At 40.1% G+C, this 144,179-nt stretch overlaps 2 protein-coding genes and 1 long non-coding RNA gene across 5 annotated transcripts; 1 reads left to right on the top strand and 2 right to left on the bottom strand.

Moving 5' to 3' along the window:
• Positions 1-23,496: 23,496 nt before the first annotated feature.
• Positions 23,497-31,331, bottom strand: LOC308348207. 2 transcript variants are annotated; one of them, XR_013967319.1, is made up of 4 exons: positions 29,894-31,005; positions 27,603-27,680; positions 26,992-27,152; positions 23,497-23,684 (listed from the first exon to the last, which is right to left on the bottom strand). It is a non-coding gene; the product is annotated as an uncharacterized lncRNA (long non-coding RNA). The 2 variants fall into 2 exon arrangements; XR_013967318.1 differs by lacking the exon at positions 27,603-27,680 and having other exon boundaries at positions 29,894-31,331.
• Positions 31,332-33,410: 2,079 nt separating this feature from the next.
• RIMKLB (ribosomal modification protein rimK like family member B) lies at positions 33,411-92,161 on the bottom strand. The gene is made up of 7 exons (XM_080812180.1): positions 92,025-92,161; positions 91,698-91,779; positions 78,556-78,787; positions 48,135-48,365; positions 44,733-44,819; positions 42,722-42,925; positions 33,411-34,508 (listed from the first exon to the last, which is right to left on the bottom strand). Exons 3-7 carry the CDS (start codon positions 78,728-78,730, stop codon positions 34,045-34,047), a joined length of 1,161 nt encoding a protein of 386 aa, XP_080668306.1. The 5' UTR covers positions 78,731-78,787; positions 91,698-91,779; positions 92,025-92,161; the 3' UTR covers positions 33,411-34,044.
• Positions 92,162-122,274: 30,113 nt separating this feature from the next.
• On the top strand, positions 122,275-136,665 carry MFAP5 (microfibril associated protein 5). 2 transcript variants are annotated; one of them, XM_080811875.1, is made up of 10 exons: positions 122,275-122,338; positions 122,885-122,944; positions 123,910-123,945; positions 128,696-128,740; positions 129,249-129,281; positions 129,879-129,914; positions 131,829-131,858; positions 132,570-132,657; positions 133,237-133,310; positions 134,735-136,665. In XM_080811875.1, exons 2-10 carry the CDS (start codon positions 122,887-122,889, stop codon positions 134,845-134,847), a joined length of 513 nt encoding a protein of 170 aa, XP_080668001.1. In that variant the 5' UTR covers positions 122,275-122,338; positions 122,885-122,886; the 3' UTR covers positions 134,848-136,665. The 2 variants fall into 2 exon arrangements, with proteins under 2 accessions (XP_080668001.1, XP_080668002.1); XM_080811876.1 differs by lacking the exon at positions 129,879-129,914.
• Positions 136,666-144,179: the final 7,514 nt, after the last annotated feature.

Raw genomic sequence — 144,179 nt, 5'->3', positions numbered from 1 at the left:
CATGATCTTGTGGTCATGGGATTGAGGCCCGAATCAGGCTCTCTGCTCAGTGGCGAGTCTCCTTCTCCCTCTGTTATCTCTCCTGCTGTCTTCAAAAAAATGAATAAAATCTTAAAAAATATGTGTGTGTGTGTGTGTGTGTGTGTGTGTGTGTATAAAATATCTATCTATCTTATATTTTGTCCGTACTATTCTACTCCCTGGTGTTATTTTTTCAAGTCCAGATTATTTCTACTTTTTCACAAATAATCTTTGGTCTTTCACCTGCTAACATTCTCTTTGAATACTTTGGTCTCCAAAAAGCTACTGGCACACCTTATTCAGTAATCTCTTACAGGATAACCTTGACTACTGTCCTACAGGGTATGGTATTCTCAGCAAACCGGCTTTCTGTTCTCATTCCAGGAGAGGCCAGAAGACAGGGGCCTGTTCAAGACTGCTGACTTGAGACTCCACTGCTGGAGAGTCAGGAGCTAAGCAGATCAAGTTATAATTTGGGGAAAAGGAAGGGATGATCCAGTTGAAGTTAGGGCCACTCTTTGCTTGCCTCTGTGTCCTCCCCACCCTTCTCTACTAATTATAGGTTTCACTATTTCTTCTTCAAATCCATTTGAGTAAACTATACGGCATATCAAAGTTCAAATATGAATGCATCAGGGCAAAAGAAGTTGCCACCCAACCACACCCAAACTCAGACAGCAACTGAACCATGATGCTATGGCCTCAGTCCACTTACAACAGTGTCTCTCTGTGGCAGGCATTTAATAAATATGAATGAACTCTTATTTTAAAAATTATTAACTCATCTTTTAGAGAGGGGGAGGGGCAAGGGGAGAGGGAAAGAGAGAATCTTAAGCAGGCTCCATGCTGGGCTTGGATCTCATGACCCTGAGATCATGACCTGAGCCGCAATCAAGAGTCAAATGCTTAGCCAACTGAACCACTCAGGTCCCCCTGAATTAATTTTTTAAATGAGAGCAAAAAGGTCTAATTGGGGTGATTTCAGCAAAACTCATGCAATAAGGATTTCTAAAAGCAACAACAACAAAAAATCATAGCAAAATTGTCGGGATCAATTTTAGGACCCTGAAAATCAACCAAAGGTTTGCAGCAGTCCAGAGAACATTTATTTAAGAAAAACAGCTGAATCTTGGTAAGAGCAGTGAGCTTTATGGCATCTCCTTTCCTTAGTCCCACCCCCCACTTTCCAGTTCCATAGTAACCTTGAAAAATAACAGCCTCAGGGTGCCTGGGTGGCTCACTGGGTTAAGCCTCTGCCTTTGGCTCAGGTCATGGTCTCAGGGTCCTGGGATTGAGCCCTGCATCAGGCTCTCTGCTCAGTGGGGAGCCTGCTTCCACCTCTCTCTCTCTCTCTCTCTCTGCCTGTCTCTCTCTGCCTCCTTGTGATCTCCTGCCCTTCTAATAATGGGGGAGGGTGATGTGGAAAGAATCTCATTCCCCAAAAAATGTCATTATTTGACCTGTCTGCCAATGGGTCCCTGGAAGACTACTGGAAAGTCCTTTCTTTATCCAATCTCACACAAACTTGCCCACTGCTAAATACCTCAGGGAAATAGAGGAGAGCTTTTGTTGAATGTTTTAAAATTATAGCTGCCTAAGATGATGGTATAAATAATAGACTAACAAAAATGCTTAAAAAGAAATGATGAGGAATGAGATATTCATAGTGATGTTGAAAATTTTATGGAATTAGTTCAGAAGTCACTGAACAAACAAGAAACAACTATAAAAAAGGAGTAACAATAATAAATCCAGAGGAGGCAGAAAAATCTGATTTCTAGAGATGCCACATTTTATTATTTGAAATGTTGTTGTCCTTTTTTTTTTTAAAGATTTTATTTATTTATTTGACAGAGAGAGAGATTGCAAATAGGCAGAGAGGCAGGCAGAGAGAGAGGGAGAAGCAGGCTCCCCGCTGAGCAGAGAGCTCCATGCAAGGCTCCATCTCAGGACCCTGAGATCATGACCTGAGCCGAAGGCAGAGGCTTAACCCACTGAGCCACCCAGGTGCCCTTGAAATGTTCAGTTTTCAACAAAAAATTATTAGAAGCAAAAAAGTTTGACCTATACACCGGGAAAAAAAAAAACAATCTCAGCAGAAATAATCCCCAAAGTCCCCGAACTTACTAGACAAAGACTTTAAATTAGTTTTTTTTTTAAAAGATTTTATTTATTTATTTCACAGACAGAGATCACGAGTAGGCAGAGAGGCAGGCAGAGAGAGAGGGAGAAGCAGGCTCCCTGCCGAGCAGAGAGCCCAATGCGGGGCTCGATCCCAGGACCCTGGGATCATGACCTGAGCCGAAAGCAGAGGCTTTAACCCACTGAGCCACCCAGGCGCCCCTAAATTAGTTATTTTAATTAGGTTTAAATAACTAAAGAAAACAATGTCTAAAGAAGTAAAAAAAGTATGAGAACAATGCTTTACTAAATAGAGACTATTAATAAAGAGATAGCAATTTTATTTTATTATTTATTTATTTTAAAGGATTTATTTATTTATCTATTTACATGAGAGAGAGCACAAGCAGGGGGCAGAGGCAGAGGGAGATGCAGATTCCCTGCTGAGCAAGGAGCCTCATACAGGACTCCATCTCAGGACTCCAGGACCAGAACTTGAGCTGAAGGTAGACACTTAACCAACTGAGCCAGAAAGGCACCCCAAGAAATAGCTATTTTAAATGGAACCAAATAGAGGGGCACCTGGGTGCCTCAGTCAGTTAAGTGTCTGCCTTCAGCTCAGGTCATGATCTTGGGCTCCTGAAATCGAGCCCCACATCAGGCTCCTAGCTCAGCGGGGGGTCTGCTTCTCCCTCTCCCTCTGCCACCCTCCCACTTCTGTTCTCTCTCTCTCTCATACCTGCAAATAAATAAATAACACCTTTATAAAAATAAAATGGAACCAAATAGGAATTCTGGGGTTGAAAGATAAAATAACTGAAATGAAAAATTCACTAGAGGGGCTCAACATCAAATTTGAGCAGGCAGTGGAAAAAAAAAAAATCAGTGAATTTAAAAATATGTCAATTGAGATTATCCAGCATCAGGAACAGAAAAAGAATGAAGGAAAATAAACAGAGCCTTAGAGACTTGGAGACCATCAAACATGCCAATATACTCGTAACTGAAGTGGTGAGAGGGAAAGGAGCAGAAAATAGTATTTGAAGAAATAATTGCCAAAAATTCCCCAAATTTGATTAAAAAAACATTAATCTACACAACTAAGTGCAATGAACTCCAAGTTAATAAACTGAAAGAGATCCACACCCAGATACATTACAAACTATGAAAAGAGAAGGAGAGAGCCTTGAAAGTAGTAAGAGAGAACAACTCATCATGAATAAGAAATCTCCCATAAGATTAATAGCTGATTGCTCAGAAAACACAGAGATCAGAAGTGCCTGGCAGACTCAGTCCCTAGAGTGAGCAATTCTTGATCTCAGGGTTGTAGGTTTGAGCCCCCCGTTGAGTATAAAGATACTTAAAAAAATCTTTAAAAACAAAAAAGAAATCATGAAGATCAAAAGGGATAATACATTTAAATTACTGAAAGGAAAAAAAAACTGTCATTCAAGAATTCTAGATCCAGCAAAAATATCTTCCAAAATGGAGAAATTAAGTCATTTTTGGATAAACAAAAACTTCAAGGTTTCCTTAGTAACAGAAATGCCTTACAAGAAATCCTATAGGGAATCATTTAGGCAGAAATAAAAGGACTTTAGACAGTAACTTGAATCCTCATTTTTTTTTTAAATTTATTTGTCAGAGAGAGACAGAGAAGGAGCAAGCAAAGCAGGGAGAAGGAGCAGGCAGAGGGAGAAGCAGGAGCTGAGCAAGCAGCCTGATGTGGGACTGGATCCCAAGACTCTGGGATCATAAGCTGAGCAGGCTCTTAGTCCTCCCTTGTGTTTTTTGGTTGTTGTTTTTTTTTAAAGATTTTATTTATTTATTTGACAGACAGAGATCACAAGTAGGCAGAGAGGCAGACAGAGAGAAAGGGAAGCAGGCTCCCCACTGAGCAGAGAGCAGGATGCGGGGTTCCATCCCAGGACCCGCCAATCACGACCCAAGCCAAAGGCAGAGGCTTTAACCAACTGAGCCACCCAGGCGCCGCCTGGTGTTTGTTTTTTAAACAAGCTCTACACCCAACATGGGGCTTGAACTCACAATCCCAAAATCAAGAGTCACATGCTCTACCAACTAACCCAGTCAGGCATCCCTTAATGCCTCATGAATAAAATGAAGAGCACCAGTAAAGGAAACTATGTAGATAAATGTAAAAAAAGAGTATAAATGTACTACTTGTTTGTAATGCTTTCCTTCCCTGTCTAATTTAAAAGACAATTGCAGAATACAATAATTACAAATACAAGTTTTGGGTATATATGTTTAAAGATACGATTTCTAAGAATAACAGCATGGTAGGGGGCAGGCTACATTAAAAACAGAATTTTATATACTCTCAAAATTAAATTGGCATTAATCTAAATTAGATTGTTATAACTAAGATATTAATGGTAATCCTTAGGGCAACCACTAAGAAAAAAAGTTCTAATTATAAATTTAGCATTGACCTATTGTCAAATATCAATTAGACGTTTGCATGGAACTTATCTTGAATTTATTCTACTTCTCCAATAAATGAAAAGTTAATAGTAGAGACTTATCTTCAGAAACTTGTCTAACAAATAGGCATAGTAGGATTCTATAAAAATTCCAAGAGCATCCTTCTAAAAATGCCTTCTATACTCTCTGGCTTTGTAAAGGTCTTTGGGGCAGATTTGGCAAGAATTTGAAGGTATAAGATTAAAGATTAAGATTAAGATGTTTAGGGACGCCTGGGTGGCTCAGTTGGTTAAGCAGCTGCCTTCGGCTCAGGTCATGATCCCATCATCCTGGGATCGAGTCCCGCATCGGGCTCCTTGCTTGGCAGGGAGCCTGCTTCTCCCTCTGCCTATGCTCGCTCACTCTCTCTCCCTCTCTCTCTCTCTCTGACAAATAAATAAATAAAAAATCTTTAAAAAAAAAAAAAAAAAAAAAAAAAAAAAGATTAAGATGTTTAAAATCCAAAGAATGTCACCAAGTTCCTAAAAGAGATGCCTATTTCCATTAATGACAAATTCTATATTCACATAAGTAAAAGGAAATGGATTGTTGGTGAAATCCATTGTTATTTCAAGCTCCAACCAGTAGGTGGAATCAGAGTACAAGGGACCCATCCAAGGGAAAAAGGGTATTGGAATAGGACAAAGCAATTATTTTAAAAGGCATGAGCAGAAATTGACAGTCACATGAGCACAGACATCGGGAAGCATCCTTTCAGGGAGATTGTTATCTTTGGGCTAGAAGGCTAAAGGGAGGTAACAGAATCTTTGTGAAAGAAGTTTTAAGAAACTACGCTGAAGGGAGGCCTGGGTGGCTCAGTGGGTTGGGGCCTCTGCCTTCAGCTCCGGTGGTGGTCTCGGGGTCCTCGGATGGAGCCCCGCATGGAGCTCTCTCAGCGAGGAGCCTGCTTCCTCCTCTCTCTGCCTGCTTGTGATCTCTGTCTGTCAAATAAATAAAAATCTCAAAAAAAAAAAAAAAAGGAAAGAAAGAAAAGAAACTACGCTAAAATCTCTGTCAAATAAATAAATAAAATCTATAAATAAATAAATAAATGTCATTTGCTCAGGTTGTTCAAACATGAACTTAACTCACGACAGAAGGATGACCTAAGTGACTTATTCAGATTCTATTCATTTCACTGAATTTTTTTTTTTTAAAGTAATCTCTACACTCAATATGGGGCTTGAATTCACAGTCCTGAGATAAAGTGTCACATGCTCCATGGACAGAGGCAGCCAGGTGTCCCTCATTTCATAACTTTCATTCAATCTTTTTATATATCTCCTACATCTCTTATATCCCCAATGATTGGCCAGTCTTTCAAATGCACCCATTCTCCTAAGAAGTAACTGAAGGACAATTTAAGAATTTTAAACTGCCTTCAGAGAAAACCTTTTTTGTTTTGTTTTGGTTTTTTTAGAAGAAATGGTCACTTTTTTTTTTTTTTCAGATTTTATTTATTTATTTGACAGACAGAGATCACAAGTAGGCAGAGAGACAGGAAGAGAGAGGAGGAAGCAGGCTTCCGGCTGTGCAGAGAGCCCGATGCGGGGCTCGATCCCAGGACCTGGGATCATGACGTGAGCTGAAGGCAGAGGCTTTAACCCACTGAGCCACCCAGGCGTCCCTGGTCACTTTTTTTTTAATGATTTTTTTTTTTTTTTTTACATTTATTTGACAGAGAGAGAGATCACAATTAGGCCGAGAGGCAGGTGGGGGGGGGGCAGGGTGTGGTGGGGGGAAGCAGCCTCCCCGCTGAGCAGAAAGCCCCATGCAGTCCTTGATCCCAGGACCCTGAGATCATGACCCCGAGATCATGACCCCAGCCGAAGGCAGAGGCCTAACCCACTGAGCCACTCAGGAGCCCCAGAAAATTTTCTAAGTAGAGATTTTGATTAAGTATGTTTGCTTCCCTGCCAGTTGGAGAGCTTTAAGATTGGGCCAAGTTAACTAATGAGGCAACTACAAAATACTACAAACATTCTAGTGACATCAAAAAGACAATGAGGACGGTGCCTGGGTGGTTCAGTGCGTTAAGCATCTGTCTGCCTTCAGCTCAGGTCATGATCCCAGAGTCCTAGGATCAGGTCCCATATTGGACTCCCTGCTCAGCCCGGAATCTGCTTCCCCTCTGACCCTCCCTCCTCTCATGCTCTCTCTCACTCTCTCTCAAATAAATAAATAAACTCTTTTAAAAAAAGATAGAGGAAATATTATAAATGATGTTACTACAACACATCTGACAACTTAGCTAAATAAAGAAATTTTTTGAAGATACAAACTACAAAGCTCTTTCAAGAAAAAATAGATAATGTAACCAGTCCAATATACATTAAAGAAATCAAGTTTGTATTTAAAAACCCTCCCACAAAGAAAAATCTAGGCTCATGTGGATTCCCTAGTGAATTCTACAAATATTTAGAGAAGGATGATAGCAATTCTACACCAGCTTTTCCAGAAAATAGAAGAGGGAATACTTGACAGTATACATGAAGTCTGCTCAGCAATAAAAATAAATGAACTATTGTTACATGCAAGGTAAGAGAGTATATACTTGCCCTGTTCCTGGTGTAGGAGGAAAACATATAATGTCTTACTGTTAAGTGTGATGTTAGCTGTTGAGCTTTTTGTGTAGATGTTCTTTGTCAAGTTGAGAAACTTTGAAACTCTCTTTCTAGTTTGTTTAGAGGGTTCCTGTTTTTATTTTATTTTTTTGCTTTAAAAAAATTTTTTTTAAAGATTTCGACACGAGTAGGTAGAGAGGCAGGCAGAGAGAGAGGAGGAAGCAGGCTTCCGGCTGAGCAGAGAGCCCATTGATGCGATGATATGGGGCTCAATCCCAGGACCCTGGGATCGTGACCTGAGCCAAAGGCAGAGGCTTTAACCCGCTGAGCCACCCAGGTGCCCCATGCTTTTAAAAATTTTAATCAAGGGGCGCCTGGGTGGCTCAGCGGGTTAAAGCCTCTGCCTTCGGCTCCGGTCATGATCCTGGGGTTCTGGAATCGAGTCCCGCATCGGGCTCTCTGCTCAGCAGGGAGCCTGCTTCCTCCTCTCTCTCTCTGCCTGCCTCTCTGCCTACTTGTGATCTCTGTCAAATAAATAAATAAAATCTTTTTAAAAAATAATAAAAATTTTAATCAAGAATGGGGTTGGATTTTGCCAAATGCCATTTCTGCACCTAATGATATTATATTTTGATATAATGGATGTGATGGATTATACTAACTGATTTTTTAATTGACTCAACCTTGCCAGATGTCCTTTATCCAGTCAAAGGAGTTTCCTTCTAATCCTAATTTATTTATCATGTGAGGTACTGGATTTTGTCAAATACTTTTTCTGCAACTCATGTTGAGATATTCACATGGTTTTAACTTTATTCTATTGATATGATATATTCTTAAATTGATTTCTGGATGGTAAATTAACTTTGCATTTCTAAAATAAATCTCACTTGGCCATGGCGTATAATCCTTTTTATATAAAGCTGCATTCATTTTGCTAGTATTTGGTGAGGATTTTTTCATCTATATTCATAAGAGATATTGATCTGTAGTTTTCTTCGTGATGTTTTGGTCAAGTTTTGGTATCATGGTAATACTGACTTCACATACTCAGCTGAGTAATATTCCTTACTCTTTTATTTTTTGGAAGAGTCCATGAAGAATTGGTGTTAACTCCTTAAACATTTGGTAGGATTTTTCAGTAAGTTCCCTTGCCAAGGTTTTTCTTTGTTAAGAAATTTTTATTACTAGGGCCCCCTGGGTGGCTCAGTCAGTTAAGCATCTGCCTTCAGCTCAGGTCATGATCTTGGGGTCCTGGGATGAAGCCCCGAGTAGGACTCCCTGCTTGGCAGGAAATCTGCTAGAGCAGGGAGCCCACTTCTCCCTTTCCCCCTGCCCCTCCTCCCTGCTCATGGTCTAGCTCTCTCCTTCTCTCTCAAATGAATAAATAATCTTTAAAAAAATTTTTTATTGGGGTGCCTGGGTGGCTCAGTGGGCTAAAGCTTCTGCCTTCGGCTCAGGTCGTGATCCCAGGGTCCTGGGATCGAGCCCCGCATCGGGCTCTCTGCTCAGCGGGGAGCCTGCTTCCCCCTCTCTCTCTGCCTGCCTCTCTGCCTACTTGTGATCTCTATCTGTCAAATAAATAAATAAATAAATCTTTAAAAAAATTTTTTTTTATTACTTAGTCTTTATTTTTATATATCTATTTCAGATTTTCTGTATTACCTTGGGTCAGTTTTGATAGTTTTTATTTTTCTAGAAATTTGTCTTTTTTTTCCAGGTTATCTAATTTGTTGACATACAGTTGTTCATAGTATTCTCTAATAATCTTTTTTATCTCAATAAAGTCAAAAGTAATGTTCCCTATTTCATTCATAATTTTAATAATGAGTATTCTCTCCACTACTCCCACCCCCACCTTGGTCAGTTTGGCTAATGGTCTGTCAATTTTGTTGTTTATTTTAAAGAACCAACATTGTTCTGTCTTGTTTTAATTTTCTTGATTGTTTTAGTATTCCTATTTCATTAATTTCTATTCTAGTATTTATTATTTCCTTCCTTTCACTTGTTGGGGATTTACTTTGTTCTTCTCTTCTTAGTTCCCCAGGTGGAAGTTCAGGTAAATGATTTGCATTTTTTCTTCATTTTTTATGTAGGTATTTACAGTAAACATTTGCTTCTAACCATTGCTTTCATTGTATTCCATAAGTTTCTGTATATTGTCTTTATTTTTATTCACCCCAAATTATCTTCCAATTTTCTTGTGATTTCTTCTTTGGCCCATTGATTACTTAGATGTTGTTTAATTTCCACATAGCTGTGAATTCCCCTAATTTCTTTCTTTTATTGGTTTGTAATTTCTTCCATTGTGGTTAGAGAATATAACTTGTATAAACTCAATCCTTTTAAATTTATTGAGGCTTTTTTATGGCATAGCATATGTTCTAACCTGCAAAACGTTTTGATTGTGTTAGAGAAAAGTATGTCTTTTGTTGTTATTGGGTATTGAAGTATTCCACAGATGTCTATCAGGTGTAACTGGTTTATACTGCTGTTCAAGTCTTCTATTTACTTTTTTGCTCTTCTGCCTCGTTCTATCCATTATCAAAGGTGGGTACTTTTTCTGTCTTCAATTTTGTCCATTTTTTTGTTCCATGCTTTTTGGATTTCTGTTATTAAGTGCACATATAATTGTTATTTCTTCTTGGTAGAATAACCTTTGTCATTATGTCCTTTTTTCCCCTCGTAACAATTTTTGTCTTAAAATCCATATTATCTGATATTAGTACAGTACTCTAGTTCTCTTTTGGTTACTCTTTCATGGCATATCTTTTACCATCCTTTTTCCATGAACTTACTTTTTCTTTGAATCTAAAATGACAACAAAATTGGATCACATTTCTTTTTTCTTTTTATATAGCCATATGCCAATTTCTGGTGTTTGAGAATTTAATCTGCTTACATTTAATGTAATAAAGGATAAAGGAGGATATATGTCTCCCATTTTGCCACTTGTATTTTTTTTTGTTCCTCAGTTCTTCTATTACTGAATTCTTTTCCATTAAATGGGTGTTTCTATGGTATCATCTTAATTTCCTTACTGTTTTCTTATTTATTTTCTTAGTGGTTGCTCTGTGGATTAGCATTTTAACTGACAGCACTCTAACTCAGATTAATAAATTTAATTTCAATAGTTTGCAAAAACTGTGTGTGTGTATATATGTACATATATACATATATACACACATCACACCCATTTTATGTTGTATAATCTTAACTGTCTATCCTCAAGTTTGTTGATTCTTTATTATTCCTCCTCAAAGTTCCTTTAGTGCTTATTTTGTTTCAGATATATTATATTTCAACTCCAGAAGTTTTATCTGGATCTTTTGAATACTTTTTATCTTTTGGGGCACCTGCATCTCAGGCGGTTAAACATCTTCCTTTGGCTCATGTTGTGATATCAGTGTTGTGGGATGGAGCCCCACGTGGGGCTCCCTGCTCCGTGAGGAGTTTGCTTCTCCCTGTCCCTCTGCCCCTCCCCCAAGCTCATGCTCTAGCATGCACGTTCTCTCTTTCTCTCAAATAAATAAAATCTTTTTTTTTTAATGTGCTTTTTCTTTTTTCAAGATTTTATTTATTTATTTGACAGAGAGATCACGAGTAGGCTGAGAGGCAGGCAGTGGTTGGGGGGGGGTGTGGGGAATCAGGCCCCCTGCCAAGCAGAGAGCCCAATGTGGGGCTCTATCCCAGGACCCTGAGATAATGACCTGAGCCGTAGGCAGAGGCTTAACCCACTGAGCCACCTAGGCGCCCCTAAAATCTTTTTAAAAATACTTTTTTATTGGTATTCTCAATTTGATGAGACATTGTTCTCAAACATTATTTTAGTTCTTTCTAGTTTTCTCTTAATTCTTTGTACATATTTTAAATAGGTAGTTTAAAGTCTTGGTCTAGTAAATCATTTGTTCTTCCTCAGGTAGAGTTTCTATTGAATGTTTTCTTTCCTTCTATGTATGGACCATACTTTCTTGTTTCTTTGCATATGTCCTTATTTTTGGTTGAAAATAGGGCATTTCCAGGACAACTGGGTGGCTCAGTCTCTTACATGCCAGTCTTCAGCTCAGGTCATGATCCCAAGGTCCTGGGATGGACCTTGGGTTCCTTGCTCAGCAGGGAGACTGCTTCTCCTTCTACCTGCCACCTTCCCTGACTGTGCACTCACACACTCTCTCTCACAAATAAATAATCTTAAAAAAAAAAATAAGAGAGAAAAAGAAAAAGAAAATGAGATATTTCAAGCAATATAATTAAGCAACTCTGGAAATCAGATTCTTTCACCTTCCGAGGGTTTGTTGTTGTTGGTACTTGTTGTAGTTACTGTTTGTTCAGTAACTCTTTCTGGACTGGTTCTGTTCAGTCTGTATATGTATATGTGTGTGTGTGTGTGTGTGTGCGCGCGTGCGCACATGCGCGCACGCACGTGCATGTGTGTAGAGCCACTGACACCCCTCCTCAGCTCAATGGTCACCTAATAATTGGAGAGAAATTTCCTTACATGCTTAAAAAGAGTAAATCTCTGTCTCTGCTGAAGGGTCTTTATGCATGTTGAAGCACATCTTCTACATTTACCCATGCAGTTTACAACTTTATCTTAGCCTTTATTTCCTGCTTGTGTGTACTCATTAGGTCAGTCAGAAGTGAGAGCTTAGGATCTGAGGTCCTTCCTGAGCATGTGCACAGTCCCATGTAGGCTCTTAGATCCCAGGAATATGTTGGAGTTTTCAAACCCATCTGGTCATCTCATTCTTCACCTTTTCCCTTTAATGACTTTTGGCTAATCTATTGCTTGCCCCAACTGTGATTGAGGCTTTCTTTTAAGTTTGTTAGGTGTGATGGAGCAGCCTTTACTCTAGAGCAATTTTTTCCCACTCCTGAAGCAATACCCTTCTGAGTTCTCTACTTTTTCTCCCATAATCTACTTAGTTTTTCCACTCTGGCTGGTGGGAATACTAATTATTCTAAACCTCTCGTGAGCCCCAGGAACTGTTGTCACTAGTGATTCCAGCTGGTTCTTTTCCTGTCCTTGGGTAGTTTCTTCATACACATGTGCAGAACAGTACTCATCCAAAAACTCAGGGAGATCCTCTGCAACCTCTTGTACTCTGCTCTGGGAATTCTAGGTGTGCTGGCTCTCTAATTCTCAGCTCCATTCCTTCAACTCAGTAAGACCACTAGGCCCCAGTTAGATTGTCTTCTCCTGCACTGTGATGAAGAAACTCCCCATGTAGTATGCTGGCAATCATGGGGCTCATCTTGGTTCTTTTCCCTAAGAATTCATCTTCTACTGATGTTCAATAGTTATATATATATATATATTTATATACATATTTATATATCATGTCCTGTTTTCTAATTGTTTCGGATGACAGGGTAAATTTAGTCTCTGTTACCCCCATCTTAGCAAGAATTAGAAGTCCTCTTGCCTATCTGTTTCTACCTATGACTGTCCAGAGTCTATTATCAACAATGTAGCTAAAGTAGGTCTTTTTTTAGTCTTTAAAAATATAAATTAGATCATATTACTTTTCTGTTAAAAAGTGTGCAGTGCATACTGGGTATTTACCCCAAAGATACAAATGTGGTGATCCAAAGGGGCACATGCATCCCAATGTTTATAGCAACAATGTCCACAATAGCCAAACTATGGAAAAAGCCTGGATGTCCATCAACAGGTGAATGGATAAAGAAGATGTGAGATACACACGCATACACACACACGCGCACACACACACACTGGAATATTATGCAGCCATCAAAAAATGAAATTTTGCCATTTGTAATGATGTGGATGGAACTGGAGGGTATAACGCTAAGCAAAGTAAGTAAATCAGAGAAAGATAATTATCATATGATCTCACTGTTATGTGGAATCTGAGAAACAAGGCAGAGGATCATGGGGGAAGAAAGGAAAAAAGGAAACAAGAGGAAACCAGAGAGGGAGACAAACCATAAGAGACTCTTAATCTCAGGAAACAAACTGAGGGTTGCTGAAGCGGAGGCGGGTAGAAGGGATGGGGTGGCTGGATGATGGACACTGGGGAGAGTATGTGCTATGGTGAGCCTGTGAATTGTGTAAGACCGATGGATGATTCACAGACCCATACCTCTGAAATAAGTAATACACTATATGTTTAAAAAAAAAAAAAGTGTGCAGTACAGGAGCACCTGGGTGGCTCAGGTGCATAAGTGTCTGCCTTTGGCTCAGGTCATGATCCTGGAGTCCCAGGATGAAGCCCCGCATTGGGCTCCCTGCTCAGCAGGGAGTCTGTTTCTCCCTCTGACCCTCCCCCATCTCATGCTCTCTTCTCTCTCAAATAAGTGAATAAAGTCTTTTTAAAAAAATCTAGGGACGCCTGGGTGGCTCAGTTGGTTAAGCGGCTGCCTTCGGCTCAGGTCATGATCTCAGCGTCCTGGGATCGAGTCCCACATCGGGCTCCTTGCTCGGCGGGGAGCCTGCTTCTCCCTCTGCCTCTGCCTGCCACTCTGTCTGTCTGTGCTCCCTCGCGCTCTCTCTCTAACAAATAAATAAATTTAAAAAAAAAAAAAAAAAAAAAAAAATCTAAAAATATGAGGGGTGCCTGGGCGGCTCAGTGGGTTAAAGCCTCTGCCTTCAGCTCAGGTCATGATCTCAGGGTCCTGGGATCGAGCCCCGCATCAGGCTCTCTGCTCCGCAGGGAGCCTGCTTCCTCCTCTCTCTCGGCCTGCCTCTCTGCCTACTTGTGATTTCTCTCTGTCAAATAAATAAAATAAAATTAAAAAATCTAAAAAAATGAAAGTGTGCAATACCTTTCAATTTCCCTCAAATTTAAACAATACCTCTCAGTTATCCTAATCCCAGTTTAACTGGGTCCTTCATTACCTGCTCTCTCTGTCCATCCATACTGCTGTTCCTCAAACATTCCAGGAACACTTTCAGCTTAATCACATTTATGACTTACTGTTTCCCCTGCTGTACTAAAAAGTAAATAAAGGCAAGACTTTGTTTTTTCCTATTTTAACCTAAGCATTTTCCTATTTTAACCTAACCTAAGCAGCTAAGCTACTATGTACTGTTGTGCACAGTAATAGACACTTAGACTATTTGTTGAATGAAAGAGCATTTAGGATATTAGGAAAGTTACAAAAATAGGCAGTCAGCCATAGGAACAAAACAAATACAATTACCAAAAATGTAATAGAGTATCAGAATGAGTCTTTTTAATAACAAAGGTTATTTGATGCCAAGTGTTATTCCTGAACAAGAGATATTTAATGTGTTTTACCAAAGACCAGAATTTAATCTAGATATTGGGCTGAGATGGGAATAAAGTGACTCAAACTGTGGAAAGAGAATCATTAAGTTCAGCTTGAAATGCATCAAAAACATAATTTCAAAGGGCAAAAATATCTAATATTCCTATTAGAATTACACTGAAGACTATATAATATCACCATCCTTTTTAAAAAACATCGTCAGGATTTTTAATGTTGATAGAGATGTGGTAAAATGAGCATCTTATAAACTAATGACAGAATTGTCTTCCAAAGATTTAGTTTTAAAAATTATGGCAAAATATACATAAAATTTACCCTTTTAACTATTTTTAAGTGTACAGTTCAGTGGCTTTAAGTACATTCACATTGTTGTACAACTATCATCACCAGCAAGTCTAATTTCTTCCTTTTCCAGATGAGGGAACTGAAACCCCCCTCCCCAAATTAAGTGATTTATGTAGGGCTACTCAGTGACTGCCAGAACAAAATATTATTTCCTGTCTCTCAATTCAATATTCTTTCCATTACATAATGCTATTGCCCTAGATCATTCAATATACTAGACTTCTATGCCTGTGAACCTATAAGACAGACAAGGCAGCATGAATCTGCCAGAGTCTATATACTATATTTTATAGTATAAAGTGTATTTATATAATATATAATACACATATTAAAATGTTTAATATACTTATTAATTATTTTATATAAATATTTTTACTATAAAGATACTTGTGTTAGGTTTCCCTTGCTGTATAACAAACTATGATAAATTTTTATGGTTTGAAACAGCACATATTTATTATCTTAGTTTTCATGGGTCAGGAATCTGGACACAAGTCTACTCAGATCTTACCTAAGCTGCCATCTCATCTGAGGCTCAGGTTCCTTTTCCAAGTTTACTGGTTGTTGGTGTTTAGGCTTGACTCTCAGGGGTCACTCACTGCTCCTTGCCATCTGGACCTTTCCATATGGCAGTTTGTCTCTTCAAGGCCAACAAGAGTCTCCACTGCTCCAAATCTGACTTCTCCTGTCCCTGTATTCCAGATCTCTTTTTAATCAGCTCACCTGATTAGGTAGGGCCCACTAAGGATCATCATTTTGATTAATAATTTTAAAGTCAATTGATTAGAGGCCTAAATTATAACAGCAAAATATAGCCTAATTACAGGAATAATATCCCAACATATTCAAAGATTCCATTCAAGGAGAGGGAAATATATAGGGCATGTACACTGAGAGACTGGAATCTTGGAGGCTGTTTTAGAATTCTGACTACTGCAATACTTAGTGGAAGATATTTCATCCTTCTTTCTTCCTGAGTCTCCAGAGCTATTGCTACTAATTTCCCTCTACCAGATCATCATAAAATAGACCAAAAATGCCTGAAATCTCTACTCTGACAGCAGTGACTAGAAGTTAACAAAAGGCTAGTGTTTTTTGTAACTTGGGTTACTATGTGATCATTAGGTTACTCAATTTCTCCAAATCTATACCTTAACCTTTCAAATATTGTCTCCATTAAGACAATGTTGTCTTTTTTTTTTTTTTTTTAAGATTTATTTATTTAGAGAGAGTGCCTGGGGAGAGGCAGCAGGGGCAGAGGGAGAGAATCTTAAGCGGACTCCACTGAGTGTGGAGCCCCATGTGGAGCTCAATGTCACAACCCTGAGATTATGACCTGAGCTGAAATCAGAGGTCAGATGCTCAATCGACTGAGCTACCCAGGAGTCTTTACATTAATATTCCTCACTCATTTTCATTTCCTTCATCTCTTCTGTGTCTTCTGGGAAAGAAAACTGCCCCTTCCCTTTTATTGTTGTGGGAAACTGTGAGGGGCTGACCTATCTTGCCAACACTTGTTATTAGTTATCCTAGTAAGTTGGTAACACATTGTGCTTTGATTTGGACTTTGTTGATCAGGGACGTTGAGCATCTTTTTCATGTGCTTATTGGCCATTTGGAGGAAAGTCTATTCAAATCCTTTGTCCATTTTTAAATTTGGTTTTCTCTATTGTTGATTTTTAGGAGTTCTCTATATATTCTGGTTATTATTCTATCAGATATGTGATTTGCAAACATTCTTACATTTTGTGGGTTGCTTTTTCACTATTGATATTATGCAAATGTTTTCAATTGTTCATAAGTACTCTTTTCTTTTCTCCATACCCCAGCAGAATTTTGGCTAGTGGAAGACAGATTATCCCATATTTGTTATGATTATTCAGTGCAAAGGGGAGGAATTCTAGGAGAGCCATTTAATAGCAATTATGTACCAAATGCTACTAGGATTACTCCCAAATAAAGAAAAAACTTACCACTGATCTTTTGCAGATTCAAAAAAAATTGGTGTAGAGAGTTTAAACTTACCCACAATCTTAGATCTAGTAAGTGGAGCAGCAGAGATTTAGAGTCTGTTTTAACTTATTTGCTCACTATGTACGGTGATATTTGTCAAATGATTAGGCTAGGGTTATTAGACACTATTGGGCAAATAGACTTGATCTATCATTTCTTAATTGCAAACTCCATGAACTGGGGGCACCTGGGTGCTCCGCCTTTGGCTTGGGTCATGATCCCAGAGTCCTGGGATTGAGCCCCACATCAGGCTCCCTGCTCAGTCAAGAGTCTGCTTCTCCTTCTGCCCTTCACCCTGCTTGAGCTCTCTCTAGCTCTCTTATAAAATATTTTTTTAAAAAACCCCATGTACTAGAAAAGCCATATACCCTTAGAGATAATGTATTTATGTAATCAAAAGTCAGGTCTGTTCAACTCAGACTAGGCCCACTATGTAATACTTCAGGCTCTTTGGCACAGATGCCTTACATTAAAGTGGTCTGGAACTATACTAATTCCTCTGCTTATAAGATGAATTTATAAAATGTTTATGACTTGCACTAAGAAATATATATTAAATGTGTCTAATGGCATGTTTTTGCTCAAATGGACTTTCCTGTAGATTTAGAGATGGGAGTGTATACAGAAATAAAATTGAGGACTATAAAAAGTGTTTTGGAAACATTGAATTGGTTGGCAGCCTTTTTCTTTTTGCATTCATTATGATCTCCTACCTTAATTAGGCCAAATATGGATTTTGAATATATTCCCTGTGTGTGTTTAAATACTCAAATTGACTTTATTGAACTGGTAGAAATGACTTTACTATTCCTGCTGGCACTGTATAGTCCCTAAATGTTAATTAGACTTGGCAATTCTTTAATTCTACCATATCCCTATTGTAGTCCAGCTATCCTCCATTAGACCTAGTGCCACTCAGGTCATTATAAGCCTTCTGGATTATGGAAGTAAGCCGGTTTTTGTTTTGACCTCTCCAGCTCAATCGGTTATCCTAAGAACATTTGTCGAAGTTTATTTTATTTTTCTCATTCTCTTTTCTTGTATCAGAATTCTTTGGTAGCATATAATAGAAAAAATTTTTTGAGAGGGAAACTTCATTTAAAGAATACTGGAGTATTTCATGTAACTAAGCCAAAGAAATAAATTATGACAAAAGCAAAAAGAATTTTATGTAGCTGTTTAAAAAACTGAGGTAGCAGTGTACATATTTGTATGGCAAGATATTCAAAGAAATGTTGTGAAGTTATGGGACACTGTATCATGAACCCACTGGGTTTAAGAAAAAAAAGACATACTTTTAATGATTTAGAAATTTTGGAAGGATATGCAAGAAAGTATTAAAACAGTGATTCCCTCTGGGAGTAAGGTCAGGAGGTGGGGGGAAGTATACTAGTGGATCTTTCTGGTTTATTTTCTTCTTGAGACCTATTTGTTTAGGTCTGTGACAGCCACTGATACTGAGGTTTGCCAGTCAGACATCTCCTAAAACTTGCTGTGAAAAATGTAATTGGCTGGCCAGTTTCCAGCTGCTCCTCTTTTGGATCCACCTAAGCATTTAAGGTCACTGTCTTCCTGGCTTACTTCTTGCCAATGACTACACGCAGCAGGGATATTAGATCTCGGGTACCTAATATATAGCCATTGATCCGGTGAATAAAATAATTTTTTTATCTTGAGCAGAAGAGGACCAGAAATAGTTGCATTTACATGGAATGGAAAATATTCACTTAGTTTTGCTCCAGAGATATGTTAACCATTGCATCTTTGATGATATAATTTAAATTATATGTCATATGGACATTCCACAGAACATCACATCAATAACATCATGCTGATTGGACAAGATAAGCAAAAGTTAGCTTGCCACACTGAACACCTGGTGGAGATACATGTTTCAGAGGGTAGAAGATAAACTCTATAATAAAGATTTGAGGGTCTGCCATTCTTAGGAAGTTTTTAGTAAAGGGCATGCTGGAACATTCCCTACAAAGTAAAAGCTTGCTACATTTGCATCACCTGCTACAAGGAAGCAAGCGCAATAGCTGATGGCTCTCTCTGGATTCTGGAGATAAGACATTGTACCTAGAAACAGTATTCCAACCCACCTATTGGATGATATAAAAGACATAAGTGTGAGTAGGGCCTGGATCAGGAAAGGGATCTGTAGAAGATTCAGGATGTGATCCAAGTACCCCTGTGAAGTGGGCCACATGATCTGCCAGATCTATGGTACCGTATGTTGTCAGTGGTGGGAAAAGATACAATATAGCTTTCAGGTAAGAGACTCGTGGAACTGTAAAGGAGCTGTTCCATCAAAAGTATGTGGAGGCGATCTGTGCAGCATAAGGGGTGGAATGTGGTTGCCACAGAGGTGTCCACTCAGATCTCTTCAAGAAAACCTGATGCAAAGAATAAACCTAGAGACATCATACTTCCTGACTTCAAACTGCATTATAAGGCTATAGTAATCAAAATTATGACATCAGCATAAAAACAGACAAATAAGTCAATGGAAAATACAGAGCCTAGGGGCGCCTGGGTGGCTCAGTGTCAAGCATCTGCCTTCGGCTCAGGTCATGATCCCAGGCTCCTGGGATAGAGCCCCGCAAGGCTCTCTACTCGGTGGAAAGCCTACTTCTCCCTCTCCCACTCCCTCTGCTTGTGTTCCCTCTCGCTGTGTCTCTTGTCTAATAAATAAACAAAATCTTAAAAAAAAAAATAGAGCATAGAAATAAACCCAAACATATATGTTCAATTAATTTAAAATGCAGCTAACAATATACAATTGGGAAAGCATACTATAATAAATGGTGTAGGACAGCCACACGCAAAAAGAATGAAACTGAACCTTTACTGTTAAGTCCATACAAGAATTAACTAAAAAAAAAGAAAAAAAAGAAAGAAAGAAAAAAACACAAGAGTTGAAACCATGAAGCCCCTAGAAGAAAACAGAGGGTAAGCTCCTTGACAGTGCTCTTGGCAATAATTTATTTTGGATTTGACACCAAAAGCAAAGGCAAAAACCAAAGGGACTACATCAAACTAAAAAGCTTCTACAGACTGAAGGAAACCACAGAGACAACCTATGGAATGGCAGAAAATATGTACAAATTATGTATCTGAAAAGTGGTTAATAAAAATGGAGAGGACCCAAACAGAAATTTTTCCAAACACAAGCTACAAGAGGCCAAAAGGCACATGAGAAATTGCAACATTGCTAATCATCAGCAAAATGCAAATCAAAACCACAATGAGCTATCACTTCACACCTAGTAAAATAGCTATTATCAAAAAGATGAGAGGGCGCCTGGATGGCTCAGTGGGTTAAGCCTCTGCCTTCGGCTCAGGTCATGATCTCACGGTCCCGGGATCGAGTCCCTCATCGGGCTCTCTGCTTGGCAGGGAGCCTGCTTCCTCCTCTCTCTCTCTGCCTGCCCCTCTGCCTACTTGTGATCTCACTCTGTCAAATAAATAAAATCTTTAAAAAAAAAAAAGAGAAATACGCCAAGGATGTGGAGAAAAGGAAAAGCTCATACACTGTGGATGGGAATGCAAATTGGTACAGCCACCATGAAAAACATTATGGAGGCCCCTCTGAAAAGTAAAAATAGTACTATATGATCCTGTATCTGCAACTACATGTTCACTATAGCTTTGTAACAGCTATGGGAACAACTTAAAAGTGTCCATCAATGAATGAATGGATAAAAATAAATGTGGTATCTCGGGGCACCTGGGTGGTTCAGTGGGTTGAGCCTCTGCCTTTGGCTCGGGTCATCTCAGAGTCCTGGGATCGAGCCCCACATCGCGCTCTCTGCTTGGCAGGGAGCCTACTTCCCCCCACGCCCACCCCGCCTGCCTCTCTGCCTACTTGTGAGCTCTCTCTGTCAAATAAATAAATAAAAATTTTTAAAAAATTTTAAAAATGTGGTATCTCAATGCAACTAGATGCAATGGGATATTATTCAGCTATAGAAAAGGAAATCTTGCCATCTGTGACAACGGATGGAATTTGGGGCATTATGGTAAGTGAAATAAAAATCTGACAAAGATAAATACTCTAATCATCTATGTGGAATTAAAAAACAAAAACTCATAGGAAAAAAAAAAAACAGACTTGTGGTTGGTTAGGTGGATTTGCAGAGGGGAGAGGGAGGATATGTGACGGTGGCCAAAAGGTACAAACCTCCAGTGGTAAGATAAATGAGTTCTGGGGATGTCATGTACATTATGCTGGCTACCATTAATAATGCTGTATTGTATATTTTAAAGTTTCTGAGAAAGATCTTTAAAAATCTCGTAAGAGAAAATATTTTTAACTGTGGTGATGGATGTTAACTAAACTTATCATTGTAATAACTCTGTAATACATACACATAGCAAATCATTGTTAAATACCTTAAATTGATACTATGTTATACTTCAATTATATCTCAATAAAGCTGGAGGGGGGGGGATGTGACTTGATGCAAGCAGCCTCCAGTTTCAACTCCTGATGTGTCACAGCATTTGTATGGAGGCTGATTTCTCCTCAGGCTGCTCCTAGCATACTAGCCAGGCCATTTCTGCCCAATGCTGAACTGCCATAATGGGTAATCTGCTCTAACATTCCTCTATCAGGCTGGCAGAGACTTTCTCAGAACAGTTTAGGTCTGATGCTCTTTCCATTCAATTTTCTTGTCATAGGTGTCAAATGCTTTTTCCTGGCTACTGTTCCTTCTCCCTTATACCCTTCACTGCCATCTTCTTCAGAACACCTCTAGCACATTTGGAGGATCCAAAGTGACACTAGCATGGATGCTTTAAACAATAAACTTTTATTTTTTAAAGACTGTATTTATTTGGGATGCTTGCATTGCTCAGTTGATTAAGTGTCTGCCTTCGGCTCAGATTATGATCCAAGGTCCTGATCCAAGCCACCCAGGTGCCCCGAGAAAATTTAAATTTTATGATTGAATCAGCTTAGACCATCAAGAGGATTTCTTACTGTGCTGGCTTTAATGGATTGCATTTTAGTGTCATAGTACTGATCTACATTGTGGGATATCTCAAAATCAGAACATACTGCCTCAGTCACCTAGGTGGCTCAGTGGGTTAAAGCCTCTGTCTTCGGCTCAGGTCATGGTCTCAGGGTCCTGGGATCGAGCCCCACATCCAGCTCTCTGCTCAGCAGGGAGCCTGCTTCCCCCTCTCTCTGCCTGCTGCTCTGCCTACTTGTAATCTCTCTGTCAAGTAAGAAAGTAAAATCTTAAAAAAAAAAAAAGAAGAACATACTGCTTCTCTTGTGCAATTAAGATTTATTGTGAGCACAAGAGAGAGCGAGCATGCAAGCAGGGCTCAATCTCACGATCCCGCGAGCACAACCTGAGCCAAAAATTAAGAGTTGGCTGTCCAACCAAGTCATACGGGTGTCCCTGTAATTTTCTTATTTCACTCTTTGCCAATTTTGTTACAACTCTAAGCAAATGTATAAGACCTGATACTATGTATGATTCTAACCCTTCTTTTACCGTTTTGCCCTTTATTACAGCTTCTCCACCATTTGTTTAGTACAACTCTGGTAAGTCACATTAAATCATTTTTAGGGAAACAAGTCACACTATCCTAAATTATTCCTTATGGTGCGTGGTATGCATATTCCTCACTTGTTTAATTCTCCTGATTAAGAAAAAGTTATTGTTATGAGCTGACAGGGAATAACTGGAGAAAATATGAAATAAAAGTTTTCTTATATAAAATTCCTTAGTCAGTCAATGAAGTGTAGAGATAAGGAATTATCAGTCTAGGAGAAATGTCACAAATGTGTACACGCACATACATGCGTACACACAGTGTTCCAACCACAAAATCTTATAAAAGGAGCTTAAGTAGGAAAACCAAGAAGTAATCAAGAAAGAAAATTTTATGGACTTTAATTCTGAGATGAAAAGATTCAGCAGCTCTTGAATAAGATATCAATAATCAAAATTTACAGAATTAAAGATCAGTATTTATTATTCAACTATGTGCTAAGCACTATACATGTATTATAGCAAAGCTATACTTACACTTTAATCTAGTAAAGTGGGCACAATTATTCCAATTTTTATAAATACTGCCTTACAGCTTGAAGAGGGTGATTTGTCCAAAGTCCATGTAACCAGTAAACAATGGAATTAGAATTTGTATCAATATCTGACTACAAAGAATATCAGTATTTTTTGTCTTAAGTACTAGGGCTGCCTCTGTATACACACATATGTATCAGATCTTCTATAGTCTCTAGTTAAAGAAGATTAAAACATAGTGAGTAATACTGTGATGAGTGTATGTCACAGAGTTGTCAGAGTGAAAAAGAAAAAAGTTGCACTTCTTCAGAAATTAAAAAAAACACAGAAACAATTATTTAGCATGGACAGATAAAGTGGGAATGGAAAGGGGTAGGAGTAAATCCATGCAACACACATGTATATGTAAAATGATATATATTTTAGTGCCTATGTACTAAAAGGAGAAAGTAATCATTTCCAAATATATTACAGAAAAATCAGTATATCAAGAACCAAAGGAGTTTGCAAAGTGAAGAAAACGAAAGGATAAAGAGAATGACACATGTGGAGCTAGATTTCAAGTCTAGCCATATGGACTGAAGTGAATTCATAGAAGATGGAGTGGGCAGGAATAACTGCCAAAAGAACAAATCACACTCCATACTATTTCATTCCCAGTTCTGGTGTTTTTATTTTAGAAAACACATCAAATCAAACAGGTTAGAGCTACTGCTTCCTTGTTCTGGGTATTTCTATACTCCATTTCAAAAAACATACAGTCAAATCTATCTTCGTCCATTCTGTGAATGAAGTAATAAGCAAAAAGGATCACTGGTTACTTCAAAAGAACCTAGAGGGGAAAAACACACACAGCTCACTTAAATCAGATTTAAACAGTCTTTATAATTAAGATGAGAAAAAAGAAAAAAAATATTGAAAATTAACTAATGTGACAATAAAATATTACAAACCGTCTAGACTACCAAAAAAATTTACAACTGTTTTTTTTCACATTTGCCTTTGTGATCTCATCTGAAAAAGGTATACTAAGTATACTTAGGTATGGTCTGTTATTCTGACATATAAAGATGTATTAGCAATATTATCCCTTAACAATCCTATTAATATAGACAACTGTGATTTTAGTCAGAAAAACTGTACCAAGAGGAAAACCTTGAGGCAAAAATAATTCTTGCAAAACTTCACACAAAATAAAACACAAAATTGTAGCAAAACACCTCAACAAACAAAATTAAATTTAAATGTTATGCTCTTACCCTATTATCCTAGGTTACTTTTTTTTTTTTTAGATTTTTATTTTAAGTAGGCTCCATGCCCAATGTGCAGCTTGAACTCACAACTCTGAGATCAAGATTCACATGCTCTATGGACTGAGCCAGTTAGGCCTCCCTACGTTACATTTTCAGTAAGTTATACAATAAACAGTAAATTTTGGTTCAGATTAAAATACAAGCTGGTTATCTTCTTTCAGTTCTAAAGCACTGCCATCTCTATATGTACCATCTCTATATGAACTATATATGAAAATTTGTAATAAAAAGAAAACTGTCCAAAAAGATTTAGAAATTCCAACCATATTAACTTAGGGTGCATAGTTTTGTGTTCTATAAATATTTCTTAATAGAAGATAAGTTCCTTTTATACTTTTTTTTTTTAAAGGAAAGAATACTACATATTTAGACAATGGTACCAGTTATTCTAGCTTCACATTACTATTCATCCATGGTATAGTGATCTAAGGAATCCATTCCTCTTCTCCTTAACCTGAAACTGCAAAGAGCCTGAAGGCTTCTTTGTGTCTTACCTTAACAAGGGATGCCTTTTCATTACCAAACCTTACAAATGATGTGCTCATTAATTTTACATATAAGCCACCTAAAATAGTCACCCACAGCTTGCCTTAATAACCTTTATTTGAATAGATTCCCCACCACAGGAGATAACCATAAGCACAGTGATAACTTTTTATTGGTATATCACAGCTCTCATCACAGAGCATTTCATTTCTTCTAATACTACAACAGATTTAGAAAGATGCATGCTATATAATGCAATGAGCACTTTATTAGCAGGTAGGAGACTTGGGCCCTTGTTGTGGTTCTGTAATCTTGGGAAAGTTACTAACTTCTGTGAACCTTAGTTTCCTTACCAGCATATTCAAGATTGTAATATCTAGCCTATAAGCTTTCCAGCTTAAAAACTCTAAACTTCAATCACAGGCACTTGTATGCGGTAGTTCAATCTGCTATTACATATGTTAATAGGAAACAGGACTCCTTTTCTTTAAATAATAATTTCTCTTTTGGATATCCTGTTTTCACCATCTATAAAACTTGAAAACAATTATTTATGCGCTACTTTAATGAAGCTAATTATCACTTCTAAATGTCTACATATATCCTAGAAAAAAAAAGACTCATTGTTTCAATTACTTTTAACTTTTATCTGAAAGACTAAATGTTTATTTTCTCTCCAGTTATAAAATACCTAAGTCATAATGCCATACTGCATATTTCAAAGTTGCTGAGAGTAGATTTTTAAAGTCCTCATCACAAGAAAAAAAGAATTCTGTAATTATGTATAGTGATGCATGTTACCAAGACTTACTATGGTGATCATTTCCCAATGTATATAAATATTAAACCATTGTGTTGTACATCTAAAACTTACATGTCAATTATATCTCAGTAAAAAGATTTATTCTCTAGTAAACATCTATAAATTAGTAACTGCTTTCCTGATTTCATTAGAAACTTGAAAAAAATCAGAATCAATTTGAACTTAAGTCTAGATGAAATTAAGAACCACAGGACTTTTCTTTCTGTCCAATTGATCTTAAAACAGCTTGTTTCCAGCAACAATAGATACTATAGTTAAAATAAACTTGCAGCTGAATGAGTAAATGGATCTGCATCTTACTATAAATTTCAATTCCGAAATTTAATCTTTCCAGGGACCTTAAAAATCCACATTTCTTCTATGTAGCCTCTCCAAATTCTAAAATAGGTAATTACAATGTTGATACTCTGATTAAAGTGTCTTAAGGTAGTTACTGATGCAAAGAAAAATAAAGCTGTTTACCCTGAAAGATACAAACACGGACAATGCAAATGAGAAGGGGAGGACATACACATACAGAAAAAAAGGGAGGCAGAGATGAAAAATGGCAACACTGGGAAAGTAAACTTCTGAGGAAATGAATGAGAGAAGCATACAGGGAGACCAAGAGGAGGAAGAGATACACAGATAGGGAAGAAAATACACAACTGAAGAAAATGGAAGAGGGGCGCCTGGGTGGCTCAGTGGGTTAAGCCTCTGCCTTAGGCTCAGGTCATGATCTCAGGGTCCTGGGATCGAGCCCCCCATCGGGCTCTCTGCTCAGTGGGGAGCCTGCTTCCCCCACTCTCTCTGCCTGCCTCTCTGCCTACTTGTGATCTGTCAAATAAATCACTAAAATCTTAAAAAAAAAAAAAAGAAAATGGAAGAAAGTAAGCACAGAGACAGAAAAACAATGAAGAAAGGTGAACAGAGTAGAATGGATGAGCAGACACAATGACAAGGAAATGGGACTAGATAAATAAGACATAACAGTTAAAGAAAAAATTATTTTTACCCCATAAGTTTTCCAAATTACCTACTTTTGTTGCTATCCTCCCAGTGTTGCTACTAAAAAGGAGACACTTTATTTTCTACAAAATGGTTAAACAATATACATGTCATTTATTTGGTAGATTTTTAAAAACCTGACTTACTGTGAGAGGCATAATTTTTGCCATCATTGAGATTCACATATTAGATGTGAAAGAATAACTTGATAGGGGGGGATACTCTTACAATGTATACATCTATCAAGTCATTATGTTGTACACTTTAAATATCTTAACACTTGTCAATTATACCTCAATAAAGCTGGAAAAGGTTCATATATATCAATATACTGGGGAATCCCTAATTTTACACAATGCTAGTTTTTTGTTTTGTTTTTTCTCCCCCCCCAAAATAAATAAAATGATAGTACCTTCGTTAGGCCAAATTCATCCTAAGGCAAGGACCTAAAAAGCCATTTATGATTTCATACCACAATGCCATATATACCAGTAGACTGATTAACACATTCTTAGTAGAAAATAACTTACCATTTAGAGTCAAAATCCAAACATTTTAGTCCTGTTTCCATTTTTTGCCCCCTTTCCTTCACTTGGTATGTTATGCTCTATCTCTTCTATGTAGATTCTTTCAGTAGCCGTCAATCTGAAGAATTCCTTCTTCTGCTGCCACCTACCAGTTTATCTCTCTGCTGCAGCAGAAGGGTATATAGAAAAAGTTCTTGCTTACTATTCAGATTAAATGGAAAAATTCCTTTAACATTTCATATTTTCACAGGTGTATGAGCTTCCTCACTGATTCCCCAAGACCTCCCCACCCAAGTCAAAACAACAAAAATCCCAATCACAAAAAATTAAACAATGTATATGATCAATATTCATGCTAAGCTGGGAATTTTTTAAGAGGAAAGATGTAGACACTCAGCAGTTGCCATCTCAAGGAACCATTTATTTTGTTATACTTTCCTTTTTCACCTATCCCTACAATCTTATGAATAAGTGAGCAACTTAAAATTTTAATGAGTGAGTCCACAACTCCTGCAAATTTTAAGTTCAGAGACTATTAAAAGAATTGTGGAAGATGCAGCAATAAAGGAGTTTTTAATAGTAATTCTAGAAACTAAAGGCATTAGGTGCTTTACCTGCATGAGTTTTCAATGTTCTGGACTGCTTATTGCTCAATGGCTCTGAATACATTAAAACACGAACACATACGCCACCTATATTTAAAATAGGGTAGCATTTGTATGCCCATATAAGCACTGGGTATATCTTTTGCAAGATTAAGTCACTGAGTCCTTTTAAAAGGACTGATCACAAATGCACATTTCCTCAAACTGTATACATACACACACAAAAAAAAATCAGGGCGAAAAAGGGAGACAGAGGGACAAATGTAATAGCAGTTGTAGAACTGGAAATTAACACAACATAAATGTTTTCTGTTTGTTAAAGTCCTGAGATTAATTTCTATTCCCATTCCCTTTGTTACTGAAGGTTTAGGTTTCAAGTTTATTCTGTATTAGCTATTAAAGAACAGTATCCACTAATGAATAATAATAATGGCTTGTTTTTGTTCCACCCCCCTACTACCTTTACCCCAAAACAGTTTTGCCAACATAAAAAAAAAAAACAAACACTGACATAAGCACCAAAGGCTAGTCAACAGTGGCACTGCAGTTACATTGTTTCTACTTTCTCATTCCTTCCCCCGATCTCAAACCCCACCCTTTGACCTCTGTATATGGGATGAGCCTGAGCAGGAGAGTTGGTGATGTCAGGACTGCGCCGTTCCCACGGATGCTCCTAGAGGCCTGCTGTGCTTCTGGGAACTGGGGCACAGTGATGTCTGTCTGACTGAAACCTAAAACAACAACAATTCACCCCACCCCTCATGTTCCCAAACCCCACAGTAGCAGCCAGGTATATATGCTATATAAGGCCCAGCTAATAAGTTTGAATATGATGAAATCTGAAAGCAAGACTGTTCTTAACAAGTCCGTGACCTTCATGGGGAAGCTGAATGGAGACTGTTAAATTCTCCAAGTCCCACACAATCACATAGTCCACACATTCTAATGCTCGCCATTCTTAGCAAGAGAACAAGGTTCTCTGGTACAAGCCCTTTTTAGTATATATCATAAATTTCTTCAGGAGGCAGTTGGGATTCCTCTGTTAGTAAATTTTACTTCAACACATAACATATTTTTGTCTTAGGATGTTTAGGGGAGATATGGCCCTATCTTATATGAGTGAATTGAAGCACAAAACAGGTTAATGATTCATTTTATGCCTTCAGCTGTAGAATGCATAACAAGCCATGATATCCTATTAGCTAACGAGTGAACTTAAAACCTCTTCAGATAGGACATCTAAAGTCACAGAATAAAATTGTGCAGAAGTCTATCCTGAAAAGGTCCTGACCACTGTCACTAAAGTTCTACCTAACAGAAGAAAAAACAAACAAAAAAAAAGGATTATCTTCCCAATGATAACAACTCATATTAGAACTAAAACTTTGGGAACGACAGAAGGAGAAAAGAGGAAAGGGCAAGGGACTGGTGTAGACAGAGAAAGGTATACTACATTAAGTAACAGAAAGGCTATATTAAAATGGACAAGTTGTATTGCTATTCCTGCCACTAACTTTGTTTTAGATTTTATAACTTTGGTTAATGGGCTTAATGATTTGTGCTTCAGAAATGCCCTCCAATCTGATCGAACCTGTAATTTTTAAAAATTTGAACCACTATGATAACCTTAAACTGTTCATATCTACCTCTTTGTTAGAACTAGTGTCTTAGAAATGCTAAAATGATTAGTTCCTGAGATCACACTGTTCCTAAAATTAACTGAAATGCTTTCTATTATCTTTGTCTCATCATTCCTTTTCACTTTCATAATGATGTCACAGAAAGAGAAGCACTAAGATCAACTCAACACTATGGTGAGTTTTTACCATATATATATATAACCTAGAACCTAATTTTACCTTTTCAAAACTCTAGTTTTCCATACCTGTCAACTCCTAATTGATGTCTTTATACTGTGAGCTCACTGTGTATTCCGAACACCAACCCCTGAAAAAGCTTAAGCCAGAGTAGCACAATGGAAGAAACAAACAAACCCAAAACAAAAACAAAGCCAAAAGTCACACTCTGAAATACTTAATTATAGACATATAAGCAAGGAATGGAGTTATCTAAATGGCTAAAGTAAATCCCCAAAGTCCTGAGTTCATCCCAACCAATTCAAACTTTACCCCCAAAAGTTCTTCTTTAATCAAATTATTTGTTAGATATACTTATGCATTATTTTCTATACAAGAGTTTTTACAAATCCATGGTTGCCTTTAAAGTACAGAAAGAAAGAAAAAACTTTAAAAAGAAAGTAAAGTTAGCCTTGCGATGGAAAGAAAGGAGAATCAAATTACCTGCAAGCAGGCTGGGGCTGTGCCTGAATCCAAACCGCTGCATTTACCATTCATTATACAGCTGCATTATTGGGGGAAGGGGAGTTTAGAAGGGCACTGACCCCGAAAGTTCTCAATACTTCTCACTCATCATCAGGAAGGGGGAAGAAGGAAAGTTTTTTCTCTGGGTATTTTTTTGTTTGTTTGTTTTTGTTTTTTTGGCTCCTGAAAAGGCTGGCAAAGAACAGTAACAGTGCAAGCAGTTAGAATATTTCTTTAAAAATAATTTTAAAAAATGCAAAACATTAAGGAATTTAAAACACCAAACTTCCGTTAATATAGAAAGAATTTTCACTAGAGTTAGGCAGCCACCCCAAAACAGCATGGCAAAAGGGCACTGATATAAAGGAAATAAAATACCACACAAAAATCCAAAACAAAACTAAAAACATTTCAAATTAAACCTGGAAGACTAGAAGATTCCAACAGCAGATTTCTGGCCACTACTGAAACATTCCAAAATCCAAGCTTCAAAGGCGCCTAAATGTATCTTAAATGAAACTTTGGTTGTTGTTGTTTTTTTTTTTTTTTTCAAAGGGAAAAAAAAAAAAAAAGAAAGAAAGCAGTGAACCTGGTTATAAATCCTGCAATATATTACATTTAAAAATATCCTAGTACAACAAAAACAAATTTTAAATGAAATTAAACAAACAAACAAACAAATAAAAACAGTAGCAGCAGAGGTTACCTGTCTGAGCACCTACATTTTCTTAGGAGGGGATCGTGTCTCACCAGCCATATAGCCCATAAACCTTCTCAAAAAGAGTGAGCCAGGAGAAAAATGTAACACAAGATTTGATTTCACAATGTCTCTACGCTCCCCAGACCCCAAACTGGGGATTCACTGAATGAAGAGAATTTGTTTTTCCACTGTTTTCTTCTTGAGAAAAAGAAGAGATGATTTTGAAAAGTCAATTCTTTCAATGCCTTCGATACCTTCTTAAAAGTCTGATAAAGTGCTTGATGAAAACAAGTCTCTTGGTGATTTTTTTCTAACGTTCCAGCATATTTTCTTATTGATAGCATATACAGAAAGATTTCAAAGTTCAGTGCAGCAAAAGCCAGCAGAAATGACCAATCAATTATTAGGCACCAAAAAAAAGAAAAAAACTATTAAAAATTTTAAATGAATAGGTCGTGTGTGTGTGTGTGTGTGTGTGTGTATGTGCGCGCGTGTATGTAGTCCAGTTTTCATCATAGGTAACATAAAAACAGTATCAGAATTACTTTTAAAATACAATTAAGAATTACAATTTTAACAATACACAATTTTACAATAATTCAGATCTGGGCATAAGAATTACACATAATTGATAAATACATTTTTACCTCTCATAATAGCAATGAAGATTATACAAGTATTAAACAATATGAAAATATATTTAACTTTCACTTAAATATCTGGGGTGTTTCATCTGGGTTCTTCCAGAATGATTTGTTCATATTCTTTACCTTAATTTGAGGGAGTTCAAGAAGATATTCACGTTTTTAAACTCTAAGATGATCATTCCTAACCTCTTTTTTCTAACGTGTGTGTACAAATCCAGAAATATGTTGGTAAAGCTATGTTTTAATATAGTGTGAATGCACAAAACATTGATCAGTAGTGAATAAAACTAAAGGTGAAATAATATGATAATTATCATATATGGTTAGTTTGGTAAAATAGTTTTAAAGGCTATCTACATTTTTCCTGATACCTTATCCCACCCAACACAAACCCCTGAGCTTTTCATCAAGTAGAGAGGGTGTTCTATTAATGTTTTAAAAATTTGCAAATCTATATAATGTGATATGTAAGTATTTAATGTATTATAATTTATGTGACAACCAGACACTCTCTACACAATCATATGAATGACTTAATTAAGCACTTCTTTCTCCCTCATTTATTTCTCTATCCCAAATATGCATCCTCCTATGGTCATTCAGTGAAAGAAGTACCAAGTATTTCTTTCTGTTAATGAGTCAGAGGTACTTATAAACATACGTAAGGCCCCAAATAACCCTATGCAAGTCAAACTCTTTTATATGAGATTAGAATATCCTAAAATAAATTAGAAAATCTTCTTCTTATCATCTTTTTGAGGTGAAATGAGACACTGCACAGATTAGAGGTACTATTCTATTTGCCAACAATCAACCTTTCACTCAACTTTAATATTATTTAATTCTATGGAAAAAAAAAACAAATTTTATTACATTCCTTTTTAAAATGGGGGAAAAACTGTACAAGCATGATCAAACCTCTGTTAGAGCTGGTTAATACTGATCTTTTATTATTGCCTCGAAGTCTCTCTAGTAGTGTCCGAGAAATTATGTTTAAGGTCCATCTGAAGGAAAAAAGCACTGGAGAGGCAAGAAAGGACTCAGGTAAAAGCTTCAGAGGATTGCAGTAAGATGGAACTTGCTGTTTAAAAAAAATTACGTTGAGCTCTGGAGCATCTCCATTTCTTAACACAGCTTCCAAACCCATTATTCAAATAGATTTACCCATGTTTTAAAGGCTCGTGTTATATGCCATTTTGGGGCTTTTATAAATTCAGAAATTAAAGAAATATAAAGAGTGAACAGTACTGAAGGCTTCAGAGTTGGGCTGTAAGAGACTTAATACTGCAAAATAAGTCCCCAAACAAAAACGTCCAATCCACCCCACCCTAAAACCTATGTATAACAGGAGAAAATGCACAGCCAGAAGCATAGAAAAGCATGTAGCCTTAAATAAATCATACACTGAACAGTCTAGAACCAAAGAAAAAACCAAACAACATACATATACATAAAAAGGCCTAAGAAGCATCTAGTCTCTTTATGTCTTTAGTGAGTACCTCTAACCCAGTGTAGCTATTAAAACAAGTTATCTGATATTTAAAGTAAAAACTGTGTTTCCCCATCATGCTCCATTTTCTAGAATCTATCCTTTTTTGACTGGTTGGTGTAAACAAAAAGCAAAACACATACACATGCATGCGTGCACACACACACACATATATATATACTCCCTCCTAAAATGTGAAAAATGCAAATATATAATGCTGGTATTATAAAATCACTTCAGCTTTATACTTAAGAACTTATAGGCCCTTAATCTGCCCCCCAAAAATATTTTTCCTTGTCCTTATACTTTAAATGCCCAACCACCAAAAGAAAAAAAGGAAAAAGGAAAAGGCTTTAAATGCACATGTTTCAAGTCAGTGTCTTGTTAACAAAAAAGGTAGCACTTTCTTCACTTTGGCCATTGTTAAAGATGCAGGCATAGATCAGGGAATGTTAGACTAGCATGTATTAAAAAAAAATTGCAACATTAACAGAGCATATATCTTTCAAAAAAGGTTAAAACACTAACAAATACAAGTCAACGCACATATTTTAAACTAGTGTAATTTTATCTACATTGGAATAAATGTCATTTTGTGTACCACACATTGCAATACTGTTCATTTCCCTTTCATCATACGAAAATGCCAATTCTGTCATTAAGAAACCTTTATTGGATTGTATCAATGTTGCCCTCCCACCCAAATTAAAGGAAAACCAAAAAACAGAAATAATAAAATTCCAGTAAAAGAGCGCCTCAAGACTTCATAAACTATGAACATAAACTTCCTAGTTAATACGGTAGAGGCAGAATTTTCAGATTTGTAAAAATTTCTATAATTTAGGTAGATCTCTTCCTCTCTCATTACAAATCTTTGCAACGTAATGTGAAGTTACGCTATGCCAAAATTTGTAGCAATTGTACAAAAGCAAAAGCAAGGGGCCGTGAAAAAAACTGTGTTCTTCATGGCCTGAGAGCATACACATTGAGTAATTTAAAGGGTAATTTAAAAGGTAATTTAAAAGCCTGACACTTCTCTGTGTCTCACCTCTTCTGCCATTCTATCTGTGGTATCTGTAAATGAAAGTCAGTAACATCTTAATAGCAGAGGTCTAATCTAGCTCCCCTTGCTTCTCTCCTGACTAACTCTACTCAATTTTCTCTCATCTTCCTGAGTACCTTCCATGAACAGCATTGCAAGTTGGTTTAAAAAAAAAAGAAAGAAAGAAAGAAAAAAGAAGAAAAAGAAAGTGAGTTTTACAAGGGAGTTGTTGGTAATTATTTACCGGTGGAGTCACTCCACCAGGAGTTTGATCTCATTGGCTATCAGCTGGTTCATGTTGAACAGGCCCCCTGGGAGCTTGGTGAGCAGCTCTCGCTCCGTGCTTTCAGGGTCGCTGTCAACAGAGCTGGAACTTGCGCTCATGTTGTCGACAGCAGTGCTGGCTGGGGGACCCAGCTCCGGCTCACTAGTCTCACTGGCCGTGGACACCACGGAGAGCAGGGACATACGCCGGGTGAGCCGGCCAGAGGGCAGGAGGGAGGCGGCATAGTCCGCTATGATACCAGCTACATCTAGATTACAAGCCTTATCAAAGGCGATGAAACCTACATTTGCATTGGCCTCGCAGACACAGAAGGAGCCGTCATCTTTCATCAATAGGTCAATGCCACACACATCCATCCCCAGGATATTAGACACCTGGATAGCTAGCTGCTTCCCCTGTTCACTCAAGGAGCACATCATCCCCACACCACCTGGCAAAAAAGAAACAAGGTAAGTTACCAAAATGATAAATTTCTGGAGTAAAACTAAAGCTAGCCTCTAATGTTAATTGTCTTTTAAATCAGTAGTGATAACAAATGTGACATTCTACTGTACCACTGTGACTTCCTAAGTCTAAGTTTCCTTCATTAGAGAATCCCTGTCCAATTCAGTCAAAGAAATAACTTAGTACTTTTTCAATATGCTATTCTGAAGATGGCATTAAACTTTCACAGAAACCTATTTTACTTGCAACAATACAGATTGAGGCGAAGGTATTCTAAAGACTTCATATTTTTATGAAGACAGAGGAGAGTAGAAAACGGAGAGTATCAGGGAAAAACTGTTACCTTCTCAAATAATAGGAGGAAATACGGGTCTGATTTAATAAGCATAGGGAAAGAGAAGTTAACCATTAATGGAATGTAAAACCATAGATGAGCATCCAGATTGACCAAGTTTGGGATCAGGGGTGGAAATGGAATTAATGGTAGGTTACAAACCAGAGAACATAAAATAAAACTGAAGGAATAAAATGAATTATATTGGCAATTACACTAAAAACAAACTGAAATTTCCCACAGTATAAAAGACAAAGTTTATCAGGGCGCCTGGGTGGCTCAGTGGGTTAACGCCTCTGCCTTCGGCTCAGGTCATGGTCTCAGGGTCCTGGGATTGAGCCCTACATGGGGCTCTCTGCCTGCTTCCTCCTCTCTGCCTGCCTCTCTGACTACTTGTGATCTCTGTCTATCAAATAAATAAATAAAATCTTAAAAAAAAAAAAAAAAGACAAAAGTTTATCTATATCCTGTACCAAATGAAAAAATTTTTGAAAACTAAAGGGATGGGGAAAGAGATAACGGACAAAGGCAAAAACAAACTTCACTTAAGAGCCTTATAGTATATATCCATATACCACCCATTTTTCCTTTATCAAATATTGACAACAAACAATCATGGTTTTTGTCCAAAACAAACAAAACCTTAACTCTCTTTTTTTAAGAAAAAGAGAGAGCTTGTGAGTGGGGGGTTGGGACAAATGGAAAGGGAGAGAAAGAATCCTGAGGAGGCCCCATGCTCAGCTCGGCGAGGGATCTCACAACCCTGAGATTAGGACCCGAGCATAATCAAGAATCTGATGCTCAGCCGACGGAGCTGAGGTGCCCCAACACATTATAAAACACTTTTTACAGGCAACATTCTCTGACAATAATGCAAGATTAGAAATTAGAAATTAATGACTTAAGTAACCAAAAGGTTAAGGACTTAGAATTTGGAACACTGATCCCCTAAATTAAAGGAAAATAAATACCATCTGTAAAAGCACTTCATACCAAAATTTTTATTTTGAAATTAGAAAGAAGAAATTAAGTACTCTTAGAAAAAGAAACTAAAAAGAGAGTTTTAATAAAAGGTTGAATGACTAGAATAGAAAAAATAGAAAGGAGAAAAAAAATCCAAATGCTACTTTGACAAAATTATGAATGATATCAAAGACAGAATTGCAGACAAAAGCGAGATTCAAGTAAACATAAGCAATCATCTCATGAAACTGAGACTGAAACCTAAAACAAATGGCTGATTTGAAATCACCAATACTGATCCAAGAAGAAGCAAACTTTATTAAACAGGCCAACTAATATTACAGAAGAGACCAGAAAGGTGATAGAAGAGCTATTTCTACAAAAAGAATCAGGACCTGATGGGTTCAAAGTGGAGTTGTCTTTAGCTATCCTTTATTCCGATGTTAACTTTACCTGTAGAATGCCCTAGGAAAAGACTGAAAATTCCCCTAATACACTGACTAAAACCAATGTTATATAACTTTGATAACAAAAGTGATCAGGACATTTTATTTATTTATTTTTTTTTGATCAGGACATTTTAAAAAGTAACATTACAGACCAATCTTCAATTATTAAAATAGATGTAAATATTTTACATAAAATACTAAAGGAATCCCAATTTTAAAATATGCTAATACCTATTTAAAGGTTTATTCTAGAAATGCAAGAATAGGGACGCCTGGGCGGCTCAGTTGGTTAAGCGGCTGCCTTCGGCCTGGGTCATGATCCTGGGGTCCTCGGATCGAGTCCCGCATCGGGCTCCTTGCTCAGCGGGGAGCCTGCTTCTGCCTCTGCCTGCCTGTGCTCGCTCTCTCGCTCCCTCTCTCTCTGACAAATAAATAAATAAATAAAATCTTAAAAAAAAAAATAGAAATGCAAGAATAGTTCAAAAACTGTTTTAAATCTAAAATTTATCAACATAATCCATTACACATCAAGAAATTAAAGGTGGAAAACACACTAATGATTTTATCAATACAAGGATTCCAAAAGGCATAGGATAAAATTAGACAATCATTCCTACTTAAAAACTCTAGGAGAATGAATCTACTTAAATATTCTAAATAGCAAAACATTAAATAATCAATGAAAATCAGAAACTTAGATACTTAGAATCATTACTTAACACTGTTCTAGAGGTTCTCAAGCAGTGGTTCTCAAAAGGGGGAGAATTTAGAAACTGAAATGTGGCATTTTGGGTTGTTCAACTGAGATTAGAGGAGGAGGGCTCTATAGCGGGCATTTAGTGGTTATTGGAAATGTTAAACAAAAAGAGATGACAAATATGATAAAAAGCAATTCATATAGAAGTACATATAAATTACCAAGAAGCTATGAAAAGTATGTCCATCATTAACAGGGAAATAAAATTAAAATAACAGGGGCGCCTGGGTGGCTCAGTGGGTTAAGCCTCTGCCTTCAGTTCAGGTCATGATCTCAGGGTCCTGGGATCCAGCCCCACATCGAGCTCTCTGCTCAGTGGGGAGCCTGCTTCCTCCTCTTTCTGCCCGCCTCTCTGCCTGCTTGTGATCTCTGTCTCTCTGTCAAATAAATGAATAAAAAATTAAAAATAAATCTTAAAAAAAATTAAAGTAACAGTGAGAAAGCATTTAACTCCCATTAGATAGGCAAAAACTTAAGACTAAAAAAGTAACAGTTCTTATGAGGGGGAGAGGAAAAAAGGGTATTTTAATATGTTCGATGTAGAAATACACTTCTCACCTTCTGGTAAATTAATCTGGCTACATCTCTAACAATTAAAATATTTTGACCCAGCAATACTAATCTTGAGACTCCTCAACACAAAAGTACCAGTATGTAAAAGCATTATTCACAAAGATATGTTAAATGTTCACAGTGGCAAAAAACTGAAAATAAGTGCAAATCAATAAAGGGACAGATGTACACAGCAGGTGAAAGGAATAGAAGAGGTAAGGAAAATTAGGGGGGAGGATGAAAAGAATGATATTTAAATAATTTTATAAATTATTTCTGTGTATAAAACTAAAATGTTTTAAAGTCGACCAAAACCTATTCATTATGGAAAAACCAAAAGTCTTTGCAAAAATAGCTTGAAAGCTGATTTCCAGTACTAACCATAATTATCTAACATTTAGTTAACTATCCATCAGATGTGTCTACATAATTTCACATAACTGAGATCATATTATAGTTAATAAACATTAAGAAGAGTACAGAGGCACACAGCTTAACAGTTTAAAAAAAAAGCTAAATTCATGTCATTTACTTGGAAATCTAAATGGTATCTATAATCCATGTAATTTTTTCAATTTTGGAAATCAACATATTCAAAGAGTTGTTAAGAGCACAACTCTGGAACCAAATAGTACATTTGCATTCTGGCTGCACCATTATTAGATCTGTTATCTCAAGCAAGTTACTTAACTGTTCTGGGCCTTCCTCATCTTTGAAATAAAATGGAATACTAACAATACCTAGCAATACCTAAAGAAGTTAATAGTCATTAAGAACTTACTACAGTACCAGAACTTGAGAGGTATAGTTACTTTTACTATAAATATTGAATATAAGAGAATATTCATATAAAAAAAGGCCTCTGAACAACCTGCTGCCAAAGGGGAGAGGATAGGGGCTGGGTAAAATAGGTGAAGGGGATTAAGAGGTACATACTTCCAATTATAAAACAAAGAGGTCATGGAGGCGCCTGGGTGGCACAGTCCTTAAGCACCTAACTGGTTTCAGCTCAGGTGATTTCGGGTTCATGAGATTGAGCCCTGCGCCCAGGATCTCTCCTTTCCTCCCTTCCTCTTCTCCACCCGCCCTCCCATGCAAACATGTGTACATCTTTATAAAAAATAAATGAATAAATAGGTCATGGAGATAAAGGTATAGATGAAGAATATAGTCAGTAACATTGTAATAATGTTATATGGTGATTACTATGCTTATTGTGGTGAACACCAAGTAATTTACAGAATTATCAAATCACTGTGTTGTACACCTGAAACTAGTATGTCCACTACACTGCAATGATAAATATTTTAAAAATGTGAGATACAGGGGCACCTGGGTGGCTCAGTGGGTTAAGCCTCGGCCTTCAGCTCAGGTCATGATCTCAGGGTCCTGGGATGGAGCCCCTCATCAGGCTCTCTGTTCAGCAGGGAGCCTGCTTCCCCCTCTCTCCCTACCTGCCTCTCTGCCTACTTGTGATGTCTCTCTCTGTCAAATAAATAAATAAAATCTTTTAAAAAATATATGAGATACACACACACACAAAGGAATATTTTTTTAGCCATTAAAAAAAAAAAGAAATCCTACCATTTGTAGCATGGATAAATATTGAGGGTATTATACTAAGTGAAATAAGTCAAACAGAGAAAGACAAATACTGTATGATTATATGTGGAATTAAACAAACAAACAAACAAGCTCACAGAAACACATAACAGATTGGTGGTTGCAGAATGCGGGTAGGGGGAAGGCAGGGGAAATGGGTGAAGGTGGTTAATGGGTACAAGCTTCCAGTTAAAATAACTTCTGGGGATATAATGTATAGAATGATAACTACTGTTAACAATACTATATTATGTATTTGAAAATTGCTAAAAGTAGATTTTTTTTAAGATTTATCTTATTTATTTCAGAGAGAGTGAGAGAAGGAGACTCCCTGCCAAGCACAGAGCCCCACAACATGGAGCTTGATCTCACAACCCTGAGATACTGACCTGAACCAAAAATTAAGAATCAGACACTTAACCGAATGAGCCACCCACACATCCTGAGAGTAATTTTTTTTTAAGTTCTCACCCCCCTGCCACACACACACCAGTAATAAACGAGGTAACGGATGTGTTAACTAATCTTATTGTGGTAATCATTTTGTAATACATACATATATAAAATCACTATGTTGTACATTTCAAACTACACAATGTTATATGTCAATTATATCTCAATAAAGATGAAAAAATAAATATCAGGATTATTAAAAAAAAAAAAGGCCTCCCTGGGGACAGAATAATGAGGGCACTCAATTTTGGAGAATAAGGCAGAGGTACTCTTGCTCTACCAGATAGTAGGCCATAATGGTAGAGGGATTTAGATTGCTAATCATACAGGGAATGAAGAGTATATAACAGACCATAGGACTCTGAAACAGAAGAAAGATGGCATTATAAATCAGTAATGAACAGGCCATTCAATAAATAGTGCTGGGAAAACCAGGTGTTACTCATTTGGAAAAAAGAAAATGGGAATCTCTACCTTACACTGAAGAACAAAATCAATTTCTGGTTGCTTAACAACCTAAACATGGAAGCAAAACTTCAAAAAATTTTAGAGAACTGTAATAAGAATAGAATACAACCATAGGGTGAAAAAGAATTTCTTTAATAAAAAATAAAGAATGTAAAGAAGACCATGAATATGCATGACACTAAAACTGAAAATTTCTATTCACTAAAATATATAAACCAAAAAAGATGAGGAGTGCCTGGGGGGGGGGGCGGCTATATTTAAGTTAAGCAGCTACTTTCAGCTCAGGTCATGACCTCAGGGTCCTGGGATGGTTGGGCTCCCTGCTGGGCGGGGGAATCTGCTGCTCTCTCTGGACTCCCCTCTCTCTCTAAAATAAATAAAATCTTTAGAAGAAAAAAAAAGATGAGATATCATAAGCTGGGATGAAAAACTGCATTTACAATTCATGTCAATGATGAAGGATTTGAAGTACATAAAGGACTCTTTTCCAAGTCATATTAAAAAAACAAACAAAAAAATTTCCAATTATAAAGGAGGTAAAAGACCTCAACAGGCAATTCAGAAAAGATAGCTGGATAGGGTCAGGAGTACAAATTAAAATAACATGATATATCATCACGCCAGGCTGACAAAATGTTTAAAGTCTATCAATATCCCAAGTTGGCAAAAAGGTGGCACTATAAGAAACATATAATGACTTTGGACACTCATTTGGTAATATCTAGTAAAGGTGAAGTTGTATAACTCACTAGGATACAGAAGTCCCACTTTTGAGTGAACGGGTTAACCTAGAAACACTCTTGGGCCTATATCTAAAGATACAAAAAAATTTTCGTAGCAACACTGCTTATAAAAGGCCCAAATTGGAAGCAGTCAAAAGGTAAAATTAGGCAGCAGGCAAAATCAGTCAACTACTGCTAAAATGTTGACAAAGATGAATCTCAAAAATGATGTTAAGTGGAAAAAAAGGAGGGGAGGGGAGGCGCCTGGGTGGCTCAGTTGGTTCAACTGCCTTCAGCCTCAGGTCATGATCCTGGAGTCCCAGGATCAGAGGCCCAGGATCAGGGTCCCGCATCGGGCTCCCTGCTCAGCGGGGAGTCTGCTTCTCTCTCTGCCTTCTCCCCTTTCATGCTCTCTCTCTCATATAAATAAATACAATCTTTGAAATACATATATATATCGTTCTAAATCATTTATATAAAGTTTTATAACATACAAAATAATATCTTGTTTAGGAAGACAGAAGAACTGAAAGTACTTTTAAGGGAAAGAGAAACAGTAAGTTCAGAACTTGGGGAGGAGAGGGAGAAATGAGCAGGAAAGGGAGTCAAGAGAGAACTAAATCAACAACTTATTTTGCAAGCTGGTTAATGGGTACAAACAAATCCTTTATATTATCCTTCATACTTTCCTAATTCTCAGTTACTTCAAAATTTAAAAAGTATTACTCAATATATAATTAACTTACCTTTGTAATTTCTTTGCTTAAAGTATAAAAATTGTTAATTAAATTTCACGGTAGAAAAGTAAGAAGGTAAAGGTGTCCCAGAAATGAAAAGATGCCATTCAGCTCTGCAGCTGCTAATAAGCATAATATTATGATGGAAAATGGGATATGAAGAACTAATGCCAGGAGGCAGAAATTATTTTTTCAAGAGTACAAAAGAGGTTTTATCACTGCAGTGTTAGACTGTAAGAGAGTAAGGATGGAAGGAAAACAACCAATTAGGGGCTACTACAAGTAATCCAAGTATGGTAAGACAATATTAATGGCAGAGATAATGAGAAATTGTCAGATTTGGATACACTTTGAGAGTAGAAATAAAGAAACTGAAATCTGACAGTTTTGATTTGTGGTATAAGACTTGAAGACTAAGGATTTTGGTCTAAATTGGAGAGACAGAGTTGCCGTTAAATGATAAGGAGAAAACTGGGGGTGAAATACATTGGGAGGGGGAGTTATGTGGGGAGTTCACTTTTGGACAGGATTGTCTGTTATACAACTACTGGTAGATAACTGAGCAGGCAACTATTTTTATGTACTTGGGAGTTCAGAAAGAAAGCCCAAGATGGAGGTACAAATTTGAAAATAACAACATAGATAGTATTTAAAGCCACAATCCAGATCAGATGACTAAGGAAACGAAATACACAGGAAAAAAACCCAGACTAAGTTCTAAAGTACTTTAACAATAAGAGATCAAGAAAATACACAGTAAAGTAAATCAAAAGCAGTAATCTTGTTTTGACCAATGGGTAAAACAGGTTAGGACCCAGCCTGAGTGAACTACAATTACATGCAAATTAAGTATTATCACCAAAGACGGAATCTTTAACTCTGGTCAGACATTTCATACAAGTGTGAACTGGGTTACAAATTGAGCATGGGTAAAAAGCAAATTTATGTTTCAGAGAAAACCAATTTTATTATTAGAAAACAATTCAAAAGTATATTTATTATATTCATATAATAATATAATTATATTATTACTACTGATCATAGTTACAAGTGAAAGATAATGTTTTTAAACTTATCTTAAGTTACCTGTAGTTACATATGAATACTCACTGGAGAAGCTATAGTATTATATATACTAGAAAGACACCTGTATTGTTTTTACCTAGTGAGCAGTTGCTTTGCATCCTTCCATCTGTTGAACAACGTAACATGGTGCCAACCACACGGCCTCCCACAACAATGACACGCACATCCCGTCCATGAGACTCCTTAACATACTTCTGGAACAAGTATGGAGCTTCATGGCGAATAAGATGGCTTAGATCAGCCAAATGGTGCTTATCTCGAGCCAAGAAAACCGCTTTGCCTGTGGTTGAAAAAGAAAAAAAATATATGTAAATCAAACTACTCACAGTTGATGTGCACCACCTCCATCTTCTTGAGTCTCAACCTGCTCTTTCAGAATCTAACCTAAGTAACAGTTATGGTAATGAGTGAAACAATGCAAAAATGTGTATAAAGTTAATTTTCTCCTATCACTCCCTTAATTCCTACAGTAATCTAGAGTTTATTTTGGTATATGTCATAAAGCAGGGGTCTAACATTTGTATTCCTCCAGGTCAGCCAATAATGCCAGCCTAATTTATTAGCATAACATTTCCCTCTGAGTAAAAATGAGTCATATATTATTATACAATATATATAACATTTGCATAGAAAAAAATAGCAGTATGTTACTACATACCTAGTTTTATTTCTGAGTTCACTAGTCAATTCCATTACTGTATTTGTCAATTTTGGTGCCAAAGCAAGTGGTTGGGGTTTGTTTTTTTTTTAAAGATTTCATTTATTTATTTGACAGAGAGAGAGATCACAAGTAGGCAGGGAGGCAGAGAGGGGAAGCAGGCTCCCTGCTGAGCAGAGAGCCTGATGCAGGACTCGATCCCAGGACTCTGAGATCATGACCTGAGCCAAAGGCAGAAGCTTAACCCACTGAGCCACCCAGGCACCCACAAGTGGCTGTTTTTAAAACATGGGTGTGGGGCACCTGTGTGGCTAAGTCAGTTAAGTATCTACCTTCAACACAGGTCATGATGCTAGAATCCTAGGATCCAGCCCTGCATTAGGCTCCTTCTCTTCCTCTGTCTCAGCACCTGCTTATGATCTCTCTCTCTCTCTCTCTCTCAAATAAATAAATAAAATAAAGTTCTTAAAAAAAAAAAAAAAAAGGATATAAATCCTTTAACATTCTTCCCACCGAGAAGAGGGGGGAATCTTTGTCCTTTCCCTTTCAATCAAGAAGGGCCTGTGATTGCTTCAAACAACGGAACACAGCAGAACATTTTCTGTATGACTTCTGAGGCTAATTCATAAGAGATCATGCAGCTTCTGTGTTCACTGGAGCCTCTCTGTGGAGCCCTAAGACTTCTTGGCTGCCTTACTGTCAAGGCATTAAGCTTTACGAAGTACTTGGATTCATGAAAATTTTATGCCTTAAGAAATCCTTACTCTGGGGGCGCCTGGGTGGCTCAGTGGGTTAAAGCCTCTGCCTTCAGCTCAGGTCATGATCTCAGCATCCTTGGATCGAGCCCCGCATTGTGTTCTCTGCTCAGCGGGGAGCCTGCTTCCTCCTTTCTCTCTGCCTGCCTCTCTGCCTACTTGTGCTGTCAGATAAATAAAAGTTTTTAAAAAAAAGGAATTCCTTACTCTGAAGTCATTAAGATATCTTTATACACTTTCTTCTATAGCTTCATAGCTTTACTTTATATACTTAAGTCTTCAAACTATATAAATTGGGACAGGGATCACTGGAATTAGTGATCTAAGGTCCTTGCATTATTAAAGAGGAAGATAAAGATATAATTTGAAAGTTGGTCTAAATTAAATATGCACCTTAAAATCTATAGGACAACCACTAAATGGTTCTAGCCAAAACAGACTTCCAGAAACCTGAAGTACCATATACCAACAATTTCCTTTTATTCTCCCAAAGTCCTTCAAAAGCTATACATTTCAACTGGTAAGACTACTGTCTAATCAATAACCATGAGGAAATACAAAGAAAATAATAATAGCATTGATCAGATTAAGAAAAATTTGTTTTGTGTAATCAACCTTATTAATTCTCAAGAGTAATTTCAAAATGATATACCATAGGAACAATTCATACACACCTCTATGACCTCGTGTATTCTTCACTACCATTGGAAACTCCAGTACTTCTGCTTCATCAATCATTTTAGCAAAATTTTCATGACCGCCTGGTTTGAGCAAAAAAGAAATTAAGAACAGTAACATAGGTGTTTTGTGGTAAGTTTTATCTATACTAAAGTCAGCAACACAGAGGAGGTAGAAGGTTAAGAACCCGATGGCTAAATTTTGTTTTTCTTAAAGAAAGTTATTAAAAGTTGACAGGTGTCTGGGGCGTCTGGGTGGCTCAGTCAGTTGAGCATCTGCCTTCGGCTCAGGACATGATCCTGGGGTCCTGGGATTGAGATCCGCATCAGGCTCCCTGCTCAGTTGGGAGTCTGCTTCTCCCTCTCCCAACTGCTCACTCTTGCTCTCTCTCACATGCTAATAAATGAACAAAATCTTTAAAAAAAAAAAAAAAAGAAAGAAAGAAAAGAAAAGAAAAGTTAAAACTGCCTGGGTGGCTCAGGCAGTTAAACATCCAACTCTTGATCTCAGGTCAGGTCTTGACCTCATGATCTCACAGTTCTGAATTCATGCCCCATGCACAGCATGGAGCCTACTTTAAAAAGCTGTAAGGAGGGGTGCCTGGGTGGTTCAGTGGGTTAGAGCCTCTGCCTTTGGCTCGGGTCATGATCTCAGGGTCCTGGGATTGAGCCCTGCATCGGGTTCTCTACTCGGCGGGGAGCCTGCTTCCCCCTCTCTCTCTGCCTGCCTCTGCCTACTTGTGATGGCTCTCTCTCTCTCTCTCTCTGTCAAATAAATAAATAAATAAATATTAAAAAAAAAAAAAAGCTATAAGGACAGTTAAATACTAGTTTAAAATAACCCCTTTTAAAATGGATGAAAGGGGGCTCCTGGGTGGTTCAGTGTTAAGCCTCTGCCTTCGGTTCAGGTCATGATCTCAGGGTCCTGCGATAGAGCCCTGCATTGGGCTCTCTGCTCAGTGGGGAGCATGCTTCCCTCTCCCTCTGCCTGCCTCTCTGCCTACTTATGATCTCTCCCTGTCAAATAAATAAATAAAATCTTAAAAAAAAAAAACCACACTTATTTAAAAAAAACAGAAACAAAAACAAAATGGATGAAAGCTATCTTAAACTATAAATATTCTAATATCAAACTTAAAAAATTAATTATCTTTCCACTCAGTTACCTAATTCTATACAGTATTTTATATTTTTATCCCTTATTCCTCCGCTACACAAAATAACAGAAGCACCAAGATCTTCTTCAGTGTACTCATTGCCCGGTTTAGATTAAGAAACAGAAGAGTAAGTCTGTTTACAAGACTTATCCAAGGTTGATGCTACCTGTGTTCTCTTCCTCTCATGAAACATATAAATTAATTTTTCTTATCTCCATTAATCAGAGTTCTTTCTACACTGAGCCACCCAGTACCCATGAGTTAAGTTTTATCCTTTACTGTTTTTATTGCCTAAGAACAAATGATACAGTAACAAGATTAGAGCAAAAATGAACTACAGCTGTAAAAACTCAGCATGGTGATATAAAAGAATTTAACCCGGAAAAAGTTCATTAATCAACTGTAATATCATACATTTGCAGCTTAGAGACATTAAGATGATTCTGTCCCCCAATTTTAAACCTTCAACATTAGAGTATAGGTAACATTTGTTAATTTAACCCTTTTCTCCTTTCCACTTTCCTGAAATCCGAAGTATAGACCCCTAATATAAGCTAGATCCCAAAAGCATCTGACAGAATTCTCAAACTATTCATATTGTCTCTTCTTGTGCAATTGCTAAAATCAACAACTGTATCCACACATGCCATACAGACTTGGGGAGTTCCTTTCTGTAAAATATTTAAGTTGGGGCCCCTGAGTGACTCACTCAGTTAAACGTCTAACTCTTTTTTGGCTCAGGTCACGATCTCAGGGTCATGAGACTGAGCCCTGTGTCAGGCTCCACACTCAGTGCAGAGTCTGCACATCCCTTTCCAACTGTTCCTCCCCACACGTGTATGCACGTGCATGTTCTCTCACTCATAAATAAATCTTTTTTTTTTTTAAAGAGGCCTCATTAACTCTCCAAGAACACTACTGAACATTTATTTGAAGAATTGCCTTTATGGAAAATTGTGATGATTTATAGTAAGTTTGATCCTTTCCAAACAAAAGAATTGGACAGACAGGAAATATACTAACATAGTATTATTTATGGCAGTGCTACTCAAAAGTGTTGTGCCTGCTTGTGACTTCTCCGCTACTGATACTGACCAGATAAATATGAGAAGAGTAGCACTGGAAGCTTTTATAGCCATCTTGCATTGCTCAGACATTTTTATCATATTTTATAAGAGTACTGAGCCACAGGGGCACCTGGATGGCTCAGTTGTTAAGCAGCTCCCTTCGGCTCAGGTCATGATACCAGGGTCCTGGGATCAAGCCCCGCATCGGGCTCCCTGCTCAGCGGGAAGCCTGCTTCTCCCTCTCCCACTCCCATTCCCCCTGCTTCTGTTCCCTCTCTCACTGTGTCTCTCTCTGTCAAATAAAATAAACAAAATCTTAAAAAAAAAAAAGAGTACTGAAACACAGCATGTTGGTCTTAAAAAAAAATTAACTTTTACCTTTACCATAGACAGTTTTGGAAGCACTGGTTTTCAAGTATACCTAGAATACTGTCATTTTCTTAAAAGAAAACAATTTTTGAAGAATTATCATAAAAATTCTGATAAGGATAATCAGACATTAAACAGAGATGTCACCAAATTGTATTATCTTTTACCGTGGCATTGGCAAACTAAGGCCTTTAAGACAGATTTGGTCCAGTGTCCTTTTTTTATTTTTTTTATTTTATTTTTTTAAAAGATTTTATTTATTTATTTGACAGACAGAGATCACAAGCAGGCAGAGAGGCAGGCAGAGAGAGAGAGGAAGGGAAGCAGGCTCCCTGCTAAGCAGAGAGCCTGATGCGGGGCTCGATCCCAGGACTCTGGGATCATGACCTGAGCCGAAAGCAGAGGCTTTAACCCACTGAGCCACCCAGGCGCCCTGTGTCTTTTTTTTTTTTTTTTTTCCGTGTCCTTTTTTTATAATGAAGTTTTATTGGAACACAGCTTTCACACTACAACAGCATTACCTGGGTCACACAAGAGAGAACTTACGGCCCAGAAAGTGCAAAATATTTACTATTTGGCCCTTTACAAAAAGTTTGCTAAATCCACTCTACAATATCATGGAATTAAATCTTAACGCAGAATATATAATTCTTGGGCCCAGTTTGTTAAAACTGAAAGCTATTTCTGTAAGAAATACCTTCATGTTCACAATTTCCTTATATCACATAACCCTATTAATTTAGTGCAGCTTTCAGAACTATAAGTGCTGTAAAACTTGGGCTATAAATTCTTATTAGTGAACTTACCATAAGAGAAAGTATCTGGCAGAGGAACACCATGGCCAGCCAACTCTTGAAAAGTCCAAAATTTATTAACACAGTTCAGGATGGCTTGAGGTCGGTTCATCAACCGACATCCCATCTTCTCTAAATGGCGCAAAACAGTTATGTCACTATCACTTTGCACCCAAGGGGTTGGTACTCTCACTACCACCACTTGGGGATAGGCAGTTATTAGTTCTCCATTGATCCGTAGACCTGAAATACATAGGAATGAAGCCAAGATCATTAAAAGGGAATATACCAAAATATTTAAGAGTTTGGGTCACAAAACTAAAGTACAATGTTGTTAAGATTTCACTGGAACAAGACATTCCTTATATTCTTTATAAGGAAAAAGAAAACTTGAAAAAAATTCCTGCAGTGATTAAATTAGTATGTGTCAATAAAGTGAAAAACCAAAAAGCCTTTAAAAAAAAGTCATGGGGCACCTGGCTGGCTCAGCTGGTAGAGCGTGGGACTCTTGATCTCAGGATCATGAGTTCAAGGCTCCACATCAGGTGTAGAGCGTACTTAATAAAACTAAAAAGACCGTCATAATCTCTATGTTCAGAGACAGAAAAAACATCCAGATACATATGATGAATTTTAAAAAAAAGTGGGGGGGCACCTGGGTGGCTCAGCGGGTTAACCCTCTGCCTTCTGTTCAGGTCATGATCTCAGGGTCCTGGGACCAAGCCCTGCATCAGGCTCTCTGCTCAGTGGGGAGCCTGCTTCCCCCCACCCTCTGCCTGCCTCTCTGTCTACCTGTGATCTCTCTCTCTCAAATAAATAAATAAAATCTTAAAAAAAAAAAAAAGAAGAAGAAGAAGTGAAAACTGGCACTTGAATTAAAAAAAAAAAAAAGCAAATCTTGGGACACCTGGCTGGCTCAGTTGGTACAGCCTATAACTCTTCATCTCAGGGTTGTAGGTTCCAGCCCCACGCTACATCTAGAAATTACTTATAAATACTTAAAAAGGGGGTGCCTGGGTGGCTCAGTGGGTTAAGCCTCTGCCTTTGGCTTGGGTCATGATCTCAGGGTCCTGGGATCGAGCCCTACATTGGGCTCGATCCCAGGACCCTGGGACCCTGGGATCATGACCTGAACCGAAGGCAGAGGCTTTACCCCACTGAGCCACCCCGGTGCCCCAGTACTCCATGTTAACAGTGGTATATATTTTCCCCACTGCTAAGTATAGAAAAATATTTAAGATATTTTACTCTCTCTCATCACTCAAAATTATACCAGAGACCTCTTTCTCTGTCAGTACATTTAAGTTTTATTTCCTTCTCTTTTTAATGAGTTAACTGGAATTATATCCTTTCGGAGATAAACCATACAACCAATACCTTACTCATTCACTTACTATTAAGCAATTACTGTTTGTCAGATTATTTTGTAAAGATTAGAAATAGACTGGCAAATAAGGCAGATAAGGTCCTTATTCTTAGAAGAATCCACTCTAGTGGGAGAGACACTTTTAAATGTGGAAGTTCTGATATAGGAGAGAAAAGGAGGTTAACACCTGAGTTAGGGCATAAGACTTAGGTATGTGTGTGTTTAAAGAAAAGAGGAAGAAAACTTCACAATTACAGAGCAAAAGATCAGTAAGAAAAATAAGTGGTTCAACTACAATTTTTACAGGAGCACCTGGGTGGCTCAGTGGGTTAAAGTCCCTGTCTTCGGCTCAAGTCACTCAAGGTCCTGGGATTGAGCCCTCCATAGGGCTCTCTGCTCTGCAGGAAGACTGCTTCTCCCTCTCTCTCTGCCTGCCTCTCTGCCTACTTGTGATCTCTGACTGCCAAATAAATAAATAAATAAATAAATAAATCTTTTAAAAAACAACAACAAACAGCTACAATTTTTACTGACAGAATGTAAAAGATAAGGCTGGTCATTTAAGGTGTCGAACATGAAAAGCCACAGGTTTTTATTAAGATATAACTGCCACATAATACTGTATTAGTTTTAGGTGTACAAAAGAATGATTTACTATATGAAATACATTGGGAAATGATCACTGCAATAAATTTACTTAACATCTATCACCTCACAATGACAAATTTTCTGTGATCAGATCTACTCTCTTAGCAACATTAAAATATACAATATAGGAGTCTCTGCATGACTTAGTCAGTTGAGCGACCAACTCTTAATTTCAGCTCAGGTCTTAACCCCAGGGTTGTGAGATTGAGTCCTGTGTCAGGGTCTACACTGGGTGTGGAGTCTGCTTAAGATTCTCTCTCTCCCTTCCCTTCTGTACCTCCCCACCCCTGCTCTCTTTAAAAAAGAAATATACATTACAGTATTGTTAATCACAGTCACCAAGTTGAACACTACATCCCTAAGATTTACTTATAACTTGGAAGTCTATACCGTTTGGCCATCATTTCCCATTTCCCCCACCCCACTACCCACCACTGACAACGACCAAACTGTTTTCTATATCTATGATCTGTACCTATGAGTTCAGCTTTTTTTGATTCCACATGTAAAATCGTACAGCATCTGCCTTTCCCTGTGTGACTTATTTCTCTTAGCATAATACCTGCAAGGTCCTCTATGTTGTCACAAGTAGCAGAATTTCATTCTTTTTAATGGCTGAATGATATTCAAATATATGTACATATATATCACATTTTCTTTATTCATTCACCTGTCAATGAATACTTAGGTTATTCCTGTTTTACCTATCATAAATAATAATGCACTGAACACGGGGCATGCAGATAAATCTTCAAGACAGTGATTTTGTTTCATTCAGGTAACTACTCAGATCTGGAATTGCTGGATACAAAATTCTAAGCTAAAGAATTTTTATTTGTTCTAAGGGAACTGAGGGTATGCACTGCATAGTGCCTGCTGATACTTCACACTATCCACCCCCCCCCTTTTAAAAAGATTTATTTACCCATTTAACAGAGAGAGACACAGTAAGAGAAGGAACACAAGCAGGCAGAGTGGGAGAGGGAGAGGCAGGCTTCCCGCTGAGCAGGGAGCCCGATTCGGAGCTCGATCCCAGGACCCTGGGATCATGATCTGAGCCAAAGGCAGATGCTTAACGACCAAGCCACCCAGGCGCCCCTATCCCATCTTTTAATCCTTCTCAATATGGCAGGATCTAGGAGCATTTCCCACACTCCCTTACCAGCAGGGTTCAATTCTGAAAATCTACCACCAAAAGAGAATTACACAAAAATTTAAAGGTCAAAGAGAAGTAGAAGTCATTATCCTCCAGGGTCAGTTGCACATAGGTACGTGGTCATCGGGAGATGTGAGGTTTTGTCAGTGTCTTCAGGGATTCTTGTAATTGTTCATAGTACTGCTACAGGTATCTTGAGACTGGCACCATAGTTTTCTGCAACCCCACACTTTCTCATTAAAAAAAAAAAATGTATTTTATATATTTGAGACATAGTGTCATGATCCCAAAATCATGACCTGAGCAGAAACCAAGAGTCAGATGCTTAACAAAAAAAGAGAGAGAGAGAGAGGTGCTTAACTGACTGAGCCACCCAGGCACCCCTGCACTTCTCCATTTCTTAGGTTTTCTCAGTGACTTGCATCAAAAGGCAAATGTAAAAAGCATTTTTTTTAAGTCAGAAGAAACTTAATGACCAGACTAGGAGTTACAAGTTTTTAAACTAGGACATGAAGAATGGGAAAGTTAAAAAAGCAAAGCCATTTTAGGGCAGAAGATGCTGAATTCAGATATAAAAGACTTTGGTGATAACATGAGGACATCAAAGTAGAACTATTCTGTAGGCAGAAGTATGTGTTAAAACTATATATATATATGTGTACATAATTCATATTGGTAATGTGGAGTGTGTATACATGTGAGCATACTTACTTATTTGTCTGTTTACTGGAATTTGCCCACGACATAATAGCTAAAGAAATGGATATATAGGTTGAAAAAGGTGGGGGGGAAATGGAGAAACCTAGGACTAAGATTTGGTAGATTCAATAAGTGACAGGAAAAGGAACTGAAAACCTAAGGGGAAAAAAATCAGCCAAAAAACTATGAAAATCTATTTTTCTTTAAAAAAAGAAAAAAAAAAGATTTGGGGCACCTGGGTGGCTCAGTGGGTTAAAGCCTCTGCCTTCAGCTCAGGTCATGATCTCAGGGTCCTGGGATCGAGCCCTGCATCGGGCTCTCTGCTCAGCGGGGAGCCTGCTTCCCTTCCTCTCTGCCTACTTGTGATCTCTGTCAAATAAATAAAATCTTTAAAAAATAAAAAAATAAAAAAATTTAAAAAAAGATTTTATTTGGCAGGGAGAGAGACAGCCAGAGAGAACACAAGCAGTGGGACTGGGAGAGGGAGAAGCAGGATTCCCACAGAGCAAGGAGCCCGATGTAGGGCTCAATCCCAGGACCCTGGGATCATGACCTGAGCTGAAGGCAGATGCTTCACAACTAAGCCCCTAGGAAAATCTACTTTTAAGTAATACTGTGAAAAATGAGAAAGGTCAGTATAATCAGGAGAGAATGATCAAATTCATTAAATAAAACAGAAGAAATAGGAAGGTTGAATGTTAAGAAGTTTGAGTGATCAGAGAAAGATACTGTCAATTGCCAAGAGAAAAATTCAACCATCATTACATTTTCATTGCATTTCCCTAAACCGCACTTTTAAGAAATGTGGTAAAATCAGGGCACCTGGGTGGCACAGTTGCTTAAGCAGCCGACTCTCAGTTTCAGTTCAGGTTGTGATCTCTGGGTCATGAGATCGAGCCCCAAGTCAGGCTCCACGCTTAGCACAAAATCCGCTTAGGACTCTCTCTCCCCTCCCCTTGTGCATTCTCTCTCTCTCAAAATACACATAAAACTTAAACAAACACTTCATTATTTTAGACAAGCAGAAGGTGAACCAAGGCTAGAAAGAAGGGCAGGTACAAATCAATGTGAGCCCAAAAAGGCAAAGCAACTTCTCTCACAACTCTGCCTTAAATGTTACTCATCTCTTGGGCACAGTTAGCAAAAGCTACCATTATCTTTGATGTAGAGCTTATAAAACTGAAATATAAGATCTCTGTTATTCAGTATATCCATGCATATAAATGTGTAGAATTTTCCCCACAGTTCTACTACACTCATTATATAACAGGTAGTGCACATAAATGTGCTACCACTCAGTTTGACTCCACTTTCTCAGAAATATATTACCTTTTTTACTTATCTTAAACCTCACCTTGTGAAACCGTTCATCTAATTTTATTCTGGGCTGGGATGAAGATTTCAGTACAAATATTTCAGAGTTTACATTTTAGATTAAGTGCATGATCAAGCATTAACAGCCAATAATAAGTGAATCTTAGAAAAGCAATGTGTGGGGGGGTTATTCCTCTATTTCTGAGATAAAAAATTTATTATGTAAGGGCACCTGGGTGGGTCAGTCAGTTAAGGACCCAACTCCACATCTCAGCTCAGGTCTTGATCTCAGGGTCATGAGGTCAAGCCCTACACTGGGCTCTATGCTGGGTATGGGACGTACTTTAAAAAAAAAAGTAGAAAAAAGTGTTGGCATAGATGTTGAGAAAAAAGAACACTCTTGCACTGTTGGTGGGAATGCAAATTGGTGCAACTGCTGTGGTAAACAATATGGAGGTTCCTCAAAAGGTAAAAATGGAAGTACCCTATGATCCAGAATTGTATAGATAGGGTATTTACCAAAAAATTCAACAACAGTAATTCAAAGGCATACATGCACCCCTCTGTTTACTGGAGCACTATTTACAACAGCTGAACTATGAAAGCAGCCCAAGTGTCCACTGATAGATGAATGGCTACAGAAGATGTGGCATATATATAAAATGGGATATTATTCAGCCATAAAAAAGAATGAAATCTTGCCATTCACAATGACATGGATGGAGCCAGAGAGTATTATGCTAAATGAAGTAAGTCGGTCAGAGAAAGAAATACCATATGATCTCACTCATATGTGGAATTTAAGAAACAAAACAAATGAGCAAAGGAAAAAAAGAGACAAAGAGACTCTCAACTATGGATAACAAATTGATGGTTACCAGAAGGGTGGGCAGGGTGAGGGACGGGGAAAAAGGTGATAGTAAAAAGTACACTTATGATGAAAAAAAAATTTCAAAATCTATTACGTATTAAAAGCCTACTGTTTTTGTTAAGGCAGGGTAAGAAGGTGCTATGGGCTGATTATTTTCCAAGCTGAAAGATTCCTTTGGGATATTAACAATCTCCTTGCCAAAAATTAAGTGGAGAATCTCTTATGTAGCTCTAATGTAAACCTGTCCTTTCTGAGAGTAGAATTTGGCTATACCAATAAGAGTAAGTACTAGCAGTTTTTTTGGTGGGGAGGGGGATGCTAGTGTTTTTGTGAGGGAAACAAGAAATCGGTTCCTTTCTGACTGACATTTTTTTTTTTCCATCTTCTTTTTTTTTTTAAGATTTTATTTATTTGACAGAGAGAGCTCACAAGTAGGCAGAGAGGCAGGCGGGGGTGGGGGGAGCAGGCTCCCCATTGAGCGGAGAGCCTGATGTGGGGCTCAATCCCAGGATCCTGGGACCATGACCTGAGCCAAAGGCAGAGGCTTTAACCCACTGAGCCACCCAGGCACCCCTTTTTTCCATCTTCTAATGTTCCAGAGGATTCTTAAGGATTTCTGAGATACTTAGAGCTTACAGAATTTTAAGAATTTTATTTATTGTGGCTCTGAATATTTTATCTTCAAAAAGAGAAAAAAACTGTCAGAATTTTAACTGACACTTAATTTTTTAAGTGAAGACACTCTATGTACACAATTAAAAACCCACACAATCTCTATGTCAGAGATCAAGGAAGCACTCAAAGACTAAGGGAGATGTGTCCCTAAAACACAGGTGACAGTTTGGAGGGGTTCAAAATTAGCCAAATTTCATATGATATGACCATCAAAAAGGTCAATGAACTAATTTTTTAAGATTTTATTTATTTGACAGACAGAGATCACAAGTAGGCAGAGAGGCAGGCAGAGAGAGAGGCAGGCAGAGAGAGCAAGCTCCATGCTGAGCAGAGAGCCCGATGTGGGGCTTGACCCCAGGACTCTGGGATCATGACCCGAGCCGAAGGCAGAGGCTTTTAACCCACTGAGCCACCCAGACACCCCAACTGATAACATTTTGAATTGAAAAAAAAAGTCCATGAATTCGTAATAATTATAGAGAAGGACCAAAAAAGGGGCCTCATTTGCTATCACTGAAGGGACTACTACATAATTCCTTATTCTAAAAACCAGTAGTTAAGGAAAAATTACATTTATCCCACCATTTCTGCAGGAACTAGAGTTTACCAGGAAAAGCTCTTTTTTGGAGATGAATGCCATTAACATAGAATAACAAAATTTGAAACCACCATGCAGTAAGTGAATCAGGCAAAGATCAAAGATGTTAAAAGCATTAAGAAAAGGTTGATGGGATACTTGTACAGTGCCAAAATATCAGAGATTTGCTAGGCAAAAAGTAAAAATAGGTTTTCGTAATAGACCATACAGACATTACTTACCCAGGGACTGAACTCAGCATCACTATCAGTGGCAAACAGTCATTTTGTGCCTCCTGGTTGAATGCACTATGAAGTACCTACATCACCCAGTCAGTAATTTTTTGCTCAAAATGCATAACCTGTATGTAATCACACCAATTCACAGGAAACTTCAGAAGGCAGACACCACAAGGAAACTATCAGACAAACCGAGAATATGAGACATTAAAGATAACTGTTCTGATTACTTGAAAAAGTTGATGTCACTGAAGAAAAAAATAGAAAACCTGTTCTAGAGTTAGGAAGACTAAGACATTACATCCAAATACCTTTGCATGGACCCTTACAGAACCTGATCTAAAAAGAATAACTGAAAGATATTTTAGATTCAGCTATAAATATCCGACTCTAGAGTATCAGATGCCAGGGGTGCCTGGGTGGCTCAGTGGGTTAGGGCCTCTGCCTTCGGCTCAGGTCATGATCCTGGGTTCCTGGGATTGAGCCCAGCGTCAGGCTCTCTGCTCAGCGGGGAGCCTGCTTCCTCCTCTCTCTCTGCCTCCCTCTCTGCCTACGTGTGATCTCTGTCAAATAAATAAATAAAATCTTTAATAAACAAATAAATAAATAAACAAAGTATCAGATGCCATTAAAGAGTTACTCATTTCTTAAGGTGTGCTAATGGTATTAAAGTATATGGGACAGTGTCCTTACTTTTTTAGTTACAAATACTGAAGCATTTAGGGAGAACTTGAAAAGAGCTACTTGTTGTAAAAGGCTAACAACTCTCTCAAAAAGCTGTGTTTAATGTATATAATATTTATACATATTAGGAGAAAGAGACAAGACACAAGGTTACTACTGAACACTCCATCTAGGCATCAAGAATATAGCTGCCCGTAATTCTTTAATTTTTTTTTAAAGACTTTATTTATCTATTTGACAGAGAGAGAGAAATCACAAGTAGGAAGAGAAGCAGGCAGAGAGAGAGGGGGAAGCAGGCTCCCCGCTGAGCAGAGAGCCTGATGCGGGGCTCAATCCCAGGACCCTGGCATCATGACCTGAGCCGAAGGCAGATGCTTAATGCACTGAGCCACCCAGGCGCCCCAGAAAATTACCTAAATTTTAAAGAGCACAATTGGATAATGGGAATTTATAGTACAAAAGGACAGATAATTCTGAAGAATTATATAAAACACTAGAAAGTCTTTATTAAAGCTGGGTAAGAATTCAAATAGCTACTAATTATCAAACACCAAAAACTGGAATACAAGAATCCATTCAACAAATAATATATATGATGTCTTTCCTATTTGCTTAATTGCTTCCTAACAGGATATATTTTGTGTTTCCTATCAAAATATCCTTCTTTAACCCTTCTCAGCAATCCTTTTGCCCTACAATTTGTTTCTAAGTCTTAGCTAATAATCCCAGGTAGAGACAAAATTATTTTCCTCAAAGGTAAGTCCTTTTGGGAACGATGAAAATTCCTTTCCAGATCCCTCACCAGTGGCATAGAAAGAAACAAAAGGTAGACTACTCTAACAGTCTACCTCATTATCCCTGTGTACTGCCGCACTGCAGCTGAGAGTCATGTGTTTTAAGAGAGAGGGGGCGCCTGGGTGGCTCAGTCGTTAAGCGTCTGCCTTCAGCTCAGGTCACGACCCAGAGTCTGGGATCCAGCCCAGCAAAAGGCTCCTTGCTCAGCAGGAAGCCTGCTTCTCCCTTTCCCACTCTCCCTGCTTGTATTCCCTCTCGTTGTCTGTCAAATAAATGAAATCTTTAAAAAAAAAAAAAAAGAAAGTGGGTGAACTATTTGGTGGGTTTTTTCTGACTTAAATAAAATGAAGAAAAGTTTTTAAAGAAGAGAAAAGAAAGAAGAGGGAAACCAAAAGCTGGTAAACAAGCAATCAAATTATCACTGTCCATTTTATAAAAGCACCTTTATTGAAGGTAGTGACTGGTAGCTTCTTTTCCAAGTATCTTTAACAAATAAAGAATCTGAGGTCAATATAACCAACTCTATACCAAAAACTGGCAGAAAGAGTTAAGACACCAATTAACAGAAATGTGATGGTATTAACTAAAATAATCCATCTCCTTAAAAAAATAAAATTATTCATCTCCTTAAATTTTATAAATACTGACATTCAAATTCTGCAGGTTTGAGTACATTCTCTTCAGCATTTCCACAGATAGTTTTAAGATAATTATCTTAGGAGAAATACTTCCTGAAATTGGTAAACAAAAAGACAAAATAGCTTTAAGGGACTCTTCCATTTATATAGTCCTTCTTTCATCTGTTCAAAAACATTTGCTGAAAACCCACTTTAATATAATCTGAGCCTTGGGATAAAATCCTAGCCCTACTTGAGAGTTTTTAAGGAGGACGATGGGGGGTGGGGGGGATGATGCATGTATGTAAAGTACTTAATAAATGATTGGCATATAGTAAGTGCTTAGTAATTGTTATGGCTATAAATTATTCTGAGTTTACATTGCTGGGGAGGGTAGGCTGATAGCACAAATGGGGACTGTTAATAGCAATAAAACCTGGGAACTTGTTTCTTTGTCCCCTTTTGTCCCTAATCCCAATCAAACTTATTTAATTTTTAAAATATTTGACACACAAGAACTCACTATTAGAAACAAGATATACTTCTACTTTGCTAACTTAGCATGAAAGCTTTATGAAGTTTACCTCTACTATCCTAATATGATTTGTAAATTAAAAGCTGGGTGCCTGGGTGGCTCAGTCATTAAGTGTCTGCCTTCAGCTCAAGTCATGATCCCAGGGTCCTGGGATCAAGTCCCACATTGGGCTCCCTGCTCAGTGGGAAGCCTGCTTCTCCCTCTCCCACTCCCCCGCTTGTGTTCCTTCTCTTGCTATGTCTCTGTCAAGTAAATAAATAAAATCTTTAAAAAAAAAAAATTAGGGGAGCCTGGGTGGCTCAGTGGGTTAAAGCCTCAGCCTTCGGCTCAGGTCATGATCCCAGGGTCCCAGGATGGAACCCGGCATTGGGCTTTCTGCTCAGCAGGGAGCCTTCTTCCCTTTCTCTCTTTCTGCCTGCCTCTCTGCCTACTTGTGATCTCTGTCTGTCAAATAAATAAATAAAATCTTAAAAAAAAATTAAAAGTTGAAATACTATATCTAATCTAATTAATATATTTTGTTCCCCCATAAAATAGCATCTTTCCTGAAATGGTAAGGAAAGGCTATACAGAAGGTGAGTAAATGTATAATTCAAGTCACTGTAAATGACTTGTAAAAGCCATAAAACTTTGGGGTGCCTGGGTGGCTCAGTCATTAAGCATGTGCCTTCGGCTTTGGTCGTGGTCCCAGGGTCCTGGGATGGAGCCCCACATCAGGTTTCCTCCCTTTCCCACTGTTCCTACTTGTATTCCTTCTCTCGCTGTGTCTCTGTCAAATAAATAAATAAAATCTTTAAAAAAAAAAAGAAAAGAAAAGAAAATTTACTGCAGGCTTCCAGCAACAGACTGCTATAGAAGAAAGGGGATGCGTGGGCAGCAAAGCTTCCTTGTGATGTAGACAAAGCCCCTTCCGTCCACTTTAGAAAGGGCAAACTTCTTTGTAACAGTGGTTCAGGGTTGAACACAAATATATCAATCTGTTCTACCAACTTTTGGCAATCAATAAATAACAGCTTATACATCTAATGATAAATAGAACTTTCTGAATGCAGCTATAATAAATATAAATATACAATTATATTTATATAATTTTATTTCTTTTTTTAAGATTTTGTTTATTTATTTGACATACGTCACAAGTAGGCGGAAAGGTAGGCAGAGAGAGAGAGGGGGAAGCAGGCTCCCTGCTGAGCAGAGAGCCCCATATGGGGCTCGATCCCAGGACCCTGGGATCATGACCTGAGCGGAAGGCAGAGGCTTTAACCCACTGAGCCACCCAGGCGTCCCTATTTATATAATTTTAAATAAATATAAACTAAAGGTTATGGAATAATTAGTAACAAAAGATGGAATTATATCAAATTCTCTGAATACTGAATGTTCCAAAGAAAACTACAGAGAATGTAGGCGATTAGGGTTTTTCCTCTCAAACGTTTTGTTTAGACCCAAAAACAGCAAGGAATAATGGTGAGGGGATAGCAAAGGCAAAAAAAGAAAGTTCTATTGCAAAGTCCTCCTCTCTGGCATGCCTATAACAAAAACTCCACATCTGATTCGAACCTAGTTCCACCACTTACCCACTGTGCAACCTCAGGCTAAAATTACTTTACTTATCTGTGTCTCAAGTTCCTCATCTATAAAACGGGAAGAGTAAAAATAGTTCCTTTATAGAGTTGCTGTGAGGACTAAGGTGGTTAACATTAGTGAAAAAGTACCTGGCACATAATGGGCACTAAACTTAATCATCACTATCATCCACTACTCCCTCTTGCAGCCAGGGAAAATGAGAGCTAGAGAAAGTAACAAGTAAATTCCATAAGAGTAGAAATCTTGACTATCTTCTTAACAGCTATGTCTCCCAGCACTACATGGCATATAGTAAAAGCTCAATTATTATTTATTGAAATCTGAACTTATCTCACAGTTTTCAAGAAGCAGAAAAGGGACTGAAACCCATGTCTGAGCCTGAAGCTATACTGCATAAAACAAAATTGTCTCTATAAACTGCTTTAGAAAAACTAGGGAACTTGGGACACCTGGGTGGCTCAGTCAGTTAAGTGTCTGCCTTTGGCTCAGGTCATGATCCCAGGGTTCTGGAATCGAGTCCCGCTTTGGGCTTCCTGCTCAGGGAGGAGGCAGGGTGCCTGCTTCTCCCTCTACCTGCTCTGCTAGTCACTCTCCCTGCTTGTACTCTCTTTCTCTGACAAATAAAATAAAATTTAAAAAAGAAAAAAAAAAAAGAAAAACTAGCAAACTCAAAACACTAAAGAGAAGTCAAATCATATTAACATCTAAAAAACCCAAAGTAGAAGGAAAAAAAAATTAAGACCAGAAATTAATGGAATGGAAAGCCAACATCAATGGAAAAGACAACCAAACTAAAAAAGTTTGCCCCCCAAAACAAATTCATTTGTTTAAAACCCTGGTAAGACTGATACGGAGTTAAAAAAAAAAAAAAAAAGGCACAAATAAAGTTGAGAATGAAAAGGGAGCTTCACAGTATATCCTGTAGACATTAAAAGGATAATGAAATGACTCTATGAATAACACATCTGAGAACTTAGATAAAATGTACAAAAATTTCCAGAAAAAATACAATTTACCTAAACTGCAAGAAGAAATAAACCACTAAAACAAATTACCCATTAACTAAAACTTTTCCAAAAGAAATCTCTAGACACAAAAGCTTTCAAAAGTGAATTCCATCAATTAAGGAAAAAATAAAAGTGTTACTATATTGTCTTCTGGAACAAAAAACACTCCCCAGCCCTTTTTTGTGAGGCCAAACACAACTTAGCAGAAACTGACAATGTCTAGTTCACAAAAGGAAAGTTACAACGCAATCTCATTCATGAACATAAATGCAAAATTCTTCAACAACTATTAACAAATTAAACCCACCACAATAATAATAATAATAATCATACACAAGTTGGGTTTATTCTAAAATTTTTAGTTTGGTTTAACTTAAAAAAACCAATCATATAATTTACAGTAATATAAAAATATGTATAACCATTTAATAGATGTATGGACATTGATAAAATTCAACAAGCATTCAGTATTTTTTAAAAAAATTCTTTTAGCATACTTACAGAAAACTTCCTTAATCTGATAAAGGATATCTTAAAAATCCTATAGCCAACATTTTTAATGGTTTAATGTTGAAAGCTTTCTCCTGAGATCATAAAACTAAGATGTTCACTATAACTATTTAATCCAACAATGTCCCAAAGGTCCTGCCCTATGCTGTTAAGAAAGTGAAATATAAGGATTGGAAATGAAATATAAAACTGTTATTACTCATAAATGATACAATTTTAAAAGCAAGTAATTCAAAATAATCATAAATTATTGACATAAATGAGTTACCTATCACTATATTATTAAACTTAACCAGCAATGAAGTAGAAACAAACTTTTTTTTAAGATTTTATTTATTTATGTGACAGAGGGAGATCACAAGTAGGCAGAGAAGCAGGCAGAGAGAGAGGAGGAAGCAGGCTCCCCGCCGAGCAGAGAACCCGATGCAGGGCTCAATCCCAGGACCCTGGGATCATAACCCGAGCCGAAGGCAGAGGTTTTAACCCACTGAGCCACCCAGGCGCCCCGAAACAAAAAATTTTTATTGTTACCATTTATAATAACGACAAATTCACAGGAACAAAGTTACATGTAATAAAAGATGTGCAAGACCTCTGGGAATAAAATTACAAAATATCATTAGAAACATTAAAAAGAATGAGCCCAAGAGCACATGTAAACATCTGCATAATGAAGGTTCAGTAGTATGAATATGTCATTTCTTCCCAAATTGATCTATAAATTCAATAAAAAATTAATCAAAATTTCAAATGGTATTTCTGTGAAACTTGACAAGTTGATTATAAAAATTTACGAATCGGGGTGCCTGGCTGGTACAGTTGGTTAAATGCACGCCTCCCAGTTTCTGCTCAGATCATGATCTCAGTGTCCTGAGATCAAGCCCCACACTGGGTTCTACACTTAGTGCGGAGTCTCCTTGAGAGTCTTTCTCCCTTTGCCCCTCCTGCTCATCCTCTCTCTCTCTCTAAAATAAATAAATAAATGTTAAAAATAAAATAAAATTTATGAATAAATGCAAAAGAACATGAATAACTAGATAATCTGGAAAAAAAAAGAAGACTCGCTGTACTGGATTCTTAACACTGTCGTGATTAAGCCTCTGTCAATGCTGGTGAAAAGAATTAAAATTAGGCAAAAGAGCAGAATAAATCCACCCATGTATAGATACTTGATTTATTATAAAGTAACACTGGAGAGCAGGGGGAAAGGTCAGTCTCCCTTATTACAGAGTGCTGTGACAACCAAAAATTGAAATGGAAAGAAAATGAAACTTTATCATAACCTATCACCACACACAAATGTCAATTCTAGGTGGATTATAAATCTACATGTAAATGACAAAACCCTTAGTTAACTCTCTAAAAGCTAACATAGAGGTTATCTTCATGACCTCAACACAGGAAAAAAAATTTTATGTAGGTCACAGAAAGAATCAACCATAAACAAGGGAAGTTAAAATACATTAAATTCTTCTTTTTTATCAAAACATCATTAAGAAGGTAAAAAGCAGCTACAAATGTTGCATTTAGAAAAATAAAATAATCAGACAACCAACCCAACAGCAAAATGGACAAGAGACTGAACAGGCACTTCACAAGTGAGGATACCCAAATGAATATATAAGAAGATAACCTTGGAGTGCCTGGGTAGCACAGTCCGTTAAAGGGTGTCTTAGTTTCAGCTCAGGTCATGATCTCAGGGTCATGAGATAGAGCCCTACATCTGGCTCAGACTCAGTGCAGAGTATCCTCAAGATTCTCTCTCCCGGGGCGCCTGGGTGGCTCAGTGGGTTAAAGCCTCTGCCTTCGGCTCGGGTCATGATCCCAGTGTCCTGGGATCGAGCCCCGCGTCGGGCTCTCTGCTCAGCGGGGAGCCTGCTTCCTCCCTTCTCTCTGTCTGCCTACTTGTGATCTGTCTGTCAAATAAATAAATAAAATCTTTAAAAAAAAAAAAAAAAAAGATTCTCTCTCCCTCTGCTCACTCCTTCCCCCGCCCAAATAAATAAATAAAACTTAAAAAAAAAAAGATATTCAGTCTTTTTTTTTTAAGATTTCATTTATTTATTTGACAGAGAGACACAGCAAGAGAAGAAACACAAGCAGAGGGAGTGGGAGAGAAGCAAGCTTCCCACTGAGCAGAGAGCCTAATGTGGGACTCGAACCCAGGACCCTGGGATCATAACCTGAGCTGAAGGCAGACACTTAACGACTGAGGCACCCAGGCACCCCAGATATTCAACCTTATTAATAAGCTGGGATATAAAACCACAAAGACACTATTTCATACCCACTAAAATAGCTAGAACCGACAGCTGACCATTCATAAGTTCTGATGAGTATGTGGTTTAAAGAGAAACACTTCAGGCAGTTGGGTGGCTCAGTCACTTAACCGCCTGCCTTAGGCTCAAGTCATGATCCCAGTACTGAGCTCACTGCTAAGCAGGGAAACTGCTTCTCCCTCTAGCCCTCCACCTGTTCACAATCTCTCTATCTCAAATAAATAAAATCTTTAATAATTTAAAAAATAAAAAGTTTTAACCACTTCTTTGGTCACCAGGAAGAAAAGGGAATTTCTTTGGTAAAGGTTATTTGCCAAAAAAATTTATAGTAAGTGCCAGGTTTATTTATTGGAATAAACTCAGAGTACTCCCTTTTAAGATCAGGCAGAAGAAAACTGTCATCATTTGTAGGCATTATTTGCATAACATATTCTAGAGAACCTGGGGCACCTGTGTGGCTCAATTGGTTAATCATCTGCCTACGGCTCACGTCATGATCCCAGGGACCAGAGATCGAGCTCCACTCTGGGCTCTCTGCTCAGCATAGAGTCTGCTGCTCCCCTTGCTCTTCCTCCCTCTCTGTCAAATAAATACATAAAATCTTAAAAAAAAAAAAAAATCCCAGAGAACCAAAAGGAGGAAAAAAACAGGAAGGAGTATTTATAATATACCACTTTATATGTAGGAAAAGAGAAGAAATATGAATATATTCCAAGATCAGAAGACAGACTGCCTGATTCTAAATCTTGGCTCCAGCACTTACAGCTTTATGATCTAGGGTAGAAAACATTTAACCAATCTAGGATTCCATTTTCTCATTTGCAAAACAGAAACAAATAACAATACCACCCTCATGGGATTATTGCCAGGATCAAATGAGTTGATATTTGTAATAAGCTTTGTATATTCCTATGTGAGTGTTTGTAAAAGAAATTTAATTTTATAATTTGAATTCTAAGACCTCAGACTATTATTCTTTACCTGAGTTTAGTAACTACACTCACTACTACTCTAAGTTCTCTGGTGACTTGTCACTCGGGTACCTATCACAGAATAGTCATCAAAAATCAGATCATCCAATTTCACAAGTACCAAAAGTACTGTGTGTACAGGGCACCTGGCTGGCTCAGTCAGTACGGCATGTAATTCTTGATCTGAGGGTTGTGAATTCAAGTCCCACAAGGGATGAAGAGCATATTTAAAAAATAAATACAAAAATAATTTTTAAAAAGTACTCTGCATAAACAGAAGATTATCATGTTTTCCTGTTGCCAATTAATAACAGTATCATTTACTGTACACTTACTATGTGTGAAATACCATGCCAGGGAATTTTATATACATCTAAAGTAATCCTGAGTGCAACATTATAGAGTAGGCCTTTAAATTTTTATTCCACTTGTTATAAAGAGAACCTACCAAGAGATTTAATTTTCCAGCAAATCAATGAAACCAACCAATCTGACCAACTGCAAAAGGTTTAATAACTAGATCAGCCAGGACAATTAAATCTAGCTAGTTCTAAAGCACAACCTCTTTATGTCACATAATTCCCTCCAACTCTAGCTGTGCTAATTCACTAAGCAGCATGATAGGTGGAAGACTCTTTTCAGCAGGAATATACTCTAATGGTTAAGTTAGACCTATAGTCCCAGATACTAAAAAGCCCCCGAATTTTATTATTTGCCTTAAAAAAAGAATTTAGACATCTGAACTAATTTATTCCTTTAAGTTCCTCCAATTCCTTCAAAAGGCCATTCTAGTCTCCCACTTCCAAATTCCTCATACTTTTTTTTTTTTTTTTTTAGTTTTATTTATTTATTTGACACAGAGAGAGAGACAGCAAGAGAGGGAACACAGCAGGAGGAGGGGGAGAGGGAGAAGCAGGCTTGCCACTGAACACAAGCCCAATGCGGGGCTTAATCCCAGGATCCTAGGATCATGACCTGAGCCAAAGGCAGACACTTAACTGACTGAGCCACCCAGGTGCCCCCAAATTCCTCATACTTCCTTAAAAAGGTTTTCTGCGGCAACACCTATATTCCCCTGAGCTTTATCCTCAACACGACCATGGTTCTAAGTAAATAAAGGTAACTACTTAATCACCATTTTTAACACTATGTATCATAGGGTATTAAATCACCATTCCAGAATTATCCTCATTTGATTTCTATCCTATCTATGCCAAGTAATCAATTCTCTGAAGGTCTACAATCTGTTGTACATTCTCTGGAATTAACTTCTGTATTATTTAAGGTTATCTGATTTGTAAGGAATAAAATATCTCTAGTTAAGTTGAGCAAGAAAAAAAATTAATAGATGGACATAGGATTGTATTTAGAACTAAAAAGAATGATAATGAAACAAGCAGAGGAAAAAGACAAGGGCCATTCTGGGAATCTAAGACCAAGAAAGAACCTAGAATCTCTAGGTGCATACCAACATTATTAAATTTCAGACATTCTCCTTCTATCCTTTAGTTAAACTGCTCAAATTCCAAGGGAAGAGAGGATGCCTGGGTGGCTCAGTAGGTTGAGCACCCAACTCTTATTTTGGCTGAGGTCATGATCTCTGGGTTGGAAGATCAAGCCCCACATGGGGCTCCGAGATCGCTGCAGAGTCTGCTTGAGAGTCTCTTACTCTCCCCCTCTGCTCCACTCTCTTTCTCTAAAATTAAAAAAAAAAATCTTAAAACAAGGTGGAAGGATATCTGGGTGGCTCAGTCAGTTAAGCATCTGTCTTTTGCTCAGGTCGTGATCCCAGGGTCCTGGGATGGAGTCCCCCATCAAGCTTCTTGCTCAGGGGGGAGCCTGCTTCTCCCTCTGCTTGCCAACCCTATTTGTACTCTCTCTGAGACAAATAAATAAAATCTTTAAAAAAAAAAAAAAAAAAGGCGGGGGAGGAGGGTGGAGAGGGACAAAGACTTCCAAACTACTACCTAGCTTGACTATCAAGGGGCAAGGCACCATTGACTTACAGTCCCACCAAGACTGTACAACATAGGGGCACCTGGGTGGCTCAGTGGGTTAAGCCTCTGCCTTCAGCTCAGGTCATGGTCTCAGGGTCCTGGGATCCAGCCCGCATTGGGCTCTCTGCTCAGTAGGGAGCCTGCTTCCCCCTCTTCCTCTGCCTGCCTCTCTGCCTACTTGTGATCTCTGTAAAATAAATAAAATCTTAAAAAAGGAAAAAAGACTGTACAACATAGAAGAGGGAATTTCTCAAAAGGAAATCCATATGGTGTGTCTACAAAAGGGGGGTGGGAGTCGGGGGGATAGATACTGAAGGCCAAGAAATAAGAATGTACCACAGGCCAAGAACTGAACCAGCAACTTTATCTACATTTTATGTAGTCCACACAACTTAATAGTATTTGGTAAGACAGTTTTGTTTATCTTTAATGAACACAGTTTGGGGGCACTGACCAGGGATACTCAACATCTTCATCACTATCTCATCCTATATCATAACCAAGGGAATTATTTTGACATGGCATCTATAATTAAGAACCTGCTTTTTTACTTGCCAGAATATCACATCTCTTAATTAATCTCACTTCTTCTCTGTAAATTATTGCTATAACTTTTATTCATATGAATACATACATTATCTATTCATACCTTAATTTATAATATTCAATATCATATGTAAAAAAGACATTTGCCTAAGAAAATTGATCCCTAAATCAGAAAGAGTTTAAAGCATTAAAGCTACAACTAATCCAACTGCTTCATTTTCCTGAACTACTTTGGAAAGGGATATGGAATAGGCAATTGCTCTGATTTCTGACTGGTATAGGCACATTTGGTGCTGTTAGAGAAGACAAAATTTGATTCAAGTATCCACTGGAGAATTAATAAACATTCAGACCAATTTAGCATGGAGACTAAACATAATCAAAGCTCCCAACCATTTTGATAATGGGAGTAGAGGGCCTGAGCTCAATAAAGAAAAGATATTTCTTCCTGACGACTGAAGACATTAAAGGTTTTTCCTTTGATACTCAACTTATTTTCTGACTTAAGGAAATACTCAACTGTAAATCTCACTGTCCAGCTGGGTTTGGAATCACAGTCCAAGTTCCTAAAAGATTAAGCAGAAAAGTGATTCAACTATGGCCATTTGTTGTCTAACATTCAAATGCAAACAATCACAATGGAAAGGATACTGAAAAAGGACAGAGTAATACAAACTTTCTGAAGGACAATCTGGCAACAGCAATTCCTCTTCTAGAACTACCTAAAACACCACATATAGGCTCCCTCTCACGGTAACCCTGGATAATGCCTAATCATCCTTTAGGTTTTATTATTTTTAAAGACTTTTTTTTAAGATTTTATTTATTTATATGACAGAGAGAGACACAGCGAGAGAGGGAACACAAGCAGGGGGAGTGGGAGAGGGAGAAGGAGGCTCTCCGAGGATCAGGGAGTCTGATGCGGGGCTCAATTCCAGGACCCTAAGACAATGAGCTGAGCCGAAGGCAGAGGCTTAACCCACTGAGACACCCAGGCACACCCATCTTTAGGTTTTAGTTTCACTTCCTTGAAGAGGCCTTTTCTAATCTTTAAATCTAAATTAGATTCCATTGGGGAAACCTGGCTGGCTTAGTTGGTAGAGCATTCCACTCTTGATCTCGGGGTTGTAGGTTCATGCCCCGATATGGGTATAAAGATTACTTAAAAATAAAAAAAATCTTAAAAATAAAGTCAATTTCATTGGTTCCATCTGATTCTACTGATTCCATAGATTGCATTTTATTCCCGTATCACACTTTTCTTTTATACCACTTAGTGAGTAATTATTTCTTTGGCTTTTCTATAATATCCATGTCTCCCACTTACCTTAAAGAGGGCATGAAGCAGTTAGAACAGGGCTATTTTGCTAAACTCTGTATGTCCAATACCTATCTTGGCACACAGCTGACACTCACTGATAAGCAAAAAAAAATTTAGCGAACAGTATTGTTACAATTCATTTATGTGTATGTATTTAGCACTGATTTATGGATGGTAAAACTATCCAATGATATTTGCTTTATATTTCAGTACTGTTTATGTCACTTTATAATTAGTAAAAATATAAAGCTATTAGTATTTTTAAAAACAGAAAAAACAAGATATATGTGCCTAGTGCTATGCTTTGTATATAGTACTACTCTCAAACTATTCCTTTCTCTTTCCTTAGCAATCAACTAAGAGGAAACTTCCGGGGAATGTTTAAGGAAAATCTTGAGAATAAATTAAAATATTTTAATTATATGAAATAACTGTTATTTGGGGATAGGTTTGTCAACTAATGCAACAATAGGGGAAAACTGCCAAAAAGTGGGGATTAGACCAATAAATTAGGGCCAGCTGAGGTGTCACTGGCAGTAACTGCTTCAAACAACCAAATCAATTTTATGACAGCACTGTAACATCAAGAGGGGGGTGGGCGGGACATGGGCGGTGGCAACAAAGTATATGTCTATATTAAAATGAGGTAATTTATAAATCTAGAAATTAAAACCAAACACCAAAGTAAAGCAATAGATATAAAAGCAAACTGATTTCTTCTTACAAAACCATTTTTAAAAATGAGAAAAAAATAGGGCGCCCAGGTGGCTCAGTGGGTTAAGCCTCTGCCTTTGGCTCAGGTCATGATCTCAGGGTCCTAGAATTAAGCCCCGCATGAGCAGGGAGCCTGCTTCCTCCACCCTCTCTCTGCCTACTTGTGATCTCTGTCAAATAAATAAATAAAATCTTTAAAAAAAAAGAGAGAGAGAGAAAATAAACTCATATTTCCAGACTGAACATCTTTCCAGAGACAACATGTGAAAAGGAGATTACAGACTGTTTCAGGTATGAAATGAGTTCTGGAGAATATAAATCAAGTTGTTGCCATCTCTTCCTAAAGAAGACAACAAAGGTCTTCATGGGTAATGTATAAAATCACAGGGTCCCAGCAAATGTTATAATTACATATAGGTCTCCTTTAGAAAATGGTACCATACTATATGTCCTTTTCTCCAACTTCATAATTTCACTTAACAATGTCATATTTTATCAAGTACTTATTTCAGTATGTATCTCAAAGGAATTCCTGGGTGCGTAAATATTTCATAACCAGGACACAAAGAGCACTAACCGAAAAAATATAGGGCACCTTGGTGGCTCAGTTGGTTAAGCACCTGCTTTCAGCTCAGGTCATGATCCCAGAATCCTGGGATCACATCCCAGGTCCCAAGGCTTTCTGCTCCGCAGGGAGTCTGCTTCTCCCTCAGCCCCTCCCTCACTCGTGCTTTTTCTCTCTCTCTCAAATAAATAAAATGTTTAAAAATAAAAAAAGAAATGTGAACTGTACCTAATTAAAATCAGCAACTTCCACCCACCAAATGATTCCATTAACAGAATGAAAAGGCAAGTCACAGAGTGATTCACAATATATATATCCAATAAGAGATTTAATCCCAAGGGGCACTAGGGTGGCTCAGTGGGTTGAGCCTCTGCCTTCGGCTCAGGTCATGGTCTTGGGGTCCTGGGATCAAACCCCACATTGGGCTCTCTGCTCAGCGGGGAGCCTGCTTCCCCCCCCTCTCTGCCTCCCTCTCTGCCTACTTGTGATCGCTCTCTCTCTGTCAAATAAATAAAATAAAAATAAATAAATAAATAAAAAGAGATTTACTCCCAAAATAAAATACAAAGCAAAAAAGAAAAAGAGAAGCAATAAAAAATGACAATACAGTGGTGCCTGGGTGGCTTAGAGACTTAAGAGCCTGTCTTTGCCTCATAATCCAAGGGTCCTGAAATTAAGCGCCACATGGAGCCCTACATTGGGCTCACTGCTCAGCAGGGAGTCTGCTTCTCTCTCACCCTGTCCTTCACCTGCCCCACTCATGTACACACATGCTCTCTTTCTTGCTCTCTCCAATAAATTCTTTAAAAAAAAAAAAATGAGAGACAATTCTGGGAAGGGTGGAGTAGGGTGCACCAGGAATCGGTCAGCCACCCCTAGACTTTTACTGCACTTGAAAAATCTGTCAGATATAACTGTGTTAGAGCCCCTGAGTCAACCCTAAGGCACACTATGCACCTGTTCCTGGGGGCAACTGAACCTTGCAGAAGCCAGGGTTCACTAAAAGGACCCTGTCCTTCAGATATTGGAGACCTCTCCTCTGATGACTGGTTACAACTTTTGATCACAGAGTTGCAAACCAAGAGGCCAGTAGCTGTCACTGTTGTATTATCCCCACCCGAGGTTATAAGCCCCTCCCCTACAGGTGAAATGACTTCCAGGGGATTTATTTCTTCAAATATCCTCTCTGCTTCCTTATGTCTTGTCATTTTCCCCTTTCAGGAGCCAGACATGAAAGACTAGGACATTAAAAAACAACTGCAGGGGCGCCTGGGTGGCTCAGTGGGTTAAAGCCTCTGCTTTCGGCTCAGGTCATGATCCCAGGGTCCTAGGATCCAGCCCCGCATAGGGCTCTCTGCTCAGCAGGAAGCCTGCTTCCTCCTCTCTCTCTCTGCCTGCCTCTCTGCCTACTTGTGATCTCTGTCTGTCAAATAAATAAATAAAATCTTTTAAAAAATTTTTTAAAAACCCTGCATATATGGGAAAAATTACAAAGTGACCGTGCATAACTAAGGAAAGGTTTAGGGAAGTCCTGAGAAGACGTTCCATTTACAGCCCAGGCTAATCTTCAGGACACGGACCATCTACAACAATAAGAAAACAAAAAACAGTAAACAAAAACGCAAACCCTGGGGAAGGAGTCGTCTGATTTCCAGAGTTACTACATTATTAGATTCAAATGTACAATATTCAACAAAAACTAAGAAGGCATACAAAGAAACAGGAAAGTATAGCCTTTCAAAGAAACAGGGAAGTATAACTTTCAAATGAAGTTAAAACAACTGTCTCAAAGATGCTAAAAGAACTAAAACATGAGAAGGAAATCAAGAAAACCATGGTTGAAAAAAATGCAAAAATCAATAGACCCAAAATACAAAACAAAACAAACAAAAAACCCAACAGAGACACCAAGGAGTAATCACAGACTGAAATGGAAAGTCCAATAACAGAAATTAAAGAGTAAAAGTTAAAAAAAATTAACTTGGGGTGTCTGGGTGGCTCAGTGGGTTAAGCCTCTGCCTTTGGCTCAGGTCATGATCCCAGGGTTCTGGGATCAAGCCCTCCATTGGGCTCTCTGCTCAGCAGGGAGCCTACTTCCTCCTCTTCCTCTGTCTGCTGCTCTGCCTACTTGTGGTCTCTCTCTCTGTCAAATAAATAAATAAAATATTTTTTAAAATAAAATAAAATCTTTAAAAATAATAATAATAAATTAAAAAATCTTTTAAAATAAAGAATGCTAGAAGGCAACACAAAAGCATAAAAAAATAAAGCTCTTGGGTAAAGGTAAATATATAAATACATAAAGAATCCTAAAATACTCTAATGGTAGTGCATAAATCAGTGTTACTGCTGGTACAGAATTTAAAATTAAAAGCATACAGGGTCACCTGGCTGGCTCAGTAAGAACAGCATGCAACTCTTTTTTTTTTTTTTTAAAGATTTTATTTATTTATTTGACACAGAGAGAGATCACAAGCAGGGAGAGAGGCAGGCAGAGATAGAGGGGGAAGCAGGCTCCCTGCCGAGCAGAGAGCCCGATGCAGGGCTCAATCCTAGGACCCTGGGATCATGACCTGAGCTAAAGGCAGAGGCTTTAACCCACTGAGCCACCCAGGGGCCCCTGCAACTCTTGATCTTAGGGTCCTGAGTTCAAGCTCCATATTGGCCTAGAGCTTATTTTTAAAAATTTAAAAAGTTAAAAGCATACAAAATAACTATGCCTATAAAACTGTCAATGAATACAAAATGTAAGATATAATTTGTGACATTATTAACACAATATAAGGGGAAACTTACAGGGGTAGAGTTTATATATGAATAAATTTATCACCTAAAATAAATTAAAACCATACAATGTATTTATTATGTAATCTTCACAATAATGATGAATAAGATACCTATAAAAGATACATACAGGTAAATAAGGAACTAAAGCATGCCACTACAACAAATTAACAAAACACAAAGGAAGGTAATGAGAGGAAAAGAGACAAAACAGGTATAAGACATACAGAAAATGATAAAATGTCTTGCTTTTTCAGTAATCACATTAAAAGTAAATATAAGAGGGGTGCCTGGGTGGCTCAGTCAGTTAAGCATTTTCTCTTGGTTTCAGCTTAGGTTGTATTCTCACAGGTTGTGAGATCGAGCCCTGTGTCCCTCTACACACTCAGTGAGGAGTCGGCTAGAGAGTCTCTCCCTCTGCCCGTCCCCACATCTGTCTTTAAAACAAAAACAAACAAAAGATACAGAAGGACAAAATGGACCTTAAACAATGCCTGGGCGGGGCCTGGGTGGCTCAGTCGGTTAAATGTCTTCCTATGGACCCTGGCATTGAGTCCCACATCCAGCTCCCTGCTTGTCAGGAAGTCTCATTCTCCCTCTCCTGCTTCTCTGCCTATTTGTACTCTCTACCTCTCTGTCAAATAAATAAATAAAATCTTAAAAAAGAAAAAAACAATGCCCACCTATATGCTATCAACAAGAGACTCACTTGAGATGTAAGGACACTCAAAGGCTGACAGTGAAAGGCTGAAAAAGATACTCCATGCAAATGGTTACCAAGAGAGAAGTGGTCCTACTTATGAGACAAAATAGGCTGTAAGAGAAAAACTGTCAAGAGATAATCATCATTATTATGATGAGTCAATTCACCAGGAACTTATAACAATTACAAATATGGAGGCACCCAATACAGCACCCACATGTATGAAACAAACCGTGAGAGACCAAAGAGAGAAATGGAAACTAACAATAAGTGAAAAATCCAAATACCCTACACTTTTAATAATGGATCGAGCAAACAAACAGAAAAGCTAATAAGGAAACAAAGTAACTGGAAGAAACATTACATATCAAATGGACCTAACATATAAAAAATACTCCTAACAACACAATCCTCATTCTTCAAGGGCAAATGAAATTTTCTCCAGGATACATCATATCTTAAGCCACAAAATAAATCTCAACAAATTTAAGAATACTGATATCATACCAAGTTATCTTTTCTTGTTTCAATGGAATGAAACTAGAAATGAATTAACAAAAGGAAACAATTTATAAATATCTGGAAATTAAGTAACACACTTTTTTTTTTGAGGGGAATGGAGAGGGGCAGAGGAGAGGAAGAGAATCTTAAGCAGGCTCCATACCCCATGCTGAGCCCGATGCAGTGCTTGATCTCATAACCCTAAGGATCAGGACCTGAGCTGAAACCAAGAGTTGGATGCTTAACAAACTAAGCTACCCAGAAACCCCTAAAAATAACACTCACTTAAAACAAATAAGACAAAAGAAGTCACAAGGGAAATGAGAAAATATCTTAAAACAAAAGCAAAACACAGCACACCAAAACTTATGGTATGTGGTGAAAGCAATGTTAAGAGGAAAGTGTACTCCTATAAACATGCACATTAGGGGCGCCTGGGTGGCTCAGTGGGTTAAAGCCTCTGCTTTCGGCTCAGGTCATGATCTCAGGGTCCTGGGATCGAGCCCCACGTCGGGCTCTCTGCTCAGCAGGGAGCCTGCTTCCTCCTCTCTCTCTGCCTGCCTCTCTGCCTACTTGTGATCTCTGTCTGTCAAATAAATAAATAAAATCTTTAAAAAAAAATGCACATTAAAAAAAATGCACATTATGGGACACCTGGGTGGCTCAGTTGGTTAAGCAGCTGCCTTCAGCTCAGGTCATGATCCCAGCATCCTAGGATTGAGTCCCACACTCGGCTCCTTGCTCAGCAAGGAGCCTGCTTCTCCCTCTGCCTCTGCCTGCCACTCTGCCTGTGTTCATTCTCTCTGATAAATAAAAAAATAAATAATCTTTAAAAAAAAAAATGCACATTAGGGCGCCTGGGTGGCTCAGTGGGTTAAGCCTCTGCCTTCAGCTCAGGCCATGATCCCAGGGTCCTGGGATCCAGCCCGACATCAGGCTCTCTGCTCAGCCGGGAGGCCACTTCTCCCTCTCTCTCTGCCTGCCTCTCTTACCTACTTCTGACTACTTGTGATTTCTCTCTCTGTCAAATAAATAAATAAATAATCTTTTTAAAAAATGTACATTAAGGGGCGCCTGGGTGGCTCAGTAGGTTAAAGCCTCTGCCTTCGGCTCAGGTCATGATCTCAGGGTCCTGGGATCGAGCCCCCATCGGGCTCTCTGCTCAGCAGGGAGCCTGCTTCCTCCTCCTCTCTCTCTGCCTGCATCTCTGCCTACTTGAGATCTCTCTCTGTCAAATAAATAAAAATAAAATCTAAAAAAAAATAAATTAAATAAATTAAAAAAATTTTTAAAAATGTACATTAAGAAGAAAAATCTCAAATCAACAACCTAACCTTATACCATAAACAAGCAGAAAAAGAACTAAACCCACCATGAACAGAAAAAGAAAAATAAAGATTAGAACACACATAACTGAATAGAAAAAACAGAAAAAAACCAACACTAACTTTTGGAAAGACCAACAAATTGACAAAACTTTAGCTACACTAAGAAAAAAGAGAGGCCTTTAGTAACAAAAATTAGAAATGAAAGGAGATATTAACAATGGACGTCACCGAAATAAATGAGATTATAAGAAACAACTATGAAAAATTATGCCAACAAATTGGATAACCAAGAAAATATGGATAAATTCCTGCCAACATACAACCTAGTAAGACTGAATCATTAAAAATTTTTAAAAATTAAAAAAAAAAATTAAAAAATCAGGACATATTGAACCAGTAATCCAAAATTGCCAAACAAGGAAAAACATAGCACCAAATGTTTTCACTGGTAAATTCTACCAAACATTTAAAGAACAAGTAATGCCAACCCATCTTAACCACTCCCAAACATATGTTGTCATTCTTAGGTATATATGCAGGAGTGGGATGGATCCTATGGTAATTCTACGTTTAACCTTTGGAGGAACTGCCAAACTTTTTCCCAAAGGGCCTACATCATTTTATATTCCCCTTAGCAATGTAGAAGGGCTCCAATTTCTCTATATCCTTGCCAATACATGTTATGCAGCCTTTGGTTTTCCAACCTTTAAAACATAATAACACCTCTCCCTCTGCCTGTTGCTCCCCATGCTTGTGTTGTCAAATGAATAAATAAAGTCTTTAAAAAAATAAATTAAAACGCAGAAGCATATACCCTAACCCTGTGGAAGTGGTGTTAAGTGAGCTATGTACCACACCACCCTTTAAGCCTCTTCTCACACATACTTCAAGAGCATGGCTCCTAACACAATACAGTATCCAAATTTCTGACTCCAATCTCAACAGTTGTACATGCACTTATGTTGAAAAGCTGTGAACTGTAAAAGCATGTGATAGATTCTGAATTTTATTTTTTTATTCTAGAGAGAAAATGTGTATTTATATGAGAGAAAGAAGGCACATGTTCATGAACAGGGGGAGGGGCAGAGGGAGAGAATCTTAAGCAGACTCCCCATTAGGCACAGAATCCAAAGAGGCTGGATCCCAGGACCCTGAGATCATGACCTGAGCTGAAATTAAGATGCAGATGCTTAACCAACTGAGCCACCCAGAAGCCTTCGATTCGGGATTTTAATTTATTTGATCAGGAGTATCTGTCATAGGTGCAGTACAGGGCATGGGGGTACAAATCCACTCCATTTATAATTTACCAAAGTTATAACAATTTTACACTTATGTTAATCTTAGCCTGTTTCATTTTGCACCCCATACCAATTAACTAGCACATAATAAATACTTTCATTATATTTATGGAAGAATGAAAGAAATAGGCTCTATCCCAGATCTCCAGAATCTGAATAACTAAGTGCTAGACCTAGGTGTATACATTTAAAAAAGAAAGCCTGACTGAAATAAAATACTGAGCATCTTTCCTGTAAAGGCAGTAACTACTTATACACTAAAGTGAAATAATCTAGCAACAGTTCAGTTCTAAAGAAGTTATTTCTACAGCAACAATAACTTTTGATCCTAAATTAGCATGAGGATCATTTATACTAAAATGGGGAACATTCTGTTTTTCTATTAAGTCTTTGATGTAAATTAATTTACATATTAAAGATCAGCTGACAAAACAGTAACTGCTGAAAGGTACTGAGAATGAATTAAATGTCAAGAGGGCAGAGTAGGGGTGCCTGGGTGGCTCAGTGGGTTAAAGCCTCTGCCTTCAGCTCAGGTCATGATCCCGGGGTCCTGGGATCGAGCCCCACATCGGGCTCTCTGCTCAGCAGGGAACCTGCCTCCCCCTCTATCTCTGCCTGCCTCTCTGCCTGCTTGTGATCTCTCTCTGTGTCAAATAAATAAATAAAATCTTTAAAAAAAAAAAAAAAAAAGAGGGCAGAGTAAAGAGTAACTGCTAAGAGATTCTACCTACTTAAACCACAGTACCATGTTATCAGGTAAGATTCTAGATCCACTAACTAGTGTGTGAATGAAACTACCCTCATAGCAGATTTACATACTGAATAATATTAATTCTCACAATAACCATCTCTCTCCATTTTACTGATGAGAAAATTAAAACACATGGTCTCATTATGATTCTAGACACAAAGTGAGTAATGTAGAATCTATTTTAAGTGTTTGTCTTATACCCTAATACTATGAAGTATTTTCTGAAAGTTAATTAAAAATGCCATGTATATGCCACCATATAATGCTCCTTAACAGAAATGACCAACTTAGCTATAACAAGTCTTAACTTTTGGGCATCTGGGTGGCTCAGTGGGTTAAGCTTCTGCCTTCAGCTCAGGTCATGATTTCAGGGTCCTGAGATTGAGCCCTGCATTGGGCTCTCTGCTCAGCGGACAGCCTACTTCCCCCTTTCTCTCTGCTGGCCTTTCTGCCTACTTGTGATCTTTCTGTCAAATAAATAAATAAAATCTTAAAAAAAAAAAAAAAAAAGGTCTTAACTTTCTAAAGATGTAAAGACTCCTAAGTCAGTTCTAAAGAATTTCTGTATTTCTAAGACACCTTCCCCTTATAACCCAAAAACAAACATGAAATAACAAAAATACCAGACTTCTCACCAATTGAGTCAAATCATTAGGACACTTCTATCCAGCAAAAGGAACAAAATTCTATTAGCATTTTATACTATATGTATAAAATATTTTATGAAGAAAAAAGAAAGTAAGAATCACATGTGGAATTTTTTTTTACGGTATTTTTTTTTTAGGATTTTACTTATTTATTTGAGAGACAGAGATCACAAGTAGGCAGAGAACCAGGCAGAGAGAGAGAGGAAGCAGGCTCCCTGCTGAGCAGAGAGCCCGATCGATGCAGGGCTCGATCCCAGTACCCTGGGATCATGACGTGAGCTGAAGGCAGAGGCTTTAACCCAGTGAGCCACCCAGTCGCCCCTCACATGTGGAATTTGATGCATTTACTAAAAGGAACCCCATGAGGTAAATTCTCTTATGAGCACTTTATAAACAAGGTCTTTTAAAATTAGAAGACAGCAATAATGGGAAAAAAATTAGTACATCATCTTTAATTTCTCTCCCAACTATTTCCCACATAATAAAGCAAGAGGTTCATTAAGTACTACTGTTTCCATTTCTTCCATAACATGTAGTAGATTTGGGGGTGCCATAATATTGGGTGTCTCAGTCGGTTAAGAGGCTTGTGCTCTCTCTCTTAAAAAAAAAATGCTAGATTTTAAGATTAGATGATACTTCATAATGATAAGGCTAGTAACAATTCCTTCCTCCAAACTATTCCTAAAAAATGTGGATTCAAACATTTTAAGAAACAATTCTATTAAACTACTTAGTATAGACTTACCCAGGTTTCCTTGCTCGATTGTCAGTACCACCTCATCCATCACCACGGCCCTAAAGTCCAATTCCTCCTCACAACATTTGGCCTTTAATGCTCGTAAAATCTCTTTTTGGGGATAGTCTTCTCTGATTCGACGATCTGTCAAAAACCACAACTTGGCTGCCACAGAGCTACACATCTTGATCTGCTTGGTCTTCCTTCTCTTGGATTATTTCCTCCTGAATGCCGATTCTTTCTATACAGAAAGACAAAATTCACATACAGAATAAATAAAGAATTCTACTTAAGGAATTTCATGTTTGTGGGGCTCCCCTGTACATATGAAAATAAGTTTCACTTCCTCATATTAAAAAAAATCTATTTGGGGTACCTGGCTGCTGGGCTCAGTTGGTAGAGTGCACAACTCTTGATTTTGGTGGTCTGAGTTAGAGCCCCACATTAGGCATAGAGATTACTTAAAAAAATATGTATTAACGGGGTGTCTGGGTGGCTCAGTCGGTTAAGCATCTGCCTTCGGCTCAGGTCACGATCCAGGCTCTTGGGATGGAGTCCTACATCGGGCTCCCTGCTTAGCGGGAAGCCTACTTCCCTGCTTCTCCCTCTCTCTCTGCCCCTGCTTGTGTAATCTCTCTGCGAAATAAATAAATAAACAAATAATACGTCATATATATATATTTATATGTAAGTTAAAAAAAGAAATCTGATTCTTGGCTTTCACACAAATAAATGCTGTGATTATATATTAACTATACAAATAAAAAATGAATAATGTAATATGATACTTTTTCCTTTCATTCAAATAAAAAATTTTTATACCACTAGGAATATAGAAACTCACAACTTCCTATGAAACAAAATTTCTCCATCGTCCACTGGGGAAGCTACCACTGCCATTTTATAATTACAGCAGATCACTTAGTACAAGTCCCATTTTCTACATTATGTTCAATGTCATTCCCTATATTATATACTACCTAGGAATGTACTTTAATATCACCTATTTTTGACTGATTTACTCCTTCCCCCAAAACGCAGATCCCTTGATATAAAATAGATAAGACTAATCATCAGTATATCCTGATCCTTCCCATCATAATTAACTCTCTATATATTCATATATCTGTAGTTTTTTTATGCAATTTTCTTCCCTTATTTTGTCACATTTGTGTATTTTATTACAAACACATTCATAGGAATGTTTTAAATAATGAGATAGTAACACCTGGGTTACTAGAGAAGTATCAACACTGAAATCCTTTATATAGCAACTTTAATCAAGATAAATAGTTCAAGGGGTGCCTGGGTGGCTCAGTCGTTAAGTGTCTGCCTTCTGCTCGGGTCATGATCCCAGGGTCCTGGGACCCAGCCCTGTGTCAGGCTCCCTGCTCTGCAGAAAGCCTGTTCTCCTTCTCCCACTCTCCCTGCTGTGTTCCCTCTCTCGCTGTGTCTCTCTCTGTCAAATAAATAAATAAAATCGTAAAAATAAATAAAGAAAGAAATAAATAGTTCAAGAATATGGAAAACAACTTAAAAAAACAATAAATGCTGGGGTCCATTCACTAAAATTTATTTCAGTCAGGGGATAGCATACTCTTACTCAAGGTTTTCATGCTTCCTTTAAATAGAACTTTTTTCATCAGATTGTTTACTAGAATACAAAAAAGGACTTTCTTCCACAGAGTGCTGCTTCTCAGAATCTGCATCATGAGCAAAAGTTTGTATCACGAGTAAGACAACAGTTGAAAATTTCCCTAAGAAGCAAAAAGTTTCAAGTTTTACTAACAAATGTTAACAGGTGGTTTCAAACAAACAAACAAGCTAACAAACAAAACTTTACAAAAATAAAATTCCTGAGGCCCCTGGCTGGCTCAGAAGTACAGCATGTAACTCTTGATATCAGGGTCCTGAGTTCTAGCTTCACTGGGGCATGGAGCCTACTTTAAAAAAATTCCTAATATCACCCCAGATGACATGGCAACCTAACACAGAAAAAAGAATGAGGGTAAGAACTAGAGAAAGGAATGACCATAGAGATGGCTTCCAGCACCACAACTGGAAGTGATTCCTCATGCACCATTCACACACTCTCCAGGGTCTCAGTCAGAAGTGCCTGCTCCACAGATGTACACCGTAAGACCAGAACATCATGAGCCAGATGCACCACCACACATATACACACAGCCCCAACCCAAAACCTTAGCCTGCCATGCCTGCCACACTCACACACCTGCCCTACAACTCAGGGTCTCAAGGCATCAATCACAGGAAAGCAGGGAAGGAATAAAATAACATGGGAAATACTTGTAGCTGTGGAAAAGCAAGGGGAGAGCTCTCAAATGTGGCAATGCATCAGGCCAAGACCCAAGAAATCAGCAAAGGGGATGACTGGTGCCCAGAGGCCAAGACCCAAGAAATCAGCAAAGGGGATGACTGGTGCCCAGAGGCCAAGACCCAAGAAATCAGCAAAGGGGATGACTGGTGCCCAGAGGCTTCTGACCCCTTGTGTTATTGTTCCACAGCTGTGGACAAGAACATGACCTCTTAAAAAAAGAACATGCTCTCTTGAGTCTTAGTCTAGATATGAATTGAAGATGTGGTCACTGAAAAGTCTCAAAGGAAAAGCTCCACATAAGAAAAGTCGCACCAGAGTACCTAATGCCTCCCCAGTTTCCCTTGAGAGAGGCATTATAAAATGACCTTAAGATATTTAGACCAAGTAGTTTCTGGACCACCCTGTCAAGGACATCTAATACTTCGAAGCCATCTTGGTGCCTGCCCTGACACTTAGGTCTTAAACATGATCTGTTCACTGATATGACTGAATTTTACTGCATGAAATTGTATTGAATGAGTAAAGCAGGTGTAGTCCCCAAAAGAAATCAGGATAGGATATTAAAGCCACTGGCAACTGGGAAGTAGAAATGTTGGCCAATACTGGTATGTCAACTCATGGAAAATGCCCAGGCCACAACATTAACACAACATGTTATGTTCAATGATTCTATAATTGGACAACAAAAACACTCCTGGGCTGCAATCTCATGTCGTTGTGCAGCAACTCCCAACAGATGATGCACATGAGCATCATGTCTGGCTTCATGCCTGCAGCTCTCATACCCATGCATAATCTTTGGGTGTTTCCACACTGGTATGCCACCATCAACTAACTGCAAGTTCGGGTTAGCCTCCCCATTTCTTTTCATTTTTTTTAAAAAACATTTATTAGAGAGAGTGAGAGACAGAGCATAGAGCATGAACAGCAGGGAGGGGCAGAGGGAGACGGAGAAGACGACACCCTACTGAGCAGAGAGCCTGATATAGGGCTCAATCCCAGGACCCAGGGATCACTAACTTAGCAAAATGCAGATGTTTGACTGACTGAACCACCCAGGTGCCCCTCCTTTCATTTCTCCCAATGGAGCAGCCTGATCTCTGCAAGGCTTTCATAGGGGATACCTGCACGCCCAGATCTGGAACTGGAGAAATGCTCTGCAGAAGACTTTATGAAATATGTAGACACTGTCTTGAAGAGGTCCAACATCAATGCCAATGACTGTGGTTCCTCAAATCCACCTAGTGGCAGTCAATATGGCAGCATCTGGGGATCGTGACCTTTCCCTGCACTAAGATGATCTTTGTTCATGTGGAATACATTTTCTTTATCAGCTTCAAAAGATTCTTATCTTATGTCTTGCTTTTCATGTGAAGAATCAGAGGTATGCCACACTGTATTCCAATGTCCACCAAGGAGATGACATCCCCACCCTGAAAAAGGCAGGTCAGCTTAACAACCTCCGGCTTATTATTTATGGTTTCATTTGTACCGGTATCTTCAAGTGACACCTGTCCAATTTTTTTTTTTTTTTAAAAGGAAATGGATGGGGCGCCTGGGTGGCTCAGTGGGTTAAAGCCTCTGCCTTCGGCTCAGGTCATGATCCCAGGGTCCTGGGATTAAGCCCCACGTCGGGCTCTCTGCTCAGCAGGAAGCCTGCTTCCTCCTCTCTCTCTGCCTGCTTCTCTGCCTACTTGTGATCTCTGTCAAATAAATAAATAAATAAAATCTTAAAAAAAAAAAAAGAAAGAAATGGTTTTCGGTTTTTGTTTTTTTTTTTTAAGATTTTTATTTATTTATTTGACAGAGAGAAAGAAACAGCAACAGAAGGAACACAAGCAGGGAGAATGGGAGAGGGAGAAGCAGGCTTCCTGCTAAGCAGGGAGCCTGAAGCAAGGCTGGATCCCAGGACCCTGGGATCATGACCTGAGCCAAAGGCAGTAGCTTAACCGAATGAGCCACCCAGGCAACCCCAATTTTTTATCCATTATAATTTTACAGTGATCTCCAAAGACCAGTTTATTGCCAGAGAAATAAAGAGCACAACTCTCTCCTCCAACCAATGGTCCACTCCTATTTGGAAAGGTACCCAGGGTGGCCTTGTCCTTATCAGGCTGCTCTAATGGGATTCACATCTAATAGCCAGGAAACAAGAGGTGAAGACTCTCCAACCACAAAGGCAGAGGCTCTGTATTCCCCCCTCCAACCCACTCCCATGACCCTCCTGGTCTGGGAGGCCACCTTCCTGCGGGCCAGGTGGAGGCCAGTGTCTCCTCCAACATACCTACTTTTCTATTTATCCCATTAATGAACACGCAGGGAAAAAAAAAACCAAAACTGCTAAGAAGTCAAAAGTGTAATGGTAAATCTACAGTCTAGGAAACCAAAAGTACACCAATAAAATGATAGTCCTGAGTCTCAAAAATAAAAAACCTCAGATTATATTCACTATTTTAAAAGACAGTAAAGAGTCCCTTGTAAAAGTAAAATGGTTCCTCCCCACACACACAATATTAAGGAAAACAATGCACAAATATTAGATACCAAATAAATGCTACTGATAAACTGCTAAATCAGTTTTTCTTTTTTTAACAAAGAGACATTTGACAAAGAAAATTTACATTTATATTAGACATAGTTCTCCCATGCAACTTCTGGATACACATGCAAATAAAAGTCACTGTGATCTGTCAATAGTCTAGGCAGGGCTAATTAAATGGGAATCATAAATAAAGTGCTTCTTTCATTTTTCTCATGAGACCCCCTTCCCAATGGTACTTATTCTGCTAGGAAAAAAGCACAATTATAATCTACCATGAAGATACTGAGGCACCTCTTACGCCTAGGAACATTATTTATTCCAGATAAGACATAGCATATAAACTCAGAATCAAAAGACTGAGAATGAAAAAAAGGTTAGATAAGGAAAATATACATACTAATGTACAAATAAGAATTTACTCCATTTGGCAATTACTACAGATGTGCTTCTGATGACATCATTTCTGTCTTGGATGGAGAATATAAGAGTTACATCAAGCTTCTAGAGAAAAATAACAAATTTGTATATATTGAGTTTAGGGACTCCTTCAGTCTTCTTTTACATGACCCTTCACTCCTGACAGTTCTTGTTCTATACATAATCCCTAGGGCTTCCTTCCTGAACCCTTCTCTCCTTTCTCTGTAACTGTCATCCTCACCAGGTTTCAACTATTATTATTGAAATTTGAATATATCATTGACCTACTAAATCTTTTTCCAACCAGTTTCCAACTGAATTTGAGAGATCCTATTTCAATCTGCCTAGTGTACGTTCCTAACTAAATGCCACCAACTATTCCCTCAGCTGAGCAAGTAAAAAGTTGATTTTTATTCACATACCTGCTTCAACACCTGGATTTTTCATTGTGTTAGTTCAACTGTGTCAACGTGGCTAGACAATGGTGCCCCAACTGTTTGCACTAGTCTATATGTTGCTAAGAAAATATTTTGTAAATATGATTAAAGTCTATAATAAGTTGACACTGAGTGAAGATTCCCTCTATGTTGTAAGGTGGGTCTCATCCAACCAGTTGAAGGTCTAAAGAGCAAAAACAAGTTCCACGAAGAAGTAACCATGCATTAAGACTATAACAGAAGTCCCTCCCTGAATTTCCAACCTACTGGCTTGCCCCATGAGTTTCAGTCTTGCCACAATCATACTAACCAATTCCTTAAACTTAACTTCTATTTCTTTCTTTCTCTCTCTTTCTCCCTTTCTTTCTTCCTTTCTTTCTCTCCTCTCCCTCTATTAGCTTTAACAACCACCTGGACTCTTAAGGATAGGAGTGAACCCTAAGAAAAGCACAGCTACCTGTTAGAACTTGAATCCCTGACAGCTGTGTGGTGCCATGACCTTGGACTACCTACTACCTCTTTTGCTTATGTCAGTGATATTTGGGAATTCTTTATTATAGGCCACAGAACTTTTTATTTTAAGTATTGTCTGTCATACCTTGCTCAAAAGTTTTAGGAAATTATTCCCTTAACATCAAAGTCTGCATATGTCAGCATGTAGCAGTACTGTTTATAAGAGGGAATTTTTTACACTAACAAGATCATCTTACATTTGATCCATTTCACTTTTACATTTATTTTCACAACATCCCTGGAGAAGTATCCCTCCCTCCAAAGAAGGCAAATTGTTCAAGGTCAAAAATTAGTTGTAATCTCAGATCAACTAAGAATCTAAGTACTAGGGACGCCTGGGTGGCTCAGTTGGTTAAGCAGCTGCCTTCGGCTCAGGTCATGATCCCAGCGTCCTGGGATCGAGTCCCACCGGGCTCCTTGCTCAGCAGGAGGCCTGCTTCTCCCTCTGCCTCCGTCTGCCAGTGCTCGCTCTCTCTCTGACAAATAAATAAGATCTTTAAAAAAAAAAAAAAATCTAAGTACTAAATAAACAAAGTATTTGATTAAATAATACATTCAATTAATATTTGATTGCCTACTATGTACTCTAAAAATATTCTGGTAAACAAAACAGACATAATCCTCACAGAGTTAAAAACGATCTGATATTAAAATGTCCACAAAAAAAGATGCTCAACATCAATAATCATTAGGAAAATGCAAATCAAAACCATGTAAGTAAATCACACACACTGGATGGCTACTATCAAAAAACAGAAAACAAATGTTGGGGAGCATGTGGAGAAACTGGAAGCCTTGCAAACTGTCAGTCGGAATGTAAAATGGTGCGACAGCTATGAAAAACAGTATGGCAGTTCCTCAAAAAATTAAAAATAGAACTACCATATGATCCAGTAATTCTGCTTTTGGTATATAACCAAAAGAAATGAAAGCAGAGTTTTCAAAGAGGTATCTGTACACACATGTTCACAACAGCGTTACAATAACTAAAAGGTGGAAGTAACCGAAGTGTTCGTCGAAAGATGAATGAGTAATACAGAATATACATACAATGCCTTAAAAAAGAATTAAATTCCAATGCATGCTACCACATGGATGAACCTGGAGGACATTATGCACTAGTATACAACTGCCAAATTCACAGAAAGTAAAATGATGGTTGCCAGGGGCTGGGATGTTGGGGGAATCAAGACTATTTGTATGAAGAGTTCTAGAAATGAATATGGTGGACAGTTGCACAAGAATGTGAATATAGTTAACACCACTAATGTGCGTTCTTAAAACATGACTAAGATGGTAAATTTTGTGCTGTGTATTTAACCACAATAAAAAGAAAACTAGAGAAGAAAAAAATGTCATAAGCAAATTAACATGCAAATTTTTACACATATTCACCTAAGGGATCAGAAAAATGTCACCTTTACTTAATTTACCTGTAGCTTTACTACTAAATTTCTTAAAGCAGTCTGTGATATACAAAACTAATTGAACTTTTTAAAATAGTTTTCTCTGCATGGTGTACCTGGCCAGCTCAGTTGGTGGAGCATGCCACTCTTCATCTCTGGATTGTGGAGTTGAGCCCCACGTTGAGTGTAAAGATTACTTAAAATCTTCCTTTAAAAAAGTTTCCTCTGGGGAAAAAAAAAAAAAGCTTTCTCTAGAATTTAAATAAAATTTCTAATGATTTCGAGGCACCTGGGTGGCTCAGTGGGTTAAAGCCTCTGCCTTCAGGTCATGTGGATCGGCCCCATGTTGGGCTCTCTGCTCAGTAGGGAGCCTGCTTCCCCCCCTACCTCTCTCTGCCTGCCTCTCTGCCTACTTGTAATCTGTCAAATAAATAAATAAATAAACTCTTAAAAAAATTTTCTGAAGATTTCACTTAATACAGGAATATTAAATCAACCCCTCTCTCTCTGGAACATCGCACAAAATCTACAAAATCTTCCCGAGATGCAGTGCACAGTGTGGCTCCCTCAGAGTTCATCATGTTTAGGGGCGCCTAGCTGGCTCAGTCAGTGGAGCATGCAACTCCTGATCTCAGAGTTGTGAGTTAAGAGCCCTAAATTGGGAATAGAGACTACTTAAAAAACCCAAAATCTTAAAAAAAAAAAAAAAAAGGGTTCATCGTGCTTAACACGTTAAAATGTTGGGCCTTCCAAATTTTCTTGCTGGACAATACACTGAAAAATGAGTTAGGAAACTATTAATATAGTGAAACTGAACGAAGGCTTTATAGATATGGCTAACTATATGTCAAAGGAATAAGCTCAGGAAATAACAACTCAGGAAATATTTGAAGCCTGCTATTTAGACAAATCTGCATGAATTTCCAAGATGTAGTTTTCTGACAAACTATCAAACTCTGAAATGCTGCCAAATGTGGGACAGTGGAGCAGTAAGAAAGAACTGGTGTGATCTAATATAGCAAATCCATGTTCTATTTTTGGAGACCATATTTCTATATGCCTAAGAACATGAAGCCAAGAGCTAGTATCAGAAAGGGTTAAAACAAGTGGGGGGATGTTAAGGAGCTGAATAGAGTAAAAACATTAAGGGGTAGATTTGGAATTTTTTTTTAAAGGTTTTATTTTAATTCCTGTTAGTTCACATACAATATTATATTAGTTTCAGGTGTACAATACAGTGATTCAACAATTGTAGAATTTTTCAGAACTTGGTGATGTACTGCCATTTTTGAAAGAAAGGTAGTAAAAATTATTGACAAAAAATTGACAAATTGGTACACATTTTACGAGAATCTAGTAAATGCCTCCAAACACTGCTGGGAGAACAGACTGCCAGATGAAAAGAATAAGGATCAATGAAATTACATTGTGAACTCCATGAAGACAGATTCCGTTTTATTCTCCATTATCCCCAGCAGGTAACAGAACCTTATGTATGACAGACAAATGTTAAGGGTTAGGGGTTAGGAATTATTTTAAAGGAGTTTGTTTGTTGAATTGTAAGGCAGTATCCCCCCCCCCAAAAGAAAGCTATTTCAATATTTAATACCAAGTAAATATACCCATAAGATCTAAACACAGCTGTCAAAAATTCACAATTTATCAGGATGCCCGGATGGCTCGGTTGGTGATTCTTGGTTTCAGCTCAGGTCATGATCTCATGGGCCTTGGGATCAAGCTCCATGTTGGGCTCTGCCCTCAGCAGGGAGCCTGCCTAAAGAGTCTCTCCCTCTGCTCACCCCCTTTCTCTCTCACAAATAAATAAATCTTTTTTAAAAATCCATAATTTATGGGGCGCCTGGGTGGCTCAGTGTTTATTAAAGCCTCTGCCTTCGGCTCAGGTCATGATCCCAGGGTCCTGGGATCTAGCCCCTCATTGGGCTCTCTGCTTGGCGGCGAGCCTGCTTCCCCCTCTCTCTCTCTCTGCCTGCCTCTCTGCCTAGTTGTGATCTCTGTCTGTCAAATAAATAAATAAAACCTTAAAAAAAAAATAAAAATTCCTAATTTATCTTTTCAGTTTCTCATTAAAAACAAACACCGCAAACCTAATCCTACTTTCCATTGCCATTATACAACTCATCCTTCAATAATTAGCTTTGTTAACAATTAAAGTCAGAGGAGAAAAAAAACCTGTAATTTTAGTAAAAGGAGTAAAAAAGATATAAGCAGATGGGCTCCATGCAGACCAGACTCTAAGGGAGTAGAGCTGGCTAGCTCTGTGGCTTTTGTCCTCTAAGCCAATTTTGAAAGGAAAAAAAACACCGGAAAAGAAAACATTAAAAAAAATACCATAGCATGAGTTATCATGAAGCCAGAAACTCTGTTCTTTTCTGCAAACCTAGTATGTACAAAGATACATATGGTACATGAATCTAAAATACATTATGTACAGGTATTTTGACATAGTATATTATTATTTAACTATCCTTAATATGACAAGAAAATTCCCAAGTAATGAAAGACAATTTCCTCATCATCTGTACCTAATCTCTCCTATTCAACCTCTCTTGAAACAACTGCGTATCTCACAGTACAGTTAACTAAATATCCCTACCACAATCTCCTCCCAGATTTTTTTAAAAATTAGATTATAACTTCTCAAGGCTCTTTTCCCATAAGCTTATGACTTAACCCCACTTGCTCTTTGTAATACTCTTTGTAAACTAACCTATCATAAACTCTCTCTACAAATCCACATCACTAAAATACACTCCCAGACCAGTTGACAGTAGTAAGCAACAAACCTCCTGCCTTTGCTTTATGTTTAGTTTTCTCTCACTCTTCACATGTTGTTCCTGGGTACAGAACTTCTTCCCCCACCCTCTTTCACTTAGTTTAGGACTCTATGCCTGCTTCCCAGAGGACGATGACAAAAGCTACTTCTCCAACTGTGGAACTGGCTCTGTTCTCTCCCCTCCCCCTCAACCCATTCCAGTGTTCATCTTATTCTGTCTTTCAGCTCATAGGGAAGGGAGAAGTTGAGAAATCAGTCTAGTGACTTACCCCATTAGCAAATCCCAGATGGATACAAACTGAGGAAAGCAAGAATTGGGAGAGGTTTTTTTAAAAGCCATGTTTCATGCTGTGCCCCAACACACTAATGCCTGAAGCTTGGTTGGCATTCATTGGTCTCAGGTTAAAAAAAAAATGTTCTGGGGCACCTGGGTGGCTCAGTGGGTTAAAGCCTCTGCCTTCGGCTCAGGTCATGATCCCAGAGTCCTGGGATCCAGCCCCGGCATCGGGCTCTCTGCTCAGCAGGGAGCCTGCTTCCTCCTCTCTCTCTGCCTACTTGTGATCTCTGTCAAATAAATAAATAAAATATTTTAAAAAAAAAAAATGTTCTCTTGGGGTGCCTGGGTGGCTCAGTGGGTTAAAGCCTCTGCCTTTGGCTCAGGCCAAGATCCCGGGGTCCTGGGGCCCCACATCGGGCTCTCTGCTCAGCGGGGAGCCTGCTTCCTTCTCTCTCTTTGCCTGCCTCTGCCTACTTGTGATCTCTCTGTCAAATAATAAATAAAATCTTTAAAAAAAAAGTGTTCTCTTTAGTGTTTCTTCATAACATGGCTAAGAAGGGATAGACGATTTATAAAACACTGCTAGTAATTTCTCTCTGGAGAGGAAAAGGAGACTGAATGAGAAGGAAAAAAAAAAAAAAAGGAAAATTTGCTGTCACTCTCCCCTCACCCTCAGATGCTTTTGTATTCAATAGGGAATCTAAAAAAATTAAAAAAAAAAAAAAGTGAAGATATCCACCAGAAACTAAGGTAGTGGAATGTTAGCTGGTAGCCCTAAGTCTAAAAGTCAGATACATACAATTCCTTACCCCCTGCAGGGGCATAGGTGGAAACAGAAAAAAAAGGATCTTCACTGAGTGGAGGATTCTATGTGACTGGATTTGCTTTCCCCTTCTGGACTCTCTGTTCTCAAAATCATAGAGTGCCCCCTCCCTGACAGATAGTGCTCCAGCACCTGGTGGGGTAAGAGAAAACAAGAGAGAAAAAAAAAAGGAGAGAAAGATAGAAACATCAACAGCCATCTTGCCAAACTGACAACTGAATATATTATAGGAAAGAAGGAAATTAACTGCACTAACCAAGATAGAAAGTAATAAACAAAAGATTACCTCTAAACAAAATAGGGCTTCTCCCCTTTGACACACTAACCAAATATCACACAGTAAGTATTAGAAAGGAAATTTATGATTGTTAATTTTTAAAATTAGAGGCTGTCACTCTAAAAGTTAGAAAATAAATGCTCAACCTCCGTGACTGGAATTTCAGTGTGTTTTATTCCAAATGCGTAACTTAAAGTATTTTGACAATGAATTTTTTAAGAAACAAAAAAATAAGATCTTTAAACTACCCAATGCTGTGAAAGAAATGAGATCTACATAGCACTTAAATTCTAATGGTTACAGTTAATAATTACAAACTTCGTTAAATATAATAAACATCGCGCCCACAAAAAAGGAGTATTTTCCATATTAGGCTGCCCCATGTACTTTCCATACAGATTTAGAATTTAACCCAACTCCCCAAAGATGTGGGAACAATTTATGTAATTAATGGGAAAATAACAGCTCGCTGAAAGAATTTACATCGAAGTTAAATTCAACACGGTTAGCATAATAACCCACTCATTGAATACAATTAACGCCCCATCTCTATTCATACCCACAAATGGGATAAAATACCGGGATTACAAATCTGCAACCAGAGATAAGGATACATTAGTAAGGCAAATCTGAAGTTATTATCTCCAACCATTCCGAGGTTTTTAAAGGGAGGGGTTGGGGAGGCAAGATGTGCACCATGGCCAAATGCTTAAGGGAAAAAAAAATCAGGTCAAATTATTTGTCACCCCACTCTTATTCGAGGACTGTCAAAAGAGAAAGAATGACTCTCACACTTTCTAAAATCTGACGCCTCAGGAGGAGAACAGGGAATCCAAACCATGCTCAAGTGCAGGACGAACACATCCTCCTTCCTCGGTCACACCACAGGAATGTCTGATGGAAGCAGCGGCAGGAGAGATTACCACACTCTCGAGGACAGGTTGGCACAACGTGTTTTACTCCACCAAGCATTCCCAGGGTTACCACACCCCCTCAACAAGCGGGGAAGCACACTTCACGCCCGAGGCCGCTGCCTCTCTCCAACAACAGTTCTCCCGTCACACGCACACGGCTCCCCTCAGCCCCCTCCCAGCACTACGACCGGCCCGGGCTCCCCCCGCCTCCTGCTGCAAGCGACCCCCGGCCTTCACAATCTCCGGCTCCCGGCGCGCCCCGGTCTTGCACCCCGCCCCGGCCGAGACCCGGCTCGTCGTCGAGTCCCTCCGGCCGCAGTCACCCACTGGGGGGAGGGGCGCGGGAGGCGGGGGCGGACGCGCCTCCGCCTCACGCCACTACACCGGGGGAGAGAAGCGATCGCACCGCTCACCTGGCTCGGGCGGCTCCTCCCTCGCTCTCGGCCAGCGGAGCCGGGCTGGGGCTTCCGACGGAACCGCGGGCTGCCGGGCGGGCTGGAGGTCCGAGAACGAGAGGAGGGGGAGGGGGTCGGGATGCCGGGAGCCGCCTCCTTTCTCCTCCACCACCGCGGCTCCCGCAGCCAGGCCGGGCGCCCTCGCACACTCGCCCACTTTCTCACAGCCTCGCGGTCGGTGTGGCTCTCCCTCACCCCCCACTCCCACAAACACTCGCCCCCACCCCCACACACACTCACACCCGGCCGCCCCTCGCTCCCTCGCCCCCTCGCTCCCTCACTCGCCTGTAGTGCGCGCGCGCGCGCGACCCCGCTCACACACAGCGCGCGCGACGCCAGCGGAGACCGCCCCGCGCTCCCCCAGACCGAGGCGCCGCGCGCCGCCCGCCCGCGTGCAGAGGACCCTCGCGCGCCCCGGCCCCGCCCTCCAGGCGCGGCGGCGCGGAGGGCAGGGGGCGGGGGGCGGTGGCCGGCGGGGCGAGGGGCCGGGCCAGCGCGCCCAGCCGAGCCTAGCTGATCCAACACCTGCGTCGGGACCCGCCCTCCCGGCTCCGCGTCCCCACTCGCAGCCACCGCCGGCCATTCGGGTGGTGAAGGGGCAATGGAGGGCGCGCGCTGGGAGGGAAATGGGGGCGCGAGAGCGCTTCGAGGACGCGCTTTCCCCACCCACCCCCAAACCGTCCTCACTAAGGAAGGAAAACGGGTGGGGGGGGGGCGACGTTTGTTCCCAACTCGAAACCGCGAGATTGATTCCTTCCGTTGTACACCCTCCCCACCCTCAGCCCCTCCTAGGGCCCCATTCATCCACACTGCGAACCCTGACGCCAGCCCACCAAGCCTCTTGGGGACAGTGTGCAGTCTGCGTGTCCACGCCCAGCCCAGCTCAGCCCAGCCCACCACCCGCGCAGCCTTTCCGGTGCCCCCGCCTAGAGTCCCCTCAAGCGGTGGTCTCCCCCCTCCCAGAGGCAAAGACTGGGAACAAAGATCAATACCTATAAGGTCCTTATCCGTGTACGGAATAAAGACATTGCCTCTGTACATTGTGAGGCAAATTTTTAAACTACAATACACCATATATTCTCAGGACTTTAAGCAGGTTTAAAGATCTAGATGGGGTAGTGTGGTACAGCCAGCTTTGCTACTTGGAAACCAGTATAAACCCCCCCGCAAATCAGTTCCCTTAACTTCCTCCGAGCCTTTGTTATGAAAAGCTAGGAGTATATTTCAAGGTTCCTGTGAGAATGAAGTATATTTAGGAGCATTTTGAAAATCCTCAAGATGTCTATAAAAATTATAGTCCAAAGGAAGCTAAGAATGTATGTTCAGCTATGATACTACTGTTAATTTTTCTAGATCATGAAGAATGAAAACAAAGGCAACAGATGACTGTGCAACTTTACATGGCAAATGGATTTCTAAATAACCTTAGTCATTTATTACCACCAAGATCCCAGATATGAAATACCATAATGTCCTAACCAGTTTGCATTCTTCCAAGTCACATTCCATTCTGAATAGCCTCAGCCAACAAATTCTTTCCCGCACTCCGTTCCCAATCTTTATGGTCTGCTTTTTTTTGCTGATTTCACTCAGTACTTAGTCCTTTAAGAGATAAAACATAACCCAGGGTGGTAATTTCTGGACTGCATTAGATTTAAGTGATCTTCTAAAGTACCCTGACTTCTCTGTATCTTACTCTACCTGATTACACGAGTTATCTATAAAAATATTTTATAGAGGGCGCCTGGGTGGCTCAATTGGTTAAGCAACTGTCTTCAGCTCAGGTCATAATCACGGAGTCCCAGGATCAAGTCCCACATCAGGCTCCCAGCTCCACGGGGAGTCTGCTTCACCCTCTGACCATCTCTCCTCTCATGCTCTCTCTCTCTCTCTCTCTCTCAAATAAATAAATAAAATCTTTAAAAAATATTTTATAGAAACTATAAAATAGTTACTTCATTGAGTTAGTATAAGGAGTAAAGGAGCTAATAAGTGTATAAGACTTAAGGCCTGGCACAAATTGAGTGCTACTGTAAGTGATTACTGCTATTATGTTTTGCCACTGAGAGTAACCTAGGATAGTGAACAGTTTTCACAAAGGACACATTTAGAGGAACAAATGTGCTACAGGACACACTACCTTCAGAAGAAAGGAAGAAAAGTTTACAGAGCTAAAATGTTTCTATTTATTTCCACCCTGATATTCATCTCCTGAAACAAAGTATATTCAACCTGAAGACAGAAGCATTTTGTGATCAAGGAAACCTCGATCACAGAGATATTAACACAATGAGAATCTGGCAAAAGATAAAGGGAGAAATTGACACAGGGAAAAGGTTGCGTGACTGGCCCAGGAGATTATCAATAATACCTAACCTGTCCATTACTCTTAGTGTTAAGAAACCCAATTCTGGGTAACCATGCATCACCCAGAAAAGGAAGGGTGAAACTGTGGGTAGGGAGTATTAGACTATTAATTCACTGGCCATCTGCCTTTAAAAAAATGCTATCTATAAACGTACTGTCATTAGATGCCAAATACATCCAAAGAAATTAATAATGTATATAACATTGCTGTGCACTAAAAGTAGTCAGAATAACCAAAAACAGAATGTGTTTTTTCTGTTTTTTTTAAGATTTTGTCTATTTTAGAGTGTGTATGCACAGGCACTTGGTAGGGGGTGAGGGGCAGAGGGACCGGGAGAGAGAGAATCCTCAAGCCCACTCCCCCACGGAGAGCAATGTGAGCTCAATCTCATGACCCTGAGATCATGACCCCAGACAAAATCGAGAGTCTGACACCTAACCTACTGAGCCACCCAGATGCCCCGGAAAAAAGCCAAGGATATGGCTCATTTTAAACCAACTGTTATTATATATTTACATTAATGATAATGAAATTCATACTTTATATTTTTGTATGAAGTAATGAGGGAAAAGCAATTATCTTTGGTATTTCCATAAAGAAAAGGAAGGTCCAGAAAAGCTTGGTTTCCTAGACTCAGTCGTAATCTTTGTACTTTTATGGTTGATATGTTTAGAAAGGTATGGACTCACATCTCCTTTGGGTAGCAATGTATGCTCAAAAGTACTTCTGGGGCACCTGGCTGGCTCAGTGGGTAGAGCATGTAACTCTTGATCTTGGGGTTCTGAGTTTGAGCCCCATGATGGGGTAGAGTTTCCTTTAAAAAGTATTTTAAGTAGCTTGTCTTGGTTTTTAGCCACTCATTTTTAACCATTAAATTAATATTCTTCAGCCAGTTCAATCCCTTGAGAAGACATAACTAGCCTAGCATCTCTAGATTCAGATAAATTTGACTTAAAATCCCAGCTTTATTAGTGGCATGTGATTGCTGTTTCAACTCTATAAGCCTCAGCTATCTCATCAACAAAATAAAGATGAAGTAACTCAAACATAACGCAGTACATAGTAAGTGCCCCCAAAATATTAGCTATTGGAGCGGCTGCCTGGCTCAGTTGGTAAAACACATGATTCTTGATCCTGGGGTTTTGAGTTTGAGCCCCACATTGGGTGTAGAGATTAAAAATAAAATCTTAGGGGAACTTGGGTGGCTCAGTCAGCTAAGGAGCTGCTTTCAGCTCAGGTCATGATTTCAGTCCTGGGATGGAGTTCGTACCGAGCTCCCTGCTTGTCAGAAAGTCTGATTCTCCCTCTTCCTCCACGAGCCCACTCTGTCTCAAAAAAATAAAACCTTTAAAAATAAGCAGATAAAGACTATTTGAGAGAGAGTGCAAGAGAAAGAGCACAAGTGGGGAGCCGAAGAACAAGCAGGCTCCCACTGATCAGGAAGCCCACCTTGGGGCTTGATTCCCAGACCCTGAGATCATGACCTCAGCAGAAGGTAGATGCTGACCTGCCTAAGCCACCCTGGTGCCCCAAGAAACACTTCTCAAAGTTCCTGGGTGGAAGGCACATAAAATTCAATGAGTGGGCGCCTGTGGTACTCAGTCCTTAAGCATCTTTCTGCTCAGGTCATGATCTCAGTGTTCTGGGATCAAGCCCCTCATTGGGCCCCCTGCTCAGCAGGAAGCCTGCTTTTCCCTCTCCCACTCCCCCTCCTTGTGTTCCCTCTCTCACTGTCAAATAAATAAATAAATAAATAAATCTTTAAAAAAAAAGAAAAAGAAAATTCAACGAGTTCATGAAAACTAAAAAATCTCCCCTAACAAAGTTGTCCAGGTCCAACCAACTCCATGTCTCTGATCAGACTTGTGTTGCACTGGTGTATCTCTACATCAGGCAGAAAAACATAACTCATATATTATTACCTAAAATGCACATCAAACAAAACTCTTTAAGTACCCCCATAGACACCATCTGGTGCAAATCTTTCCCTCTCGGCTTTAGACAAGAAAACAAGCTGGGATTTGACCAAAATTAAAGTCCTCAAAGTAGTAAAAAGGAGAATTGTAAACAGGAATGAATCCAGGATTGTATTCAGTACCTCAAATAGTGTTCTTTAGGCTGTTAGCGAATGTGATTACTGTAAAATTCTTGTTGGTGGAGAAAAGTGGGTGTCACATCAGAACCTACACTCGCAAATAAGGAATGGTGGCAGCAGCTGCGTTGATCTAGCTCTCCCCACTGCTTCCTCTCCCTGAACCAGCCGGCTAGAACCAGCCCTACAACAACAGTCTTCACAGTTAGCATAGCTAAATACTGATCTAGCCTTTCCCCACCCACATCCCTCCTCCTTTTCCGCCACTCCATTTCTACACATTAAACTGAGCGTCTAACTATGCTAAGAAAATGCCAATGCCAGACACAAAGGAGGATGGGGGCGGGGGAGGCAGTGAACACCGTACATTTGCTGAATCGGAAGAAAAGGGTGTAAAGAAAGATAAGACTCAAAAAGACTAATGTAGGTTTCCCTCTCCTTTTTAAATTGTATCTGGTTGTTAGGAATATTTCTTTTTCTCTATTACACAAGAATAACCTGGAACGTTTGTTTAAAACGCAGATTCCTTGGCCCTCACCTCTGACCTTTTGACTCAGCCTGTGTATCCGCATTTTTTTAAAAGATTTTATTTACTTGAGAGAAAGAGAGGTGAGACAGAAAGAGAGGAGAGACAGTCAGAGGGAGAAGCAGACTCCCCGATGAGCAGGGAGCCAGATTCGGGACTTGATCCTGTGACTCCAGGATTGCCACTGGAGCCCAAGGTAGTCACTTAAGCAGTCGCTTAACCAACTGAGCTACCCAGGTGCCCTGTGTATCTGCATTTTGAGACAAACTCAAAACTTACAGAATCAGCCATGACTGCATTTTTAATTCGCATCCTAAGTAATTCTTAGACACATGAAAGTTTGAGATTAATGTTTTAAAGAGAAAAATAACCATTTGTAAAATGTTATTTAAAGCCATCAACATTTATTAACTCATTTTAGCTTCAGACAACTTGGTAAGGTTAAGCTTAGATTATGAGTCCCCTCTGACAGAGAAAAGTGAGTCATTGGTGGTAATTTCCTAGTCTCTTGTTCCCTCTTCAATGGAGTATCTTAAAAGTATATCAATCCGGGAGCACCTGGCTGTCTCATTTGGTAGAACATGCGACTCTTGATCTTGGGATTGAGTTTAAGCCCCATGTTCGGGGTAGTCCATGTGTGGGGGGATGTGGTAACTGGGTAGTAGGCATTAAGGAAGGAACATGATGTAATGAGTACTGGGTGTTATATGCAACTGATGAATCACTAAATTCTACATTTGAAACTAATACAGTATATGTTAACTACATTGAATTTAAATAATTATTAAAGATTTATGTATTTATTTATTTAACAGAGAAAGATCAAAAGTAGGCAGAGAGGCAGGCAGAGAGAGAGCAGGAAGCTGGTTCCCCGCTGAGCAAAGAGCCCGATGTAGGGCTCGATCCCAGGACCCTGAGATCATGACCTGAGCTGAAGGCAGAGGCTTTAACCCACTGAACCACCCAGGCGCCCCAATAATTTTTTAATCTAAAAAATTTTTTTAAAAAGTTTATCAATCTGGGGAGAATAACAGAAACCTAAATGAATTAGTAGACACTTCAACCACAGAAATGCTGATGATTATTTTTTTAAAAGGTTTTATTTGGGGAACCTAGGTGGCTCATTAGGTGGAATGTCTGCCTTCAGCTCAGGTCATCATTCCAGAGCCCTGGGATCAAGTCCCAGGTGGGGCTCACTGCTCAGTGGGGACTCTTGCTTCTTCCTCTGCACCTCCCCTGCTTGTGCTCGCTTGCTCTCTCTCAAATAAGTAACTTCTTTTTTTAAAAAAGATTATTTATTTATTTATTTATTTGAGAAAGAGAGAGAGAGAGAGAGACCCACGCAGTGAGAGAGGGAACAAAAGCAGGAGGAGTGGGACAGGGGAAAGCAGGCTTCCCACCAAGCAGGGCACCCGATGTGGGGCTCAGTCCCAGGACCCTGGGATCATGACCCAAGCCAAAGGCAGACCCTTAAACACTGAGGCACACAGGCGCCCCAAATAAATAGAATTTTTTAAAAATATTTTATTTATTTGACAGAGAAAGAGATCACAAGTAGGCAGAGAGGCAGGCAGAGAGAGAGGTAGAAGCAGGCTCCCTGCTGAGCAGAGAGGCCCATGTGGGGCTTGATCCCAGGACCCTGAGATCATGACCCGAGCCGAAGGCAGAGGCTTAACCCAGGGAGCCACCCAGGTGCCCCTAAACAGCACTAAAAAAAAAAAAAAAAAAAAAAAGATTTATTAATTTTAAAGAATGTGAGCAGGAGCAGGGGGAGGGCAAAGGGAGAGAGAGTATCTCAAGCCAACTCAGTGTTGAGCACAGGGCCTGATGTGGGTCTCCATCTCACAACCCTCAGATCAGGACCTGAGCTGAAATCAAGTGTTGGAGGCCTAACCAACTGAGCTACCCAGGCACCCCAGAAATACTGTTTTATGTATAAAACAGTATTTTATATTTTAAAATGTATATTTTAAAAGATTTTATTTATTTGACAGAGAGAGAGAGAGCACAAGCAGGCAGAGTGGCAGGCAGAGGCAGAGAGAGAAGCAGGCTATCCGCTGAGCATAGAGCCCAACAGGGGACTCAATTCCAGGACTCTGGGATCATGACCTAAGCCGGCAGCAGCTTAATTGACTGAGCCACCCAGGCATCCTGAAAGACTGTTATTTTTTTAAGATTTTATTTGTTTATTTATTTGACAGACAGAGATCACAAGTAGGCAGAGAGCCAGGCAGAGAGAGAGGAGGAAGCAGGCTCCATGCTGAGCAGAGAGCCCGATGTGGGGCTCAATCCCAGGACCCTGGGATCATGACCTGAGCTGAAGGCAGAGGCTTTAACCCACTGAGCCACCCAGGTGCCTCCTGAAAGACTGTTATTTAAACCACACAAGGCTGTGTGGACCTTTCACAATTTATCTATCAGTGCCACAAATTATTAACATTTACATATTGAATAAAAATTCTAGAAGCATTCTAATGATCTAGCACCACCATGACTGTCCTGGTCAGCTTTGCTGTCTTCTGCACATTGAAAAAGTTAGACTGTGAAGCCCTGTTCATGCTTATAAATTCATTTGTTCTCCTCAGTGCAAAGAAACAGAGCAATTTAGGGGTGGGGGATGGGGTAACTGAGTAGACATTAAGGAGGACAGGTGATGTAATGAGCAATGGGTATTATATAAGACAGATGAATCCCTGACCTCTACCTCTGAAACCAATACTACTTTATGTTAACTGAATTTAAATAAAAAGAAACAGCAGTATCTATTCTGTCCAGATTAATTTTATTTTATAATCAGATTTATTCAGAGAGAGAAGAAGGGCAGAGGAGAGGGACAGAGAGAATCCCAAGCAGACACTCACACTGCCCCCTGCTGGGCACGGAGCCCCTATGCAGGTAGGGTTCAACCCCATGATCAGAACCTGAGCAGATCAGATGCCTAACCAACTGAATCACCCAGGTGCCCCTTTTATTTTGTTTTTAGATCACTTCTGTTTTCTTGGCTTTCAAACCCCAGATTGATCACTGAGTTAACTTTTTTTAACTTTTATTCTTTTTACTTCTTGAGTTATTATCATATTATTATTTTAAGATTCATTTATTTGACAGAGAAGGCGCACAAGCATGGGGAGTAGAAGAGGGAGAAGTAGGCTCCCCGCTGAGCAGGGAGCCTGACGTGGTACTTGATCCTAGAACCCTGAGATCACGACCAGAGCTGAAGGTGGCCTCTTAACCAATTGAGCCACCCAGGTGCCCCTGAGTTAGTTTTAACTCTTCCTTGCTTTTAGTTAGCCTTACTTCCATCAACTCCACCTGAATTCCCAAACTCTTTGATTTTTCTTCTCTCTCTCAGTGCTTTGCAACTGGAATTTTTATCCTAACAGCACAATATAAAGTCAGAAGAGACAATAAAGAGAGAAAGAAAAAAAGAAATCCATGTTGGGTGACACAATGGAATTACCAGATGAATCTCTAATACACAGGTTCCAATCCTTCTTGCTTGTTTCCCAGAACTTTTCTGGACAACCAGAATAGACAACGTAGACTAAAAGAGAGGATCTATAATAGTGACTTGCTTAGTAAAGAAATGAATGAAAACATAGGAATGAGAAAAATACTTGAAACATGTATAGTTTATAGTTATCTGTACCCAGACTCATAAACCTAAAGTGTCTGAAGATTATGGAACATGCTCAGAGCTTTTAGGGAAGCTTTCAGAGCTTTTAAACCTTGTAATAACATTGTAATAACCCTACTGGATTTCAGTGTTTTCTTTTACAAGTGAGCAAACTGAGGCACAGAGAGGCCAAATAACTTTTCCAAACTCACACAGCTTGTAAGTGACATAACCATAGCTAGAGTCCAAGCATCAAATTACATACTCTTAACCATTTCTTCTAATCCCTCCAAAGGCTATAAAACTGGTTTTCTCTGCAGTTCCCCACCCCCCTTCTTAGTACAGCAGCCCCCCTTACCCGTGGTTTTGCATTCTGTGGTTTCAGTTACCCACAGTCAACCAAGGTCAGGAAGCAGATGATCCTCCTCAACAGCAGCTTAACTCAATGTCACAATGTCATTCATCTCACTTCATCTCATCACATAGGCATTGTGTCATCTCACAGCATCACAAGAAGGGGGAGTTCGGCACAAGATATTTGAAACCACATTCATGTAACTTTTTTACAGTAAATTATTTTAATTGCTCTTTTATTATTTTATCGCTAATCTCATACTATATACAATTTATAAATTAAACTTTATCACAGGTGTGTATGTATAGGAAAAAACATAAGCCTCGATACTATCTGTGGTTTCAGGGCCCCACTGGGGGTCTTAGAACATATCCCCAGTGGCTAAGGGGGGGACAAGTGTATATAAAGTTTTATTCAGGTATCAATGCCTGCAGTTTTGGCTTATGTCTCCAGTATCATATAGAGAATGTTTGCAAATACATGTATCAGAATATGTCACAAAGGATCTAAGAGTCCATTAACCAAGCATACCTATAAAGACTGAACAAAAATTACTAATACCTGTTATTGCCTGGGTGGTTTAGTCCTTAAGTGTCTGCCTCTGGCTCAGGTCCTGATTCCTGGGATCAAGCCCCATATCGGGCTCCCTGCTCAGAGGGAAGCCTGCTTCTCCCTTTCCCACTCCCCCTGCTTGTGTTCCCTCTCTAGCTGTGTTTCTGTCAAATAAATCTTAAAAACAAAAAAAAAAAAAGTACTAATCCATTTAAGTCATAAATGAATTTGCTGAAGTCATGAAAGCTTTATCATTACGCTTTTTCTCAACGGTCGAGGATTAAAAAATAAACTACTGCCTTACGAGGGACCAGGAGATGTGCTGAGGTTTAAAAGGGACCAACTGACACACTGGGGCAAAAAGTAGTTAAACCAGAAACTCGGAGGTTAGCAGAAAAACCAGGGTTTGGTGCCTAACAGAGGGCAAAAGTAGGTCAGTGTCCCTGGCAGTCACAGCTGATGTCATCTGAGAAATGTGGTAGGAGAAGGGGAGGTAGAATTTAAGGTGGAAAAGTAGCGAGACTCTTTGAGGGGGAGAGCTGTGAGGCGGGCTGGTGAGGAATTTTGCAGAGCCGAGCTTAAATCAGCCTTTCAGCCTTTCAGCAGAAAACAGCAGACACACCATTTCCTCCTCCCCCTCCCATCCTGCCTTCGCCCAGGCCTCATCCCTACCTCCGATCACCATCAGACCCCCTCTGCTGGAGACAAAGACAGCAGAGAAAGGAACAAGGAGAAAGACAAGCCTGAAAAATAATTAGTTTGATAAAGGAGAGACAGGTGAGGAAAGAAGTGAAAGAGAATTTTAATCAAATCCAGGGAACCATGATTGAGAGGAGGAAATAACAAAGGAGAGAGGCAGATTAAAAAAAAAAAACACAGTAGGAAGGGAAGGAGGAAAAGATGGCTGAATGAAACAAAAGACTTATTAATGAATGGGGCAAAAGTAGCATTGGAAATGTAATTATAATAATTTCTAACCTTAAAAAAAATGACTTGAGTAAAGAACTGAGAAAGACATTGTAATGATTACGATTTGAAACTAAAAAAATGTAGTTAGTGTTTCAGCAATAAAGCAAAACTGGGACACTCCCAACTGGAACTTCCCCTCCCCAGCCTGCATCCAAGTTCAAAGTGATGCTGCCTCTGTGTTTATCTGTCTAGATCTACAAGTTCTTTTGCCGAAGTTAAATATTTCATTATTCCCTGTTAAATTTTGTTAATAATTGTAGTATTAATAATAATAACTATCTTCGGAGTATGATAGGGCATGTTCCCACAACCCCTGCTTTTGAAATGTCATGCACGTCGTATTATTTTAATCACCACAAAGGTAATTCTCTAATCCTGTTCAATTAAATCTCTCTCTCTCTCTCTCTTTTTTTGAGATTTTATTTATTATTTGACAGAGAGAGACATAGGAAGAGAGGAAACACAAGCAGGGGGAGTGGGAGAGGGAGAAGCAGGCTTCCCATTGAGCAGGGAGCCTGATGCAGACTCGATCCCAGGACTCAGGGATCGTGACCTGAGCTGAAGGCAGACCCTTAAGGACTGAGCCACCCAGGCGCCCCCCCCCCAATTAAGTCTCTGATCAAAACTGAATGACATTCCATAATGTCCATCTGCTTTCCTATTTAACAGCAACAACAACATGAACCCTCTTTTTTCTTTTTAAAAACAATTAATGCTCCTGTTTGGATAACTGTTAAGTTTTAAAACATCCCCCGGAGTAACCAAAATATACCTGTAATATTCATGTTTACACAGACCCTGTCTCGAGAGAAATAAGAAAAACTAGGAACCATCTCACCAAGGTGCAGGAAGAACTAGGGAAATATAATGCCTATATCAGGAAGAATGCTACTTTTCTCTCCCTCCTCTTCTCAAATTCCTATGGAGGGAATGTCTATTGTTTGATCTTCTGTTTTCTCATTCCCTCTTTTTCAAATCTTGTTTTTCTCTTGTTGAAACAGGTCTCTTTATTTCCAGCTCATGTTGCCCCCATATTTCCTTCGGACTTTGTTGTGTCTTGGCTTAGTCGGCTCAACTTCCACTAAACTTTCAGAACTGGAATCGGAACAGTGCATTTGGCAAAAAGTCCGTCACACATACCACACAACCACAAACAAACACTCTGACTGCAAAATCCTTTCAACAATACATTCCCGTTTCTTGCACTCAGCAGTTCACACAGACCCATGATCTGAAATCAGCAACACACGCATTCACATACACTCTGCATGCACATAGCCTCTGCAGTCAGCTCACAAAGACACAGTATCTGCAGAAAGGTCTTTGCAGGCAGCAGGCGCCGCCAGTACATTCTCCTCCCCTCTTCTAAGCTCTTCCTCACTGGCTCTTTCTCCGAGCCACCTCCCCCCTGCTGCCTGGCAGAGGCTCCCCTCCTTTTCCTGCCGTTCTGGAAGTCGTAACTGCAGTGCCATCCATCACCCTCCCAACAGGTCCTCGGGCAAAGGAATTGTTTCTTGAAGCTCGCTTTTCTCCTGACAGAGAACTTGCTTCACCAAAGGGGCTGTCGGAACAGAATCTCCTTCTGGAACACAAACAACACTGTAGGCTGAGTCCTAGTGACCTAACTTATTCTAGTGGAGCCTCATTTCGACATGGAGAAGGCAGGGAGGAAAGAAGAAGAAAGAAAACAGAAAAGAGGGAAAGAAGTGGAAAAGAGAAAGCCCTGGTAGAAATTTCAAGAAGGACAACTGGAATAAAAGCAAAAAAACAAAACAAAACAAAACAGAAAACAGACTTAAGAAGGACAGAGGGGAGAGCGGAGGAGGAGAGAGAAAATGGAGCTGGTGTGAAAGTAAAAGGAGAAACAAAGACTCGAGATAGAATTATGACAGATTAGTTATAATAGCTTCTCAAACTTTTTGTTACCCAGTAAGTTACTTCGGTAACCCTAGAAGTAGAAAAGATTAGAAAGTTAAAAAGAGAATTGGTGAGGGGCGCCGGGATGGCTTAGCTGGTTAAGCATTTGACTCTTGATTTTGGCTCAGGATTCCCTCTCTCCCCTTATCCCTCCCCCGCTCTCCCTCTCTTTAAATTAAAAAAAAATCAGTGATAAAGACAGACTACTGATGAGATTATATATTTTGAAATTCCCTAAAAAGACAAAACAGACACCCATCACATATATCTGACAAAAGGAAGATTCAAACAACCAATGTGAAAGTATTTAACGATGGTTGGAGAGAAGGTACATTTAAATATCAGTTAAAATAGATGATATTTGTTGCAAATACTGCAGTATTTGAGATATATTAAATATTTATCTGCTGTTTATCTGCAATTCAAATTTATTTGGCTTATCTTATCTACCAGTGATATCCTCAGGGGATCTTGACACAAGCTCAGGTCAAGTCTGAGAAATACTGGAAAAAGTAAGAAAGCAGGCATTTAGTAAGACCACGAGGAAGTGGTTGCAAAGTGTAGATTCCTACCCTCAACACAAACATATGGAATCGCCAAAAGAGCAAGAGTTTTTTGACCTGCACTGGATAATTTTGACACACTTAAGTTTGATAACCCCTGATTTTCTCAATTCTTCCACAGAGCCCTTCCTAAATCTACATGAAATATGTTAAATTAACTAATAAACAAGGGGACCATTAAACTGAGGCTCTACATAAGAAACCAAAATCAGCCTATAAATATCTCAAAGTTACAAAATTTAAAGCTAAGGACAGCCGGTCACAAACAGCCAAATCAACTAAATGATGAAGCAATTAATCTCCCTGCTTTTGCCTTTTTTCTCTAAAAGTCTCTCTCAGGGGCACCAGGGAGGCTCAGTCGGTTAAGCAGTCGATTAACTTCTGCTATGGTCATGGTCTCAGGGTCCTGAGATCGAGTACCACGCTGGGCTCCCGGTTCAGGGGTGAGTCGGTCTCTCCCTCTCCCTCTGCTCTTCCCCTCATGTTCTTTCTCTCTCTCTCAAATAAATAAAATCTTTTAAAAAATTACTTAAAAAAAAAAAGAATAAAATAAAAGTCTCAGAGTTTCTGAGGGTAGAGCACTCCTAACCACCATCCAGTCTGGTGCTGCCCAATTCAAATCAATTTTTGTTCAAATAAACTCTTAACAATTTTAATATGCCTCAGTTTATATTTTTAATAGTTCTGGTGTTAGCAGAGGGTACCAAAGGAGATCCCTGATAACCCCCAGAAGCAAAGAGCTACCCAGTGAGCCAGGTAAACACCCAGTGAGCCCAATAAGCTCACTGCTTTTTCCCTGTGTCTGGAGGTTAGAGGTTCATGCCTCTCTGACCTTAGCTCTGTAACTTTTGTGTTATGAGCTTGATGTGAGCATTTCTTTTTCCAGACTGGCTTCAGGAATAAGCCAGAATTGAAGTGGGTCCAGCTCAGTGTTGGCGGAGGTCATCAAGAGAACATGACCTCGCCCAGCTGACTGCAAGGTGGACCTGGGTAATTGGAGGGCCCCCTCCCTCACCCCATCTTTGGAATGTGCATTCTGCTTGCCTTCCCTATTCGCAGAAGCTGCCCCAAGGACACAGCCTTCAGACAGAAACATGGTGTTGATGTGGGAAACAGAGGCAGAAGAAAATTATTAAATTTGCTTACCTACTGACAAGCCTTGAAACAGGCAGAGTTGACTCTCCTCTAGGGACTCAACTACCTGCACTTTGAGGCTTTGCAAAGGGCAAAGGACAATCTTAGCCTGACCGACCCCCTACCCTCAACCAGGATCCTGTAAGTCTACTTTAACAATTCCTTAGGAAACTTTATCTCTAAACCTCCAAGATAGTGTCGACAATCATTCCCAAGCATATGACCCACTGATACACATCTAAAGAGTCTCAGGAGAAGGTTTTATTACTGGTAATGAATAACCTTTTCCCCAGACAATAGCTAGCCCCTCAAGGTCCTAGAAACCTTGCTTCCAAAATCCTTAGAAACTTATATCCTCCCTAATCCCCTCCCCAACTTACAAGTATATAACAGACCACTCCTCACATCCCCGGGGCAGCAGCTCTTCCTGCCCACAGGTCCTGTCCCTGCGCTTTAATAAACCAACATTTTGCAGCAAAGATGTCTCAAGAATTCTTTCTTGGTCATTGGCTCCGGACTTCACCCCACCGAACCTCACCTATGTTCTAGAACTTCATCAGTGTTGAGGCTGTCTGAACTACAGATGTGACTAAACCCAGGTATGGCCTCTATATCAACTGTTAAGATTTGGCAGGTAGGTGCACAGATCTACTCATCCTGAGGCCACCTAAAACAAACCTTGTAAGATCTTTTGCTTCTGAAACCTGCCATTTACCCATCTGGAAAAGTCTGCCTTTCAGTCTCTCCTTGCCCGCTCCATGTAGGTCCAATGGGCAACCCAACAACTGGTGAGCCACCCAGGAGAGCGAAAAAATGGGCCTTGGGAAAGAGGTGTCTACGAGGGAGATCCCACAGTGGCACTGACTTCTAAGTCGACAGGAGAGGTGGCTTCTATGTTTGATGCTTGTAGATCACCACATGAGAATAAGGACACCCCGAAAATGCAGGCTGGTTTGATATGCTTATTTGATGAACTGTAGAGTATACTGCAGAAAAGGGGGACACATGACCGCTGTGATGGGCTGGCTTCTCCTGTGGACAGCCTAGCGGGCCACCAATATCCAACGAGACACTGAAGCTGGAGTTAGAAAGCTGGAGGAAGAGCTAAGAGAAGAGCATGAAGGTTTCCACTCTTCTGCTAGCTTTGGGGCTAGCCTAGCTGACAAAGTAGAAAAGCGGAATAATGTGGAAACCTTAGTGTGTCATTTTCAAAAGTGAGGGGGGTGCAGATTAAGGTCTGACTGCTTGTGACAAAGCCTGATTAGGATGCTAAATGGTAGAATTCCCTGGAAAAGGGATATGAATAAAGGGGGTGTTGTGATGATTGACAAGGAAAGGAATAAAATGCCCCATGCTGTCAATGCCCAAAACAAAAGCAATTTTTAAGTAGCAATCATCCCAAAATGCCTAGGGCAAAAATTTAACATTCTTTTGCTGCTGCCTTGAAACTGTAAATCTTATCATGTCTTTGAAATGTGAAGACCTAGGGGTTATCCAAAACATTGCAGGAGGAGACTGAAGATAAAAAAGGAGCAAAAAGAGAATTTTTCAAATACAGTCCTTTGTAAGTTCCCTTGCCCCTAACTACTACTCTGTAGTACTACTCTGTAGCCTCCAAAAGATCACAAATATCAATAAAAAGCTTTAGCCATGGGAGTGAAATAAAAGTTATCTGTACTGATGTATGTTCTGTATATAATTTTTCTTTAACCTCTAGGGTATTGCCAAAATTGATTTATAAAACAGGCAAGGTTTTTTTGTTTTTGTTTTTTTCAAACGTACTAGAAATAATAAGGATGGAAGGAAATGACTGCATGAAAAGAAGCTAAGGGAAGTAGAATGTGATAGAATTTTTTGAGAGGGTAAAGAAAGATATGAAGGACATGGCTGCAGGGCAGCGGTCGTGGGGGTGGGGGTGGGGGGTTGTTCTATTTTGGTAAAGGGGGAAAGAAAGTAATTTTGTCCTAAAATAAAGTTACTGTTCCAAGATGAAAAAAATAATAAGATAGGATAAAGCTGAATGGATACAAAAACTATTTTTTTTAAAGATTTTATTTGTTTATTTGACAGAGATCACAAGTAGGCAGAGAGGCAGGCAGAGAGAGGAAGGGAAGCAGGCTCCCCACCCAGCAGGGAGCCTGATGTGGGGCTCAGTCCCAGGACCCTGAGATCATGACCTGAGCTGAAGGCAGAGGCTTAACCCACTGAGCCACCCAGGCACCCCGATACAAAATCTTTTTATTTATTTATTTTATTTAAGAGAGAGACAGAATGAGACAGTGGCAAAGGGAGAAGTAGACTCCCTGCTAAGCAGGGACCCTGACTTGGGGCTTGATCCCAGGATCCTGGGATCATGACCTGAGCAGAATGCAGACACTTAACCGACTGGGCCACCCAGGCACCCCTGAATGGATAAAGAAAATTGAGAAAGTTTGTGGGAAAAGAACATTAAAGAATTTTATGTGTAGTCAAGCTAAGATCAGGATGTACTTATTTAAGTTAGAAAAGAAAAGGACAGTTTTAATATCAAAAGTACACTACTGCATAATTAGAATTTTGCTTCCTTTCTGTTAAATACATTTTCTTAGATTTTTGGTCTGCTCTTAAATTGTAAACAAAGGTTTTTATTTATTTGAATACATAAAACTTTAATGTGATCTGCCAAAAAAACAAAGATTCTGTGTTTTGTCTTTATCAGGTCTTTGATTACTTAAAAAAACATGGAGTCTTCTCTCAGAAAAACTGGGTTTTCACAACTGTGTAATTTTTATTTTATTTACAGTCATCTCTCTATACCCAACATGGGGCTTGATCTCCAATCCCCAAATCATGCTCTATTAACTGAACCAGCCAAGGACCCCTGTCCTAAACCTTAATACATTTGAATGATCAACCTGTAAGGCCTGTTGAGTCAATTTTTTTTTTTAAGAATTTATTTATTTATTTGACAGAGATTACAAGTAGGCAGAGAGGCAGGCAGAGAGAGAGAGAGAGAGAGAGAGAGGAGGAAGCAGGCTTCCCGCTGAGCAGAGAGCCAGATGCGGGACTCGATCCCAGGACCCTGAGATCATGACCTGAGCCGAAGGCAGAGGCTTAACCCACTGAGCCACCCAGGCACCCCAAGGCCTGTTGACTCATATGCCAGACTGGGGACCCCATCAAGACACCCAATACTGTCAAGGTATGGAAGGTGCAAGAAACTCACCATGGATCAAGTGGTTATGCGGCTGAGAACACCAAACTTCATCATGCCTGAGAAAGGAATTATCTCCTGGAATTTGCAATGGGACATCCCACAGGACGGATGAGTTACTTTCCATCCCTAGGTAATGGGGAACTACTCAGTCTCCACTGAAGATCCCATTGTCCTGCTGCAAACCAGAGCTGTAGAAACCCATAGCTAACATCACGCTTAATAGTGAGATATGAGACAATTTCCCACTAGGATCATAAACAAGGCAAGGATATCTCCTCTCATCACTGCTTTCAACATTATTGAAGTCTAGCTATTGCAGTAAAACAAGAACAGCAAAGACGTGTATGCATTGAGAATAAAGAAATAAAATTGTCTTTATTTGCATATGACTTGATCATCTCTGTAGAAAATGTCAAGGAATTGAACAAAAAAACCCTCCTGGAACTAATAAGGGATCATAGCAAGGTTGCAGAATACAAATTATAAAATACTCATTTTTTTTTCATATACCAGTAATGAACAACTGGAATTTGAAATTTAAAAAATACCTTTTATGGGGTGCCTGGGTGGCCCAGCAGGTTGGGAATCCACCTGGTTTGGGCTCAGGTCATGAACTCAGGGCCGTGAGATGGACCCTGAGCTGGACTCTTCACTCAGTGTGGAATCTGCTTGAGATTCTTTCTCTCTCCCTCTGCCCCTCACCCTGCTCTTGGGCTCTCAAGTAAACAAATAAATCTAAAAAATTTTACATTAATTATAACCTGAAAGGAAAAGCTGTTTCTTCTCTATTCACAGCAGTTCTGCCAAATGTGTAGGGTTATTTAACTCATTAATCAATCCTCAAACTCCAAGTGGGCATCCTACAGTTAAATTCGACACCATCTACCTGGAGTTAAGATCAGATTCCACAAGTCAGGGGCTCAGTCCCCCTGACTACTCCCATCTATCAATTGACATCCTGCCTCCAGTATTTCTAACAACTAGAAATAAGGAGTCCGTCCTGGAGTTCAATAATTTGCTAGAATGGCTCACAGAACTCAAGGAAGTGCTTTCCTTACTGCCCACTTATTACAACGACTACAACTCAAGAGCAGCTAAATGATAAGGTCGCGTAAGATAAGGTATAAGGAATGAGTGCACAGAGTGATGAGGGAGCGGAAGGCTGGCTGAACACAGAGCACAAGCAGATACCCTGCAACCCCCCCCCCCCCCAGGTGGGACATGTGTGACATTTTCCCAGGAAATCTCCCATGATCTTGATCTTATTGTTAATACCTTCCTAGAGGGGAAAACCACCTTAATTTGATGATAGCGAGGCCTCTGGTATCTTGCAGGTATATCCTCTTTAGCATATGAAATTTCTTTTGAACCCACCCCTTTCCTTACTCCCCCAACTCCACTCCTCAAGACCCCGGTGCAGCAGCTCTTTCTACCCACGGGTCCTGTCCCCGTGCTTTAATAAATCACCATTCCGCACCAAAGGTGTCCCAAGAATTCTTTCTTGGTTGTGGGCTCCACACCTCACCCCACCAAACCTCACCTATATTCCAAAACCACCTCAAGAACTTCCATGTTATCCCAGAACGTGTTCACCCAAACAGCAGCTCTTCAAATCCGGCTGATGGAGATTTCATTACAAAGGGGTAGTTAATTACATCATTGGCCAGGAGCAGTTACTGCTTCCCTGGAGGTTGGACTCAAAGTTCCAGCCCTCTAACCACGTGGTTTGTTCCCCTGGCAACCAGCACCCATCCCGAGGCTCTCTATCCTTGAGCCCTGAGCTGGCAACCACCAGTCACCTCATTAGCATAGAAAAAGACACGAATCGATGCCAAGAGTTTTAAGAACTGTATGTGAGGAGTTAAGACTAAATATATATTACTTATGATGTCCCAGCACCCAACAAAACGAGTACTTATATACAAATCTGAAAAAACTTAGTATAAAGCTACAGTAATCAAGACAGTGTAGCATTGGCAAAGGAATAGACAAATACATCAAAGTAACAGAATAGAGAGCTCAGAAATAGACCCACATAGAGTCAGCTGATCTTTGGCAAAGGAGCAAAGGCTATAATGGATCAAAGACAGTCCAACATATCATGCTGAACAACTGGACCGCCACACGCAAAAACAACAACAACAAAAAAATCCACTAATCTAGAAACAGAACTCACAGCCTTCTCATGATCTCAGGGTCATGAGTTCAAGTTCCATGTTGCGCATAAAGCTTACTTTTAAAAAAACTAGGCAGAGCACTTTTAGCGCAGTGAACCAGTATGATACTCTAATGGTGGATCCATATCACGATACATTTGTCATGACCCACAGAACTTAAAACAGCAAAAATGAACCTTAAGGTAAACTCTGGGCTTTGGGTGATAGCGATGTGTTGATGAAGAGTCAGTGATCCAGCTTTAGAATATAGGTGAGGTTCGGCGGGGTGAGGTCCAGAGCTGATGACCAAGAAAGAATTCTTGAGACATCTTTGGTGCAAAATGATGGTTTTACTAAAGCAGGGGGACAGGACCTGTGGGCAGGCAGGAGCTGCTGCACCAGGGTTTAGCGGGGACTGATTAGATACTTGGGAGTTGGGGGAGGTAAGGAGAAGGGTGGTTCCAAAAGAACGTCCCAAGTGCTAAAGATGACCCATAGGATAATGCTAAAGAGGACAAGTTAAGGCTGTTTTCACCTCTATCAAGGTATTAACATTAAAATAGTTGGGAGATTCCTGTATGAATGTCACACAGATCCCACCCGGACTTGGGGCGGGAGCGGTTTGCAGGGTGTCCATTTATGCTTTGTGTTCAGCTCACCCTCTGCTTCCTTAATCAGTTGTTAACAAATGCTCTGCTCTAATAGTGGGTGAGGATGTGAGCGTGGGGAGCAAAGGGTATATAGGAATTTTCTGTACTTTTCACTTAATTTTTGTTGCAAACATAATACTGCTCAAGTCTGTTACAGAAAGAAAGAAAAGCAGTGGGTTTAAGATGAATTATGCTTCTCCAGGCATCCGAGAATTACTTCAGGTAGAATTAGCTGTGTTCGTGGTGATCTTGCTCTTCAAACATTTCAGTCATTTAAGAGATTCTGCCTTATCTTCACCCAATAACTAACCATTCTATTTCTTTTTTTTTTTAAAGTAAGCTCTAGGCCCAAGAAGACTTGAACCCACAACCCTAGTGATCAAGAGCCACGTGCTTTAACGGACTGCGCCAGGGAAGCTCTCTCACTGCTCCATCATCCGAAGCAGTCACTGCAGCTGATGAAAATGGATCACATCACTTGTTTCTTCGTATGTCAAGGAATAAAGTTCAGGATCACTTCTCTTTCCCACCAAACTGATTCCTTGAACGCAGGAACTGTGACTGATACAACTTTTTTATTTTTTAAGTAATTTCTACACCCAACGTGGGGCTCCAACTGATGAACCTGAGATCAAGAGTCACATACTCTACAGACAGAGCCAGCCAGGTGTCCCTGATTCATCTTTTTGTAATTACCAGTACTTAGTGAAGTGGCTGGCATTGAGAAACCAATCAGAATATAAATGAAGTACAGTTCTGAGTCATTAGAAATCTTCCATCTCATTAGGCATAGCTCAAGAGTCATCCTACATGAATATCAATAGACAGTTGGAATAGTAAATGCCTTGTGAGAAAAACCAGCGAAACTGCCTACCTGGCCTAAAGAAGTTATTTGCTGCCCTCTTGTGATCAGTTTTAGGAACTACAGCCTCTCCCCTTTCCACTCCACTTCCGATGCACAGATTGAGTCTCTACACTCAGTTTTGGGCATACAACAGTAAACAATCTGTCCACATTGAGCCACTCATTGTAGTGGAGACACTCTTGAAAACAATCTGAAGGAGATACTACCTAAGCTGAGGTGAAAAGGATGAGTAGCAATTAGCCAGGTGAACATAAAAATTGTGGGAAATTACCTATGGTGGAGGTGTGGCAAAGAGAATGTAACACATACGATGGCTTAGAAGAGAGAACCTGCAGCTCTTCAGAAGTGCCAGTAGGGGGCGCCTGGGTGGCTCAGTTGTTAAGTGTCTGCCTGCTCAGGTCACGATCCCCCCTCATTGGGCTCCCTGCTCGAAGGGAAGCCGGCTTCTCCCGCTCCCACTCCCTCTGCTTGTGTTCCCTCTCTTGCTGTGTCTCTCTCTGTCAAATGAATAAACAAAATCTTAAAAAAAAAAAAAAGTGCAAGTAATTCAGTATAGGCGGTAAGCAAGGTGCAAACATCGTAGAAGGAGTGGATGGGTTGGAGCACTGGTGATGAGAGATAAAAATATATTTTATTTATTTATTTGAGAGAGAGAGAGAGAGAGAGCAATGTGAGAGAGAGCACAAGTGGGGGGGGGCGGGAGGAGGAAGGGGCAGAGGCCCAGGGAGTATCCTCACTGAGCCCGGGGCTCAGTCTCAGGACCCCAGAGATCAGGACCTGAGCCCAAGGCAGATGCTTAACAGGCTGAGACACCCAGGCACCCTGAGAGATAAAAAATATAAATAGCTCTGTATACATACCAAGAATTCCATCCATACTCTAAGGATGAGGAACCTTTGAGGTCTTTAAGCCAGTAAGTGATTTTATTTGACCAGCACTAGAAATAGGGCTCTTTGTGCTTTGTGTTATTAGGAGCAAGAGTGGAGAAATGCTGTAACTGGGAGCAATGGCTGGGCTGAACTCAAGTGGTGATGGAAAGAATGGACAGAATGGACGGATCATAAAGACGCAGAAAGTAAGATCCATAGAATTTTGATGACCAAGGGTGTGTGAGGAGGACTCAGGGTTGAGGGGAAAGAGCAATGGGGAAGCCTGAGCTTGACTTGCTGTATTTCAATTCAGTAGCTGGGCAGATAACGGCAGCACAGTCCTAAGGCGGGATGGAGGTGAGATCGCGAGGGGAAGAAGGTGAAGTCACTTTAGACACCAAGACATCAGGATTTAGCTTAGTCAACATTTATTCCGACCTCCTTCTTGGGTACCTCCCTGCATTCCATGGCAGAAAACTAAAAACTACACACTCTAGACTCTCCTACAGCTGAAGCTGGGATGTTACTTAGTTCCAGCAACCAGGTGCAGTAGGAGACTTGGGGTCAAAACCAAAGTAAGTGAGGCAGAGCCAGGGTGGTTCTAGAGCCTGAGTGGTGACCTCTCAGTCTAGAAGGTACACTTGTGATGCTATGAGGGGCACTAGAGTCTCCTGGTAGTCACTCCCGAAAGCTCAGCCAGAGTCTGCTCTGCTTTTTAGCTTTCTCTCCTGTCAGGGGAAGTCTGACTGACTCAGTGTGCCTGTGGGACCGTCATGCCAATTGAGACGTGCTTTTGGACTCGCAGATGTAGAGTTCAGGAGACAGATGTGGGTTAGAGTGAGGTGTGGGTCTGGGAGCCTAAGTCTATAGACGGAAAACAGACACGGGAGTGAATGTGACTGAGAGATCGAGTGTAATTACGAGCGAGGACCCGGGCAAGCACCTTGACAACTACCAGAATTTAAGCGTGAACAGAAGAAAAAATAATGTGAAAGGACACTGGCCAAGGCAAAGAGAGAAAAAGGGATGAGGGGTCAGAGATGCCAAGGGAAGAGGATATTTCAACAAGGAGGGTGGGTCAACAGTGCCTGGTGCCGCAGAAAACAAGAAAATGAGAGTGAAGTTGTCCTTTGCATTGTGAAGAGAAGTGAATGAGGTCTCCAGGAAAGCGCAAAATACAAATGTTGCCCGTAAGGCACTTACCTAGGCTGTTGAAAAGATTCACTGCAACCTCAGAAGCACTGTGGTAGAATGAAAATGGCTACGCATTTTCTGCCACTCCTCCCATGAAGAGGGAGTCTGTTGCTCCTCCCCCAAAATTGGAACTGACGCTGGAGACTTGTTTTGACCAATAGAACGTGGGAGAGGGATGCTGGGTAACCTCTGAGGCTGATCCCTGAGAGAGCTCTGCCTCTTCCTTTGTTTCTTGGAATGCTCTATCTCAACCCATGGCTATGCTGTCGAAACCCAAAAGAGTCAACACTGCATGGAGAACCATGGCCCGCGACCGCCTCGTGGATTCCTGTGGGCAGCAAGCACCACACACCGCTCAGGGAAAATAATACATGTTTTGTTAAATAGCACTACTGAGGGAACTGGGGAGAAAATCTTCAAGTGGAAAGATATCAACTTTTGATGATAACCAATCGGAATGCAGTGTTCGAATGTGTGGTACTGCACTCCTGCCTATCACCATCTTCCAGACAGCTCTAAGAGCCCCCTTCACTCTTCTGTCAGAAGAATTACAGGCCACCTGGCTGGCTCAGTCATAGAGCCTGCAGCTCTGGATCTCAGGGTTGTGATTTCAAGCCCCACATTGGGTGTGGAGCCTATTTATGAGGAGTTCCAATTTGAATGACCAATCAATCCATCATTTTTTCTAGAAATAGATCAACGTTAAGTCACTAAAGAAGTCTATCTGCAAAGAAAGAATTACCATAGCTTGCCTTAAGGAATGTAAGCAAAATAATGGCAAAATATTGCCCACTTGATTTCTACTATATTTCAACTGTCTATAAAAGAATGGCGGGAGGGTAGAAGTTTTACCTGTTTGTTGAATAAATATTTTATATTATTTATTTATGAAAGTTTGTTTTGTTTTGTTTTAGTAATCTCTACACCTAAATTGGGGTTCAAGCTTGCAACCCCAACATCAAGAGTCTCACACTTGGGGCACCTGGGTGGCTTGGTTAAGCCACCAACTCTTGGTTGGGCTCAGGTCATGATCTCAGGGCAGTGAAATGGAGCCCCATGTGAAGCTCAGGGCAGAGATGGCTTGGGATTCTCTTCTCTCCCTCTGCTCCTTCCCTGCTCACACCTGCTCGGGCTCAAGCACTCTCTCTCTCAAATAAATAAATTAATCTTAAAAAAAAAAAAGTAATACAAATCCATTGACTGAACCACCCAAACAAAGTGAGTAGGTTTATTTTAATTACTCATGGTCATTTATGCAGGAACTCACTCCAATATATAAACTAAACACCAAAATAAATTCATTTTTACAGTGTCCTTCTATTTGTGGAAACGGTACATTTAAATTTACCAAAATCTTCAATAGCACATTTAAAAATTATTAAGTTCCTCTTTCAGGTTTTTTTTCTCCAGAAAAATTACTTAAATTCCTTTAGTTCTTTCTTGCAAAACAGATTTTCTAAGTGTTTGGGGTTTTTTTTAACAGTTTATTATTTTTTAAAAATTTTCTAAAGATTATATTTATTTGAAAGGAGAGGGAGAGACAGACTCCCCACAGAGCAGGGAGCCTGACACAGGGCTAGATCCCAGGAGCAGGCGATCATGACCTGAGGCTTAAATGACTGAGCCACTCAGGAGCCCCTAACATTTTAAAGTAATCTACACTCAGCATAGGGCTTGAACTCACAACCCAGAGATCAAGCATCAGACTGAGCCAGACAGGTGCCTCAAACTGTTTGATTCTTTTTTTTTTTTTTAAAGATTGTATTTATTTATTTGACAGACAGAGATCACAAGTAGGCAGAGAGGCAGGCAGAGAGAGAGTGGAGGAAGCAGGCTCCCCGCTGAGTGGAGAGACTAATGTGGGGCTCAATCCCAGGACCCTGGGATCATGACCTGAGCCGAAAGCAGAGGCTTTAACCCACTGAGCCACCCAGGCGCCCCCATTTCAAGTAAATTGTACTGCTAAATTATATAAATTCATAGTGGATGTTAAAGGATCATTCTGTGATTTCCACATGAGTTCTATCTCTCCCATCCTGTTTCTTTCTCCTTTTCTTGTGTCTTACTGTGTGTGTCTTTCCCTTCTCTTCTCTCCCCTCTCCATTACTTGTTGTTTCCTTTCATCTCTCTTTTCTCTATGCTTTCCTATAAATGTGCTAATTTCAAAAGGAGCATAATCATATTTTTAACATGGTGTCTAGCATATGGTCAATGTTCCATAAACATTAGTCATTACTATTAAATAGTATATATTAATAGCTAACACATAATAATAGCTAATTTTGTCTTCCATATAAGTGTATCAATATTATAAGACATTATTATATACTATATACAGTTAGAAATATGTTATTTATTTATATAATAAATGAAATGGTTATGATTATAGGATAGGACATATTACTTATCTATTTAGCAGCTTAAAGCAGCAAAAATTTATTTTCCCCAAGTTTATGTTGATTAGGAATGCAAGTACAGCTTAGCCATCCATGTACCTCTGGCTCAGGGTTTCACAAGGCTATCGCCGAGATGTTGGCTGGAGCTGCAGTCTTCAAGGCCCAACTGAGGGAAGATCTACTTCCAAGTTCATTCACATGGCTTTTTGTGGTCCTGAGGTGAATGACTGTTGTTGGCTAAGACACATGCCTTCTCTTGCATGAGCATTGCTATAGAGTAATGCTCACAGCATGGCAGCTGGCTTTGTTCAGAGCAACAGCAAGCAAGAGGTCAAAAGAGAGCACTAATGCTAGAAGCCAGTCTTTATAATATCATCTGGGAAGATATACACCATGCCTTTGCGGCACTGCATTTGTTAGTGGTCCCAAAATCCAGCCCACGCTCAAGGGCATAAAGCATACGAGGTGGGGATCCCAGGGCAGGGGCATGGGTGGGGGGTAGATCCTGCAGGCTGCCTAGCACATATAATCTCTAAAAATATAAATGTGTATCATATAAATCTATCAAACTTATTAGCTATTGTTTTTTTTTTTTTTTTAGATTTTATTTATTTATTTGACAGACAGAGATCACAAGTAGGCAGAGAGACAGGCAGAGAGAGAGGAGGAAGCAGGCTCCCCGCCGAGCAGAGAGCCCGATGCGGGACTCGATCCCAGGACCCTGAGATCATGACCTGAGCTGAAGGCAGAGGCTTAACCCACTGAGCCACCCAGGCGACCCAGCTATTGTTATTACATACACTGAACTTTCCCGTTTCTTCCCCCATATCTGCAAAGTATACACTTTCTGTTTTGCTTGTTTTCTGATGGGTAGAATGGGGAGATGGCGATTTCCTGCCCACTGTGAATATCTAGTATTTGTCCTATTTTGCTTGTTTATAGCCAGTTTCACAGTTATTTAAATTTTGTTGTTGTGGATTTCAGGAAACTTAACAGAATCCTGAACCTGGATCAAGCATCTTTCATCATTTTACATTTGTGTCATCAAGAGAGTGCGGGGGTATAATGTAAGACCACCAGTGCCAGCAGACTCACCCAAACCAAAGTGATGGGACCGAAGTACTAATCACTGTAGATATAAATCACATGTATTACATGCACTGACTTTACAGCCTTCCTGCCAAGATTCCTTTGTTTCTAGACTGACTGTTGCCCAATTTCTAGGGCTATTTCCTTTTGCTCTAATTCCCCTCAGATCACTTCACTACATTGACTATTTGTTTCACTTGCTATACTCCTTGTGTATACTCAAACTACTTTCTTCTCTAGAATTCTATCCTCTACTTCTTTACACTTGACTCAGTTTTCGAAAATTTCTTTAAAGGTTTATTTGAGAGAGAGAAAGGGAGAGCATGAACAGGGGTCCGGGCAGAAGGAATGGGAGAAGCAGACTCCCAGGGGAGCAGCGAGCCCGATGCGGGGCTCGATTCCAGGACGCTGGGATCATGACCTGAGCTGAAGACAGATGCCTAACTGCAGAGCCAGTCAGGCGCCCCAGTTTTTGGAAGTGTCTACGTCGAAATCGCAAGTTACAATTTTAAGTCATCCTCTCAACTCAATTCAAATGGCCAAATTTTGACTTTTCAGTGCTGATCATAGTATCAGCCAGAGATGAGTAAGACCTCGCCTCTGCAATCAAGGAACGTGGTCTAATCGGGAATAGAAACATGCAAATGAAAGAATACAACAGAGTTGATGACATGATTATAAAAATAAAGAGGTAGCTCAGTAGAGAGAATGATAAGCTCTTTGGAAGCAGAGGCACCTGGCTGGCTCAGTCAGTAGAGCATACGACTCTCGATCTCAGGGAGGCGAGTTCAAGCCCATGCTGGGTGCAGAGCATACTTTAAAACAAAAACGGGGCACCCGGGTGACTCAGTTGGTTGAGCATCTGCGACGGGCTCAGGCTGTGATCCCAGGGTCCTGGGATCAAGTCCCACTTTGTGGGGGGGGGGGGTCCCTGCTCAGCAGGGAGCCTGCTTCTTCTTTTCCTTCTGCAGCTTCCCCTCGCCCCCCCCACACTCATGTTCTCCCTCTCTCTCTCTCTCAAATAAGTAACATCCTTGAAAAACAAACAAAAAATAAAAATAAAAACAAAACAAAACAAAAAACTCTTCAGAAGCCGAGGAGACCAGGAAAGATTTGTGGAAAGAGATAGCATCTAGCCTGGGTTTTGATATACCTAGGAGCATTTATTTACTGGAACTGCGAAGACCTATGTCAGAAAGGAAGGAACACGAAGTCCAAAGCACAGAGGCACGAAGTGAGTTACAGTTAGTCTGGGCTCCTAAGAAGTGGGAAGTTGTCTGACGACATGTGTTTGCTAGCGTCTAACTCCTGCACTGCATCCATCTTTTCAAGTTTGGCTGTTACTAGTTTATTGCTTCATTCCTCTACACACACAGCTCTCTGCCTTTTCTCCTTTCCCACCTCGTATAATCCTCCTCCCTTCTTGTCTTCCTTTTATGGGAATTTTTTTTTTCCCCCGCATTAGGCCCTGGATTTAATTTAGCTAGAGCGGACTGCAGTAATAACGTTTCTGTACATTTGCCCAGAGGCCTTCAGTTAATGGGTGCATTCTTTACAGGCCAATAAACAGAAGAAGAGAGTCAGTGTGCCGTGCTGTCTTGCATGTCTGCCTCCTTTCTGTTTCCTTGCACTTTACCCATCTTCCATGAACTGGAGATCCTTCTGGAAATTTCTGGAATTTTCCTAGGTAACTCACATGTTTCCTTGCCAGCATGGTGTGGCTTCTGCACCTGTTGGTCAGTTTCTTAGAGGACCTTCCTGCTGCTGGAGAACCTGCTCTCCACCCCCCGAGATCAGCCTGTGTTGGATAGCAGCACAGACTGCTGCCCCGGGAGTCCTTTCCCAGTGTCAGTGAGAACCTCAGAAAATTATAGCCTCAGGGCTCTGGATGGCCGGTGCTATTTTTGACTATCGGTGCCGATCGATCGTGATGCCGTGTACTTCAATGATAAACTGATGTCGGAATAGAACAGAGCCTCACCAAATCACCTTGAGAAAAGGAACTCTCAGGTTCTCCAAACCCAAGGTCCTAAGCCTAGGCTCTGAAAACAAAAGGGGAACAATGCTAGAGGAAAGGGGCCACCACAGCCTCAAGGAAGAAAAAAAAAAGTCATCAGACTACTTTAAAACGAACTGCGTTCTTGAATGCCTGTAAGCCCAGCATGAACAGATGATGATGGTCTCTACTTTCCCCCGTGCTTGCTGCATTTCCTCTACTTTTCTTCTAAGCTGCTGCTGCCTGCCTGCCTTCTCCCTGTGCCTTATACTATGAACATTCTGTTCCATTTTCACTGCCCCAACTCCAGACTCCCTCCTATGACCCCAGGAGAGCACCCCCTCCTACTGCCTGGGGAGGCTTTCCTATGCTATGGTGTCAAGCTGGGCCAGCACGCTGAGGTCATTGCTGTCCCTGCCAAATGATTGGCCTGAGTTCAGTTTGTCCATCTGTCTGAGCTTCATGGAAAACATGATCGTTGCTCTAAGCTCTCTATTATATGTCCTGCCTTAGCTCTGCTTCACATCTGGCTTTTTTTGTTTCTTTCCCCACCCCCACCTCCTTGCCTTTTCTCTCCCTGACTCTCATCAGACTAGAATCACATCTGTTTTTCCAGGCTCTGTACTCTCACTGCAGAGCAGATGGGCGAAGAGCAAGTTCTCAGCCAGGCAGACGAGGAAGAGCTCAGTCTGGTACTCAGCTCTGTTCTAGAGACTGACCAGAACCCACGTATCTCAGAGACGGGCACACATCTGTCCTTTGGAGAAACCAAAGGTGCTATTTCCTTATTTCTGATTATGTCCATTGCTCTCCCTTCCTCCCAACTAACTAGCTTCCTTCCTTCCTCTCTTTTCCTCCCTTCCTTCTCTTTCTTACTTTTTTTCCTTTTCTAGTCTGTACTCTACAAACATGATCTGCTCTGTCTACCTGTATTCTCCTCTAATGTAGCTCCTCAGGGAGATAGACAATGTAGACTCAAGGAGCTCACACAGAATGAAACTTACACCCTAGTAAATGCACAGCAGCTCAACGATCCCTCAGATTTGCATTTCTGTAATTCAAATTTATTCCCTCCAAAGTGGAGACATTTTTACCAGCCTAGCCCCTTGGTCTCAATGAATAAGAACAAATACAAAGTCTTTAAAACTCCTGGATCACAGAAAGTGTCATCTACTTATGACATGATGTGGGGGAAGTACTGTTGGAAAATAAGGCCAGAAAAGTGAGCTGGGCTCCCAGTTTTCTTTGGGCTTCTAATGGCATTTTCTCCTGAAGATTCTGGAAACCAGGATTCTGAGCATAAATCTAAACAAAGCCAAAAGACAGAAGAAGACTGACATGTCTTCTCACAGAGCTCCTTCCCACTTCAAAAGGATTCAGACGGTACTATATTTTTCAACTTTTCCTAACAGCCAACCCTCCTTTTGGACAAAACTCATGTGGTGTCTGTGTGTGTTTGAATATGGAATAAATAGGATTCCCGGGGGTGGGGGGAACCACATTCTTGAATGTGTGTGGGTCAAGAAAGAGAAAAAAGAGAGAGAGAGAGAAATACAGGGATATAAAGGGATTTGTTGGTGGTGAAGAGATGAACGCTGAAGAAGACAGCGAGACAGGAGGATGGAGAAAGGATTCAACCATGGAGGATGGACAGAGGAGGGCAGACTGTCCGAAGATGAAAAGGCACCCAAGGCAGAAAGGGGCTGGGGACTAGGGACTGGGGCCAGGTTGCAAGAGGGAAAAGAAGCTCATGGAAGAAAGGCTTTTGCCAGCGGAAGCCCGGCCTCCGAGGGAACAGCAGCATCACTCACTGGTGTGGTCATAACCTTTGGAATGAGGGTGTGAGTGACTGCAAAGCCCCAGCCCCCTTCTCATTCCCGCCTCATCACACTCCTCTAGCCTGGCTTTCTCTCTCTCTCTCTCTCTCCCTCGCTCTCCCTCATCTCATTGTTTCAGAGTAGGCCAAATTTGAAGTCCTTCCCAGGGAGTGGCCCTGTTCATCTTATTCTCCAGCCAAAGTAGAAACAGCGTGAGAAGGAGAGAGGCCCATTCGGCAGCCAAAGGACTCGGTAGACAGAGCAGAGGAAAAATACACAGTGAGTTGTCTGATTGTACAAAACCCTAAACAGACAGAGGGTGTGCGGGGTGTGTGTGTGTATATGTGTGTGTGTGTGTGTGTGTGTGTGTGTGTGTGTGTGTGTGTGTGTGTTGAAACTGAAAAGCTGGAGGGGGACGGTGGGGAATGTCACTGACTTAGATTGAGTGAATACCACTTATCTTTGGAATTCAAGACAAGACACCAAGATAAGTGGATGATATTTAAAAGCCACAGATATCAAAAAATTAGACAATGGGGGTGAAAGTGGCCACAGACGAGGGGCAACCACACACCACCGATAATATATAGTTTCCTCTGACTGGGCAGAAAAAAGGCGTGACAATAAGAGTAATGGTAAGTGATCAAAGAGAGAATTTGAGGGAGAAATGTTGGGTGAAAGAAAAGAGAAAAGGCTGGAGTCGCACAAGGGACCAGGGAAAGCCCTGGACAAAGAGACAGGGGCCCTCCAGGCAGCCCTGCCTGGGCCTCAGATGCTGATGTGTCCTGAACATCACGGCTTCTCCTCTCCCAACACCCCTGTCAGATATGCTGCTCTTGGGACCCAAGGTGCTGCTGTTCCTCACCGCCCTCATCACCCCATCTGGTGAGTCCCTCCCTTCAATCTTTTCTCCCTACAATGCCAGCTCCTGGGGGGAGTGTGGAGCTGTAGGTTATGGGGTGGGATGGTGACAGGGACTGGCAGCAGTAGTTCTTGCTCCCGAGTTCTAGAACTAATATTCAAGAAAAGGACAGATTTGTGTCTGAAAAGCAGGGGCTGGGATGAGACCAGAGATGATCTCAGACTTGGGAAGTATCTGGAGAGTTATGAATATAAGATCCATACAAATGCTTATTAACCCAAAAAGAGGGTCACACACACATCAATGTACCGGTAAACAGAAGAAAGAGAAGCTGACACGCAAATGTGTTTGCAAACATACGGAGACAGCTAATAAGAAACTGGACCAAATTCAGTGCATGAAGGGGCACAGTGGGAATATATACACTCACACTTACCCGCACTAGCTCCAGCACACCACACACATGTATTCACATGCACACAAACGGGCCAAGCTATGCACTAAAGAAAAGCCATCACAGATGTCACAGAACAGAGCTGAAAGATTGGCCATGGAAAGTGAATCTTGGCACCTCGAAGAAATCCCGCTCTATTTTCCCATGCTGCCAGGTCCACACTGTCAGAAAATCACTTTGTGCCTTGTTCATAGTGTACTTCATACTATGGCTGTGGGGTTAGGACAGGACACTTTAGAAAGGCTGTTAGCCCCAACTGCCAAACAGGATCTGACTCCTGCTAGGGAATGAGGGCAAGAGGGCATCCCACGTCAGGGCTTGGCAAGGCAGAGCTTTATTCTCAGGAACGTATTTTTCTTGAGGGTTTCCATGTCAGCACTAATGGTCTGAGTAATTTTGTACTGAACTATACAGAAATACAATGCAGAAAAGTAAAGTACAACCATTTCCCATCATTTTCTGGTTCATCCTATAAAAGCTTTGTGGGGTGTAGAGCTGGAGTCATTTATCCCTTTTCTCTGTCCTTTGGTACAGATTGGACACCACTAGGAGTCAGTGGTCAACGAGGAGGTAGGTAAACCTTTGGATCCGGGCTCTTCTGTGTTTTTAGTATATATTTAAGGAATCTCTACGCCCAGTGTGGGTTCGAACTCAAGACCCTGTGATTCAAGAGTCGTATGCTCTTCCAGCTGAGACAGCCAGGTTCCCTGTCTGCTGGGGATATACGAATAATGCAGATGAATGGTCAGAGTTAACGAATCTGTAATATAACAGACAGACACATTGCCAAAGTATGGAAAATCAGATTCAACTCACCAGTTTCCACAACCCTCTTATCCTGTTCATAAAAGCTTCTTACCTTTATTTTTTTTTTAAGATTTTATTTATTTATTTGACAGAAAGAGACACAGCAAGAGAGGGAACACAACACAGGGAGTGGGCGAAGGGAGAAGCAGGCTTCCCACCCAGCAGAAAGCCTGATATGGGACTCAATCCCAGGATTTGGGATCGTGACCCGAGCTGAAGGCAGATGCTTAACAACTGAGCCACCCAGAAGCCACCAACTTTCTTACTTTTTAACAACTGAAATACCTTGCCAGATCCTCCTCTATACCCATCTCTTGTTTCTACTCTCCTATATGCACTTCTTATCTCACTGAGAAAACCCTACTGATCTTAACAGCTCTTTCCTATCCATGCAGCAATGGAGAAGCTAACATGCAGACAGAATAAAAAGTCATCTCAGTACTACAGCGAAATTCTGGCACTAATGGACAGAAACCAAAAGTTTTGGTTTCCAAGTGGCCACTTCCTCCAGCTTGATGATGGAAACTCCAATCAAACATCTCCACTCTGCCTCCAGACATTCAACATTATTACAATTTATCTCTTACTTCTCCCAACCCTGAGAGCACAGCAGTATGTAACCCATTAATGGACCATAAAATCAAATTAGCAGATCACAATGGGTAATTTTTAATGAATTAGTACAGACTAAAATAAAAGTGGGGTACATTGCAAGAACATTTCGAGAGTAAAGCATTATCTTTTTAAACTTGTTTCAATTTTCTATGTGTGCATTGGGGCACAATATAATTTCTTCCTGTACATCTTGGTACAGAAGATAAAAATAAAGAAACACAACTTTTTTTTTTTTTTCCTAATCTGCTGCAGGTAAAGAATTCTGAATCCCACATTTTCTGAGCCTACAGAGTTCAGCATTAGCAAAAAAATTTTGCTTTCATTCTCCGGGCTGGTTAAAGTCTAGTCCTTGCCTACAAGTTTGGGATGCTTTTCTAGAAGAAATATGATATGATTAAAATGCTTACTTAAGGGGCATCTGGGTGGCTCAGTAGGTTAAAGCCTCTGCCTTCCACTCGGGTCATGATCCCGGGGTCCTGGGATGGAGCCCCGCATTGGGCTCTCTGCTCATCAGGGAGCCTGCTTCTTCCTTTCTCTCTCTGCCTGCCTCTCTGCCTACTTGTGATCTCTGTCAAATAAATAAAATAAAATCTTAAAAAAAAAATGCTTACTTAAGGGGCGCCTGAGTGGCTCAATCGGTTAAGCATCTGCTTTTGGCTAGGGTCATGAGCCCAGGGTCCTGGGGTTGAGCCCCGTGTGGGCTCTCTGTTCAGTGGGGAGTCTGCTTCTCCCTCTCCTTCTGCTGCTGCTCCCCCTGCTTGTGCTCTCTCTCTCCCCATCAAATAAATAAAGCTTTTAAAAATAAGGAAAAAAAGTAAAATGCTTATTTAAGGGGCTCCTGGGTGGCTCAGTCAGTTAAGTGTCTGCCTTTGGCTCAGGTCATGATCCGGGGGTCCTGGGATAGAGCCTGCATGGGACTCTCTGCTCCACAGGGGAGCCTCCTTCTCCCTTTGCCTGCTGCTATCCCCCTCCCACGCCCCCCACCCCACCGCCACTTTAGCCATGCTCTCTGTCTTTTAAAAAATTGCTTACTTAAGGGGCGCCATGCTCTCTGTCTTTTAAAAAATTGCCTACTTAAGGGGCGCCTGGGTGGCTCAGTCGTTAAGGGTCTGCCTTCAGCTCGGGTCATGATCCCAGGGTCCTGGAATCGAAACCCACATCAGGCTCTCTGCTGGGCTGGAAGCCGGCTTCTCCCTCTCCCACTCTCCCTGCTTGTGTTTCTGCCCTTGCTGTGTCTCTCTCTGTCAAATAAATAAATAAAATCTTTTAAAAAATTGCCTATTTAGGATTTCTTTTCAGAGAACATGAATCCTAGATAAGCATTTATGCAGTGGTAGCTCACAGGAAAGGTGGATAATCTGAGAAATATGCCAAAAACCAGTACTCCATCCAGAAATTCTGAGGTGATGGCAAGGACTCATTCTTTTTTTTTTTTTTTTTTGTATCATATTATGAGTTGATTCAGTTTTGAATATCTTGTCAGTATTTTTTTTTTAATTTCTTTTCAGCATAACAGAATTCATTGTTTTTGCACCACACCCAGTGCTCCATGCAATACGTGCCCTCCTTAATACCCTCCACCTGGCAAGGACTCATTCTTTTTTTTTTTTTTTTTAAGATTTTATTTATTTATTTGACAGAGATCACAAGTAGGCAGAGAAGCGGCAGAGAGAGAGGAAGGGAAGCAGGCTCCCTGCTGAGCAGAGATTTGGGGCTCGATCCCAGGACCCTGGGACCATGACCTGAGCCGAAGGCAGAGGCTTTAACCCACTTATCCACCCAGGTGCCCCACAAGGACTCATTCTTAACCCCTCTGCTCACCCACCGGTTCACTTGCATTTCTGTGAGTGGCTGGACTGGAATGCAGATAGAAAGGGAACTGGCAGCATTCGGCTACAGCCTGGAAAGGCTCCACTCCCCTCTTAACGGTTTTTGGAAGGACTTGGGCTAGTGGTTTTTCAAACGTCCTGGGGGACTGGAACAGACTTCGATTTCTTTTACCAAAATTTCATCTGAAATACGAAAGCTAATGCTGAGTGTTAACTATAAAAGGGCTCTTTTGTCAGATCTGATGACTTTCTACTTGGAATTTTTTTAAAAAGAGGATGATGTAAGCAGCCGGGGAAATTGCTTCAGAATGCATTATTTGCGTTTTGCCTCTGCCACAATGATCAATAGCTCTGGCATGCTTTATAAAAACGCTATTTTCTCCAGACGAAACGTAGCATTTAGACGCTGAAGTTTTAAGGAAAAAGTCAAAGCAAACTGAATTTGCTGACCCCTAGTGGGCAAACTAGATTATGACGATAAGTCATCTACAAGAAAGAGTAATTATAGATGGGATATTTAAATAATTAGGTGTTAACATTGCGTTGTTATTTTGCTTTTTAAAGTTGAGACGATTTGGGGCGCCTGGGTGGCTCAGGGGGTTGGGCCTCTGCCTTCGGCTCAGGTCATGATCTCTGGGTCCTGGGATGGAGCCCTGTGTCGTGGGGCTCTCTGCTCAGCGGGGAGCCTGCTTCCCCCCCCCCCACTCCCCCCCCCACCCCCGCCACTCTCTGCCGGCCTCTCTGCCTACTTGTGATCTCTTGTCTGTCAAATAAATAAATAAAATCTTTAAAAAAATAATAAAGTTGAGACAATTTGTTTTAGGTAGTGCTGTTATTTATAGTTTCAGATACAGTTTTCTTAGTGTATCCAGATTTCACCTGGATCATTTATTTTTTATTTTTCCTACTGCCTTTACTTTCCAATGATCAACTGCAAGGTATTCTCTACAAACACACCCTCTCCTCTTCTCACCTCACTTCTCTTTGAACATCAGAAAATCATCCACATCGCCTTTAGTGAGCATACTTGTATATAAGCATATCAGCAAACTGATGTATCCAATTATTTCAAACCTGTAATTATCGGAATCAGTGTCTTTGGTAAAGACAATTTGCACTTAAAATAAGTATTGCAAAGAGGTCATCAACCGTTGTACTTGCAACAAGCTGTATGACCTTGGGTAAATTATTTACTTGTTGGGTGCTCAATTTTATCATCTGTAAAAACAGATTTTTAAAGTAGTGCCTGGCACCTAGTAAACCCAAATTATCTATTACATTATTATTTGATAGGACAATGAAATATGTTATTCTTCTATTCCTACACTTAGATGTCTGAGAAAGGGGACGCCCGTGGAGGATTATCTGATGGGCATGTTGATAAAGGAGATAAAGGGAAAAGGATATTCTGGGCTAGGACTGTATGTGTATATTCATGGAAGTGGGAAACTGACATTTGTTTGGGTTGTGGGGAAAGGACTCGGGTTGGGAAGCAAACAACGAAAAACAATTGTGGGATACTCACTGTGCATTGGCAACTGTGCTAGACAGGTTTCACTTACTGAGAGTGTAAAAATGGGAGGGGGACAGGGAATGCTCAAAAAGTGTTTTCTGGTGGCCCCTGGGTGGCTCAGTTGGTTAAGCGTGTGCCTTCAGCTCAGGTCATGGTCCCGGGGTGCTGGGATCAAGTCCCAGGTAGAGGCTCCCTACTCAGGGAGAAGTCTGCTTCTCCCTCTCCCTCTGCCCCTCCCCACTGCTCATGGTTTTGTTTTTTTTTTTTTCTCTCTATTTCAAATAAATAAAATCTTTTTTTAAAAGATTTTATTTACTTATTTGACAGAGAGAGAGATCACAAGTTGGCAGAGAGGCAGGCAGAGAGAGGGGGGAAGCAGGCTCCCTGCTGAGCAGAGAGCCTGATGCAGGGCTCATCCCAAGACCCTGAGATTATGACCTGAGCTGAAGGCAGAGACTTAACCCAATGAGCCACCTAGGCACCCCTCAAATAAATAAAATCTTCAAAAATTTCTTTAATTAAAAACAAATGTTTCCTGCTTTTTTTCTTTATTCAGATGATGTGACTCCAGTGACTCCAGAAACATTCACAGAAGATCCTAGTAAGCTACCCTTTTTCTTTGTTTTCATCATGGGAACAGAAGGATTGAGGATGATATCTGTACAATGATAAATGAGGCATAGAAAAGAGGTCAGTGGGCACTCTGAGCTCATGCAGACCCAAGTGTCTGTCTTAGATACCACTGACGCTGTGAGGATATGGCTCAGGAGCCCATATCCTTTCACTTCAATCTTTCTTGCCTCCTTTTATTTGTTTACTATTATTTTTTCAAGATTTTATTTATTTATTTGACAGACAGAGATCACAAGTATGCAGAGAGGCAGGCAGAGGGAGAGGAAGGGAAGCAGGCTCCCTGCCGAGCAGAGAGCCCTATGCAGGGCTCAATCCCAGAACCCTGGGATCATGACCTGAGCCGAAGGCAGAGGCTTTAACCCACTGAGCCACCCAGGCGCCCCTTCTTGCCTCCTTTTAGATCAACCCTTTTTTCTGCTTCCCTTTCCCACTTTTCCTGCCTGTGTTTTTTTATTCCCTATGCTGTATCTTTGCAGATCTGGTGAATGAGCCCTCTACAGATGAAACAGGTAATTCTTACTACCGCTTTTAAAATGGCATGAGTCTTGTTAATATCCACAATATATTCCAGCTTTTGAATTAGCCCTGTATTTTTGTCTAAGAAAGGGATAGAGGGATTGGGGGTGTTTTGTTCAGTGACAGTGGGATAAAGGGAAAGAGTCCCCCAGTCCTCTAAAAAGATGAAACAAAGTGGATGAATACCTAAAATAAGGCATGTATAATAAACTATAACGTCAGTAGTCCAAATATTCTTCAAAAAATTTCACAATTACTTCAATTAACTCTAATCCCTTGGATATAACACACAAACCCAGCCACAGCCTTGACTTTGCCCCAATACCTCCATTCTCCCTTTTTCTCAATCTTTTTTTTTTTAATGGGGGGAGGGGCAGAGAGAGAATCCGAAGCAGGCTCCAGGCCCAGTGCAGAGCCCGAGCTGTGGTTTGATCTCAAGACCCTGAGATCATGACCTGAGCTGAAACCAAGAGTCAGACACTTAACCGGCTGAGCCGCCCAGGCACCCCTCCATTCTTCCTTTTTCTCCTCTGCCTTCCCCCTTGCCAGTTCAAAGCCCTCCTCACACCTGCTGTTTTGTGCCTTTTCAGTTCTGGCTGATATCGAGCCTTCCACAGATGACCTGGGTGAGTTCAGATCGGGATCCCAGGGCCACTGGGGCCATTCTGGGCTTTCCCCAGAGCCCATTCTGGAAGGCGGTACAGCTGGTGAAGGATCCGAAATAGACGCGACTACAGTTCAATGAGCACATTCTTCCAACAGTTCAATTTAGATGAACGGCATTTTTGATCCCCTAACACGCAGGGATTGTGCTGGCCGTTTGATGTACAAAACACCAATATGTGATCTTTTCCTCAGGGTTTCCGAGCCCGGGTGGGTAAAGGCAAGACAAATATATAAACAGATCAATGTTTGGGAAGCTAAAGGGAAACTTCCTCGAAGTAATGGTTGAACCGATTCTTGAAAGAAGAACTGGAGCCAGCCAGGCAGTCAGAGAAGGAACAGTATCTTCCAAGATTTGAACACAAAACAGAGCTTGGCACATTGAAGAAACATTTTTTTTTTTTAAACAATTAGGGCAAAACCTACAAGAAACAAGGGGTAGGATGTGGGAAAAGGAGACAGAAACTAGATTTTGAAGAAATAGTTATTGCAAACCTACTACTGAGTACCAGGAATGTAAAGATGAACAAAACTGATTTCCTTTTACTTGGCATTTTTTTGTTTGTTTGTTTACTACACAAGATAAACAAATGGGTAACTTTTTAATTTCACAAAATGCCATAATCAGGATAAGCAACAGAAGGAATAGATGACTAAGAGAGTCCTTGAGTACAGTCAGTGCCGGGGCTTAGGAAAGGGTTCTGTGGAGGACACACTGATTAAGTGGCTTCTTGAATGACAAGTGGAAGTGAATTGAGTAATTAGGGAGAAAAGCTCTGGGGTGAAGGAAACACGATGCAAGAAAGGCTTAGGACGGAAGTAAAAACCCATCAGAATGGTTTTAGACAAAGAAAGGTTCCCATCAGATTCGTGAATTGGAAATCCAGCCAGGATGCTATTGCACTAGTCCCAATAAAAGATGATGGCCTGAACTCACTGAGGTGGAGGCAGGGAGAATTAAGTGTGAGCTATGAAAGGGGACTGTTGAGATGATGTCCAGGGTCCTGTTGGGTAGATGGTGGGACCATTCACTGAAGAGCAATTTGAATTGGTGAAGGGGAAGTAGGGCAGTTTAAGATATGTTAGATTTGAAGGATCTTTGAAAAATCGACAAACTCTTCCATAAAATGGCAGGTGGCTTTATAGGTCTGGAGCTTGGAAGAGATCTGGGCTGGAAGTAGAAGTCTGAGAATTCTCAGCAAGTAAGTCTGCCATTGAAACCAGGGAATAGATGAGATCATGTAGCATTCTTCCCATAGTATTCTATCTACCAGCAACCCTTCCAATGGCATTTTGACACATAAATCCCATGGTTAGTGTCTTCCCAAGACTCATCTTACTCCTATTATTCATTCTACAAGTTAGGCCTATATTTAACTTGACCTTAGATTAGGTTTGGCTATGGCTGTGACCTTTGCTATTCTTTGCTGAATAACTTTTATCTAAGAACCCATGATGATGTATTTGATTTACAGAGAAGAAATTTTCTTTTATGAGTAAGAGCTTCTACAGGGTAACAATCTTTTCTCTCCTTAGCTGTAGGAGGAAGCTCTTCTGGGCATAGGGATCCTTGCCTGGTGTCTCCACTAAATGTGCTTTTGGTCAACAAAACAAAGATACATTTTCAGTTCTAGAAGAGCAGAAAGGCAAAATCAGATTTCCCATCCTAACTTCTAACTCACTCCAGTTTTGTGGAACAGAACAGCCCACTGTGGGTTTTCTTTTTTTTTTTTTTTCCACTGTGGGTTTTCTGTTAGAAGTTGCTAAAAGCATTATCAACTCCTTTGGTTTTTTATTTATAAGTGAGGTAACATGACAGTTGCAGAAGTAGTGACTTCTAGAACTGGTAATAACTGAGTAAAATTTCTGCCTTCCAGCTTCTCCTGCTGATAAAAATACCACAACAGGTATGAATGTCTTTTGCACGTCTTTTTCTTCAGCTTTCTTCTCAGGGATTCATACCTCCTTGCTCTTTGGAGGATACTTGATATACTTTCTAGCTTGCTTCCAGTTCTTTCTCGAAGAGTATTTTTAGTGCCCTTCATTCCTACTTCTTTTTTTTTTTTTTTTTAAATGAGGTCTTATCCTCAAGCTCATGGGGGAAAGATGGGACCATTGTTGGATGGTCCTGAAGGATTCCTTTTCCTAAGCTGCCTTTGGACTTCCTGTGGTGGTTAATGAGTTAGGAAGTGACAGCAAGGACTCAGTATTACTCTGGTTGTCATGGCCAAAGTTGCTTGTTCTGATGATTCTGATGTGCATCTAGGATTGGAAACTAAAACAGAAACTGTGACCCACCTAAGAATTCTGATTCTTTAGAATGGGGTTAAAAGCATCTCAATTTATATTTCATATGGCCACCTGGATAACCCTAGAAAGACTTTCCTAGAAGAACCCTGAGATTATTTTATCTACTTTTGCTTCCAGGTAGGAAAGCACCTAAATTTTATTTCAGCCAATTTTCTACCGTTCTCTTTTGGTGAACAGGGAGGGCATTCCCCCAACTTGCAATAATCCTGTGTAGAGATCACTTTGTATTTTTTTCTCCCATTCTGTCTACCTTCTTCCATCTCTTAAATCCTTTGTGGATCCCTGTTTTCTCTGTTGGACTTCTTCAGACTGCCGGGATGAAAAATTTGCTTGCACAAGACTTTACTCTGTGCATCGGCCAGTCAAGCAATGTATTCATCAGTTATGTTTCACAAGGTAAGGGGTCCTGGGACAGGTAGAAAGCGTCATCCATGGTAGTGGTTTAATGTCCGTAACTGCTTAACGAACACCCACTCTGGGATTTCAGTTTTTGGTGGCACAGAAGTTTCTAACATGATCCTTAGCTATTCCCGCTGGTGTGGATAGAACCCAGAATCTGAACTGAGGTATATGGAGAACAGACTGACTAGTAAGACTAGATGCTAGAAGGCTAGTGAGATGAGGGCTGGAGAAAAGAAAGTCATGAAAGAAGTACTGGTACAGTGAAATCTAGTACCTCATGGAAAAAGGCTGAAGCGAAAGATCCAATAGCGGGGAGGAGTATTCAACTTAACTCTAGGTGGGAGTGTGCTAAGTATCACTAAGAAGAATAATTAATACCATTCCATCCCCTGCACTCCTCTGGGAGGGAAGAAAAAGCAGTCCAGAAAAATTAAGGAAATCCAGAGTGGAGGAGAACAGTTAGAGAGAGTGGGGAATACAGAAGTTGAGCAGGCATCCTTGGCCTAGGCTAGTTCTCCCTCCCAATGCTTTTTTCTATCTACTTTCCTAACCATGTTACTGGGACTCTGGCAGTTTACGACGTATGTACATCATCAACAATGAGATCTGCTCTCGTCTTGTCTGTAAAGAACACGAAGTTATGAAAGGTAAGATTATGGCTGGGTTTCAGTGGGAGGGGCAGTTATGAGAGAGAGGAGTAGAAACATGGTCCTAATGGTTCCAAGGTCTGGCTTCTGAGGAGGGCTTTAGGCCACCTCCTTAACCCCCATCAACCCCTGGTTTGCCAAGTTAAGCAATCTAAGTAAACAAGTATGCTTAATAGATAAGAAAATGGTGCTTGGGTCCCTTTCCAGCTAGGCTGTAACCCCCACCTTCTCCTATACATAGAGCTTTCTGAAGCTCTAGCTGCTTTGAAGTTCACTGGGGTTCTAGGTGAAAAGCACAAGTCAGGGCTAGCTGGCTGGCTCAGTCTGGAGAGCATGCAACTCTTGACCTTAGGGTCATGAGTTTGAGCCACTCATTAGGTATAGAGATTATGAAAAAAATAAATGAAAACTTAAAAAAAAAAAGCCAAGTCAGCCATTACAAATAATAGACTAAGAGTTGACAGCCATGTTCACAAAGGAACAACTTTGTAAAAAAAAAAAAAAAATCTACTAATTGGAAGACACTGATGTTTGTATAGAACCTATAAGTAAATAATAACAAAAAAAAAACCAGATTGGACATTTAGAAATTGGCAACATTTTAAACAGTCTGCCAATTCCAGGAACCATTGAAATTACTTACTGTGAAAATTTAGAAGTAAATGAGGGTAGAACAACTTTAAAAAAAAAAAAAAAAGATTACAAGGGTCCAAAGTGTGTGGTTATAAACCGTGCATTGTGGGAGGAAAGATACTTCTCACCTTCCCTATGGCCAGCCCCGAACGATGAGTGTGGTTGGTGGAGGCACCACAGATACAGCCCCTTCTGACTCAGCAGCCCATCCTGCACTGAGCTTCTGAGTAAAAGCTGTAGTTAACTTCGCAGAAGGAAACTTGGTACTTGCCCCCATTGGCCTTGTGCAAGCACCTGCAAGGGAAGCACCTTGAGACTGAGGATGAGTACTTTGGACTCTAGGCACTTTCAAATGTCTCAGGGGACTTACTAAAATTAGCTATTTGCACATAGTAAACAGATAGATAGTCAATGATTGAATCTCATGTTTTTTGCTATTAATAAATCCATGAGTATAAGAACTGGCAGCTAGGCATACAGAGGAACCTAAAATTTACCTGCCACCTGGGCTAGGTACTTTGCACATATTATTTCATTTTAATACTCACAACTACACTGTGGAGGCCGGTATTTCATGCTTATTATCCTGGAAGGGATAGTGTGGTTCAGCAAAGTTAAGGAACTTTCTAGTAAGTAATAAATAACAGTAAGCTGCACATCTGGGGTTCTAGCCCAGATCTAGTTCTCTTCAGTCTTTCACTACAGCACCCTACGGTCCTCTATCTCTTAACATGGAAGCCCTTGTTACCTTTTTTGCATTCCCAACCCATTATGCTCTGCTTCTCTTCTAGACGAACTTTGCCGTCAGATGGCTGGTTTACCCCCAAGACGACTCCGTCGCTCCCACTACTTCCGACTTCCACCCTGTGAAAATGTGAATTTGCAGAGACCCAGTGGTCTGTGATCACCAAGGAAGAGGAAAGAATAATGTGTGGGTGGGAGGAAGAGAATGCTCTAACAAGAGGGAACTCCTTCTTGTCCAACCATTGTCCACTAACCTATAGACATTAGTATTTCTTAAACCAATCCCTTTGCAGCGCCTAACTTTTGCCTCCATTCCCTGACTGATAACAAAGTCTATATTATTGCATGGTTTTGCTGTTTCTCAATATCATAGACGTAGATTAATGATAACCATCTGGCTTATATACAAACATCCTACACACAATTTCAAAGGAAAATAAACTTTAGGTTAATATTTACTGTCGATAATCTGTCTGAAGTAGATCTTAGGGAGGAAGAAGCTGTTGCTGTCCATTTTGGCTGGCCATAGAACTCCTTTTTTTTTCTTTTTTTTTTTTTTACATTTTCAAGAGCTTCCTAGATTAACATGTCATTCATTTACATAGTCCTTTTTACTCTTATTTTAACTATTTTGCTGGATTTGCCTGCTCGGATTTTTCAGAAGAGTCATGGTAATTTTTGTAGTCCTAGAGAATTCTCCAGAACCCAGAGCTACACAATCCTACTGGCAATACATAAAGACCCAAGATGAGGTCTGCTACGTTCAGAGGCCGAGGATAAAGAGAGAGGAGTAGGCTACATATGGAACTGGGACTCATGGTTCCCAGTTCACTTTTTCATGTAGTTGTCCAACTGTCAGGTAGGGGTACAAAGTCCTATTTACTTGTTTTTGGTCATATGGGGGTCATACCCTCTCAAATTAGACAATTTAATATGGTCATATTGGTCATATTGGTCATACCCTCTCAAATTAGACAATTTAATATGAAATCATTTCTGAGTTTGGTCAGGGTTTTCCTGATTTGTTGCTACTTCCTTCACCCTCATCACTAAACAAAATCTGTAGAAATTACCATGCAAATGGACTCCAGAATAGCCTGATTTGGTGCTTAAGAGCATTCAGACTTAAATTTTAATAGGCAGACCAAGTTTACCTAATGGTTTATAAGAAAGAGTAAAACACAATATTCACACAACCTACATTTTTATGGTGGCTCTAGCAGTAACCTGGTAAACCAGTAAGCTAGGTTTAATTTCCCATCTTTAACACAAGGTTAGATTTATGTTGATTCTAAAGTATCTTTTTGTTCTGTGATTCTCAAGATTTAAGTGCACTATTCATATTTCTTGAAGCCTAGATGCAGTCTAATTCATAACCACCATGTCTGCTTATAAGAGGAGAAATTTCATGTTAAGACAGCAGTCCACAACATAACAGAAAAAAAATCCTATTATAGGTTACTGATTACATACTGTAGATGCTTCTATTTGAATGACTTAGTAACCTTCCAAAGAAGCCCACAAAAATCAATGGAAGCAAGAGACTTAGAGGCAAATTACACACTCAGAATTCCTCTCTGCTTGGTAGGGTTGAATTCTTTTCCTCTTGAAAGAAAACTATGTAAATGAGCATCAGACTTTTGCTGTTAAGAAACAATTTAGTGTAATGGGATTTGCACAACTGATTAAAGAGAAATGCTAGGAAAAGACCCAAAGCATGTAATCTCTGCTCTATAGCCTCTAAAAATAAATATCCTCATATATAAATAGAGGTATTAAGTGGATATTATACCCACTGTAGAGAAATCTCAAAAGGCACAGAATTTCCAAGAATCATTTAAGAATCTCACCATGAACATGTCCCTCCTACCATATATTGAATGAGGTGGCATTCCCACCACAAAGCGCCTCAATCCCAGTATTGTGTATATTGCAAATTAAACATTTTAAAATAAATTTTTCTTTATTGCTTTTCCGGATGAGTGGTCTTTTTTTTTTAAAGATTTTTTTTAAAGATTTATTTGTTTATTTATTTGACAGATAGAGATCACAAGTAGGCAGAGAGACAGGCAGAGAGAGAGGGGGAAGCAGGTTCCCTGCTGAGCAGAGAGCCCAATGCGGGGCTTGATCCCAGGACCCTGAGATCATGACAGAGGCAGAGGCTTTAACCCACTGAGCCACCCAGGCGCCCCGGATGAGTGGTCTTTTATCTGTTTGTTTCTTTTTCTCATCTGTTTAGAATGACAGGAATTTGTGCCTCTTTTTTTTTTTTTTAAAGATTTTATTTATTTAGGTGCCTTGTTAGCGCAGTAGGTAATGCTTCAGTCTCATAAAAATTTTATTTATTTATATGTTTATTTATTTGAAAGAGAGAGAATGAGAGAGAGAGAGAGAGAGAAAGAGGATGAGAGGGGAGAGGTCAGAGGGAGAAGTAAACTCCCCGCTGAGCAGGGAGCCCAAAGCTGGACTTGATCCTGGGACTCCAGGATCATGACCTGAGCCGAAGGCAGATGCTTAACCAACTGAGCCACCCAGGCGCTCCACGAATATGTGATTTAAAAATATTTTTTTTAAAGATTTTATTTATTTATTTAACAGAGAGAGAGATCACAGTAGGCAGATAGGCAGGCAGAGAGAGCAGGGGAAGCAGGCTCCCCGCTGAGCAGAGAGCCGGATTCAAGGCTTGATCCCAGGACCCTGAGATCATGATCTGAGCCGAAGGCAGAGGCTTAACCCACTGAGCCACCCAGGCTCCCTGCTTTTTTAATTTTTAAAAAAATTTTTTCTTGGGGTGCCTGGGTGGCTCAGTCATTAAGCGTCTGCTTTCAGTTCAGATCAGGATCCCAGAGTCCTGGGATCAAGCCCCATACCAGGCTCCCTGCTCAGTGGGAAACCTGATTCTCCCTCTCCCACTCCCCCTGCTTAGGTTCCCTCTCTCGTCGTTGTGTCTCTCTCTGTCAAATAAATAAATAAATCTTTAAAAAACAAAAAACAAAAAATCTTTAAAAAACAATTTTTTATTTTTCAAGATTTATTCATTTATTTGAGAGGGAGAGAGAGTGCATGAGTGGGGCGGGGTGGGGGCAGCAGAGGGAGAGGAACAAGGTAAGCTCAGAGCTGGATCCTATGACACTGAGATCACAGCCCAAATGAAATCAAGAGTCCATCCTCAACAGACGAAGCCACCCAGGCGCCCCAAGTTTTTTTTAAATTTACTTACTTTAGAGAGAGAGCACACAGAGTGGGGAGAAGCAGAGGGAGATAGAATCTCAGGCTGATTCTGCGCTGAGTGAAGAGCCCGACTCGGGGCTCCATCACACAACCCAGAGATCATGACTGGGGCCAAAAACAGAGTAGGAGTCTTAACCAACTGCACCACCCAGGTGCTCCCCCCACCAACCCCCTGCACCAATTTATGCTTTTATCCCACTTTGCAAAAGGAGCACCAGCATTGCTCTATCCCACTATTCTCTATTGTAGCCCTCTTCACTCCGCAATTTTGCCATCAGTTCTCCAACACACCAAATTTACTCTCCTCCAGGAAATTCCTCAATTCATCAGAAAATTATTTTCCTTTTTTACCCGCTTTGGACCTGGCAGTCTAGCTAGGTAAAGCTTCATGATTTACCCTTGCTTCTCTTCTACTTGATCATTTTCCAGTGTTTTCCCATTTCTTGTTGTTCTTAGGTTCTCTACCTTTTTTACTCTTGATATGTAAACCAACATTTCTAACTTGCTTCCCATTCTTTTCTTATGCGTCTAAATTCTTATTTTCCACCACAACTTTCCCGTAAGAACAGTTCCAGATCAGTTTCAAGAGGTTGATTTGGGCCTGGTTTTTCTGTTTTTGTTTTTCAGCTTTATTTATTTTAGAAAGAGGGTGGCGAGGCAGTGGAGGGAAGGGAAGAGGGAGAGAATCCCAAGCTGACTCCCTGGTGGGCATGCAGCCCAACAGGGGGCTAGGCTGGGGTGAAGGGACAGCGTACATCTCACTACCTGAGCGGAAACCAAGAGTGGGTCACTCAACCGACTGAGCCACCCAGGAGCCCCACTTCTGTTCTTTCTTTTTATTTTTTTTAAAGATTTTTATTTATTTATTTATTTGACAGAGAGAGAGAGAGATCACAAGTAGACAGAGAGGCAGGCAGAGAGAGAGAGGGAAGCAGGCTCCCCACTGAGCAGAGAGTCCGATGCGGGGCTCGATCCCAGGACCCTGAGATCACGACCCGAGCTGAAGGCAGAGGCTTTAACCCACTGAGCCACCCAGGCACCCCCTTTACCTCTTTTTTTTTTTTTAAGATTTTATTTAATTTGACAGACAGAGATCACAGGTAGGCAGAGAGGCAGGCAGAGAGAGAGGAAGGGAAGCAGGCTCGCTGCTGAGCAGAGAGCCCGATGTGGGACTCGATCCCATGACCCTGGGACCATGACCCGAGCCGAAGGCAGAGGCTTTAACCCACTGAGCCACCCAGGCGCCCCCTTTACCTCTTTTTAAAAAAGATTTTATTTATTTAAGAGAGAGTGCAAGAGAGTACATGTGAACATGCAAGGGTCAGAGGGAAAAGCAGACACCCTGCTGAGCAGGGAGCCCCACATGGCGCTCAATCTCAGGACCCTGGATCATGACCTGAACAGAAGGCAGATACTTAACCAACGAAGCCACCCAGGTGCCCCCTTTCCCTCTGTATTCTTGTCCACTGTTTTTTACCCTCACCCCATTTTTGATGTTCTAGTTTTCATTCCTTGTTCCTCCCATGAAAGGATTTGAAAACCTTTTACTCTTTTAGGTGTTAATATTATCCATTTTCTGGTGAGCACCAATGATAACCCTCTTCAGTGAGGAATTTATATTTTGATGAAAAATAATTACTTGAATCAAAATAGTGCATCTTTAATCTTGGAATTAAAGGATTTGGTCAAAGTATCTTTAGGCAGGAGTGCCTCAGTGGCTCAGTTGGTAAGCATCTACCTTCGGCTCACCTTTGGCTCTGGTCATGATCCTAGAGTCCTGGGATCAGAGCCCCTTGTTTCTGGGCTCCCAGCCCAGAAACAGATCTCATTGTTGTAGGATTCAGAAGCAGGGAGTCTGCTTCTCCCTTTCTCCATGCCCCTCCCCCTGCTCATGCGCTCTCTCTCACTCACTCTCTTTCAAATAAATAAATAAAATCTTAAAAAAAAAAAAAAAAGGGGGAATCTTTAGGCAATTTTTGGAATTGAATCCCTTCCTGGTACCTTGAGAGATGACAGCTTCATCTGCCTACCTGGGAGGTTTACTCCCATTTTCTCTTCTAAAATTGAGCTGATTCTGCTCTGAGCCTAACTTTTTCCACACTGCATGCTTATGAAAATTCTCCTTTCTCCTTGAACGGGAAATTCAAGTGTGCACTCTACTCTAAATATAGTTCTATGCACACTTTCTCTAAGTATTCTTTTGACTCTCAGGCAGATGGTGCAAACCCCAGCTGGTCTCCCAACTTCTGGGCCTTGCTTTTGATGACATCAAGAAGTGGATGTTGCTAGCCACAAGCTCCTCCCTCCTCTGCCCCAGGGTGTTTGTGTCAAACCAAATATGTGACACCCGGTCAGAGGTGCAAACAACTTGCAACCTCTAAGGTTACCTTTCCTCCAGTACTGAGGCAGCTGTAACCCAGGCAAGAAAGAAATCTGAGAATAAACAGAAAAGAAGACAGAAGAGCACTGGACAAAGGGAGTCAGCAGATTGGGAGAGTAATGGCAGGTTGGCATCATCAGGGCAGGGGACCAGGATTCTAGAAGATGGGAATTCTTTTTTTTTTAATTTAAAGATTTTATTTATTTATTTGTCAGAGAGAGAGAGCGCGCGCGCATACTGGCAGACGGAGGCAGAGGGAGAAGCAGGCTCCCCGCCGAGCAAGGAGCCCGGTGCGAGACTCGATCCCAGGACGCTGGGATCATGACCTGAGCCGAAGGCAGCCGCCCAACCAACTGAGCCACCCAGGCGTCCCTAGAAGATGGGAATTCTTAGCTCTGACGGGGAAAGGGAATTTGGAAAGTGAGGGGAAGAGGTACTGAGAGACCTGTAACTTTGCAGGGTAGAATGGAAAGACTCCAGGATCACAGCAGAAGAGAGGAAGGATGGTCCCCATAGATTTGTCAACTCAGGGAAGCAAAGATGTGGTTGAAAAATACAACAATCAACATTGAAATCCTGTATCATTTACCATTTTCACTAACCAAACATCAGGGAAAGTGACTTGTTGAGGTTCTCTGTGGTAGAGAAAGGAACATGTGGCCACATTTTTTTTTTTTTTTTTTTCTAAAAACGAATGAAGCAGAACCAGAAGCAGCAGTCAGACAACCACTTCTGGGCAGAACCTAAGATGGAAAAAGCAAACGCTGTTTATATAAATAGAGGTGCAGAGCCCATAGTTTCCTGTTGACAAATTGAGCTTCACTTCACCTCAAACCCTCAATTATTTTTTACACAGCCGATAAAGGTGGTTTTGTTTTTTTTTTTTTCTTTCTTTCTTTCAATTTGTCCAATCACTTTCAGGAAGGTTCTGGGTTTTTTCCTAATCTGGGGAAAAAGACCTGCAGGTCTTTTCTCTATCTCTGCTAATTTTCTCCTTCTTCTCCCTTTTCCTTTCCTCTGTGGGTTTACCTACCATATGTGTAGCTTTATGGAGCGCATGATTAAATTTACACAAAAAACCATAAGGATTGGGGCACCTGGGTGGCTCAGTGGGTTAAAGCCTCTGCCTTCGGCTCAGGTCATGATCTCAGGGTCCTGGGATTGAGCCTTGCATCGGGCTCTCTGCTCAGCGGGGAACCTGCTTCCTCCTCTCTCTCTGCCTGCCTCTCTGCCTACTTGTGATCTTTGTCTGTCAAATAAATAAAATCTTAAAAAAACAAACAAACCATAAGGATTGAATTCAGGATGATCTCTTAAATTTGTGAGATTCTCCTCTTCCCTTAACCCGGAAAAAGAAGAACAGATGGACTTTGAGCAAATATAAGCTATCGGTTAAATGGAAAATAACCTGAGTGATACTTAAGGGATTGATGGGCATTGAGGTTATCAACTGTGTCATTATACATCATTTCTTAACATGTTGTTCTGTCCCCAAGGGTCAAACACAAGGAGTTACATTGAAGGATAATAAGGACTGCCCAGAAAAAGTTTTCTACCATTTGTGTAAAATTACATTCATATACCTATCCATCCATTTCCAAAAGGTATGAGATTTTTGGAGAAAGGGAAACAATGTTGGTTTTTTGTTTTGTTTTGTTTTGTTTCAAGAGTTGATTTATTTAGGTAATCTCTATACCCAACCCAGGGCTCAAACTCACAACCCTGAGAATAACAGTGGCATGCTCCATTGACTGAGCCAGCCAGGCACCCCAACAAAGTATTAATATAAAAAGCTTATGAAAATGTGCAATGTTAACCTCAAAGTCAACAGGTTTGAAAACAAAAGTACTTCGAAAAAGTTCATATAAAATCATGAATGACAGCTCCTCAACTGGTTATTCAGAGAAACCACTTTGCTGGAAGGTAATCTATAACTTGGTAATGTTAAACCATGCTCTTATGTTGCCATTATCTCACAGAAACTAGGATGAAAAGATCAGGCACAGTATAATAAGTGGTAAAGTAAAATAATTCAAAAATTATAAACTGGGGGTACCTGGGTGGCTCAGTGGGTTAAGCCTCTGCCTTCGGCTCAGGTCATGATCTCCAGGTCCTGGGATTGAGCCCCGCATCGGGCTCTCCACTCAGGGGGGAGCCTGCTTCCTCCTCTCTCTCTCTCTGCCTGCCTCTCTGCCTACTTGTGATCTCTGTCTGTCAAATAAATAAATAAAATCTTTAAAAAAAATTATAAACTGTACATGTAGGTACAATTCCTAAGAATCACAGTATGTTCTAACGACATAGGGCAGGAATAATTTTTCTTTTCACATTGCAGCCAAATAGATCATCTGTGCATGGGGCACCTATACTCAAATCAACACGGCTCTAGGTATTAGGTATAATAAAATACATATTTACATCATCCTGTTCATTTTTTTAAAAGACCTTATTTTTTTATTTGACACAGAAAGAGAGATCACAAGTAGGCAGAGAGGCAGGCAGAGGGAGAGAGGGAAGCAGGCTCCCCCCACGGAGCAGAGAGCCCAATGCTGGGCTCAATCCCAAGTCCCTGAGACCATGACCTGAGCCAAAGGCAGACCCACTGAGCCACCCAGGAGCCCCATATCCTGTTCATTTTAATATAAAAGAATTCGTGTTTCTTTCAGGGCCAATCCTAACCTAGCACTCACTATTGTGTTCCTAAGTGAACGGCTGCTCACCTGTAAATTTATGGGAGCATGTCTATTTCAGGAGTTGTTCTGAGAAGGAGGAAGATTCAAAAGGGTTAGCACCTGCAACATTATATATTTAATGTAACAGAAAGATTTTTTTCTACTTCAGTAGATTGGTTTCTCCCTAACTGTTCTGGAGTAGGTTTACTCTTCCTTCCCTTGCACTAAAATGAGCTGACCCTTGCTGATTAGCCACCGAGCAGACAGGTGTGCAAACCTGCAAAGGATGTACAATATCACCAATACTAGTTTCTCTCTAATTTAAGGTTTCCCATTTAAATTTAATTTTTCCCCCCACCATTCAAAATCTTAATAAGAGAGCAGGATCTGGGGGTGCCTGGGTATCTCAGTCGTTAAGTGGCTGCCTTTGGCTCAGGTCTTGATCCCAGGCGCCTGGGACGAGCCCCGCATCAGGCTCCCCGGTCTGCGGGAAGTCTGCTTATCCCTTTACGACTCCCTGCTTGTGTTCCCTCTCTCTCTCTATCAAATAAATACATAAATCTTAAAAAAAGAGAGAGAGAGTGAGAGAGAGAGAGAGAGCGCGAGCGAGCAAAATCTGGGGTTAGTTTTTGTAGCGGCCCCCCCTCCCCCCCGCCGCAGTCACCCCGCTTAGGGTCTGGTGTGGGTGTGCCCTTTTTTCGAGACCTTGTCCAAATGCCTGTACACCTCTCGGCCCTTTCGACGGCTGGAGTGCAGGTCAGGCCGGCGCCACAGCGCTTGGGAGAGTCCATGGCCAGCTGGTCTAAGGCCAAGATCTGGCCTCTGCCCTTGGGGATGCCTCTCTGGGCGTGGCCGTGCCTGCGCAATGCACACAGATACTGTTCGGCACCTTGGGGACACGCAAGGTCACCTATTACTGTCCCTACAACCACAGCTGTTTGTCCTCTCCGCCAGGAAGCTTCATCTTCCAACGGTCCAGGGAAGGGACCGAGGCGGCTGGCTGGGGAAACGCAAACTTTTTTGGCACAACTTGGTGGAAGGTGTCATTGGTTCATCTGGCCAGAAACCTGTTCAGCCTGTCCATTCGGCAGATGCCCTAGCTCTTGGGGTCCTTGAGCTCAACTTTTCGGTCCTTGTGGTGGTGGAGGGCGTTGCATAATACCACCTCCGACTCCAACTAGCCCAGACTAAATTTAACTTTCAAATTTT

Source organism: Martes martes (genome assembly GCF_963455335.1).
Source record: "Martes martes genome assembly, chromosome: 8".
Lineage (NCBI taxonomy): Eukaryota > Metazoa > Chordata > Mammalia > Carnivora > Mustelidae > Martes > Martes martes.
The sequence above is the reverse complement of the archived record's forward strand: the minus strand, read 5'-3'. Positions and strand labels throughout refer to the sequence as shown.

Excerpts from the sequence above, each read along its gene's own strand:
- RIMKLB (XM_080812180.1), bottom strand. The coding sequence starts at position 78,730 with ATGTGTAGCTCTGTGGCAGCCAAGTTGTGGTTTTTGACAGATCGTCGA. Across the intron at positions 42,926-44,732 it reads GAATACACGAGGTCATAGAG|GCAAAGCGGTTTTCTTGGCT; the intron begins GTGTGTATGAAT and ends TTTCAACCACAG. Across the intron at positions 34,509-42,721 it reads GCAAAGCAACTGCTCACTAG|GTGGTGTGGGGATGATGTGC; the intron begins GTAAAAACAATA and ends CTTTTTTGCCAG.
- MFAP5 (XM_080811875.1), top strand. The coding sequence starts at position 122,887 with ATGCTGCTCTTGGGACCCAAGGTGCTGCTGTTCCTCACCGCCCTCATC. Across the intron at positions 131,859-132,569 it reads TGATAAAAATACCACAACAG|ACTGCCGGGATGAAAAATTT; the intron begins GTATGAATGTCT and ends GGACTTCTTCAG. Across the intron at positions 132,658-133,236 it reads CATCAGTTATGTTTCACAAG|TTTACGACGTATGTACATCA; the intron begins GTAAGGGGTCCT and ends GGACTCTGGCAG.